The 127,097-nt window shown below is 44.8% G+C and overlaps 5 protein-coding genes and 1 long non-coding RNA gene across 16 annotated transcripts; 3 read left to right on the plus strand and 3 right to left on the minus strand.

The window, feature by feature from the left end:
* The first annotated feature begins 389 nt into the window (after positions 1-389).
* Positions 390-24,059, plus strand: LOC135234671 (nck-associated protein 5-like). Its single transcript, XM_064299502.1, has 12 exons — positions 390-438; positions 9,080-9,211; positions 11,590-11,658; positions 12,529-12,567; positions 12,947-13,066; positions 16,106-16,192; positions 16,454-19,614; positions 20,034-20,175; positions 20,451-20,529; positions 21,039-21,338; positions 22,272-22,402; positions 22,870-24,059. Exons 2-12 carry the CDS (start codon positions 9,086-9,088, stop codon positions 22,903-22,905), a joined length of 4,290 nt encoding a protein of 1,429 aa, XP_064155572.1. The 5' UTR covers positions 390-438; positions 9,080-9,085; the 3' UTR covers positions 22,906-24,059.
* Positions 24,060-27,458: 3,399 nt separating this feature from the next.
* LOC135235169 (uncharacterized) lies at positions 27,459-29,743 on the plus strand. Its single transcript, XR_010324309.1, has 3 exons — positions 27,459-27,914; positions 28,464-28,639; positions 29,168-29,743. It is a non-coding gene; the product is annotated as an uncharacterized LOC135235169 (long non-coding RNA).
* Positions 29,744-31,344: 1,601 nt separating this feature from the next.
* LOC135234672 (interleukin-17C-like) lies at positions 31,345-33,607 on the plus strand. Its single transcript, XM_064299503.1, has 3 exons — positions 31,345-31,786; positions 32,336-32,511; positions 33,038-33,607. Exons 1-3 carry the CDS (start codon positions 31,766-31,768, stop codon positions 33,279-33,281), a joined length of 441 nt encoding a protein of 146 aa, XP_064155573.1. The 5' UTR covers positions 31,345-31,765; the 3' UTR covers positions 33,282-33,607.
* A 575-nt stretch (positions 33,608-34,182) lies between these two features.
* LOC135234674 (probable Bax inhibitor 1) lies at positions 34,183-44,968 on the minus strand. Of its 3 annotated transcripts, none has more exons than XM_064299506.1 (10): positions 44,831-44,968; positions 41,630-41,755; positions 39,389-39,497; positions 38,388-38,508; positions 38,005-38,053; positions 37,716-37,813; positions 37,357-37,436; positions 36,927-37,027; positions 36,699-36,774; positions 34,183-36,214 (listed from the first exon to the last, which is right to left on the minus strand). In XM_064299506.1, exons 2-10 carry the CDS (start codon positions 41,683-41,685, stop codon positions 36,191-36,193), a joined length of 714 nt encoding a protein of 237 aa, XP_064155576.1. In that variant the 5' UTR covers positions 41,686-41,755; positions 44,831-44,968; the 3' UTR covers positions 34,183-36,190. The 3 variants fall into 3 exon arrangements, with proteins under 3 accessions (XP_064155576.1, XP_064155574.1, XP_064155575.1); XM_064299504.1 differs by having other exon boundaries at positions 34,183-36,217; XM_064299505.1 differs by lacking the exon at positions 44,831-44,968 and adding an exon at positions 44,636-44,772 and having other exon boundaries at positions 34,183-36,217.
* A 3,700-nt stretch (positions 44,969-48,668) lies between these two features.
* Positions 48,669-72,557, minus strand: LOC135234675 (carboxy-terminal domain RNA polymerase II polypeptide A small phosphatase 2-like). Of its 2 annotated transcripts, XR_010324165.1 has the most exons (8): positions 71,999-72,557; positions 62,589-62,737; positions 57,295-57,396; positions 56,963-57,019; positions 55,061-55,153; positions 54,055-54,240; positions 50,353-52,788; positions 48,669-50,256 (listed from the first exon to the last, which is right to left on the minus strand). XR_010324165.1 is itself a non-coding variant. In XM_064299507.1 (7 exons), the coding sequence occupies exons 1-7, from the start codon at positions 72,057-72,059 to the stop codon at positions 52,663-52,665; spliced, it is 774 nt and encodes a 257-aa protein (XP_064155577.1). In that variant the 5' UTR covers positions 72,060-72,557; the 3' UTR covers positions 48,669-52,662. The 2 variants fall into 2 exon arrangements, 1 of the variants encoding a protein (XP_064155577.1); XM_064299507.1 differs by having other exon boundaries at positions 48,669-52,788.
* Positions 72,558-79,118: 6,561 nt separating this feature from the next.
* On the minus strand, positions 79,119-101,204 carry LOC135234676 (natural resistance-associated macrophage protein 2-like). Of its 8 annotated transcripts, none has more exons than XR_010324167.1 (18): positions 97,736-97,867; positions 96,911-97,003; positions 95,105-95,247; positions 93,905-94,027; positions 92,062-92,181; positions 91,027-91,133; positions 90,808-90,878; positions 90,494-90,561; positions 89,557-89,712; positions 88,627-88,785; positions 88,096-88,182; positions 87,861-87,980; positions 86,867-87,016; positions 86,075-86,148; positions 85,701-85,854; positions 84,694-84,747; positions 80,665-82,380; positions 79,119-79,857 (listed from the first exon to the last, which is right to left on the minus strand). XR_010324167.1 is itself a non-coding variant. In XM_064299511.1 (17 exons), exons 2-17 carry the CDS (start codon positions 96,942-96,944, stop codon positions 82,303-82,305), a joined length of 1,698 nt encoding a protein of 565 aa, XP_064155581.1. In that variant the 5' UTR covers positions 96,945-97,003; positions 100,935-101,204; the 3' UTR covers positions 79,119-82,302. The 8 variants fall into 8 exon arrangements, 6 of the variants coding, with proteins under 6 accessions (XP_064155581.1, XP_064155582.1, XP_064155579.1 ...); XR_010324166.1 differs by having other exon boundaries at positions 79,119-80,560; positions 80,609-82,380; XM_064299511.1 differs by lacking the exon at positions 97,736-97,867 and adding an exon at positions 100,935-101,204 and having other exon boundaries at positions 79,119-82,380.
* Between the last annotated feature and the right edge of the window lie 25,893 nt (positions 101,205-127,097).

A 127,097-nucleotide genomic window follows, 5' to 3' on the forward strand; every position in this document is an offset into this window, starting at 1 on the left:
GGTATGGCCTGTGTTCCGGGGGTAAGGCCTGTGTTCCAGAGGTAATGCCTGTGTACCAGGGGTATGGCCTGTGTTCCAGAGGTAATGCCTGTGTTCCAGGGGTAATGCCTGTGTTCCAGGGGTAATGCCTGTGTTCCAGGGGTAATGCCTGTGTTCCAGGGGTAATGCCTGTGTTCCAGGGGTAAGGCCTGTTTCGGGGATGCTGGTTCCAGGGGTAAGGCCTGTGTTCTACCTGTTCCAGGGTAACGTGCCTTGTGTGTTCGGGAAGCCTGTTCCAGGAAGGCCGGTCAGGTAAGCCTGGTTCAGGAGTAGGCTGTTTCCGGGCCTGTTCTGAGGTGAAGGTTGACTGTGCTTTACTCCTGCATTCAGGCGGCCTCTGGATCGAGACTGCGCAGAAGAGACGGCCAACATAAAGATTCAGGAGAGATAGTCTCACAGGCACTCATCAAACTAACTGTGTCCCTGCCCGCATCATACACACTCACCACACACCACACAGTTGCACCATGCACACGACATGCACACACACACACACACACACAACACACACACACACGCACACACATACACACACACACGCACACACACACACACACACAAAACATGCACACACACACACACACACACACACACACACACACACACACACACACACACACATACACACATACACACACACACATACACACACACGCACACACTCTCTCTCACCGCTCTCCCTGTAGCTCAGAACATCAGCAGTGCATGTAAATCTGTAGCTGATGAATATTCCGCCCCACCTGCTCAGGCACGTGCTCTGATGTCACACGAGCAGTCGCCATGTCTCCCGTCCTTCAACCTTGACTCTGACCTTGAAGGCACAGCCCATTAGGCTGGAGCAGGAAGTGGGGGAGGGGCCGCCTGAGACAGACACAGGATCCTAGTACGCCATCCCCTTAATGGGTGTGAATTGCACTTAGAATTACAACTGAAATACTTTATCATCCATTCAAAAGGGCATAAAATGGAAACTGTCCTTCAGCTTTAATGCTTCTCACAACAAAAAAAGGATTTGATTGAATACAGTGAGCGCCATAATGTTTGGGACAGAGACATTTTCTTTTTCTTCATTTGGCTCTGTGCTCCATAATTTTAGATTTGTAATCAAACAATCCACCTGTGATTAAATTGCAATCTCTCAGCTTTTATTAAAGGGTATATTTACACATTTAACACTATATAACACTGGTCTTTAAGGGTGTTATACACACACATGCACATACATGTACAAACATACATTGTACACACACACACACAGTCATCAGTATCTCATGTGCATCCCAGGAGTGAGAAAAATGTAAAAATGTGGTGTTCCCATAAAAGGCTCCTCTCGATATATTGATGTTGTTTTCTCTGGGTTGGATCATGTGACATGTGAAACTGAGCCATGTCGTCATTGTTCTTTTTTTGTGCGACCAGATTATTATCATCCATTTCATACATGGTAAGTTAGTACATTTCTGATATAAAAAAGATAATTTGATATTAAATTAATTCCTAACCTCCCTTTACCCAAAAACACCGCATCCCATGCCCTTCCCCAATCTCGCCACCCACCACATCCTGGTTCCAATATAATATAGATGATATTCAACACATTATGCATGCAATATTTGACCTTGCAAAAAATATTAAGTAATTAATTGATTCATTAAAAAAATATATTAAAAATTAAGTAAAAAATAAAAATTAATAAAATAAAAATAATTTTATTTTTATTTATTTTTTTACTTTTTCAACAGCATTTGTGGGAGCTTCTATGGGTTGTGTTTTGGCACCATTTGCCCTTGCAATTGACAGTACTAACACCAAGACAGTCAAAAAGGATGTCTTCCATTTAACAACACAAAGTTCATGTGGAGGTTTCCACCTCATGAAAAAACTCATGGCTTGGTTATTTGAAATAATTTAGGGAATGTTGTGCAGCACAACTTGGAATACAGTTTGTTTAATTTGTGTGAACTGAGATAGCCAATACTGTTTATTGTAACTTGGGCTAATGTTGATATCAGTTGTTTTAATGGCAGGCCTAGATTTTGCAAGTTTGAAGTAGTGACAGTTCTTTTTTTATGTGTGAATAACTTTTTTGCACGTTGATTCTTATTTACCGCGTGCAGAGCTGCGCGTTTATTCAATATGTGTCATAATCTTGTAATCTGGGCGATGTCTACAATGCGTTAAAGAGATAGTAGAAAACCTTGTGCAGGTTATTGTTCTCTTCAGCTGTTCAGATGATTTATGGGCGGGGCTACGTCGAGTCCGCCCCTCCGAAAACCCTCCGGCGGTGCTTCATTTCCCCCTGCCCGAGCTCGAAGCCGATTGGTCCACATCATCGCTTGGCCTCTCTTTTGTTCGCGGCTTACTATTTTCAGGGTCTCCGGGTGAAAGCGTTCCAGCTTTTAGAACGAAACACTGCATTATACTACGTTACATTCTGGCATTGAGCAGACTATCTAGAGCAACATACATCGTTTATAGATTTGCATTTTTTCATGCAATCCGTTTATACGGCTGGATATTTTCACTCAATCAGTTCGGGCTAACTACCTTGCTCAAGGGCACAATGGCTTGGAATTGAACCCAGAACTTTTGGTTTTCCAAGCCCAGTTCTGTAAGCGTTGAAAGTTCCTGACGGGCTGGAGCAGGGTGCCGGTGGGGTCAGGGGTCAGCTGGCCGCGGTCTGATTGGCCAGTCTGCCTCCGATGGCTGAGGTGGCCCCAAGCGGCCCCTCAGTCTCGCTGGGCCCGCAGGAGTAAATCTGCTTTAATGTCGCGGGCCTGTGGAGCAGCTGTCAGGAGCCTACAATGGGCAGCCTGATTTAGGGCCCCGAGTCTGGAATGGAAATAGGAGAGGGGGGGGGAGCGACACAAGGGAGACAGGCCAGACACTGACCAAGGGAGGAGGAGAAGGCCGAAAATATACGGTTTTCAACAGAGATTCAGCCTGAAGTTGGGCGCGGGAGGAGTGTCTGCGTCTCTCTGAGTGTGTGTGTGTATGTATGTGTGTGTGGCTGTGTGTGTGTCTGAGTGTGTGCATGCATGTGCATTCTTTGTTTTGAAGGGTAAAATGAAGGTAATTTGATTTGTTCTCTCTCTTGCCTTGTGGGGATTCTTCTTCATTTGCTTGCTTGGGAGTACTGGTGTATGATTCTTCTTTGTTGCACACACCCCTTTGATGGTTGTTCTTGTATATTTTTGAGTCTTGATTAGGTTAATATGGGTGTTGAATTCCTCCTCCGTAGCCAAGCCGAGCATTTATTAAAATGAATCCCAGACCTTGGCTGAATGGGGGAGTGCTCTCTGTTCTGAAGCCATGGCAATTCCTGCATAGAACCAATGGCTTTTATTTTGCTGTGTTACGATTGCTTAAACTAATTGTGGATTCACTCATTGTCTGTCTGTTCACTTGAATGTAATTCCCAGAACACGTTTCAGAAAAACATTAGAGGGAATATCGCAGTGCTCCGTCTGCGGCTGTTTAAGAAATGGGAGCCGAGCAGCTTTCCTGCCCTCTTGTGGTAAAGCAGTGTCACTGCAGTTCAGCCGTTCCCCTCCGTGCGAGTGCGTGTTTTTGCGGCGTGGAACTGCTCCAAACTGGAGGGCCCTACCTCCAAAGGGGCGTGGCCTACCTCCAAAGAGGAGGGTTAGGGATAGGGCAAGGGGTTACACTAAACTTCGCCCGTTTGCAGCTCGGCCACTCCCCTCTGGAGCGGGACCAATGCCATTTGGAGCTGCTCCAGGCTCCAGTAATGCCCTTCATGTAGGGGTGGGCGACATGCCACAACGATAATTATCGCATGCATTAATAAATCATTGTGCAGAGCCCGGCAGGTGAAATTGAATGAGATTTCCGTTTTTTTTTAATTTGTGCACACAAATGAATGTAATTCATGCCCATGAGATACAAATTGTGCTCACAAATTACTGTAAATTATGCTCACAATGTACAAGTCATGCTCACGATTTCATACATAACATGTGACCACAATTTCCATGTTTGTCCAGTGTTAAATGTGCCTGCGTGTATGGCCATGCAAAGACCTTTTGGTGTTGGGTGAGGTGAGTTCCCCTTCATCACTGTAAAGCACTTTGAGCGTTCGGAAGTTCGGAAAAGCGCTATATAAAATGCACTGAATTAAATCTTGAGGGGCAGGTCCTCAATGTGAGAAAAGGGCACACAAATCTGGGAAAACGGCACTCCGTTATAGTAGAGGATATATTTTAACAAAATGATTGAATGAAATTTAATGACAGCAGTGCAACTATGATAATAGACATAAATATTTTTTTATTAAATTAATGAGACGTTGGGCACTTGGGGGCTAATGTGTCAGGTGCTCCGGCAGCTGTGCTGTGATCCCATCTCTATTTTATCCTGTCTCTGCTGCCCCCTGTTGGAATAAAGTGGAAAGATGCATATGGAGGACGGACATAGTGCTGTTGATAAAATGTCAAAATTTGCCGCATGGAAGCACAGATGGGCTGCCACCAGGCCTCCAGGGGCCTCATTTATAGAACGGACTTACGATCAATTTTGATCTTAAGTATGACTTACGCAGAAAACCGTGTATAAGTAGTTATTTATAAAACCTTACTTTGACTTGGAAATGATCTCTTATATCTCTATGCAAAGTCTAGACTTTTACGTAAGTGATTTTCTGCTGGTTATGTAGGGGTATTGCAGTTTGGGACGCATATGCGTCCAAGCCTGTGGTGCACCTTGCATTAGCTTTATGAACAATTTGATAGGAATTATCAATTAAAGGTGTGAGGAATTAATTGCCAGACACAATGTGTTTTGAATGAACAACAGGATGCGATTTTCTGTAAATAGTGTGTCAAATTAGAAAAAAGGAACCATGGCTGTTCTTGCGTTATAGGAGAACATAGAAAACCGTGCTTTTAGGAGGGAGAGAGTTTTCAGGGACCGGAATGACTTTTTTTGCGCATGATGATTTTCCAAAAAGTTTGCTTTTCTCTTTTGGTCCATGGTTATTCCTGACTAAACCCTCATTTGTGCCTCATTATATAAGGGGAAATCGCTGATTGTGAGGCACGTTCAGGCGCCTTCAATTTTAAGTTAATTTGAGATTTATAAATCACAGGTGTGTAAGTTACAAATGGGCTTCTTAGAACCTGTGTAAACAAGGTTTTTTATGCTCAGTATCTTTTATGAATCGAACGTAAGCGCACAGTCGGAAATGATATTAAGACTAAGCTCAAGTATAAATCTAAGAACATTTTTTATAAATGAGGCCACTGCTCTTCACCATGATTTTCCGGTTTGTCTTTTTCACCAGGGCAGCATGGTGGCGCAGTGGATAGCACTGTCCCCTCGCAGAAAGCAGGGCTTGGGTTCAAATCCCAGCCAGGGGCCTTTCTGTGTGGAAGGCATCTTGAGAGCAGGGGTGTGTCCCACTGACCCCTGGAAATATTTGTGAGAAAAGGCCCCGTTCATGACCGAATATATTAAATTATATTTATAAATGCACCTGATTTACACCCGAAAGCAAAGAAATATAATAAACCGCTGTGATACAGGAGTTTAATCTGAACCCAGTGAGGTTGATTATAAATAAGTGCTAAGATTTCCATCACTTCAGTCTGGGAATTTGAGTATTCATTTCTTCCTTCATTAAAATAGCTGTTATAAAAAAATGGGTTGGCTAAATTCATCTAAGTATTCCATTTATGATGCATTCAGAAAATAGGCAAATATTCAAACCACTGCTTTACTTCGGTTGCTTAGATACCATGCTTACACACACACACAACCAAACTGTATTTATTTTCATTTGTGGTGACATGAGTCATTGTTATCTCCAGTCCTGTTAGGATTTCCCACTGGACAGGGCTCTTGGCTTACCCCTCATCTGAATGGGGACAGAAATATTACACCTCAGCAGGCTGCTGGTGGAAATAAGCGGCATCATCACCCTTCCATTTAAATTTTTTATAAATGCTGCTGTTTGATTGAATTTGAAATTCAAATCTAGTACCGCTCACGGGATTTTTACCTTCGAAGGAATCATGCGCTGCTTTCTCCCTGAAACTGCCCACTCCTGATACTGCTTTAACCTCGCTCCATAAACAACGACTCGCCTCAGGGAGACCCCGATACATGTGCACTCTAGGAATTATTATCATCGTACCATAGCAGGGTTTCTGTTGGGAAAAATGCAAGGATTTTAGGCTTTCCATTAATATTCATCATAAAAATGAGTTTCTTTCATGCATTCATTCTTTTGTCGCTCATAAGAATTCTGTCCCTGATCGAAGTGAACCATTTGCGTTCTCATGACAGAATAATTCAGTGTTTCACCTAAAATACCTAATAATTAAAGTGAAAATGAGTGCAAATTTGTGTGAAAGTTCAGACGCTTGCTTCAGCTTTGGTTGTGGATCAGAGCCTGGCTTTTCACTGACCCCCCCCCCATCCCTCCACCCGCCCGCCCTGCATCTGGCCCACCCCACCCGCCCCCAAATACAGGCTGTGTACCTTTAAAGAAACTGACTATACTGCAGTATAATGTAAATACTTCAAATTTGGCTTCATGAAAACATGATATTTCCATTTCCCAGCATCACAACCTTTTTATAATAATATTGTCAGAAAAGGTAAGATTACTAGATTACTGTAAGTAAAATCAACGTCTATTCAACGTCTATAAGTCATTACTGCAAATCTAGGCCTGCATTAAAAGTATTGATATCAAAATTGTGCCAAGTTACATGAAACAATATTGGCTATCTTAGCTCATAAAAATTAAAGAAGCTGTATTCCAAAGCGGTGCTTCCCAATGTTTCCTAAATTCTTTCAAATTGTATTTACTAGTGAGGGAGACATACGAATGTCAAAGTTTTGTTCTTTTAAATGAGTGCAATTGTATATATACCATTTTGCGTGTGCATCCAATGTTTTTACTGGCTGATGTACCTTAAGTGTCCAATGGGGAGGCGTATTATTTGTGGGCTTGGAGCATTTGTGATGATGTAATCAAGCAGGAAAAAGAAGAAGAAGAAGGGGAAACGCAAAATTCCCTAAGTTTGGGGCTTTATTGTGTGGTCATGTGAAGTTGTTTGTGAATTCCATCAGTTGAAATGGGGTCCGAAGGTACAGAAATGAATGTTTTTAAGAGCTAAGGGTCTGTTATCATTACGGTTATTTCTGTAGGGAACCCCGAAAAGTGGCAAACTTTAAGTTACGCCTTATTATCAAAAAGGTAGTAAAGCGTAATTGGTCAATATGTTTGATTTCTGAATTCAGCAGTTTTTACTGCTAAAGAGTGCCTGCTAAATGCCTGTAATGAAATGTAACATTTACAAAAATTATACGGGAGGCGGCAGTGTAGTATGCAGCAGTAAGCATCTGGTCTTGTAACCGAAGGGTTGCAGGTTTGATTCCCGGGTAGAACGCTGCTGCTGTACCCTTGAGCAAGCGCTTAACCTGCATTGCTTCAGTATATATCCAGCTGTGTAAATGGATACAAATGTAAATGCTATGCAACAATGTTGTGTAAGTCTGCTAAATGACTGTAGTGTAATGTAATGTAACATGCATAATGGTCAAGCAGTACTGATTTCTTTCCCTTTATATTATTATTGGTTCAGGTCAATCTCCAATACAACATATTTTTTAAAGGTTATAGGTAAATTAACCCTCCCTCTAAGCATTATGGTGACATTAATTTTCTGATATTTTAAAATCTAACATAATAATCATCAGTCTAATAAAAAGGCTCCCAGGTCAGTTCCAGGAATCCTCTGTCTGTCTTGGTTTGTGATTTCTGCCTTCCACCTGAGCTGTGACTGAACAAAGGTATAATTCAGTAAGAAACTCCAACAGTTTCCTGCTTTTCATGGCATTGTTCCATATTTAATATTTATCTTGTATATTCTGTCGTCTAAGCCTCTTGTTGACTGGCAGGATAAAAAGTGAGTTTTAAGAATTACTCCATTTAGTTATTTAAAGAACTTTTTTCAATGCTCAACATGGGGCTGAGCATGCCCGTTCCCACCTGCCATTGTGTGCCGCCCTGTGGAGCTGCTGACGACAGTCAGCACTGACAGAGTCCAGATTCGACCCGAGACCACAGGGCTCGTCCATGGACCACAGCATGGTGCCTTACCCAAATGAGCCACCCGGTGGCTCGACGCTAGTATATGACTAAATGGTGACTGATAACATTGTGACAGGCATATTCACGAACTGAATATGTGGGGAATTTTGTGATGTGCTGGCAAGGCAAAACTTTCTCACGACAATAAATGCTTTCAACTTTCAGTAAAAGAGGGATGACACATTTAAGAGATTTACAACCAGTGACTAAACCCTGTGTGAATTTGGTTCTTGTTTTGTTTTTCTATTTGCTGTTCTTCATCAGTATTGGCTCTATGTGGTATTGCCTACATGGTTTCTTATTTTATTTCTGTATTGCTTTAAAATCCCAGTAGAGATGGAGTGAGCTTCCCATTACAGTCAGGGGAGCAGAGTCACTGCAGACTGAAAACACACCTGCTTATGCTACACCTGGGCTCACGAAATGCTGACTGAACTCCCTACTAGCTTAACCTATTCAAAACCTCAAACTCTATCCCCCCAACCCATTTGCTTCCTAGGAATACTACATTATCCATTTACCTCTGACTGTTTCTACTATTGTGAAAGATAATGTATTGACTGCTACTATCACTTATGATTTGGCACTGTTTGTCTCCAAAACCTACGCATATGCAAATCACTTTGGGTAAGAGTGTCTGCTATGTGTAAACAGAAATGTAAATAATTAATAAATGAGAAATGTATAATAATATATGGAGTATGTTTGTTGTTCTTCCTCAGTTTTTTAAAAATATACCATGAAATTGACTTTTGACATGTCTCATAAAATTCTCTGAATCATTTCCATATTTTTGATGACCGCAATAGCAAAATTTACTGTACTAAATATAATAAAACCTAAATATTGTGGAACACAACAGTAGCATGGTCATGTGAGAGAAATGTGTCTCTCCAACCCTGACTGTTTATCTGCCTGTAGGTTGTGATGATGTCCGAAGAGGTCAATATCCAAGACTGTGAGGAGGCCTCCGAGGCAGAAGAGGGCGACATTGAGCCTTACCTGGATGGCGAAAGCGGCACCCAGTTCCTGGAGAGGCTGCAGGAACTGGAGGTGAGTCTGAGGCAACCACAGAGCAAGAGAGATGGAGACGGTATTGTTTTTCGAGATGAGTCATTCCCTGCCACTATCCCCTCCCTTTCAGGGGAGATCTCATTTGGCTCAGCTGCCTTATGGACTGGCCCACACATCTCACCCAAGATTACTGATGTTGTCCAAATATTCGTCTCCTTACTATGAAATAGGCCTCGCCTACTTAAAACAGAAAACGAATTACAGCGGGCAGGCTCAGTGTGTCATCTTTGTCGAGGCTATGCTTGTAATGACCAATAATCTCCGTCTCTCGGAGGAAAGATCCTCATTACCAGACTCTGAAGTAGTGTTCTAGTCTAGACCACCTAATCCGAGACCGAGGGGGTGTGAGACCGAGACCAAGACCAAGACCGAGGGGGGGCGAGGAACCCTGGATATGTGAGAGTATGCTCTTAATAAACAGAAACATTAGTTCATAGTAGTTATATTCAACATATATATTTATTTGAAATTTAAATTTTCAACAAAATTTTGAAAGAAGTTTAAATTTAAATTTGTTTACTGTTGGCAAGCAGTAAATAATAAAAAATAATTTAACAATAGAACAGAATATAACAACAATTTAACAAAAATATTTTAGCACAATGTCTGTAATGGTGCTTGCCTAAGTGAACAGTTGAGATTCAGTTTAACTATTTTTCCATTGTGAAGTAGCTCTTGTTTGGTAAACTAGTTTTGGAGTAGTTTCCTCAACACTGTTGAAAGGTGAGTCTCTAATCAACCAAAATACAGATTTAAAATTTTTTACAGTTGGCTGTGTGACATCATCTGTCCGTTGCCCTGCCTTGTACTCCAAGAACCCGAAATACAGGAAGGAAGAATCTATATGATTGTTGGTAATATGAACATCAATCACATCAAAAGAGCAATCTTAATCATAATGTATAACAGGATACTTTATAGGCAGGAAGGCCACTTTGAAAAATGTATTTTATGTCGTTGGCCAGAGTATAGTGACACAGGGGTCTGTATGCGTGCTTGTTTTTGTGCTGCATATTTGTAGACCCAAACTGTGACTTTATGGTGATTCTGTGGTTCAGTATACCGATTTTTTTCCTCGTCAAAATGTCGCGAATTTGGAGCGCGATTTCATTTATCATGAAATGGCATGGTATGTCCAGATTCCAGGTCTCTAGTTTCACGGCGATCGCGAACACAACATTTATTTAGCCTGTTTGTATAGCTATTTCCGTGGATAAAATTGCATTTATTATTATTATTTATTGGTAAAAACATTTACTTCATATCCAGGGAGGTAGCCAACTACTTGAAAGTTAGATCACATGTGTAGCCGTTTACTAATACGATTGCATTTCAGGCTGGGAAATAACCTGTTAAACGAGAGAAATTGCTGAGAATCTGAGAATTGTCTTAGAATCTTTATTGCGACAGAAACGGATGCTGTACCGATACGTTAACTATGTCACAATGGATATAATAGCTGTTTTAGAATGTCATTGCGTCACCCGGGCCTTTTTTTTTTGCAGCCCATTTAAAAATTGGCGTGACACAGGCACAACAGCAAAAATAAAATTATTATTATTATTATTATTATTTCCTCCAGAGGGCCAGCTCAGCCGAAGAGGGCAAATGGGCTGTTGCTCGGGCAACTTTAGCCCGGCCTTGCGCACGTCCTTGGATGGTAACACTCACAGCTCTCGCTGTCTCCTGCGTGCAGGGAGATGGGGCGGGTGCCTGCGGTACTTAAAATAAGCCGAGTTATTGGTTGCAACTGAAGAGGGAAGTTTTACATCCAGTCACAGAAAAAATAAAATAAAATAATGCCCAGGCAGGTAATGAGGTGTCACTGTAGTTGAGGCCTCGACCTAAAATCCCGAGACCAAGAAAAGACCGAGTAAAAATGCAGTCGAGACTGGTCTGCATGGTCTCGAGACCAAGACCGGTCTCGGGTACTACAACACTACTTTGAAGTCTTAAAAAATCCAAGTTTATTGCGAGTGGTGATTCACGATCGTCTGTGTGAATCAGTCACAATCTGCGCTGAGCTGCATTTGCATGCAAATTTACATAGCCTACATAGCAATTTAAATATTCATGACCCAGACAGCGCACCGTGCCACCGTTTCCCTGGTTGACTGCCCTGTCCAGCAACTGCGGGTGCTGTGTGAGTCCTTAGTCATTTTTTGTTCTGGTGCTCGTACCAGTTTAACTGGTGCGAAAGCATGGTGGTCCTTTTATGTGTTCCCCCTCTGTTTATTGGTTTTTGTGCTGCGTTGAGCTCGCTGTGAACACGCTGTGCCGTATATGGCTGCCTCTCAGCCAGAGCTCTGCTTGAAAGACACTTCCTTCACATTATACTCACTCCCTCTCTCACACAGGCTGAGAATTCAGCTCTGGCTCTGGCCAATGAGAGCCAGAGAGAGGCTTATGAGAGGTGTCTGGATGAGGTGAGTTCATTCCCGGGGTTTTTTTTACAGATCAGTGCTCGGCAGAGGTTCCGTGCGGCACCGTGATTAGGAAGCGCAGCGTCCGTTACGAGGGCGGAGCGAGCGCTCCAAGGGTTCATTCCAATCGCTTGTTTAATCCATCCCCGTCTTCTCAGCCCGGAAATCAGCGAGGAGTCACGCGTGTAACCTTCTGTTTCAGGACGTGTGACTCATAAATGATCCGCCTGTACGTCTGCCCCGTCTGTAATTGACAGTGCTTCGAGCTGACACTTGATTGGGCAACAGCGTTTCAATTGCCTAATATGTGTTGCCTTGATTCCACGGTCTTCGTGTCTCATCCTTGCGTCTCTTCCTCTTTGGATGGAGCTCAGGAGCGAGGAAAGGACACGGGGAAGAGACGCCAGGAGTGGAGCAGAGATTGGAATGAACCCCATGCTGCATGCATACATAGTTCAGCTGAGCTGAGAGGCCAGCACTGTCTCATAAACCTGAAACAGTTAAAAGTTTAATTGGTGGAGTTCCTCTCTGGTTTCTGTGCTCAAAGAGCTGACACCTCTGTCCATTCCTCATTTTGTTATTCCTGAGCCTCTTACCGATTTATCTTTGTCAGTCTGTTTTATTTTAACCCTTTTAGTTACGCGATCACAAATATTTAATTAGAATGTTCTTAACTGAACATTTTAATGGTGATGTAACAATCACTGCTGGTAACTGAACATTCTAGAACACTGACTTAGAATTTTGAAAAACATTCCAAAAAAACCTGCTCTTCATAGAATTAACACCTAAATGCATCCCCGGTGTTTTAACAGTAATAACAGGAAGATGTTGCTTTTTCTGACTGTGGTGGGTTTTCTGGGTTTTTTTTAGGTGGCGAACCATGTGGTGCAGGCTCTCCTGAACCAGAAGGTGAGGATAATGCACACACTCCTAGGTTCTGTCCAATAAATGTACATGAATTCATCTGACAAGAGAGAAAATGGATGTGTTACCTTGCGGTTCTCTCTTTATAAAGTGAACATCCACTGTGACTCAATAAAGGCACTGGGCACAAACACAGGCTGGGCTAACTCATTAGCTGACTGTAGCCCCATTGAGAGTCCACCTTTCTCCTGGCAGGGCAGGGGTGGGTTTAAAGAGCCCGAACAACCAAAGTAATAGTTTTTAATAATTGCGTGTGTGTGTGTGTGTGTGGGTGCATGTGCGTTTTTGTGTGTGTGTGCGTGCGTGTGTGTGTGTGTATGCGCGCATGTGCGTGTGTGTGTGTGTATATGTATGTGTGCATTAGGACTTGCGAGAGGAGTGCATTAAGCTGAAGATGCGAGTGTTTGAGCTGGAGAGGCAGAACCAGACCCTCAGTGAGCTCCTCCACCAGAAACTGCACAGTCACCTGGGCCCCTGCCAACAGGTGAGCCATAAGAGCTCCCTGTTCTGTCTGTCTCACTCCACTCCACTCCCTCCCTGTCTGTCTGTCTGTCTGTCTGTCTGTCTTTCTCCCCGTCTCTCTCACGCCGTCTGTCTACATCAGTCTCCCTGTCTCTCTCTGTCTCGCTGTCTCACCCCGAAGCTCATTCAGAATGCTGCGGCTCGTCTGGTCTTCAACCTCCCCAGACACTCCCACGTAACTCCCCTGCTCACTACCCTCCACTGGCTGCCTGTTATGGCTTGCATCAAATTTAAAACATTGGTCCTAACATACCAGGCTGTCAAGGGATCAGCCCCAGCATACCTCCACAAGATATTCAAACCCTACATGCCAGCCAGATCCCTCCGTTCTGCTACCTCAGGACGCCTAGCACCTCCCCCTCTTCGCACCTGCGCTTCCAGAACACGTCTCCTGTCTGTTCTGGCCCCACGATGGTGGAATGACCTCCCTGTGGAGGTCAGAACAGCTGAGACTGTGACCCATTTCAAACGACGACTGAAGACCCACCTCTTCAGGCTGCACCTCTCCCCATCCCTCCCTTCCCCCCTGTAAATGACTAAACTTAGGGTTGTAACTAGGCAGCTGTTTCATAGGTGACTTAGGTGCATTAACTGTCTTAACGACTACTTGTATTTTTATTTTTTATTTATTTTTTTTCCATAGATTGCGTTGTTGCTGTTCTCGTTGTTAGTGTTAATCAGTTTAACCATCAGGGTCCAAGTTGAACTATGCGGTTGTTCCCTGCACTTGGACCGGTACTTCTCTCTAGGGGTTTCGTCATACTTGTTCCTGGTTATGGTTATACACTTTGTTGTACGTCGCTCTGGATAAGAGCGTCTGCCAAATGCCTGTAATGTAATGTAATGAAGCACTGCACTGGTAGTTTGGTCAGATGAAGTTGAATGATCTTCCCTCAGTACTGGGGTTTCTCTCCGTCCACCGTCACGCTGTGCTCTACCGGGGTCAGCAGCGGCTTCCGCACGCACACAAACACTGGCTCGCCCAGAACAAAGGCTGCTGTCTCAGAGTGAAATTTAATCTGTGCCTGTAGACTCCTGCTTTCTGCAGTGGCAGGAAGTTGACTAAAGCTTTAAGCGTGGCGTGCATGCACAGTGTTCGTTTAACGCTGGCGCCGGGCACCCACCGCACGCATAGCGTAGGCGGCGCTAAGCAGCACGGCGCGGCGCGGCGTGTGTCTACACGGGTTCCGTCTGTGCCGCGCAAAGGCTTGCTTAAAGCTCTATATTCCTAGTAGCACTCGCAGTCTGCAGTGGGATTGCATCGTGTATTTCACGTTTGTTCAGGACTGCTGATTATGGGTTAAGTGAATACTTGGTGAGAGACCTTTTTCAGTTTTCTGTGTATAAACAGGTCATCATGACGCGCATAGTATGCGCGTCCTGCACTCGCGTCCGCTACGCGTGCGGCGGGCGTCCGGCTTGAGCACGTCCACTGTAAACACGAGTCCATGTGAACCTGACAGTCCTGATTGGATAACCACAAGGAGGTCAGAGCAGAAAGGTGTTGAATAGTGAGCCGCACTTTGCAAGTGCACAGTATGGTTTTATAGGTTTAACAGTTATGAGGGGGGAGATCAGGTGACAGGGCCTGCCTTTGTTTAGCCTCATGGAGCTCAATGAAAATCAACCCAAATCTTTTAAATAATTTGGGACAACCGAAATATGACAACAATGTGAGTCATTTGCAGACATGTTTTCCAATTAATGTCCTATTAAGTTTAATCTGATGAAAAACACATTTTTCAACATACAAGAATGCCAAGCTACTGACACATACAAAGCACTGTCTATAGATCATTACTTTAAACTGGCAAAATTGTTAAAAATATTGATATCAAAATTACACCAAGTTACAAGAAACAATATTGCTATCTTAGCTCCTACAAATTAAAAAAGCTGTATTCCAAAGCAATGCTACCCAATGTTTCCTATATTTGTTTCAAACATATACAATATATATATGGTAAATGGTAAATGGACTGCATTTATATAGCGCTTTTATCCAAAACGCTTTACAATTGATGCCTCTCATTCACCCATTCACACACACACTCACACACACGCATATATTACACATATATATATATATATATATATACATACAAACAACTTCACACGTCCACACAATAAAGCCCCAAACTAAGGGGATTTAGCGTTTTTTTCCTTCTTCTTTTTCCAGCCAATTACATCATCACAAATCCTCCAGGCCCATAAAGAATACGTCTCACCATTAGACATTTAGGTACATCAGCCATTAAAAACATAGCATCCACATGCAAAATGGTGTCCTTTTTGCATGTGTATGCTATGTTGTTATTGGCTGATGTACCTAAATGTCTAATGTACACATGCAAAATGACATATGTCCATTTTGCATGTGGATGCTATGTTTGTGCATTTTTTCTTTTTTGGTATATAAATTGATGTTTTAAAGGGCTGAAGATCTGTGGCCATTGTGTGTTATTTCTGTAGGGAACCCTGAGAAATGTTATATCATTGTGTTATATTATGTGTAATAATAGCCTTTTCAATGTTTTTTTGTTTTATTACTTGTTATTTGTCATTATTTGTCATTTTTTTCATTATTTTGGTATGCCCTTTGACCAGTTAGAACTGGCTCTTTAATAGCTGAGCTGACTCCATGGCTACCACGTCATCCTTACCACCGAGCCTTCAGAAATCTTTGTGTCGTATTGTAATATCAAATATTTGTGTCCAGGTGTGGCAGGCTTTCTGTCCTCTGTGGTATTCCATATGCTGGAGTTACGGTTGGATTAACTAATTTGTCAGTGGTAGAATTTGTATAAAGCCACAAATGAGAATAACTTGTCTGGAAAAAACATATACTCAGAATAGCAACATGGGGACTTCCAAAAGCAATATGTCCTGAAGTTGTGTATTTCACACTCAGGATGTTTCTCTTTTCTTTTTTGTTGGTGTCATTTTGGATCGGTATATTTTAATGTTGAATATTCTCTGAATATTGTGTATTTGTCTGCAGGGAGGACCAACTGTGCAACACCGCGCCAAGACTCCGCCCACCGTCTCCGCCAATCCAGCGGGGTCAGCGTGCCAAACATCCACAAAGGTGAGGCTCGGCCAGACGGCTGCCCAGACACCCAGCATGCCTCTGTGCCAGGCTTCTCAGATTTCTCATGTATTTTATATTTATTTTACTATGAGAAGCAGTACAAATACAATCTGCCAGTCTCTCTCAGTCTTTCCCTTTGGTAGACTGAGTCGCAGGTAAGGGGTGTGTAATAGAATACAGTATGTATTTGATAATTTAGTGCAGAATGGGGCTGCTGGGGCGTGGGATGTTGCGTCCTGACTCAGTTTGTGATTACAGAGCGATGGGGAGCACACAAGGAATGGCACATCAGGAGCCCGTGGCCCCGCGCTGTCCCTGGATGCCCTGTCCCCGTTCCTGCAGAAGAAAGCACACATCCTGGAGGTACTGCGCAAGCTGGAGGAGACCGACCCCCTCAAGTTCCATCCTTCGGCCGGCCTCTCCTCCTACAGCGACTTCAGTCAGGCCCTGTTCTCCGCCGATACGACCTTCGCCACCGCCAGCTGCCCCCCGCAGCTGAAGGTGTGCTGCCCGCTTTGCCTCCACTCCTGCTCGGACTCCGCCTCACGTGACGGCAAGGGGGAGGGTCTGGGGGCGGGTCCGGGGGAGGGTCGGCCACAGCAGCAGAGCTGCCGGTCCTGCCAGCTTCTGGCCCACAGGAGCCTGCAAGAGCTCCTGGCGCGCACTACAGCGCACTCTACTGGGGTGGAGGTCCTTGACGGGTTGGTAAAGCCGGAGACCAAGGTGGCACCTGTGCCAAACTCAGTAGCTGTGAACCAGCCCTGCGCGCACAGGCACAGCCTGTCGGCCAGCACATGTGCCCCCCCAACAGAGAACGGACACAAGGAGCACTGCAGCCTCCCAAAGCCAGGGGGCGCCGTCCCTCATCTTGCTGATCAGAATGGTTGTACCCACGGAGAGCCAGAGGCAAAGCTCTCCTTACTAGGAGAGGTCCAGAGTGTGACCCCACCACTCAAGGAGAGGCATGGTGACGGGCCCCCCATATGTAAACCCTCGCATGGGGACCCCGATTCTGTCACCGTCCCCTTGGGGAAGGACGAGAAGCACGCCAGGGCCGTGGCCTTCCAGAGCCTGGCCGTGGGGCCGGAGGAGTGCTTCTTCAGTGTGGCCGCGGAGGTGGCCAAGGTGAAAAACAGCCTGTATGCCGCCACCTCCAGCCTGCCGGTTCCTGGGTGCGCCCGGGTGGCCTACTGCAAGCGGGAGGCAGAGGGCCTGTCCTTCTCCTCCAGCGAGAACTTCATGTCCAAAAAGGCGGGAGTCGAGCCTAACGCCCCGCACGAGAAGGGCGGGACCGCAAAGCAGCCGCCGCCCCCTGCCGGCAAATACAAGCTGGCTCTCCTCCCCACCTCCACCTCCCCCTCCTGCCTGAATGAATCCAAGCCCTCCCCCATCTCCTCCCCATCCCGGCTGCTCAAGTTCCTGAAGATACCGTCCATCGGGGACCGGGCGCAAGCTGCCAACCCACTCCGACTCAGCCCCCAGCTGACCCGCAGCTCCAAGATCCCCTGCAGGAGCAACAACTACGAGGTGTACCTCTCCCCCGCCACCACCAGTAAGGCGGCCTCCACCGCCGAGAGGGCCCGGCAGCCACCCCCGTCCTCCTCCCCCAAAACTGACCTCTATCCAGCCACTCATTCCGCGCCCACCTCCCTGCCCAAGGCTGAGGATGCCAGCGCAGCGCCCACCAATGATGGTGGCTACGGCATTCACTTGGCACCCAAGGCCAGCCAAACCTTGGTGGCGTCACCTGCTTCTCAGACCCAGCCAGCCTGGGGCACCCAGAAGGTTCCGCACTACGAGAACCTTTCTGAGCTGGCTGTCCCCTGCACGACACCTCACTTCCTGTCTGGTCCCGAATACAAGGATCCCCTTCAGGAGAAGAGGCTGAGCCCGCCGGGAGAGGAGGGGCCTCGCGGCTTGGCCACACCCACAGAGGCTCCTCCCTGTGACTCCAAACCAGCGGATCGTGGTGACGGCGAGGAAGGCGCGGCCTGTTACCAGCTCCATAGCCACCACAGCCTGCCTGTCTCCTCTGCTGTCCACCAATCCCAGAGCAGCTGCAGTCGATTCCACACGTCCAGCTCCCAGTCTGTCGCCAAGGGAACCGAGCCGCACCCCGCTCTCGAAAACCCGCCAACGGAGAAGCTCCTGGGCGAGTCCGGCCACCAGCCGTTCCAGGAGCGCCTGGCGGCTCTCGGCAAGCTGAAGAGCGCAGAGGACCTGCGGGTCGACGGGGTGCATTCTGGGAGCCAGGAGGGCGGGGAGCTGGAGAAGGAGAGCAGGGCCACCGGCAACGAGGAGAGGAGCCAAACCGCAGAGAGGAACAGCGAGCACGACGCAGAGGAAGAAGGGTGTGCCGAGTTCACGGATTCCCCTGATGACAGGCCTTGCCCACAGAGTAGCCTCGGGGAGGACCCCGCGAAGCTTCCCGCACCCGGCCTGCCTTACGGACCGGGACCCGGCCTGCCCGCTGTGTCCGCTGGCAGCACGGAGCAGGAGGCCCCCTCTCCCAGGACGTGCGCGACGATGACGGCCGAGAGCCCGAAGGTCAAGGCGGGGCCGCAGCCGCCGAACCCAGACCCCCCGCAGGTCTTGCGCAACTACGCGAGAGGCGCGGCCACCCAGAACCGCGCCCTCAGCGACAGGGCCGCGTCCGGGCCCCACAGCAGCCCTTCCAAGGCCCAGTGCAAACCGGGCCAGTCCTCTTCCCAGCCCAGAGCTGCGAAACCCTTCCAGGACGAGTGCTCCGCTCCCCCCGTCAGTACTCCCGCCCCCCACCAGAAGCTTCTCTGTAGACCGGAAGACAGGGCCAAGCTTACCGCCAACAGGAAGAAGGGCTTAGCCTATCTGGAGGGCCCACCGCCGGTCCCGCCGAGGCCAGTGGACGTGGCGGTGGAGCGGAGAGCCCCGCCCGCGGGCCCCCAGTCGGCCATCGAGCAGAAGGTGATGAAGGGCATTGAGGAGAACATGCTGAGACTGCAGGTGCAGGACCGGGGTCAGCCGGGCGAGACCAAACAGCGGGCCTCCAATGGCATCGCCAGCTGGTTCGGCCTCCGCAAAAGCAAGCTGCCCGCGCTCAGCCGCAAGTCGGACGCCGCCAGGCCCAAGGAGGACCGGAGGGAGTGGAGGCTGGTGTCCTCCTCTTCCTCCTCTTCCAGCTCCTCCTTCGGCTCCTTCTCCAAGACCGCGGGCAAGCAGAAGGTGGAAACCGAGGGCCTGAACATCTCCAAGCTGATGGAGAAGGCGGAGGACCTGCGCAAGGCCCTGGAGGAGGAGCAGGCCTTTGTCAACGGCGTGGCCCTGGACCGGCCCTCCAGGGGCCACAGCTGCGAGGTGGTGATGGACCCGGCCCAGGGCCAGCTGTCCGTCATGTACAGGGGCGTGGCCTCAGAAAACTTCATGCAGCAGCTGCTGAACAGGTGAGAGAGGACAGGTCACGGAGGTGTCCTTTTAAAAGACGGGGGGGCATGGCACCTTGGTGGCATAGCGTGAAAAGTTACTTAGTTTACATTAATTACATTTACAGTGTAATAACAGCTCAATACCATACCGAATTCACAAGCAGTTCAACTTTATACTGAACTTTTGTTAAAGTATAAACACTCTTTTACAGTTGTCATATGGCCAGATTGGATGTGTTAACACTGTTTTTCTACTGTCATGTGACCAGGGTGGATGTGTTAACACAGTTTTTCCACTGTCATGTGACCAGGGTGGATGTTTTAACACAGTTTTTCCACTGTCATGTGACCAGGGTGGATGTTTTAACACAGTTTTTCCACTGTCATGTGACCAGGGTGGATGTTTTAACACAGTTTTTCCACTGTCATGTGACCAGGGTGGATGTGAAGGATGGTGGCGGCGACATGCTGCCAACACATCGACGGCTCTCCTTCGACTCCAAGAAGCTGCGGCCCGTCTTTGGGCAGCAGAGGAACGGCATCGTTGTCCCTGCCAGGAGCAGAGAGGAGGTGGGTGGGGTACGAGGGGTTGGGGTGGGGGGGGGAGCGTGGACTCACCATGTAGAGTACACCAGGTGCCTAGTACTCCTGGAGTACATGTTTTAAAGGAAAAAGATTAATCAAAGTGATGCAGTAGTATGCAAATGTTCTGTTATTCTACTGTTCTCTTGACTGCCTTGTACTCTGTCCCTGAGTGTGTGAGAAAATACTAATTATATTAAGGGTGGGTGCCTTGGTGAGGGGCCATACGCAGACCTCAAAATGGCATCTCATTATTGACTGACTCTTCTCAGGGTGCAGAGCTGGCGAGCAATGATGATGTCACAGCAGACAAGGGCCTGGTGGACTCCATGAACCGTCAGCGCTTGGCAGGTAAAAGTTACCTTGTGCTTTGCCAGCTCTAAAATCTAAATGGAGATCTATTTGGAGAATACAATATTACAACTTTTCTTCTTCTTCAATTTGTGGGGATATACATTTTTGATATTAAAAGATATTTTTGATACATAAGTACACAAAGTCCATAGAATATATTCTAGTACAGTATATTTTACAGTGTCCTCAAAAACCATTGGAACTTTAATTAGAACTGGAGTAGTTATGGTCAGAGGAGCCCTAAATGAGGCTTTTTGGTACAGTGAAATGTGGTGGTAGATATTTCATGTTGTGGTCTTTTTGCATCTATTGAGCATCACCCTCTTGTTAAGGTCAGTGGTATCATGAATTACAGCAGGTATCAAGACATTTCAGCCAAAAATGGGTAACCCCCTCCTTTAGGAAGCTCAAACTTAGCCAGAAATAAAACCCAATCCCTCACCGTCTCTCTCTCTCTCTCTCTCTCTCTCTCTCTCTCCCTCTCTCCCCCCCTCCCTGCCCCCCAGGCTGTGGGGCCTCTACACACACCCTGGACAGCGGCATTGGGACCTTTCCCCTACCTGATTACACAGGCTGCGCAGCAGTGAAAAGCATCCCCATGGCAAGGCCCAGAGGGGAGCACGACTCCCCTGGGAAACAGGGGCCTACGATGAAGGTTCCACACAAGGCTCGGACCCTGGACAGGGAGCTGACCTCCCTGGAGGAGGTCTGCCCAAAGCAGGGGAACCCAAACTCCACCTCCGACTATGGCTCTGCCCCGGAGGGCAAGGGTTCAAACTTACACCTGCCTACCACCATCCACGAAGGTAACAGTGACAACATACCATATGCAGGCACAGTAGATTTTAGGTCACAGGTGCTTCACAACAGGACATGGCAAACTGTTTAATCTGTTGTATTTTAAGACAGAATGTCTGGTTCAAATCTTGCCCCGTTCTAAAGAAAATGGGACTGCAGGAGATCTACTTTGCGCTCTTCCAATCATTGCTCCCTTGCACCCAACCATCCATCAATCTGTTTAGCCAGCTGGCTAACCAGAATAAAGATGGCACAATCTAGAGGGAAAACAATGTTGGAGCTTAAAATGCAAATATCCAGGAAATTGTAAGTGAGACAGCACAGCAGAGTTTGAGAAACCAGTATTATGAATGACACTGTTATAACTGGACTGGCATGCTTTCTTCCAGTTAGCCATACTCGCCGTTAGCTAACTACACATAAAGGGCCAGTCACATAGGGAACGTTCGGTGGTACGGTAGATTGCATGGATGTAGACTGACACAGAAATTCCTGTCGTAAACTAGGTGGATTGTCGTGTTACACTCAAGAGCTCCAGTGCTGTTCTACTGTATATCAGCACAGTGGCTCTTGTCCAATAAATTTGCTCAAGCAGAATTAACTGTTGTGTAAAAAGCCAGCATCAGGGGTGTAAGTACAAAATTTTGGTCCTTATAAATAAGCGGTCTCTGTGGGCCCCCTTCCTCTTTTGATCCGTGTCTCTCACGCATCATTCCAGGCTTTTCGAGGGCCCTCCCCCCATTCGTGCCCACTTTTCCCCCCACTACGACGCCCCTGGCCAGCATCATATTCACTGGGGATTCGGACCACCTGTGCCATAGCTCTGTGTAATTCTGCTGCGTGTGTTCTCTCTGTGTATCACCGCTGAGGGCAGAAGTGTTTCACAGCTCAGGGTGGTAAGTTGTGTGAGGGCTAACCGCATTGATTTGGTTCCCGGACAGATGAAGATCCTTCAAAGCCCTCTAAGAACTGGACTTTCCCCCACCTGAAGGCGTCCGCGGTTCCCACGGAGATGTACCTGGGGGTCAACGAGGAGGTCAGGACAGGAGGCCCCAGCAGTCCCTTCAGAAGGGTGAGCTCAAACAGAGAGAGAGAGGGAGGGGGCGATAAGGAGAGAGCTCAAATGAAGAGAGGGAGGGGGTGAGAGAGAGAGAGAGCTCAAACGGAGAGAGGGAGGGGGTGAGAGTGAGAAAGAGAGACAGACAGGCATACAGAGATACTTTGGCTTTCAATATTTCCTTTATTTAGGCTCAAATGGAGAGAGAGGGAAGGGGAGAAACAGAAAGAGAGAGGAAAAGAGGAGAGAGAGAGATGCGTTTACCTTCAATATTTCCTTTTTTTAGACTTGTGATCAATTCTTTTGTGTTAATATTTGTCAAGACTTATGGAGACTATGAATTAGGGAGAAAAGTTTTTTAAATAGTTTTTTTGAAAACAAGAAAGCTTAAAGCTAACTTTACCGTTATCCCGTCTCTGTTTTTGCAAATGGAGTGCAGGTGTAGTTTCGCTAAACTGCGTTGTCTTGCGGATTTGTTGCAGCTGTTTGTGACAAGCTGTGACAGGAACCTCCTCTGAAGTGTGAAGCCCTACTGCAGCAGTGCGGCGGCTCACTGACATGTGCCTCCCCAGGGCGTGGCCAGCCCCCCCCCCCCCTTACCCCCTCCCTTCCTCCCCCAGCTCTGTCCTGTCCCTCTCTGTCCTAAGAGCCTGAACCCTCCTGGCTCTTGCCTGGGCCCTGACTCTGCAGCCTGCTGTCGGCCAGTCAGGGAAAGGGCCGCCCCCTGACGCCTCCAAGGTGGGCGGGGCTGGAGATGGACCTCTCCCCGGTCTGTTCCCCAGCAGAGAGACCCTCGAGTCCCTCAGGGACTGCTCTACGAGGTGTCTTCCTGCCACACCCAGGGGGGACGCACGGATGGACAGCGTCTCCTGTCCCTCTGAAACTCCGCCAAATCGCAAGCCCCCCCACCCGCCCCACCCCCCCAACCCGCCACCCACCCCCCCATGCCACTCCCATTTGTCCTGGGCCTGTCAGAAACTTCCCAGCACACCTTAACCCTTTCTCAGACATTTCTCTTCACTTTGACTGATGCATGCACACCAAGCTGAGGGAAGGGACCCAGCCACCAATAGGCCTTCAGGTCCCAGGTCGCCAGATCAAGCCAGGTGGGGCTGGGTGGGACATACAGTACGGCCCATTAACCGGCCAAACTGGACTACGTCCGCCTGTGGCCCTGGAGCCAAGCTGCTGTCGACCCCGTACAAGACCAAAAGCACTCTTTACACACCTGCTTCCATCCAGCAGAACTGTCTGGAATGTCCTGCGGCTGCCCCGCCCCATTTTCTGGTCATCTGATCACGAAGGTTTTCACTGTCAAAACTGGACAAAAACTGCAGAAAGCAAGGAATCCCTCCAATGATATCTTCTGCCACCTAGATGTGGATAAAGACTCCGGTAGTTAACTGCTACACAAAGTGTATTCCAGTCCCTTTCTCTGTATTTTTATTTAATTAGTAGATAATATATTAATAAAAATAGATTTATTTAAGGGGTTTGTAATTGCTTTGATTTGAAATTCTGAAGTGATTGTTGCCATTATCCTTGGTTTCCTTTTTGTTTTATAATGATTTTTTTTAATGCAAAGAAAGATAGGATCTGTTTGCTATGCACATTTGCTGTACAGAGTGAGTCTCTGTCTGCTAACTAGCAAATAAAGAAAATTTCATCTGGAGATCTTTGTGGATGGTATTACCCTACTTACTGAGAACTGATGTTTTTTTTTGCACTGACAAGCTGGTTTGACATATGAAGGGTACAGAAATAAAACAGGTTATGGACCTAAATGAAATTGAGTTCATGAAAACATCTGAGGGGTGCAATGTTTTTCACTTTTTATTAAGATCATTATGTTACATGCAGTCAGCACTGATACTCTGGGAACAATTCCCTTTGTTTACGGTAGCACTGAAGCACTGAGAACAATTCCCTTTGTTTGCAGTAGCACTGAAACACTGAGAACAATCCCTTTGTTTACAGTAGCACTGAAACACTAAGAACAATCCCTTTGTTTACAGTAGCACTGATACACTGAGAACAATTCCTTTTGTTTACAGTAGCGCTGAAACACTGAGAACAATTCCCTTTGTTTACAGTAGCACAAACACTGAGGACAATATTCCCTTTGTTTACAGTAGCACTGATGCACTGAGAGCAATTCCATTTGTTTACAGTAGTGCTGAAACACTGAGAACAATTCTCTTTTACAGTAGAAGATTCTGGAAATCATGTCATTTATAAATTTGCACAATATTCAAATTCAGTGCTTTCATACTTGGAAAGTAATTTGCTTTCATTAGCTGTGTTTTATTTTTTCATCAGTTGCATCATATTTTAGACTTCATTACAGTTCAGTTCATTAATGGTTAAAGCCTCATAATGTCATAATCCAGCTGGCTAGAGATTTCCAACTGGTTGCATACTGTTGAGGGCTATCTGTGACATGTTTTACAACCTTTATATCTCCCCAACATCATAGTCTATGAATGGGACGCGTAATGTCCAGAAGTTTTTGAACTATTGCTCAATAAGTGAAAAACAGGATGACGAAGGCATCTTCAATGCCTTAACCAGTGTTGTTTTTATTTAGTCATGGTTTTGGTTTCGAGTAAAATGGCATTTAGGTTTCGGCATTTTTTAGCCAGATAAAAATGACTAAAATTGTATTCATTTTAGTTGATGCAAAAAACCATGTATTTTAGTCACGTTTTAGTCCTGACCTAATGCCACATTCAATGCCCTGCCTCCAGAAAGGCCCTGACTATAAAATACTTTGTAACATGCTTTGTAACATGTGACAACGCATCAGTTGTAATGGTGCATGTCTCTTTTGCAAGTGAAATCTTCTTCACATGCGCATACAGCAATGTCCTGCTGCAGCGTGAACATCACCGTCATCAAGCAACTTTATTTTTTGAAGACAAAAAAGACGTTAAAGATTAATATAAAACATGAATTAGTTTTATTCAAAAACTCATAGCTTTTGTTGAATAAACTTTTTTGATTTAAATAAATATAGGTAATTGAACAATATGTTATAGCATGCATTTGTTTGGGTATAATATTTTATTTGAACAGAAGCCATTGCAGCTATCCAGCCCCAGTAAACTCCATATGTGTGTGGTCTTTGCCGTGAATATTCTTCAGGCGACAGTGCGAAGAACAAAGAGTACATGGGATAGACAATTTTGCATAACGTTGATAAAAACATGCACAGTTTTGAATTGCAAATAATAATTATTTTATTACTTGCCTTTAGGCAGCTGAGGAGCACTGGCTATACCGAATGGTATTGAGCATTTTGCGAACATGGTATACTTATATTAATTTCATAACGCTGAAGCACTGCTTCATTTTTTTTTTTTTTTTTTCATTTTTACTTTTACTTCATTTTTTAAAATTGAAATTTCAAAGTACCAGTATAGGCGGTGTGCAATAATTACACCTGTGTTGGCTTACGCACAGTATGCGACCGATTAAACCGAACACTGCTACAACCCTGACCACTCACGGTCATTCATTTCCGTATGCAGGCCGAGCGGGGCGGAGTTATGGAGTCATCGCCGGGCCAGACCAAACCTGCCACGTGGGAAGGCTTGCTGCTGCTGCTGCTGCTGCTTCATAAAAACATACGGTCTCTTCAATCCACACCCGCACCAACGTGACCTCAGGGCAAAGCTGTTCCGCAGGGCGTCGCAGCTACTCGTTTCACACGCCCACTCGTTTCAAAGTTTGCATGAGGTTCCCCCTGCATGAGGCAATTCCATGGTTTTCCTTCGCTATCCAAACAATGACATCACGACACGGGGGCTCCCTGGGGTTTCACAGCACTCGTTTCACACTCCCACGGAATACAGTCACACTGGTACGCCGACGCTCCAACTCCTCCCACAAACACTTCCTCGGTAGCGGAAGGGTTTGTGGGTTTGTGGGAGCGTCGGCTTACCAGTGTGACTGTATTCCGTGGGAGTGTGAAACGAGTGCTGTGAAACCCCAGGGAGCCCCCGTGTCGTGATGTCATTGTTTGGATAGCGAAGGAAAACCATGGAATTGCCTCATGCAGGGGGAACCTCATGCAAACTTTGAGGGAAACATGAAGGAAAGTGGCTCCTGGTTTAGTACAGTGAAACCATATCAAAGGGGTGCCCTGCCCCACCATAATAATATCAGCATCATCATCATCATTTTATATTTCATTATCAGTCAATGGATATAACAGTTGATCAACAGATTTTTATTTGGTTGCTGTCAAGCTAAACACAAAAACACACAAGAACACACATGAAGGAATAATAAAAACTCAATTAAAAATACAAGATATCGAGAGTATGCAGTTGTGACTGTTGGATAAATACACAGCCAGTGTTGGAGAAGCTACTTTGAAAGCACAGCTTTGCAAGCTACCAATTACTTCACACTGCAAGAAGTTGAACTACAGCAAAGCTTTTTTTTTTTTTTTTTAATTGACTCAAACGCTTGACACAGTTACGGTAGTTCTGCGTAATTTACATCGGGGGTACAGTAAAAGCAAACACGCAAGTCCGAGTTTTCATTCTATTTATTGTTGTCATTTTGCGATTATATGGAAATGACGATGAGAGTCGAATTAATCAATTCAACAGCAAATTGTTTACGACGTGTGCATGTTTTCTGCTATGAATGTTGTTACCAGTAACGAATGTGAATGCATTCTGTCGCATCGGATATATAAAACAGTTACAATCGGACTATTAGCCTGTTATATCCTATTTGTTGCATTAACAACGGTCCAAGTCCAACTACCAACGACAGTTTTGATTGACAACGGTAAAATATGCCCAAACGGCCGCGGAAGAATATTTCAATTTCAGGTGATTAAATCGATAATAAGAAAGTAACCATGTATAGTCATTGTTGGTAACCCGTTGTATATAAATGGAATAAACCCCTCCGGGCTGTCCCGGTTATTAGAAAATAATGGAGGCTACTTCGGTGGTAGTATGGGGTTACAGAAGAAATCATAGGACAGATCGACCGAAGACAACAGGTCTACGGTGGCGTCATTTACTGATCCTTAGCAGTTTTATTTCAGACCGCAGCAGAACACTCCTCTGCGCTTGAGCTTCAGAAATGCTTGGGGAAATGTAGCTTGTGTGGACGACACCGCACTCCTTGATCAATAAAAGAGCTTCCCTACTGAAAAGCTATTTGATTCAGAAAACAGCGACGCTACCACCACGCTACTGAGAAATGTAGTTAAACTAGTAACGCCGCTACTTGTAGCGACGATACTGCCCAACGCTGAAAACAAAAGTTAATTTGCCCGCGGCCTCGGGCTGAACTGAATGGGACCCCCCACGCAATGCAAATGTGTTGTTACGAAAACAGCGTTATTTTAGGCTACGTCAGGCCGACATGCAATATATAAGTAGCCTATTCGAGACGGCCATGGACATTAATTTTTGTGTGAGCAGGTGAGCAAAATAAACTACTGAGCATACTCCATTGAGAAAGAACGAGAAAGCACAAAATGAACATCGCGACTGTTCTGGTGAGTGAAATAACATATCTGAAATATTATTAGCCGCTGGACATGTATGGGGTTGGGAGAGCATTCGAGCCATCTAAGCTTTTTAATTTAATTTACTTTATAAGTTTTTTTTTCAAGATTATAGATTTACATTAAGGGCAGTCAGGTGTCCGCATCCCTTGACTGACTGCTCTGGACAAGAATAGCCATCGTTAAGTGGATATTTGTTTTTTTGCATTTCGTATTCAATACTATGTTTGGTTTTAAACAAACATACTCCGTGCATGGAAGCTTGAGAATACGGCAGCTTTCTTTTTTCCGTTTATTTTCCGCCGGCCAGCACCTCCGCATAGGTGTGCGTCAATCTCGCTGACAAAATGACAACAACTAGCCTATTATGTGCCACCTGCAATGCGATCTTACACCCCCCAGTTTTAAGTGTAGATTATGGTTAGCCTACATTTACTCGGAAGGTAAGCATAGTTTGTAACTAAATAGAGTTGTATATGTGCACGTCTTTTAGTGGTTCTCTCTGTTAATGGCGTTCTTCCGTATGTCCGTATCACACAGTTCGTGTTCCTGACCACGGTGGCTCCTGTCCGCACTCTGATACGCTGTTCTGAGTGTGATGAGAAGTGTACCAAGAGGCACATCGAACACTCAGGCAGGGTTCTCATCAGCAGCAACGTTAGTCATTTCATCACGGAGGATACAAGCGAGCGCATGCTGTCCCCATGGACATACGTGTAAGTCTGAGTACATTGCAAAATGGATCAGTTTAAAGGAAAGTTTTAAGCCCCACCAAATTTCAGCTCACCAACCTGCGCGGAATATAAGCACGCCACACCTAGGCAGTGGTGTCTCAAATCTAATTTACTGAAGTTACGCGAAGTTACACTCAAGTTAGCCCATATTAAGTAAAGTCATTTAGTTGAAATGTATGTCGTGTAAAGCACAATCACAATGCACAATACATGTAAAAAATACTGTAGATGTAAGACATGTATAGACATTTTGACTAATTATATTCTAAAGATATTCAGAAGATGCGAAAAACTAAAAATAAAGTGAGCATTCACTGAAAAAAACCTGAAAGAAATGCAGTCTAATGCATTTATTGACACGCTGACAGATTCATATTAAATAACAGTGCAAGATGATGTTGAACTCTTTAATGTATGATGTAAGTAACAGGTCTTAATGTCCTGGTTTCTCAGGTACTACCTGTTTGCTGGTGTTGACTCTCTCTCTCTCTCTCTCTCTTTCTCTCTCAGAAAAGATTTTAATGCCAGCAGATTACCGCAGTCTATCTGGTCTGCCAGGTGCGAACATCGTTATTGCCGGGACAGCACGCTGTCGGGTTTCAACTACCGGCTGCGAGTGTGGAACGTTGTGTACAGCATGAGAGTCTATTACAAAGAGGCCTGCCAGGACGGCGGTCACTACAGGCTGGTTCCAGGGACGCTGAACGTGAACGTGGGATGCACGTGCATCAAACCCAGGTTAAAAGCACAGTGACGTGCACTCCTGCGCGGCACTGTAGCTGGCCTAAATGTGTCGCATACATATTATATGTGTGCTACGATTAATATTATATATTTCATTTACAAGTATGATATTTTAAAATATCTAAAAACGAGATAAGACATTAACTGACCATCAGTACATACACTGTGTGTATGCCCCAACAATCTTCCTTCTCAGTTTTACTTGAGGTTTAGTGACCTTTAAAATTTAATCTAGAAACACAGAACACAGGATGGCGATGGCTTGCCACCCTGGTCTTAAGACATTTTGTCAGCAAGAGAAACTGACAGAACCTCATGTTGCTCTGACAAATTAGACAAATGGGCAGATTTTGGTTTTGAAAATCTGTTATCAGAATAACGTTTAATTTAGTTAAAACAAAGAAGTACAAGATGTCCCTTCTACAGTTTGCCATGTATTCGCCTACACTTCCAAGTGTGGTTTTTGGTTAATAACTTTCAGTTTCTCCATAGAGACACATAGGCTGTATTTTGATATAAACCAAGCCTTCAGTGTGTTAAATGTTATCATTGTTTTTGCGTTTGTGGTTTTTATTTATTCCATATTAAATTGTCATTCCTTTATATTCGGTGAATAATAATAATAATAATAATAATAATAATAATAATAATAATAAAATAATTATTGGCCCATTAGTGGAGTGTGTAATGTTTTCTTTTTTTGCTGGCAGTTGCCAAATACAGTCATCAGGTTATTATTATGAGGAGTTCTGGAAAACAGATATGAAGTGTTTATAATGAGAAGCTTTCAGCTTGTGTGATTACACCAATTTGTGAATTAATAAACGATTTATAGTTTACAACTTATAGGCATAGTTGTTGTGTAACTTGAGCTTAGTGTAACAAAATGTATTTTTATACTCACACACAAATTAATGACAAGGCTTTAATTTTAAAAATTTTATTTTAACAAATGTCTGATCGCAAAGCAAAATTAAACAAGCCCTGGATAAGGACCGGGGGGGGGGGGGGCACCATAATAATATCAGCATCATCATCATCATTTTATATTTCATTATCAGTCAATGGATATAACAGTTGATCAACAGATTTTTATTTGGTTGCTGTCAAGCTAAACACAAAAACACACAAGAACACACATGAAGGAATAATAAAAACTCAATTAAAAATACAAGATATCGAGAGTATGCAGTTGTGACTGTTGGATAAATACACAGCCAGTGTTGGGGAAGCTACTTTGAAAGCACAGCTTTGCAAGCTACCAATTACTTCACACTGCAAGAAGTTGAACTACAGCAAAGCTTTTTTTTTTTTTTTATTGACTCAAACGCTTGACATAGTTACGGTAGTTCTGCGTAATTTACATCGGGGGTACAGTAAAAGCAAACACGCAAGTCCGAGTTTTCATTCTATTTATTGTTGTCATTTTGCGATTATATGGAAATGACGATGAGAGTCGAATTAATCAATTCAACAGCAAATTGTTTACGACGTGTGCATGTTTTCTGCTATGAATGTTGTTACCAGTAACGAATGTGAATGCATTCTGTCGCATCGGATATATAAAACAGTTACAATCTGACTATTAGCCTGTTATATCCTATTTGTTGCATTAACAACGGTCCAAGTCCAACTACCAACGACAGTTTTGATTGACAACGGTAAAATATGCCCAAACGGCCGCGGAAGAATATTTCAATTTCAGGTGATTAAATCGATAATACGAAAGTAACCATGTATAGTCATTGTTGGTAACCCGTTGTATATAAATGGAATAAACCCCTCCGGGCTGTCCCGGTTATTAGAAAATAATGGAGGCTACTTCGGTGGTAGTATGGGGTTACAGAAGAAATCATAGGACAGATCGACCGAAGACAACAGGTCTACGGTGGCGTCATTTACTGATCCTTAGAAGTTTTATTTCAGACCGCAGCAGAACACTCCTCTGCGCTTGAGCTTCAGAAATGCTTGGGGAAATGTAGCTTGTGTGGACGACACCGCACTCCTTGATCAATAAAAGAGCTTCCCTACTGAAAAGCTATTTGATTCAGAAAACAGCGACGCTACCACCACGCTACTGAGAAATGTAGTTAAACTAGTAACGCCGCTACTTGTAGCGACGATACTGCCCAACGCTGAAAACAAAAGTTAATTTGCCCGCGGCCTCGGGCTGAACTGAATGGGACCCCCCACGCAATGCAAATGTGTTGTTACGAAAACAGCGTTATTTTAGGCTACGTCAGGCCGACATGCAATATATAAGTAGCCTATTCGAGACGGCCATGGACATTAATTTTTGTGTGAGCAGGTGAGCAAAATAAACTACTGAGCATACTCCATTGAGAAAGAACGAGAAAGCACAAAATGAACATCGCGACTGTTCTGGTGAGTGAAATAACATATCTGAAATATTATTAGCCGCTGGACATGTATGGGGTTGGGAGAGCATTCGAGCCATCTAAGCTTTTTAATTTAATTTACTTTATAAGTTTTTTTTTCAAGATTATAGATTTACATTAAGGGCAGTCAGGTGTCCGCATCCCTTGACTGACTGCTCTGGACAAGAATAGCCATCGTTAAGTGGATATTTGTTTTTTTGCATTTCGTATTTAATACTATGTTTGGTTTTAAACAAACATACTCCGTGCATGGAAGCTTGAGAATACGGCAGCTTTCTTTTTTCAGTTTATTTTCCGCCGGCCAGCACCTCCGCATAGGTGTGCGTCAATCTCGCTGACAAAATGACAACAACTAGCCTATTATGTGCCACCTGCAATGCGATCTTACACCCCCCAGTTTTAAGTGTAGATTATGGTTAGCCTACATTTACTCGGAAGGTAAGCATAGTTTGTAACTAAATAGAGTTGTATATGTGCACGTCTTTTAGTGGTTCTCTCTGTTAATGGCGTTCTTCCGTATGTCCGTATCACACAGTTCGTGTTCCTGACCACGGTGGCTCCTGTCCGCACTCTGATACGCTGTTCTGAGTGTGATGAGAAGTGTACCAAGAGGCACATCGAACACTCAGGCAGGGTTCTCATCAGCAGCAACGTTAGTCATTTCATCACGGAGGATACAAGCGAGCGCATGCTGTCCCCATGGACATACGTGTAAGTCTGAGTACATTGCAAAATGGATCAGTTTAAAGGAAAGTTTTAAGCCCCACCAAATTTCAGCTCACCAACCTGCGCGGAATATAAGCACGCCACACCTAGGCAGTGGTGTCTCAAATCTAATTTACTGAAGTTACGCGAAGTTACACTCAAGTTAGCCCATATTAAGTAAAGTCATTTAGTTGAAATGTATGTCGTGTAAAGCACAATCACAATGCACAATACATGTAAAAAATACTGTAGATGTAAGACATGTATAGACATTTTGACTAATTATATTCTAAAGATATTCAGAAGATGCGAAAAACTAAAAATAAAGTGAGCATTCACTGAAAAAAACCTGAAAGAAATGCAGTCTAATGCATTTATTGACACGCTGACAGATTCATATTAAATAACAGTGCAAGATGATGTTGAACTCTTTAATGTATGATGTAAGTAACAGGTCTTAATGTCCTGGTTTCTCAGGTACTACCTGTTTGCTGGTGTTGACTCTCTCTCTCTCTCTCTCTTTCTCTCTCAGAAAAGATTTTAATGCCAGCAGATTACCGCAGTCTATCTGGTCTGCCAGGTGCGAACATCGTTATTGCCGGGACAGCACGCTGTCGGGTTTCAACTACCGGCTGCGAGTGTGGAACGTTGTGTACAGCATGAGAGTCTATTACAAAGAGGCCTGCCAGGACGGCGGTCACTACAGGCTGGTTCCAGGGACGCTGAACGTGAACGTGGGATGCACGTGCATCAAGCCCAGGTTAAAAGCACAGTGACGTGCACTCCTGCGCGGCACTGTAGCTGGCCTAAATGTGTCGCATACATATTATATGTGTGCTACGATTAATATTATATATTTCATTTACAAGTATGATATTTTAAAATATCTAAAAACGGGATAAGACATTAACTGACCATCAGTACATACACTGTGTGTATGCCCCAACAATCTTCCTTCTCAGTTTTACTTGAGGTTTAGTGACCTTTAAAATTTAATCTAGAAACACAGAACACAGGATGGCGATGGCTTGCCACCCTGGTCTTAAGACATTTTGTCAGCAAGAGAAACTGACAGGACCTCATGTTGCTCTGACAAATTAGACAAATGGGCAGATTTAGGTTTTGAAAATCTGTTATCAGAATAACGTTTAATTTAGTTAAAACAAAGAAGTACAAGATGTCCCTTCTACAGTTTGCCATGTATTCGCCTACACTTCCAAGTGTGGTTTTTGGTTAATAACTTTCAGTTTCTCCATAGAGACACATAGGCTGTATTTTGATATAAACCAAGCCTTCAGTGTGTTAAATGTTATCATTGTTTTTGCGTTTGTGGTTTTTATTTATTCCATATTAAATTGTCATTCCTTTATATTCGGTGAATAATAATAATAATAATAATAATAATAAAATAATTATTGGCCCATTAGTGGAGTGTGTAATGTTTTCTTTTTTTTTGCTGGCAGTTGCCAAATACAGTCATCAGGTTATTATTATGAGGAGTTCTGGAAAACAGATATGAAGTGTTTATAATGAGAAGCTTTCAGCTTGTGTGATTACACCAATTTGTGAATTAATAAACGATTTATAGTTTACAACTTATAGGCATAGTTGTTGTGTAACTTGAGCTTAGTGTAACAAAATGTATTTTTATACTCACACACAAATTAATGACAAGGCTTTAATTTTAAAATTTTTATTTTAACAAATGTCTGATCGCAAAGCAAAATTAAACAAGCCCTGGATAAGGACCGGGGGGGGGGGGGTTGGGGGTGATGCTTCTTCACAGTATCAAGTTTTTTTTAAACGGTCAAACAGATTCTCATAGATACTCATAATGATAATGGAGTTGGCACTTTGAAGGAATATAATACTCCCGCCCCCATATAAAGTGAAAGGAGGACAGTTTGGGCAGCAGGAGCCAGGGGTCTCCCGACAGTTTAAAAGCAAGCTGCCAGTGCCTTACGGGTGAGAGACCACGGCACATGCCTGGTGCAGCATTTCACTATTATTACTGAAAGTTATTAACTGACAAAAAAAAGCTGGATTGTATGGAGGGAGAGAAAACCTATTAGCGCAGCATTTAGATTTAAATAAGCTGCAGTCATGGCCACCAGAGTCACTTCAGAAATGAGGGGGGGGGGAGTGGGTCATAATTTGTTTAGAAATATAACATTTTATTTCAAACTATTATCAGCACTGAACAATGAAAACTGCTGATCATTATAAAAGTGAGGTGGAGGAAAGTGGGGGAGGGGGCACGTCGGCACCACGGCCGCTCGCCCCCCTCGCGCCCTGACACCCGACCAGCACAAAACGAAAACCGCTCAGCTCCGATCCGCGGTAATCCGCGCGTGAGGCCAAATCAGCGCGTGACGCTAGCGAACGTTACAGGTATAAAAAAGGCGAGGGGCGGGCCGGGTTAAGGGGGAGAACGCATCACACCTCTCCTGACAGATTCACCAATAAACATCCACCGTTTCCACAGGACACCTTACAACACCACCAATGTTCACACACAGCGAAGACATCTGCACAAATGAAGAGTCAGAAACAACAGGTGCTTAATAACGAACAGGGGAAGATTCTGTACCGCTCACGGGGGTTAAAAGGGCTTTACCTGGGACCTGGTATCGGAGATAAACCGGGGGGGGGAAGGGTCACTCCCCTAAGGGGAGGAGCTTAAGGTCCTATTGGCTGGGGCGCTAGGCCATGGGCTGTGATGCGGCTCGCGAAACGGTGCGGAGCTGGGGAGGGAGAGGTCGGAGGTGGGAACCGCGGGCTGTGGAAAGCACAGTGTGTCAATAAGCAGCTCAACACCGCTGCGTTCAGGCCGGATCAGAGTCACACAGGGAAAAAAACGAGTCAAGTTTGAGCCCAGGTTTTTCCTTTTTCAAAAATAAAAATAAAACAAAAGAGCAGCAAGACTGCTACTCTTTTGTTTTAGTGGACAGAAGTTTTTGGCGAAGGACTAATTTAGTCAGTTGGAAAAACGAGCTGAGACGTGCAAATTTAACGTCTATATTACAACCCAGCGCCTAAGATTAGCTGATTGCTCCTCCCTAAATACTATAGCTAAGAATCTTTGGCTACAATCCAAACACGCGCACCACACATTTTTAAAGACTTTTTTGGCTTTTTTTTGGCTAATGTTCAAACAGTCAATGGATCCTGGCTGAGTTTGAAAGTGGGCACTCATAGTACTGCCTGATAAATGTTGATGCTGACGTCCCAGAAGTTGGGTGGTGGTGGGGTAGGGTTGGGGGAAGGGGGGATGAATTTAAGACTGCTCAGAAAACCTGCCATGGCGTCAAAAAAATGATAATGTAATGAACCATCCAAATAAGAGAAGGATATGATGTACGCTGAGACTGTGATTGCGGATGTAACTGAAACAAAAGTGTTTATCCAAGGAACAGAACTGAATGCTAACAGCTCCCCCACCTGGACAGGTTTTATCATTGCAGTACCTTAAAAAAAAAAAAAAATAATATTTAAAAAATCCTTTCTGCAAGCTCACAGAAAAAACCCTACTTTTTGTCTTAAATAAGGAAGAAGCTACATGTAAGAAAACAATAAAAATCATGATTAATAATTATAATCAAAAAAGGGCAATGGACGAAAACACCAGAAACGCTTCAGAACTCAGAGTCTCAGACCGGTCCTCATCTGACGCTGGTCTGAGCTTCTACTTCTTCTCCTTCTTCTTGTCCTGCTAGAGACAGAGCATGAAAAAAGCTAAAGCATAAAAATTAAGAAATTAGAAATTAAATTCATTTTTATACTCGACAAAAATCCGCGAATGGGCTCAGGACACTTGCGCTGCTTTGAACAAATCCGCATCCCTGTTTCAGATAACATATAAACGCAAATGCACACACACACACACACACACACACACACACACACACACATACACACGCACGCACGCATGCACGCACCACTACAAATATACATGGCCAAATAATAGTGCTTACAAACACACCCAAGTACTTCAGCATGCAAGCACACACGCTACAGCAGAATAAATTTGGCTTGGCCTGTGGATGTTCAGTCTGACAGGGCCTTTACAGTCTTTAAATTCCCTTTCATAACAGTCTACTTCCCACACTGCCCCCTTTCCCTCCCACACCGCCCCCTCCTCCCGCATCCCCCCCCCCCCTTTCCCTCAGACCGCACGCGCTCTGCAGCCTCACCTTCTCGTTCATGGCCAGGATGACCATGATCTTCCTGAAGATGGTCACAAAGTCCAGGAAGAGGTCAACGCAGTGCCTGACAGAGAAAGGGTGTGTTTAGCCGCTGCTGCTTAGCACAGTGGAAAAAGGTCAGGCATTAGCACACACAGACAGACTCAGCGGCAGGTGAGTCAGGGTTCGAGCACTTAGCGCTTCTAAGGCGGGAGTAAGCGGAGGAAGCGCGCTCACCAGATGTAGTCCTTGTCGCCGAGCTCCGCCTTCTCGATGATGAGCTGCGTGTCGAAGAGCACGAAGCCGCACATCACGGCCAGTCCCAGGTACAGGTGAGCCTGCGGGGAGAGGACACGCCCCCGTTAGGTAAACCCCGCCCCCCCGCGCCGCCGCCCGCACGGCGCATTGGGCGATGAGAGCTCCTGAGGGACAACCGCACGCTCAAAAACACAGAATGTGTACATGCAGCTCGATCCGGTCAAAATCAGCAGGGGTTTCACCCAACCAATCAGTACATGGCAGTCGCGCCTCATTTGCATAAAATACAGGTCGGTAAGCATCAATGCTCTCCCTGCTGTGCAGTTCTCTCAGTTAAGACACAGACGTCAGGGGTACTTAACAGGATGTCAGGGGTGCATTAACCGACAACTGCTTCCCTCTCACTTACCTTAAAGAGTATCGCCGACCCCAAGAACAGGTTGACGAGGGACACCAGAAGCAGGATGGAGAGAGCAGACATCAGGGTCCCTAGAAGGGCAGCGATGGGCGTCCATTAAAAAAAAAAACATCCCCCGTGCCCCAGGCCACACATCTACAACACCAGCCTCTCGCTGCCATACGTCTCCACTTCCCCCTTTGAAGAGCACGCTTTTTACAAAGTTTTTTTCAAAATTCCATGCCAGTGTTCTAGAACTCTGATTTTTTTTTTTTTCAATTACTGATTGTGACATCAGCATTAGAATGTTAGGTAAGAACATTCTGATCGCACGTTTGCGGGTTAAAGGGCGGGCGGTGGTGAGGCCTCACCTCCCAGGAAGAGGTAAGCCCTGCGCCGGGCGTACAAGGCGCTGAGAGTGAAGCACACAAAGACGACGGAGGTGGCCAGGAAAGCTGTCACAATGATGCTAGAGAGAGAGACAGAGAGAAGGAGGGAGGGAGGGAGAGAGAGAGAGAGACAATGATACCTTACATTCATATCACAGGAAAAGTTCCTCCACTGAAAAATTACTAAAATATGCTGCATGGAACATAATCACAATCATCAACAGTGGCTGTACAGCCAGTGACCTCACACTGCTGGGCAGAAGGCTCTTACCCTGGGTTAATGGCAATGACGTAGTCCATGGTAGGCCCCAGCCCCACACCTAACGCCATACAAGAGGAGGGAAAAACGCGCGTCAGCACCTCAAGCGCTAACCGGGCCATTCAGAAAGCCAATGTGCTTTTAGCCTCAATTTACCCACAACAACCCTCTCAGCCGCAAATAAAGCATCGGACCTCAGTCAGACAGTCTGTTCTTTGTTGACGCTCTTCAGGAAATACCCCGTGACATAAATATGCAACTCAAGGCTGAGGCCAATGAGCAAAAACATTTAGACTGAACTCCAAATACAGATCATACCGCCAACTCCAGGTTTATTTTTTTTATGGGTCTCTGCTGATGGAGGCGGGCGTGGGGCGAAAGCACCGCACCCTCACCTGTGAAGAAGGCGAACCCGGCCAGCATTCCGAGCCGCTGCTTCTCCGTCTCCTGGTTGTGGGGCGTCATGGCGAGCCAGGCCATCATTCCCAGGGAGCCCAGGAGGCTCAGGATCCCGCCCTGGCGGAGGCAAACGCGAAGCCACAGAGACCAATCAGATTCCACCGCTCGCTTATATATATATATATACATATACCTGCATTTATGTAGCACTTTTCCGAATGCTCAAAGTGCTTTACAGTGATGAAGGGGAACTCACCCACCACCAATGTGTAGCACCCACCCGGGTGATGCACGGCAGCCATTTTTACTCTACACAGCAGCTAGCGACAGCGGTGTTACTCTACACAGCAGCTAGCCACAGCGGTGTTACTCTACACAGCAGCTAGCCACAGCGGTGTTACTCTACACAGCAGCTAGCCACAGCGGTGTTACTCTACACAGCAGCTAGCCACAGCGGTGTTACTCTACACACGCAGCTAGCCACAGTGGTGTTACTCTACACAGCAGCTAGCCACAGTGGTGTTACTCTACACACGCAGCTAGCCACAGTGGTGTTACTCTACACGCGCAGCTAGCCACAGCGGTGTTACTCTATACAGCAGCTAGCCACAGCGGTGTTACTCTACACAGCAGCTAGCCACAGCGGTGTTACTCTACACACGCAGCTAGCCACAGCGGTGTTACTCTACACACGCAGCTAGCCACAGTGGTATTACTCTACACAGCAGCTAGCCACAGCGGTGTTACTCTACACACGCAGCTAGCCACAGCGGTGTTACTCTACACACGCAGCTAGCCACAGTGGTATTACTCTACACAGCAGCTAGCCACAGTGGTGTTACTCTACACGCGCAGCTAGCCACAGTGGTGTTACTCTACACACGAAGCTAGCCACAGCGGTGTTACTCTACACACGCAGCTAGCCACAGTGGTGTCACACTACACAGGCAGCTAGCCCCAGCGGTGTTACTCTACATTACCTAATGGGCCAGTTTACCTGGAAGAGCCTTGTGACCACGTGGACGTAGGAGCCAGCGGCCGCCACCAGCATGCACAGGGAAAGACTGGCATACACATTCTTCAGGTGCTGCTGAGTGGAGCTGGAACTGCAGGGAGAGGGGGAGAGGGAGAGAGGGAGAGAGAGACCAAGACTATGAGATCAAGACTCCAGCTCTGCTATATACAACCATTACCCAAACAGTAGTGACCGATAGCAAGCCATTAAGTGTCAACGTTGCTTCTGATCACTGGAGACGCAAAAACCGTGAAAGCCAACTGACTGAAAGTTCTGCTTTTTTTGTTTTTATTCTTGTTCATTGTCTTTATTTACACTGGGTAACAGGGAAAATGCACAATAGTGAATCAATAGATAGTGACACTTAAGTTACACTACATGGCGAAAAGTCTGTGGACACCTGACATCCAACATCTTATCCAAAATTATGAGTATTAACATGGAGTTGGTCCACCCTGTGCTGCTCTGGGAAGGCTTTATATTAGATGTTGGGGCATTGCTGAAGGAATTTGCTTCCATTCAGACAGAAGAGTATTAGTGAGGTCAGCCACTGATTGGGCGATTCGGCCTGGCTTACAGTTGGCCTTCCAATTCATCCCAAAGGTGTTGGATGGGGTTGAGGTCAGGGCTCTGTGCAGGCCATTCAAGTTCTTTCACACCGTTCTCAACAAAACCTATATGGACCTCGTTGTGTGCCCAGGGGCACTGTCATACTGAAACAGGAAAGGGCCTTCCCCCAAACTGTTGGGGAAGCACAAAATTGTCTAGAATGTGATTGTATGCGGTAGGATTAACATTTTCCCTCACTGGACCTAAGGGGCTGTGGCACTCAGTCCGCTGGAGAAGCGGTTTGGTCTTAGCTGCGCCGGTGGAGAGAGCACACGCACCTGGGATGCGTTAACTAATCGGCCCAGGTGCTTAAAGGTGTGCTGCTCTCCACAGTTCGGGGCCGAGACCGGGAGCTCGTACCGAGTGCACATTCATGATTTTCGTTTCATTTTCGTTTCATTTTCGTTTATCTGAGCACACAAGACAGAGAAGGTGAACCACCACTGAAAAGTAAAAGCTGGTCCGCTGGACAGCAGGCCAGCTACGAGCGGGGAACTGAACGAGCTCCGTTTTACTTTCTTTTGTCTTAAGTTACTTTAATGTGTTGTTTTAGTCTACTGTTTTTGCCCGGAACCCGTGAGGGTGATTGTTTGTTTATTTGATTTCGGGTTTGTATGGGTGCGCTCTCTCTCTCTCTCCATGCGGCAACCAACGGTGTTTCCCCAGAACTGCCGCATCTCCCTCCCAGGGGTGTCACGCTGGCATGTGACAGGAGCCAAGCCCAAACCACAAAAAACAGTCCCAGACCAAGGGGTGTCCACATACATTTCGGTCATACGGTGCATGCGGGGGAAAAAAGTGAAAATTCCATTAACGACCAATGAAATTTCAAAGCATTAACGCTGGTGGCACTGCCTGTCTATTCACTATGCTTTATTAGCTCAACCTCATTCCAGAAACGTGATGAGACGGCACACGATCCACATCACGTGACTCTGTGTTTGCGATTCTTGAATCGGCCCCGATTTTGCTCAATTGGGCAAAACGACCGAACAGTTCTACTAGCCCGAGGAAAGCAGGCAAACGTTGCTCCCAGAACACGCTACTGAGCCTATGACACAAACGTCTTGTGAGAAGAATCAAATCCGGAACTCAGAGAGAGGCGCAAACGGTACAACAATATAATTCTGTGCGGATTGGAATGCTAATTAGTGACACTTCCGAGTTCCACTGGTCCCCTGTGGCTGAAAGCAGAAAGAGCACTTTTGAGGTCTCAGGGCAGGGGCCATATGCTTCAGCAAATGAGGGTGTCTAAACATGTGCCTGCTAAAAACAACCTTCACTGTTGTGGCCATCATATCACATTCATTCAGAAGATGCTATCGTCCAGCATGACTTCCGTTAGAGAAGATAATGACGTCTAATCGAACAGCAGTGTAAGACCGGCCAAACAACCTTCCCACACCAGCGACAGCACATGCAACTTCACTAAAACACTAATGAAAGTTTGTAGCTATGTTAACATTGAACCAGAATACACAGCATTACTATATACAGATACGTGTTCCTAACAAGTTATAAAAACCAAAATGAAGATTGGAGAAAACACAGGGAACAGATAGGGCTTTTGGAGGGGATGGGGGGGGGGGGGGGTCTGCAAAGCGAAATACTTACATTTGTGAGAATTTGAACAGAGCGTCAAAGTTGATGCTGCGGTCGAACACGTTCATCTTGAGACGGGCTGGTCGAGCTGCGTTGATCTTCTGTCGAGATTGGGCTTTTCGTTCCCCACCACACCAGCTGCGACGCAGACAAACAACCAAATGAGCGGTGCGCGCAAAAAAAAAAAAGGGCTCTGAGAACCAGGAAACACGCTGCGCGATCTTATCGACGTTAGGCAACATGCAAAAGAATGTGACAGTACATGTCTCCCGCGTCATAAAACATCCGACAGGCCCAGTGACAACGCTTCCGTTTCACACGCGCAGGGGAGAATTTCACTGCCGATGACTAGGCACAACATAACCTGTCAGCGGTGGAGTTTGAAATTATATGTTTTCTGGCAATGGGGAAAAGGGGGAGGGGCCAAAATAAAATCTTGGCAAGGGCCCCCAAAAGGTCAGGGCCGCGGCCCTGCACAGGGGCAACACGGCTACAGTCATTACTACTACCTACTAACTACTAAATTAACTGCTAAAATGCCAAATGTAGAGGTAAAGAACGATACAGAAGATGGAACTGGAACGGCACAGGGAAAGGATAAAAAACGATTTCTAGCTAAGAATCACATCTAATGAGGCATTCTCATTTTTTTCAACAGATCCAAAATACTGAGGGAGGACTGTGGGACACACAGACTGAAACAGTGCACACACTGAATGAGCACAAAGCACAGACAAAACAAAGTGCATATTAACAGGAAAAAATGGCTTCTTAAAGCACAAAGTCATTTTTCAAAAGTAGGCTATTCCTTTTTATGTTGGTGTGCATGGGTCCTGACTCTCGTGTACGGCCAACTTTTTAGCTACTCAGCAGCTCTTACAAGGTTTTAGCCAGGAACACAAGTCTATCTAGTTTCTGGCTTGAGTGATGCTTGGCGGCGTGACAGAATGTTGCCACTGGAACTAAATGCCCTCAGAGGGTGAACGACAAGCCGACAGGGTTCATTCAAATAACCAGAGTCAACCTTGAACCAACTTTCCATCAACTATCGAAAAACAGTGATATCAACAAAAAAATGTAAAAAAAACCTGTATAGAACAGATATAAAATATGAAACTGAGGTGATGGGTGGGGCTGAGGACAGAGGACACTGATTGTAAACACAGGACCGCAGCAAAACCATCTGTTAACATTAACTCAGTAAGTTAGTTTGGTGGAGAACAATGAGCTACCATGCTTTAACTCACATTTTAACTTCGACCCTTAGAAAAGTGCATCACGCATTACCCTGCGGCGCTGCTGCTACTAGCTGAGAACCGTGGAGAGTCTCAGTTTTGAACTTCCACTGCACTACAAATGGCCCACTGGAGTTGACACAACTCTAGGGATCCGGTTAACAGCAAGTGAAAATCAATGTGTTAACAGCATTTCATGAGAAATATTTTTAATTTACTTGGAATCAGAATCGACTCCATTATCCGGGTTCAGAAACTGAGAACCGGTTCTGGAACTGATTTCCAATTTCAGACCAAATGCCCAGCACTTGCCCAGCGCAGTCATATGAAATCAGATTGAATACATAATACTTAATCAATCAAGAAGAGGGGCGGAGATGGGTCTCTGACTTGCTTATGTAAAACCCTACTTCTACGTCATGGAAGTAAAACGAAACCTTTAACCTTCGCAGTGCATGGCTATTTCTTGCGCAAAATGCGGTGAGACGGCTTAATTTTTGTTTCTCTTTACCATAGGACTACTGTAATATATCATATGGAGACAGAATGCTCGCCTTTAGAACCAAAATAAACATGTTTTGGTGTTTATTACCCCTTCAAAAGAGGGCGTATGGTAGAGCAGCAGCAGGTTTTGCATGAATGCAAGAACCCATGTGTGCTCTCTACAAAGTGCGGGCAGGAGGGGACTGGTTGCTGAGAGAATTTGCCTAAAGAAATGTCGCATCAGAATTGCTCCTGATTCATGAGGGCTGGGCTTGCGACATATTTCAAACTATTATATTTCGCCAAATTAAAACTCATAGTATAATTTCAACACTCATTTTCAGTTATTATCGTTATTGTTCACATTATTATTACCAATTCAAAAATTATACGCGTCTCATGAGTAGGATATGACACTGCTCTTGCTAATAAAGTCTTATTTTGATATGCCCAAGACATACCCTAAAGTGCAATGCCCAACCGTCCATCCATTAACCTACAACTTTCGTCAACGGAAACTCTTTGTATACTATAAACTGCTCAAACTATGACCGACAAACCACTGTTAGGTACAGGTCCACCAACCACAAGGTACGGTTTCGGTTTGTGCCGTCAAATTATGAGTTTCCGATGCATGCAAATTGAACTACCTCGACTTTACTTAGCTCAGATTATGACGTTGATCCAGATGAACTTCTGTTCGTTACTGAACACGCCAGCCTTGTATTCGGACGGACGAGCCAGTGTACACGAAAAGATAGATAAGTGGCCAAGGGGCGTTAACAAACATACAGGCCCAAATCTAGTTGGTAGCTTAGGCACCGCTGCGAGCGGTTACCACGTTTGCTGTAAACTAGTGTAGCTATATATATTTTATCGAATCAGTCGGAGATTGGGTCCTGGCCAAGGACAGTGACACCAAACGAGCAGGTGTTTACTAAATATTGCAGCTAGCGTACTGCGTTATAGCCAGTTCGACTACCAGATGCTTACAACAAACAGTCCATGTTGGCTAACACAGAGTTGCACTTCTTCGTAATTTTATGCAACAATAGTTGGCAAGCCGTGCAAAACCGTACATAATTGACTATAGCTACTCGACAAGCCAACAAAGTAGCTACCTATCCAGGTGGCTTTCTGGCAAACCAGCAGGCATATGATGTGAGGCAGTTGGAACCCGACGCCTTTTAGTTTTAAATTGCAACCTAAAAATAACACCAGCGAAACATTTGGAGGCAGAGACAGACTGCGTATCCGCGATAATAACACAGTTAGCTAACTCACCAACAAGCAAGCTAACCTTAGTGTATTGGACTTTGCTCCTTAGCATTAGCTACTAGCCTACCGGAGCACCGTAATTTGGCTAACTTCAAAATAAGCGAAGGCACGATGTATTTTACTCTGTATTTAGAGAGCCAACTCCTGAAACCAAGTTTCTGAACGTTTAAAAACGCACGGAGCAGTGAGGTATAGAGGAACGTAACGAATAACTTACTGCGTCTGTGTTTCAGCTTGTTTCTCTCTTTCGCTTTACTCCTTTCTTCCAGAGTTACACGAACGTCACATTCCTCCGTGGCAAAGCTGCGTAATGACGTTTAAACGTCAACATTCACGTCCTGTACGTCGTGCTGTGAATAGAATAGCATAAAAAAAGAAAAAAATATAATAGGGCCATATAAGAAATTAAATAATTTGCATAAATTACATTTAGAAATAAAATTACAGAAATGTTAGTAAATTACACAATGTTAGTAAATTACACTATTGTTACAAATTAGAAATTAAGAATTATATTAAGGAAATTCTAGTAAGTAACTTCCATGTATAAACTAGAACATATATAATTTACTTAAAATGGGGAAGCACTAATAGATTTAGGATTACGCCAAATCAGAAAATTAAATTAAAATTTAAAATTAGTTGTTGAGTGCTCTTGTTTTACAGCAGTGGTTCCCAATCTCGGTCCTATGGGCCCTCTGTGTATGTTGGTTTTTATTCCAACAAGCTGCTAATTTTTCAGAATTGGATGCTCTTCATGTTTAGAGGGATTATGTGTTTATGAATATGTGTTTAATTTCCTTCATAATTTTCTGAAATAATGTGGCTTAAGGTGGTAAAATAATCCCTCTAAACATGAAAGCACCTAATTAAGAAAAAATAACTGCGTGTAAAAAATTCTGGGATTGTGACTGCTTGGATGAAAACCAGCATACACAGGGGGGCCACAGGACCAAGTTTAGGACCCCTCGTTTTAGAGGAGAGAGACCTTAGACTTCTTTCCGATGGCAAGATCTCAAACTGGTGATTCTGGGGATATGAGAGAAGGGCCATTATACTTTGTCTGTTCTCGACTGTCCACTCCTTATAAAATTGTTTCATGGTTCTTCATGGTCTCCCTATGATCTTACTACTCTGTAACACCACCCTGTTCAGTCTGGTTTGTCTGATGTTAGTGGGAGAACCAAACCAGGCCGGTAGGCTGATGGTCAGTGTTGATTCAAAGAATGTGTAAAATTATTGTATTACTGACTGACTAATATTCAATTTCCTGAGTTTGCACTGGTAGAACTGTCTTAACAGATATTTGGTATGGATTCAATGAGAAATGGCTCCAAACATTCGTTTTTTAAACTATAATTGTTCCCAAATATTTAAACTCTTTCTATTGCTTTTGCTCCAATAGTAAGGTGTCTCAGGTGTGATGATGTTCTTTTGAAGTCCATGACCATTTCCTTTGTCTGTTCCATGTTCAAGTTAAAACAAAAAAAAAAAAATCATCACACCACTGTTGGAACTGGTTGATAGTAGTTTGGACTGTCTCCTCAGCTTTAGAGGTGTCCACAATCACTTTGTCATATGAATACTTAAACAGGTATCTTAAAAAGGACATTCGCTCCAACAGGCATCTGTGTAGTCTAAATCAGTGGTTCTCAACCTCGGTCCTGGGGGCCCACTGTGTATGCTGGTTTTCCTTCCAACCACAATTGCCATCTCAGAATTTTAACAAGCTGTTCATTTTTCTTAATTAGGTGCTTTTCATGTTAAGAGGAGTTATTTACCCTCTTAAGCCACATTATGTCAGAAATTGCTATGCATGGCATGAAGAATAAAATCCCATTGTGTTATTGTGTTGCGTTTTAAGTGATTGCAAACAATCACTTAAAAAGAGGTAACATTTTTAACAGATCAAGTTAACGAGGGGAATTAATAGGCTCCTAATTAGGTTGCTGAACACGTGTTTAAGTGCTTTAAGTGCATAATATTTCCCTTAAACCAATGAGCACAACATAGTTTGACTCGTTATCATTTTCTTTGTTTTTGAATTCTTTGTTATCTATCAAATGATTATATTTAGTGGCCAGGTGTCCACATTTTCCCCAATTAGGAACCTGTTGATTTGCCTCAGTCTTTATTTTGATTAGTTAAAAAGTTTTTTTAACCTCTTTACGGAATCGTCTACAATATAACACAATGTGAATATGGGACTTTTATTCTTCATGGCATGCATAGCTATTTCTGACACAAGGTGGTTTAAGTGGGCAAATAATCCCTCTGACATGAGAAGCACCAAATTAAGGAAAAATAATAGCTTGTTACAATTCTGGGATTGCAATTGTGGTTGGAACGAAAACCAGCATACACAGTGGGCCCCCAGGACCGAGGTTGAGATCCACTGGTCTAAATAACACAGCAGAAACCACTGAGCCTTGTGGTGAACCAGTACATATGGTCCTGATGTTACTGCATTGCCCTTTGTATTGAAGGCCACTGAGGCATTTCTGTCAAGAAGGAGAATTCCCATAAGATGACATGAGGGTTAATATGCATGTTCACTGGTTTCTGAACCATTAAATGTGGCTGAATTGTATGTATTGTGTGTCATTGACGTCTCTATTCCATTGCTCATGAAATTGATCTAAATTCTATAAACTGAAAAAATCTCCAACTGAACATTTCAGACATTTTTAAAAAATCCAATTCACTTCCAAAGTTGATTGAATTGGTCACTGGTACCCAATGAGACATCCTGGCCAAAATCCTCCCATATGAGGGCGATGCTACAGACGATGAATCATCACCCAATGGGGCTGTTGGCCACAGTCAGCACCAGCAGATTAGATATCAGACCATAGGGCCCATCCATACACTAGATCAGTTTCTGAACAGATGAACAGATACTGAACTGTAGGGCCCATCCATACACTATATCAGTTTCTGAACAGATGAACAGATACTGAACTGTAGGGCCCATCCATACACTATATCAGTTTCTGAACAGATACCGAACTGTAGGGCCCATCCATACACTAAATGAGCTTCTTCAGAGATACCAGTCTGTGAGCCCCATCCATATACTAGATTAGCATCTCAACAGAATGAGCCACCCAGCAGCCCTCTTAATAGTGTGGTGTTGTTCTTCGTGTCCTGCAGGAAGTTGGACTGTCCAGGCCAACTCAGGCTTTACAATGTGTAATCTTTTTCTATTAAGATGTAGCAGAAACCTGATCCCACCCAAAACAAATGAATCCCACCCAGGAAGAGTAAAGCTAACTTGGCTGTAACGGTGACCACTTCCTCCAGTCATTAAAGCTCAACCCACTTTGTTCCTTGTTATTAACATTCCTTGTAAATGGTGCGTTATTGTTTAGTTATTATGTTGCATCACTAAGCCGTGTATTATGGTTCTAGGTCAGTCAGCTTGCATTCCACACTTTAGTGATGTTGCATATAAACTCGGTGGTCCGGGAAGGTTGAAAGCCAGGTCTGGCATCATTGGTCACATAATTCGGGTGAATGCACTTATGTTTTCTGTCAATGTCAGTCGCTCTGCTAATTCAACGGAATACGAAAAGAGACCATTAAAAAAACCGCAACCCTCCATGCAGAAATGTGCAGAGATGAATTGAATCTAAGGTCGATGTAGGGAAGAGCACCCGAAATTAATTTGGTGTCAGAGGCTTATGAAGGCAAATGGCCCGAGGTGCATTAGCTCCAGCTCTCCGACAGAACTGTGCGCTGCTGTACCGTGAATACGGACAGCCCCGTCCCCACAGTAAAGCACAACACCGTAACATCAGCAGCTGCATCTCACCCGCACCATCTCTCCCCATAAATCACAGTAAGACTCTCTCTTTTTCTGTCAAGTCACCATTAGTCAGACTCATTACTCCATACCCACTCCAATTTGAGCAAATACAAGTTACTCCAGTGTGCACAAATGTTTACACACACAGAAACACAAAAGCTGAATTTTATTCAATGACGCCACCCCATACCCCCCCACCCCGCCCCCCCATCTGTTTTACTAAAATGACAGACAACATTAGGTCATGTTTCATGTTTTTGAACATTTTTATTGTAGATCATTTCTTCATGATGGAGGTGTTTTTTTTATCCAATGGAATGTTACATCCTGAGTGATTTCAGATTTACAAACCAGACTGACCTTTACACTTAGGCATTTCTGACAAAGGCCTACATGTAAATATTCAAAGTAAATATATGCTTGCTGCTTTAATCCGGCATGACCTGAACATCAACAGAGCACAGCAAGCAGAAGTCTCTGGGCTCTCATCAACACTTCAGTCATTTCCATCAGCAAAATGTCTAACATAGAAAATGTGCATATCCAAAGGACACATGCAGTTAAGTAACTTTTTTTCAAATTCCCAGTTCCTGCTGAGACACCAGAGTGGCTGAGGTATAGCCATGGTTTGAACTGTACACACTGCATAGAAGCTTGCACAACACAGAAATTGAATCAACTTTGGACTTTGCTCTCATAGGGATTAGAAAAATACCAATGAACCACATAAGTTCTTACACAGTTCAGTGAAAAATACTCTGCCAGCATGCTTCTCAAGCCTTCGTGGATTGGTGGAGAGCTGACCAATAGGAGTGCTCAATTTTGTACTTGACCCTGATTAGGAAATAAGAAAGGTTGATTATCTGGAAACTAACTTCTAACTCCATTAACCCAAAAAAAAAAAAAAAAAAACGATTTTTGAGAGGACCGAGAATAAAAGCTTACTTAAATAGATATCAGTGCATCCCTCTCCACTCAGCAACAAACTCAAGGACTGAAAATGGCTAAATTAAATATGAACATTTATATTCAAAATGACACAACCTGCATATAAGTACAGTAGTCAAGTCAGCCATGGGTTTCAAGAGTTCTTCACCATTTTCCTACTTCCATTTCCCTTAGACTGGCACGGCCGTTATTAAAGCACAAAGCCTCAGGCCCGTTTCCGCTCAGTCTACCCTAAGCGATGTGCTGCATATCTTATCTGGTTTTATTCCTACAATCACAGTCCTCCTCGCCTGCATATGCTTGTGCTTGTCGGGTTTCATACGCCTGAAACGGGGCGGCGTTGAGCTGCGCCGTGCTAGCGTGCAAACTCCCGCCGCGAGCGTTCAGTCAGAGGCCCGGGGGGGGGGGGGGGAACACGCCGGAACAATCCGGAAGGCCGGGAGAGCGGGTTCAGGAAGCACCTCGGAGACGAAGCAGCCCGAATTAACGAGCGAGGGGGAATAAAAACGAAAGCGAGAACGACAAAGAAAACGAAAAAAAAGGACACATAAACCGGGTGAAATGTGGCTTCGCAACACCATTCCAGAGATACGCGTCTTGACAACAGGGGCGCAGATCGGGGGGGTGGGGCCTACTGGGACACTTCGTCCCAAGCCCAGGACCGGGGGGGGTTTTGGGGGATGGGGAGCAGGATATGGGGTGCAACTATTTTTCATTTAATTTGTTATGTATTATACTGGGGGGGGGGGGGGTTCCCTTCCAATATATTTTGTCTTGGGCCTGAGAATTCCCAGCTGCGGGCGAGGCTTGACAGCGGCTGGCTGGAATGGCACCGGAGGACCTTGGGCTCCTTCTGTTAAAGGCTCACACACTCACACGCTCACACACTCACACGCTCACACGCTCACACACTCACACACTCACACGCTCACACACTCACACACTCACACACTCACACGCTCACACACTCACACGCTCGCGACGATCCGCACGCTCCACCTCAGACTTGCCTGGTCTGGGAACGTTACGCTTCCCTTTCACGACATTCGACAGCGAATTGCTTTGGTCCCGAATGAAAACGCGAAGCACGCCGGGTTGGTCACATTTGCATCACGGTTCTACCAGAGATGCTCTTTAACTGCGGGCCTTGGCTCTACTCTGAAGCTGAAAGCCATTTACAGGAAGTCTCAGTGGTTTTGAGGCCCCTCCTCTCCTGCAGACAAACACAAACCAAACCAAAACCCCAAAAACGGTCAGAATTCCTGATAGTACGGTACCCCGCTTCTCAGGGCTAGCACCGGCTTCCAACAGAAAATCCTGATTTGCTAAATTTCAACACTCTTATTTCCAACAACACATGGCACCGCCTTAAAATGAAGCCAAGAGAACTTAAGGTCTAAACCGCAATTTAAAAATGGCAAATAAAATCTCTCACCCACATGCACACGCTCACACACGAACACACACAGTGGAGGCCTCCCCTACAGAACCCTTGTAGGATTTTATTATCAAGTTTAGCCCCAATAGCTGCTTTTTCTGTTTAAAACGGAAAATCAGCCCAATCTGAAATGTGAGAGTGGGTAACATTTTAGCCAGTAGAAAACAAGGGAGGCTTCGAAACTAGTCTGCTGCAAAGACCTTACAAAGCTTTGAAACGAAATTTGGCTGAGAACGACATGCTGGTTAACACCTGCATTAAGTGTCATTTGGACTGAAGGAAGTGGCAAGAGCCTGCAAAGCATGTGTCATTAAACAAGCAACAGGAGGCTTCCGTTCGACCGGGTATGCAAAGCCCATTCTACATTTTACACTGAAAATGCATTTTTGTTGAAAAGCTGAAAGTACCCACTGTGTAAAATAAATAAATACACAAGTAAAAATAACAAAGTAAACAAAACGTTTAAAATCAGCACAGTAAGTCATAGTAAGGCATAGCAACCCTGAGAACAACCCCTTGGTCCCCCTCAGGTCCTGCTCGCTTCCAACTGGGTTAAAAAAAAAATAAAATAAAATAAATAAAAAAGCAAAATAGTTCCCCTTTGATTTTGAGTTGTTCCATTTCCTAGTTGCGTCTTAAGGCCATCTTATCTGTAGAAGTAACGAGGAGTAAAACCCCTCACAACCGAAAAACAAAGAAAAACAGGTTTTTCAAGTCACAGTTTTTGTGTCACAGTTGCGTTTCCTTTCCTGTCCCTCCCAGTGCTCAGGACTCCCAGTGCTCAGGTCACCCGACGCTCCAGTCTCCCAGTGCTCAGGTGACCAAACGCTCTAGTCCTGTAGTTCCGGTTCCAGGTTTCTCAGTGGATACCGGTGCACGTTGGTCTGTCCCGGAGCAGCCTGGTTATGACCCTTGTTGTGGCGGCGCGTTTGAGGGAAGGGGGCTGGGTTTAGCGGGCTGGGCTGCCTGCTCACACACATCCTGAGGCACGCACCACTGACACCTGTGTACAGAGTGATGGGCTAACCCTGACCAGTCTAGGGTAATAGCAGGCTAACCCTGACCAGTCTAGGGTAATAACAGGTCAACCCTGACCAGTCTAGGGTAATAGCAGGCCAACCCTGACCAGTCTAGGGTAATAGCAGGCCAACCCTGACCAGTCTAGGGTAATAACAGGCCAACCCTGACCAGTCTAGGGTAATAGCAGGCCAACCCTGACCAGTCTAGGGTAATAACAGGCCAACCCTGACCAGTCTAGGGTAATAACAGGCCAACCCTGACCAGTCTAGGGTAATAACAGGCCAACCCTGACCAGTCTAGGGTAATAGCAGGCTAACCCTGACCAGTCTAGGGCAATAACAGCCTAACCCTGACCAGTCTAGGGTAATAACAGGCCAACCCTGACCAGTATAGGGTAATAGCAGGCCAACCCTGACCAGTCTAGGGTAATAACAGCCTAACCCCGACCAGTCTAGGATAATAACAGGCTAACCCAGACCAGTCTAGGGTCATAACAGGCCAACCCTGACCAGTCTAGGGTAATAGCAGGCTAACCCTGACCAGTCTAGGGTAATAACAGGCCAACCCTGACCAGTCTAGGGTAATAACAGGCTAACCCTGACCAGTCTAGGGTAATAACAGGCTAACTTTGCCTCACCATGTTCGCCAAACTGACCGTCTTTGCCCTCCTCAAACTCACCCTGACGATGCCGTCTGCCAGTGACCCGCTCTGGCCCGACCCTGCTGAAACAGCCCCACAAACCAAACCCAACATGCTCGTGTCCGGCTCCACACAAAGACTGGCTTTGCTGGGTGAGAAGAAAACTGCCTGCTGAGGGTGGGGCAGAAACTGGGGTCAGGGGGCTCTCATCTGCCCAAGTCTGGAGTAGACATCCTCCGCCCGGCTCAGCTCCTCGAACACGGGGAGGAGGTTGAGCAGCTCGGCATCTTTGAGGTCATCGAACCAGGACACCACGGGCACCTGAAGAGAGCACACAAACCACAATCAACCAATCGGCATTCTCAAACCACCAACCAATCAGAGTCTCAGGGTGTTGGGTTAGGGTTAGGATGGGCAGATTCAGGGTGTTCTCTGGGTGGTGGATTAGGGTTAGGGTTAGGGTAGGAGACTCACGGCGTTCTCTGGGTGGAAGATTTAGGAGGCCAGTGAGCTGGGTTAGGGTTAGGGTAGGGAGTCGCAGAGCGTTCTCTGGGTGCTGGGTTAGGGTTAGGGTAGGAGTCTCAGGGGTTCTCTGGGTTAGGGTTAGGGTTAGGGTAGGAGTCTCAGGGGTTCTCTGGGTTAGGGTTAGGGTTAGGGTAGGAGTCTCAGGGGTTCTCTGGGTTAGGGTTAGGGTAGGAGTCTCAGGGTTCTCTGGGTTAGGGTGTAGGGTAGGGTCTCAGGGGTTCTCTGGGTTAGGGTTAGGGTAGGAGTCTCAGGGGTTCTCTGGGTTAGGGTTAGGGTAGGAGTCTCAGGGGTTCTCTGGGTTAGGGTTAGGGTAGGAGTCTCAGGGGTTCTCTGGGTTAGGGTTAGGGTAGGAGTCTCAGGGGTTCTCTGGGTTAGGGTTAGGGTTAGGGTTAGGGTCGGAGACTCACGGCGTTCTCCGGGTGGAAGATGTAGGAGGCCTGTGAGCTGGGTTAGGGTTAAGGTTAGGGTTAGGGTTAGGGTTAGGGTTAGGGACAGGCAGACTCACAGCGTTCTCTGGGTGTTGGGTTAGGGTTAGGGTTAGGGACAGGCAGACTCACGGCGTTCTCTGGGTGTTGGGTTAGGGTTAGGGTTAGGGTAGGAGACTCACGGCGTTCTCCGGGTGGAAGATGTAGGAGGCCTGTGAGCTGGGTTAGGGTTAGGTTAGGGTTAGGGTTAGGGTTAGGGTTAGGGTTAGGCAGACTCACAGCGTTCTCTGGGTGTTGGGTTAGGGTTAAGGTTAGGGTTAGGGTCGGAGACTCACGGCGTTCTCCGGGTGGAAGATGTAGGAGGCGGGCGAGTTGGGTTAGGGTTAAGGTTAGGGTTAGGGACAGGCAGACTCACAGCGTTCTCTGGGTGTTGGGTTAGGGTTAGGGTTAGGGACAGGCAGACTCACAGCGTTCTCCGGGTGGAAGATGTAGGAGGCGGGCGAGTTGGGTTAGGGTTAAGGTTGGGGTTAGGGTTAGGGTTAGGGTTAGGGACAGGCAGACTCACGGCGTTCTCCGGGTGGAAGATGTAGGAGGCGGGGGAGCTGGGTTAGGGTTAGGGTTAGAGTAGGAGACTCACAGCGTTCTCCGGGTGGAAGATGTAGGAGGCGGGCGAGTTGTCCAGGATGAGCGTCTTGCTCAGCTGGCGGCCCAGCCGGCTCAGGTCCTTGACGTAGCAGCCCTGGTGGAAGACGCAGGACTCGCGGAACAGCCGCGTCCGGAACACCCCGCACTGGTCCAGCTGGTCCGTCACCGGGTCTGCATACTGGGGTGGGGGGGAACAGGAGGAGGAGGAAGAGGGGCTACTCAATTTACAGTCAGGACCAGAAAGGATCTTTAGCCGGGGAGACTGGGTACTGGCTACTGGCTATTAAAGAGAAAGGAGAATGTGTGTGTGTGTGTGTGTGTGTGTGTGTTAATGACATTCAAGGGGGCATAAAGCTGTGATACGATTGGCCAATAAGTGCAGAGGATACCAAGTGTTGGTTTGTGAGCAAGTACGTGACCTGCTCAATTTACAGCTCTCTTCAAAAGAGAGAAAATGGCCTACGTAAAACAGTGTATGCTGAAGTATATCTGAAATACACACTTTTATCCTTCAGAATACTTTGAATATAAATGAAAGTTTATATAATTATGCTTCTAGCATGCAGAGTATACTATCTGTCACATGGGGGAATTCTCCCACCCTCAGGATGAGGTTGCAAAGTGGGGAGCAGGGATCTCTACAAGGGATGGGGTGTAAGACTAATGAGAGGCAGCCCAAACAAAGGAGAAAGAAATATGAATATTTACATTATATATTTCATATACATCAGATTCAACTTAATATCTATATAATACTGAGACAGAGGACCATTTCATAGCTTTAAAAAGCTCAAGTCTTCTGGCATTTCTGCACCCCTCCTCACATTTCTAAAAGGTCCGTTCTCTTAAAACAAACAGCAGCTTACACTCCTCTGACAATTTGGCAAATATGTCCGACGGGAGGCTGGAAGTGAAATCTCATCTTTATCTCACGGGGAAGCCGATTGGTTGAGCGCGTCGCCCTTGGCGAGCGCGCGTCGCCGCCGCCGCCCCGTTACCTTGGCGAGGCTGGCGGTGAAGAGGACGCACTCGAAGAGCTCGCCCATGCGCTGGAGGAAGACGTCCACGTGCGGCCTCTTCAGCACGTACACCTGAAACGCCGGGCGGTGGGGTCAGCGAGCTCTGAGCAACACGTCTCTCATTTAAACACCCTGTCGTTATCAATAGCCATACTATAGATAAACAAACACCGAAAACGAATACAGCGATATTAAGCCCATTTTATTCGGTTAAAATTTAAACAAATTTCTTATTTCGTCCACCAGTAGAGGATTATCTATTGGTCATATGGACACCATGTTTATTGCATAACTAACATGGCATTTTACATTTAACCAATCAGCAGTGAATATCCACACAGCACAGAGACACACAGAGTCAGGCCTCCAGCTCCTGTGTTAAAAATGCCATACTTTACATCAAACGAAAATGATTATCATGTTTACAAATTTGAAAATAAAACTTGTTTTGTTAACATTTGTATCTTGTGGCTTCATGAACATTTCAAATGCACAGGAAAAAAGTGACAACACAGGGGCCAATGCCAAAAAAATAAAAACTAAAAATGAAAAAGAGAGACGTGCAATCCAACATATAGAGAATGAGGGATCTATTCTGGGCAAAGTTGTAAGCCCCCCTCAAAATCCAGAAATACTTTTTTCTTTCATTTTCTTCCCCTTTCAGTCATCCATCCATCATCTCTCCACCCATTCCAGATGCTGGCGGCCACTTCCTGAAACAAGTAATCAAGAATAGGCCGTGCTGGGAAACAGCCTATCCTGGATTACTTGAACCAGGCGAAGACCAAGAGAGGGAGGGTCCTGGGTCAAAGGGGGCAGAGAGTGGGAAACCCAGGTGGACCAATTGGAGTGCACCACACTGCACCACACGTGCTGAATAATCTGCGTGGGGATTGGTGGATCACTTCCCTGAGCTGCTTGCTGTGATTTGCTGCCAGCCACTGCAAAGCAGCCTGAAAGACCAGTAAAAACATTACTACCAAACCAGGCTGCACAGAGATGGTGGGAGAGGCACGCTCTCTCCAGCACTTCAGAGTCAGCCACGCCCTCAGAATAATGTTCTTACATAACATCCAGAAAAAGAAACTCACTCGCTGTTCTTCTCACCTCACTGTGAATGCACTTTTGTGAAGAATTTTACTTAGAAAATGCATATACAAACGCATAGAAAATACAATTAAAATTCAGGAGCTTTTCTTTGTTAATTCTCAAGTCTAGGAGGTGGGTGGGAGCAACCTAATCCGTTCTACTGAGGAAGGTAAAAATGGGAGGGACTGGTACTGTATTCTACAGTGGTGTGTCTCACGCTCATTGGTATTAAAATGCAGAATAACAAAAGTAACATATTAAAAATCAGGAATGTCATTTGGACACTGACTCTGTCACACCGAAGATCTCGCTACAGGTTTAGAGTCACAAATGATAATTCCCTACATTTTGGTAATGTGCATATTTGATGTTTTTACTGGTTAAAATGAAGCTCTGCTATGTCTAAACCCCAAGCACAAGGCTCACGCACACAAAAAAAAAAACTGTCAACTGCCAGTTATGAAACACTTCTGCATTTCATATATCTGGCCAGCAGGTGGAGTAAGTTGACTTTCTCGTTTGTTCACAGTTCGGCACTGTGAAAGATTCAAGCGTTTGGACAAAGGAGCTCAAATAACATTAATCCATCCCAAAACTCATTTCAAACCAACATATTTCCTAACTATTAAATCGGTTCCTAATCAATAGCAGAAAGAAAAAAAAAACATTTAGTCAGGAAAATGATGAGCATTGTTGGGCTGAACGGCCCGTTCTTGTCATTACGTTATGTTATGTAACGGCCTTCACCTCAATAATAACACAGTATATATGCAGGCACACTTCCTTCATTACCTGATGTGTGGTTCCTTCAATCTCCACAGGCACAATGAAATCAGCATTACTGATTGGCTGTAAGACAGAACACAGTACAATGACCTTTAATCACACTTCCATTGACCGAGAAGAGAGAAAGAGAGAGAGAGATAAAGAGGGAGGGAGAGAGAGTGAGAGAGAGAAAGAGAGAGATGGGGGTCAGAGGGAGAGACAGAGAGAGAGAGGGAGAGAGAGGGAGAGAAATCATGGTCAGAGGGAGAGAGAGGGAGAGGGAGAGAGGGAGATAGATGGGGTCAGAGGGGAGGAGGGGAGAGAGAGAGAGAGAGAGAGAAAGGAGCACAAAACAATACCTTGAAAGAGCTGTGCACCAGGGTCTCGTCCAAGTCGATCACCACACAGATCTTCCCCTGGTCTCGCTCGGTCAGTTCGGGCAGCAGGCGGGGTCCCAGGGCCTGAGCAGGCACACAAAGACCTGGGGGTCACCCCACTGCCCCAAAACTCAGCACCCTTCCAACCCACCTCCCTCACAAAAAACGACACAAAGTGCAGCACCACCAGAACAAACCACAATGGGGAACCACCTTTGATCATTTCCTGGTGCCAGTCGTAGGTGTGTAGTGCTGTACAGGGGTGTTTCAGTACTTAGTTTCTTTATTTAAGTCACTGACTGGCTAAAGAGACCATGTGCTTATTAGTTTCTACACCAGCTGCCCTAAAAGAAGGCCACAATATTTTGCAGACAGCCCTCGGGGGACGTGTGTTTAACAGCTCTGGGGAAGTGTGTTTAACGCAAACACAAACGCACGCGCACCCAGGAGGATCGTGGGATACAGCGCGCTCCCGGGGCGTCACGCCCGCCACGCCGACGGCACAGCCGCCCGCTACACACCGCCGCGAACAATCGACCAATCAAAAAAAGAGATGCACCGGCGTGTCGGATTATCTTCCCATCATCAGCGCTGTCACGCTGAAAACAGTCACTGCAAAGACATTTTTAAAAAACAAGTCACATTAAAAGTAAAAGGGTGAAATCATACTGCATACTGAAATAACACCTGCCTGCTATTGGAGGCAAGTCTACAGCACAGACAGCCAATTACATCTCCCCTTTTTTAATCACGTGATCCTATTTTTCACAAAACAGCGGTGTAAGAGTGAGGCTTCAGGATCCCTGAGGCAAACAGGACGATCACGAGTGACTGACTCACGGGGCTGGAGCTGCAGTGTTCTGCCAGGGACAGCTGAGTTTACTCACTACAGAGGGTAAATACGCACCGTCTGATTCGCACGAGTCAGTGACTGACAGCACACGGTAGCCCCTCCCATGATAAGGGCTGATGAAAGGGTGTTTTCTTACATCGCTGCTTTGACTCTGTGTGGATGAGGCTGTTTTACAGCAGGCCTCCACAGACGCAGGCAGAATCTTTCTGCGGACGATCCGGAAAGGTGTTATTCGCCCCACAGTTCCGCCATCTCGCGCAGGTTCAAGGTTTTGGGCTGCGGTCAAGTGCCTTGCTAACAGGCTAACGGGTTAAAGCACTGCGGTGGCTGGTGCTCACATTCAACGAGCCAGAATTGGCTGGTCGCCACCAGTCAATCACCGGAACGATCAGTTAATGACAGAAGCAGAGGGTTTTAGGACTTCCACTGCCGTGGCCCAGCAGCCAAACCCAAACTGGCAAGGGCAAGCGACGGAAGAGCGAAGCCCACAACCAAAGAAATTCCACAACAGATTTTCACCCGTGGAGTTTTCCTGACGTCAGTGCTTTGCACAAGGTCAGTGTTCTGCTTGAGGTAAGCGGTTTGCACGCTGTAGTGGTTCGCTCACATTTAGCAGTTTGCTCGATGTTAGCGGTTTTACTCAATGCTATCGGTTTACTCAATGCTAGGGGGTTTGCTCAATGCTAGGGGGTTTGCTCAGTGCTAGGGGGTTTACTCAATGCTAGGAGGTTTACTCAATGCTAGGGGGTTTACTCAATGCTAGGGGGTTTACTCAATGCTAGGGGGTTTGCTCAATGCTAGGGGGTTTACTCAATGCTAGGGGGTTTGCTCAGTGCTAGGGGATTTACTCAATGCTAGGGGGTTTGCTCAATGCTAGGGGGTTTGCTCAATGCTAGGGGATTTACTCAATGTTAGGGGGTTTGCTCAATGTTAGCGGTTCACTCCATGCTAACACTTTGCTCACTCTCCCGCAGAGCAACAGAGCCTCTCTGCCACAGTCCAATTTAAACACAAAGGCTTTCTCATCACATCAGAAATGCGAATCCTTCTCACGCTCACACAAGACTTCTCAAGTGCCCAGCTGAGTGAAACACTGTGCAGCAGTTTGGGTCTCGTGACTTGGGAAGTGATGTCACCGCTGCTCACTTTCTTTTAAAACGAGTCAGATGTGATTTTCTTTTTTTTTTTTTGCAATTGTGAAATTATTTTTTTTAAGGCATTTTCTCCAAAATTTTGAATGCCAAACTGTATTCATAGTTCACTGCTACCACAGGACCTATCCATGCTGTGGACCAGTGCCATAATAGATTGAACCAAATCACACATTTAATGATGAAATTTGACGAAACTGGGTGCAAGGTATGAGGCAGTAACACAATACTTTATAAATATTTTGGCCGCAGATTTGCTAATTCTCTTTGCAGTGAACAGCATTCACCAGTGAGGTTTGACAGTGGGCTTGGTGTGCTAGCCAATGAGCTTCACACCAGTTCCTCAGAACCACCAGCAAGCGGATATTCCTGGACTGGATAGTGAACGGCATCTAACAAACGGGTTAGCAGGAAAGATGGAGAAAGATGGATGCTGAATCTGAAATCTATATTAACGCCTAAGACCGTTTAAGTGTGTACCCCCGGCAGGACGTACCCCTGGTTAATTGAATGAGTGTGATCAACAGCCCCAAAAAGAGCCTTCTTGATCAGAAGTCACCCCTGCCATGTTTTTTGCATGCATGGAGTTCAGAGGGGGCACAGCACACATCCACTGATTGTTTGGTTATATGGGTGCAGTAACCTGCTCATCTGTATTTACACAGGCAACGGACTGCAGTCACAGCGCTGGGGGTGGGGGTGGGCGAGTCTCTCCTCTTAAACATTGACAGAGGAATTATATGCCAGAGCTGATGGTTTTTTTTTTTTATCATCAGGGCTGCGAGTGTTATTGATTATTACTGTCTTACGGTTTCAGCTCCATTTGATACCATGGCAGCAGATCTGGAATCATTTTTTTCTGTTATCCTCATACTAGCCTATCTATGGATTTACAGGGGGTAGTAAATTACCAGGAAATTAGAAACCTGTGAACGCGGTACGCCCGTGTGCATCTCTATCCCTATCACATAAAGCATAACGACACGCATGTGATTTTCTCCACTGGGAACTGGCAGGATTACCTACATGAGGTGTAGGCGTGGGCAATGCGATGATCTTACATCGTCAGCCACGGTTAGCTGTGCTGATATTTCAACCAATGGAGACACGCTCCGGCTCGCTACGCTGAAGTTGAGCTCCAGTGAAACTGCACAGTGTGTTCCGAGCAATTTCGCTATTTTGTTGCATGAGGTTGCTTGCGGCTAGGCAAATCATTAGCATTGGTTTGTGAGGCATGATCAGAGTCCTGAAAAATGAGGCTGTTTCAGAGTATCTATGAGTAGCATAAATGCACTGCTATAAATGAATAGAATTCATCAATGTTAGCATGCATATACCCTCACCTTTGAAAGTGCACGGTCCAATGTTTCCTGATTATGAAAAAACAAGTTAATGTTAATTACTCAAGCAAAGCACTTCAATATATTTAGAGTAACAATTTTAAAATGAGCTAGCATTACCAAGACTACTCTGCGCATTGACTACTTATGGACAAAATATTATAATCTGTACCGTCGACTGCAGAAACATTTGAGCATATCACCCATCCCTAGCACAGACCCTGCATGTAATCAACTACATGCTTCTCTTTGGGCTTGCATTGATCTTTATGGACTCGCTCGCTCGCTCATCGTAAACAACATCAGAAAAGAGAGCCACTTATATTTTAAACCCCCCAGCCTACAGTCAGGCCTGCCCACACACGTTCAAACCCTCAGTGCCTCAGCGCTGTGTTCACCAGGCTCAGCGCTGTGTTCATCAGGCTCAGCGCTGTGTTCATCAGGCTCAGCGCTGTGTTCATCAGGCTCAGCGCTGCGTTCACCAGGCTCAGCGCTGCGTTCATCAGGCTCAGCGCTGCGTTCACCAGGCTCAGCGCTGTGTCCACCAGGCTCAGCGCTGTGTCATCAGTCACCTGCGTTCTCAGGCTCAGCGCTGCGTTCACCAGGCTCAGCGCTGCGTTCATCAGGCTCAGCGCGTCATCAGGCTGGCGTCATCGGCTCAGCGCTGCGTTCACCGGCTCAGCGCTGTTCACCAGGCTCAGCGCTCACCAGGCTCAACGCGCTTCATCAGCTCAAGCTGCGTCACCCGCTCAGCGGTGTCTCAGCTCAGCGCTGTGTTCACCAGGCTCAGCGCTGTGTTCCAGCTCAGCGCTGTGTCACCAGGCTCAGCGCTGTGTTCACCAGGCTCAGCTCTGTGTTCACCAGGCTCAGCGCTGTGGGCGGCTGCCTCGGAGGGCCTTACCTGTGAACCGCGCACCGCCTACACCGTAAACGAGAAGCTTGCGACTACGAGGGGAGCCAATCGAATTTAGGACTGCTCTCCCACGACTCTGTCTACAGTTCCATTACAAGCCTGCACCTGAACACAATGGTAGAAGGTTCAACCGTCATCCATTCAGGTGAGCTGCTGCTGTTGTGCTCTTGAGCGTGGTACCTAACCTGAATTCCTTCAGCAATTATCCAGCAGTATAAATGGATTGTGCATAAAACAACCTAAGTTGTCTAAGTCGCTCTCCGTAAGAGCTTCTGCTAAACGGCTAAAAGTTTAAGTGCGATGCGATTATGTTTTAATGCATCGGCCGTTAGCACGATCGAGCGCTCTGCTGTAACATGACCGTGGGCGGTTTTACAGCGACCGCCGGAGAAGCGAGACCCGGTCTCCTCTCTCCCACCGACTCCACAGCTGCAAGTGTGCCGCCTCAGACCCAGGATTCATCATATGTGCACCACTTATTTCTGCCTTAAATCATTTCTACCAACTTTGAGTAAAGATAAATAAATAAATAAATAAATAAATAAATAAACAAGCGCTTTTCCATTCATTTCCAGAGGCAGTGGATTGTACTATTCATTACCAGGACTGCAGGTGCTGCAGAACGATGGCGTTTTTATACACAATTATGATTTGAATAAAGATGTGCCCGAGACCGCTCACTTTGCATGAAAGCCGTGATGGAACTGTCCACTTCTTCCAGGCTCTTCCTGCTCTCAATGTGCAGACAATTGAGGAATTGTGGCTTTCACTAGTGAGGGGAATCTCTCAGTATCCAATATTTAATGCCCCCTAAATGCTACTTCTGCTTTCTCCAGTTTTTAAGCAGAACTGCTTTCGCTCACTTTTCAATAAGATGCCATTTTAAGGGACTGCGTCCAGCAGAGCCTAGAGGCCACTGCTGATTGGCCCGCATATGAGAGTCGGTTCGACTGACATCACTAATAGCAACAACAAACAAACAAACAAACACAAAGACGATTCACGGAAATACCTGTTACCTTAGCAACCGGCCCACCGTCCTCGGGGCGCAGCGAGGCATCCTGGGTAGCGGACGGCGGCCGCAGGACATCCTGTGCTCGCAGGCAGCAGAAGAGGGCTTTGAAGAGTTTGGGGCTGCCGGGCTTCTTGGGGGAGGACTTCTTCGGAGCTGCGCGAGGGGAAAGCGAGAACGCAGGAGCGTGAGCCCAGCGGAGCGGAAACATCCAGAAGGACCGCGACGCGCCTGCGCTCGGCGCACGGGCCGCGTACGATCCTGCTCCGAAAGATCTGCCGCTCGCTGTCATTCACGGTTTCATTTTCTTTCATGCATTTATTTATTTTTAGAAATAGGACTGGACATAAGTGATTTGTCTATATCAGCAGTTCCCAACCCCGGAGATTTACTGTCCTGTAGCTTCTCATTTCAACTGAAATTTGGCACACCCGATTCGGCTAATTAGCAGCAACGAGATCTCTAGCTGTTGAGTGAGGTGTGCTTTGTTAGGGCTACGGTGAAAACCTGCAGGACAGTAGATCTCCAGGAACAGGTTTGAAAACCAACATACTATACACTAACGGACCAGACTGTAAAATGTCCATTACAAGGTTTTTTTTTTTTGGGTCATCCTCTGGAATTTTTCAAACCAACTGCATGCCATTCATCTGTGAAGTGGGTGATTGGTGGTGTTTTTTTTCCCGTTGTTAAAATGATGAAATAAACGACTAATAACTTCTGCTGTCATTAACGAGCAGCAAACAACTTAGAAATAATTTATTTTATTTTTTATTAGTTTTTGAAACTGGAAGCCTACACATGAACTGGTGTCAGAAACTTAACCAGGCAGGGGGACGTGTCTACGAAGTAGTAGTAAGTAGCAAGGCACTTCATCTGGCCTAGAGGCCTGCCGTTTTTTTGCATAGTGGTGACGTCACGTTGTGGTGAGAGAGACCAGGGTTTATTTCCGGAGTCTGAGCAAGAATGGCTCTCCACTCACCTGAACAGCCCTGCACACAATATAGCCTACCTCAATACTGAACTGCACTGTAATTCAATCTGTCCCGAAGTTCTTAGAAAACATTCCCCATTGTACCCTTTTAACATTACATACTGCCATTTGGCAGAAGCAATTATCCAGGGTGACTTGTGATGACAAATGAGAAGATGAGAGCATAAATCGGGGTTGGGAGCAACAGTTCCCGTATTTATAAAACGTACACTTAGTTATAGGTTATAAAAGTAATTTATATATAGTGAACATATTTTTGCATGTACACTAATGAAGACCTCACCCGTCTAACACCCCTCTATTGTGCGCAAGCGTTTTTCATATAGGTGGGGCACCGGAAAGGAGCAGGACACGAGATCTAACCGTACTCTCCTCAGCCACAACTGCCGCACACAGATGTTTAAAAGCAGAATCCAAAAGGCTGTTCGCCGGAGCGGTGTCACTGGGGGCGCGTGTAATCGGTTTTTAATGAAGTCGCCACCCAGCCGAGGCTGGTACACGTTACGTAACGCCTTCGAGCAGCAGGAAAAAATGCCTACTCCCGTTAAGCTCCGCGAGAAAAAAACACTCCCGCCAGTTTTCTACTCGCGCTCTCGTTTCCAGCAGCCGAGCTCAGTTACTTTTTGCTAACTCCGCTAACCGCAAACTGTTAACAGCCGCTGCACTCACAGTACGAGTAGCCAACACAAGCCCCAAGAACGCAAGCGCTGGGCATTCTTACTACTGCGCTAACGCGGAGCTCCGGTTTAGCGAGCCATCGCTTCGCATGACCTCGGCTGACGCACACTTTGCCAATTTCTGACAATGGAATTACTTGTATTGCACAGAAGGAATTACAACTACGCGACATTCTCTCTTATAAAAGCTGGTGTCAAATAACAGCGCAGTGTCTGTGCCCTCCGCGCACTTCAACGCTGAGAAAGTCTGTGGGGTGTGACTCTGAGGCAGACTCCAACTCCCCACCGTTTCCGTGACAGCTGCTGTCAGCGCGGGGCTGGCGGGTACAGCAGTAACGCACGATTTCTGAAGGTCTGAGTCCCATCCCTAATCATTCTTATCCTCTCTCTGTCTTTACTTTATCAGTTGCTCGCTCTACATCTTGCTTTCCCTCTCTCCCCCTTCTATTACCTGCAGTCCTTGCTCTCCTTTGCTCTCTCTTTCTCCAGAGACCAGAGTTCAAAGTGCTAACTTTGAAAAAATTGAATAGCTTGGCTACTGGGAGGCAATGAAACAATTAAAGTACTGTTCCACTGTGTGGATTGGCCCAGTGCAAGAATTGAATTCAATTCAATTTTATTCGTATAGCACTTTTTCGAGAGAACTGTCAAAGACACTTTACAGAGTAGCAAGGCAAGAGACAGAGCAAAAAGAGCAAACACCAGACCTGAACCCCCAAATAGCATGTACATGTGGTTAAAAAAACACCCAGTGGGGAGAAAAACCTCAAAAGAGTGACAGTGGCTTTAGTTTTATTAATTTAACCAGGTGAGGACATAGTAATGACAAAAAACAATACACCCAAATAGCACAACGGAATCTTCTAGTTCATTCAAAGGAACGCATGTCTGAAAAAGTAAGAGAAATGTATAAACAAATAGGACATACATGATGAATAAACAGATTCGTTTTCCTGATCCAGCCTGCACCAGAAACGCATGGGCACCCCACCAAACCCATTGTGTCCAAGCACCTGCTGCATCACAAAGGTAGTCCTACTGTGAAGATGCAGAATAAATGCACACTAAATTACAACACAGTCGATCGGCAATATGTGCACTGCATAATTAACATTAACTAGTCACACAAATACTGGATGTTTTAAATATGTGAGGAAGTGCTAAGTTCACGTGCAGTCTGCATGTGCTCTAGATCTATTCAGTATTGTATCTGTTCAGTTATTGCATTTTTAACTAATAAATCATATACTGTTACTTGAATTCAAGCTATTTAATTAAACGATTTTTCTTTACATTTACAGATGAACGATGTAACCACCCTTGTCATCGGGAATGTTTGCTTATATCGGTTACTTCACATTAAGCATAACGCACGTGACACTCAGTCCGAGTCTGGGACTGGGACAGAACACTTCTCACTAGCTCCAAAACATGACCAATAACTCCGCTGTCTATGATAGAATATTTCCGATTCAGAGGACGTTTTTTCATAAACAAAATTCTGATGATGCAATTCTGAAACTGCACAGCAGGGGCATAGGCTGACGCGTGTAGCAAAGCACACATGCACGTGCGTGCGCACACGTGCGCAAAATTACGTACATACCGAATACCTACAACAGTACTGCTATTCCAAGGCCAAAGCTCTACAGTGCTCCTATTTTTGGGAGCATTTGCTCATGAAAATAGATGTGTGCCTACTAGAAAAAATATTTACAGCACGTCAACTAATTGGGATGCATTAATGTGCTGAAAGCAATGTCACGCAGACGCGCGCGAACACAAACATACACACACTCTCTCTCTCTCTTCCTCTGCTTCGTCCGACATTTTGACGCTTTTAGAAAGGAAGGACTTCCCAATCGAGCGTTTACGCTCAATGTATGAGCGTTAGAATTCTGTTTAATAACGGATGTTTAGGTATTAATTATGTTCGTGCCTCAGAAAACTGTGCAGTACCGCTGAGCGTACACGGGGGCGGTTTCCTCCAGTATTTTGAGGAAGGAGTGGGAGAGTCTGCATGGCTGTCAGTAACCCGCCCACTCGAGCGAGCGCTGGATACACATACTTGACGTGACTGCACAACTAGGTCGCATTCCAAAAAAAAAGGAAGAATCCGCATGTTGCACGCAATGGCGCTACACGATCCTAGATGGACTGGTTACAATCTGGCTCCCGTGACTTGCCAGAGCGAGGAGATTATCATTGAAACCCTGAAACTTGCTTTGATCAAATCGTGCGATTGCCCTGCAGAACAATTGGAAAATATTAAAACCGTATACCTATGTATTGTGATGCTTGTTGCCATGGTTATATAAACAGGATTTTAATGCGCACGCTCTACTGTGCTTTCAGTCATTTCAAATATTAGTAAATGATGACGCTGCACACCCTTTGGGGGACTGGACTGGAATAGAGCGAATGTCGTAACGCCGACTGCTTGTCTCGCACACACCACTGGTAATCACGGCGTTTATATCCAAAGGCTACCTGTGCATTTGTATGCTCAATTTCCTCGGTACAATTAGGAGATTGCAAACGCCCACGCTGCCCGTCAAGATAAAGAGCGCGAGAAGGGCTGGGGGATAGCACACATGAATCATTTCAAAGATGCGCTGTTATTGCAACATGTCTTTTTAAATAAGAAGTTTTAATTCTACGTGTGGCAATGTTTCTTTTTTTTGTCGAACTGCACACATACAGAGTAGCGTTTCTCATTCCGGCCACAGACCGTTATCTTTACTATAGGGAGCCGTGTATACACGATTCGTCACAGTAAAAAAAACTGCTATATACATAGATTCGATAGAATATACGTCCTAGACAGGCCAATTGTAACAGCAGGCCCGTATCTTTGCTACGACGCCTCGCCTCCCATCCTGGGCGAATTTACAGCCAAATACGCGCTGGCAACAGTTGTTGTTGTGAATCGTGGGGGCGTGTCCATACGTCAAATGTATTTGCAGGTTAAATTAACCAAATAAAAATAAAAAAAGAAGAAAACTGCCATTGACTAAAACTCATATGATGTGAAATTCATATGAACAAATCTAAAATTGATGCCTCTAACTGAATAAGCATAAGACATACAACATTATTCACCATCAAACACAGTTATTACAAGAAAGTATGTTATTGTGGAAGAGGGCTTGATTAGGTGTATAAGATGTACTTAAGGTGGAACACATCAAATCCCTGGATCTGGCATGAGGAGAGGGGATCCACCACTCTAGGGGGAGTTGTGGAGATCACCATGCACTATGACCACTCTTCATGTCCTGCTATTCAGTCATAAATTCATGCGCAATCTGAAACTGTGTCTAACCATCAAACAGGATTCTCCTTTAAGGAATTAGTCTCACTAATTTAAAAAAAGCAACCAGGGACATCATTGTGAAGAATATGGATTCTCCAGACATTTTTTGAGCAGAGCCATACATGAGTGATCTCGAATGTACAAGCTAGCTATTGATAAAGTGGCACCATGTCGAAGTCAAATTATTAAAGCTAGAGGTAAGAGGGATTTATAAATGAAACACCATGCACCCTAATAACGTGAATGATGTTGACCTGTCTGTTAATGTATCTAGACTGAATTATGAATGGTAGAAAAAAACCTGATGTGTTCAGTCTAGGCGTTTACAATTGTAGATGCTGTCAATGTGATGTATGTGCTGTGGTTTTTTAAAGTGGGATTTATTGGTGGTGTTTCGGTTTCTTGGATTACCTGCACCGGTGTTGTTTTATATTACATGCACCTGCATTAAAAGGTGTAAATGCAATCAGTGGAAATGAAAACGCACGTTTCACTGATGAAAGCCTGACCAGCTGAAACGTCTATTTTTTTGTGAGTTTTTCCCCATATTAAAACATTTTTAAACAACATTTTTTATTACCAAATTATATCACATTTTTCTGACTTCAATTGGAAATTGCCATAATAACCAGTTCCTAACTCTTTAGAGTCCACCCTTCCCAGCAAAAAATGGATGCACCTCCTCCTATCCCCTGTGTCAAATACTGTGCTTCTCACTTGAACACAGAACAGTGTACTGATGCATGGTGAGTTTTTATAGCCGGGCAGGACTGGGGGCAATTGTTACAGTGGGAAATTATAAAACCTAAATTGAACCAGTCAGAAACAAGACCGAGCTCACTCTGCACGTGTGCACTGATGTTTCCTCTCTGCCTGCCCAAAAACCAGCTGATGCTCAATCCTCTCTTCTTTTTTTAAACAAAGATTGGTTTTGTAGGAGTGAAAATATTTTCTTTTTCACTGTCATTGTTTTTCTCTTTCTGTCTGAACCTTTTATGACCCCTTTTATGTAGGATACAACTATAAGCTCAAACAAGGAAATTATCATAACGTGATGGTATCTTTAATACTACACCTGATAGCCTACAGACTGCTAGCGAGTCATTATTTCCCATAATTTTGAATTAACCAAAAGAAAAAAGAAGGACAAATAAATAAGAATAAAAAGAGATTCCTTCACTTGTTCACTACTGGTAGGCCACCGCTGGGCTGACATAGTTTAACCCCAAAACTCAGTAGCCAATAGGAAATCATGACATTCACAATGTTCAAAATGGACATGTGACCAAAAGGGTCAAAAACTCGTTAAACTGACGTCTGGAATCACGCGTTGTCAATGTGTTGTGTGCTGGTTCTCAACGCGTTGATAATGTGTTGTTAATGTGTTGATTTTTTCACACGTTAACAACACGCTGTCAAAGCACTGACAACACGCAAGCAAGCTGACAACCGCGACTCCAGACACCACTTTCGTGTATTTTAGACGCACAAGGCCAGGGGTCCTCAATCTGATCCAGAATGGGCCGGTGTAGGTGCAGGCTTTGGTTTCAACCGAGCAGCTACAAACCTGATTCTATTAATTAACCACTGGAGTCTTTGCTAAGGACCTTGATTAGTAGAATCAGGTGTGTAACTGCTTGGTTGAAACCAAAGCCTGCACCTACACCGGCCCATTCTGGATCAGATTGAGGACCCCTGCATTAGGCCTTCCTTATCTCCCAATGGTACTCACTACAGCAACATGTAATGCGAGAAAAATGTTTTTTCTGCTCCGATTCATTTGGGAAGTTACCGTTCTTTTGTTCAATTACAGCTGGAAATGCTTAGAGAATGTAAAGACGCTAATGACGCAGGCTGCTAGGTAAACGAATCACGTGGGCATGGTCAAAATTCAGTACTTTGCCCGGAATGGGCTTTAGCACTGCATGAATATTTCAGGGCAAACGCAAGGGAACACGCTTTTCTCCTGTCAGTCTGCAAGCGTTACTCCACGTCTGTACTGTGGCCGTTTTTTTCGCATACAGTCAAAGTAGGAACTCCTAACATTTCCAGAGCCGAAATTATCTTCGGGAGTTTTTGGAAACGGCAACAACATGCTTTTTTGTATTAGCTACCCTACAGGACAAATAATAGGTTCGTAAAGATTGTGGTCAGGGAAATTATATTCAAACGTACAATTAGGCTGGGAACACTTGTATATTACGGGATCGCGTGCCTGCGGCCGTTCAGTGCGTTCTTTGTGCAAGTCCTCAAAAATTAACTGCGCCTCCGCAAGGTGCAATTCTCGCGAAAAACCGCGAGGGCAGTGTACGCTTTTGAAACAAACATAATGGTGAGTAGTCTCTTGTGATAACAATAATTCAGTGCAACTCTGATAATTCATTTGAATAAAATGCACCCGATGACTCTACTTCTTGTACCGAGTCAGTCAATGTCACAAAACGTGCAACATTTTGAATCGCAGACTCTTGTGCAATTTGTATTCAGGTCACGGCGCACAGACAGAACAGCATATATTGCTATAGCCCAGACCATGCAGAATTTACATTAATTGTATAAATAGAGAATAGTCAAAAAATAATTTCACTTATATGCGCCGAATTCTTCCTTGATCTTGTTTCTTGATCGTTTCTTCCAGACCTCTGGAATTAACTTACAAAACATTGCACAATGAAATCTATTACAAAACGTAACATGTAAAAAGATTGCGCAAACCCAGTGTACAACTCACAAACGGCCCTTTGGCAGATAAATTAATTTCTAAATTTCTAAATCATAAATTGGAATATTCTTTCTATACTGTGAGCGAATGAAGCCCCTCAAGTCACACTGAGTACTTCCAAACCAATGGAGTCATAGAACCTTCCAGAAAACACTTCGCTCTGCTCCTCATTCGAACAAGAGCGCCAAATGCTACAGAACTACACCGCTGCACACAATTATGCGCTGTTTTGGCTCACGCCACAAACGCGGCAGATGGTGGGTGTGCGCGGGTAAAGGGGTGTGTTTCTGATTTCAACTGTAGACACCTGGCATATCCACGGTTACGCTTCGAGCAGAAAAGTTAAAAACAAGAAACGTATGAAAGATATTTAAAGTAGAATCAACGGCCACATCACAAACTTTCATTTCCATACCATTGTATGTTTGCATTTTTACCTTTTTAAAAAATAATAAAATAAAATAAAACAAACTTTTTTTTTTTTTGATTTCAGGGCATTTACCAAATGGCAGCCCGCTGGACCGCACATCAAATGCTGCTGTTTTTAGGTTGTTACAATTCAAAAACAAAAGGGACAGTCTTACTTCACCTCATGTTAAAACCGTTTAACTCACGAGCCGTGGTTGTAACCTAGCAAATTCATAAATGTCCTTAAGCAATAGCAGGTCGACATAAGACGACAAGTTTAACAGACAGATCATTGAGTTAGACTGAATATCTTGTTTACAAACGTGGACTTAAGCTCTTGCAAGCGAAAGAGAACATAATGTGCGTCTTTAAAGCAGCCCGTGAGATTTAAGGTAAGTGAGGAAATGCAAGCAAATTCTGGAGCCAGTCGATCTGTGGACATGGTTCGCACATTCTTAGCATTGGGCAAATAAAGCACAACATATCCAAATAGTCGACAAAATGTTCGTTTTCGTCATGTTATGCACACCAGGGGCACTTGACCGCTAGCAAAAGCATCGACTACAGTCAATTCTGATAAACAACAACAATGACCCATCTGGGCGTCTAGAGCAGCCAATCACTGTCGAGCAGAAAAACAACAGCCTCACGGCACACGATTTAAATCGTTAGCTAACTAGCTAAACCCATTTCGGCAACTATTCTAGATGAACATTAGCATAAAAAAGAAATACCACACTCGGCAGCCCCTAGTATTGGAACTGTATCTGACACTTGCATGTTGTATATTAATAATTGGCTATTCATATTTTAAAGATTAGCTCCGTAGCTGAACTACACTACACTGACGTTAGCTGGACAGGTAGCTTGCACAGCTACACTGCAATTTGTTCAGTACCCGATTTTAACAGAAAACACATCGAACAGCTTCACGGCGTGCACCAAAGGATGCACATTGACATAACATGCACCATAGGTTCTAAACACCAATATGGCATTAATACTTTGCTAGCTAGTCATCTTAAAATAGCGTTAATTCAACGCCTTTCCTGTTGTGTGAGTCTGTTCCGAAAGCAAGCCATATGTATTGCAATGATGCCATTAAAATAAACAAGTAAACTTTTAATGCACCGAAGGCACAATACTGGAGTTACAACCACCGAATAAAGAGTATCAATGTGACTTAATAGATATCATACAGTTTCAAATGCATATCTTAACCAACGATAACTTACTTCTGTCAAAATTAGATTCACACACCCGCCCGGTCGAAATTAATCAGGACCCTAGCGATGTTTACCTGTTTTTGACGAGAGTTTAACGTCTTCTTTCCGCACTTGGGTGATGACAGAACTTTCCATCTAACAAACGTCAAAAAAATCAAACCCGTTTTCCCCAAAAACGCGCAAGCTTCCCAACGAATTTCACGTGAACTGTCGTTGATATCCGTGTTCAGTTTGTTTCACCAACAGTGTTTTATCATTTCCCTGCGCTTCTCTGTAGCTGCTTGTTCACATGGGAGGGGCGGTGTGTTTGGGTTTTCTCTGGGTAGCTACTCCCTTAGCTACCCGTCTCAGTTTTCCCTTACTATCAGTATTGCTTAGCATGCTAGCTAGCAGTATTGTGCACACTCCCCTTCAGTCCCGTTTAAAACCTCCCTGCTGCTCCAACATGGAGAATCCAGGCGAAAGGAGCAAAACAACCAAGGAAATGGGGCAGGGGCGGTTTCAAGTTCCCCTTACTACAGATAAACAACCCCGTCGAGTGGACATTTCCGAAAGTGGAAACGAAAAACTGACTGATAATTTAGCAGTCGTCCAGTGGACTGAGTGTGATCGGACTACAATTTTGATAAAATAATTTTGTGTTTGGCATGTTCGACGATTTGTTTTGCCCCATCGGTGACTGTAAAGGGTGCCTTGAAACAGCTCGTCGCCTCGGATTGGATCTCCGGGAAGTGGGAGTTGACGGAGGCATTCTTCCCTATGCAACTCGCTCAGCGCGCAACACATTCCAGCGCTGGCTTTGTTGCGAGGCGGAGGTGGTGGAAGTGCGTGGTCGCTGTTTTTTCAAGTAATTTTGTAATTTCAGTTAATTCGTTGTTTTTAAAATGTCGCTATGCAGGAACAATACGTACGTATAAATATTGTGACGTATTTAGTGAACGCGCCCCCATGTTTTTGTTTAGATCACCGTAGCCTACCTTGTTTATGTTGACTTCAATTTTGATAAACGACTGTACGCGCATAGCCTACTGTATGAGGAACACCCCGCTACATTGTGAAACCTAAAACCCATGACGTAATGCCAGCATTGTGTATTGACATAGGCTACATACTGATCACCATTTTGTGTCTGCGGCAAAGAGGACAAAGGAATAAATTAGGTATTTTTATTCGCCTATGCAAGAGGATTTCTGCGTGTCAGTTCCAGAAATGCATGTCGCAAAACCCTACAGGGTCAATTAAAATACATGTTTTTTTTGTTTTGTTTTTTTAAATCAGTGCAGTCTAATTGGATCTAACCTAAATTGTTCCTGAGACATGAGTCAGATTAGATGGAATGAAACTATTTTTAAATAGTAGCCTAAATGTAAACGAAAACTATTTTGAAAATAACCTACCATAATGTAACTATTTTAGTATATATATATATATATATATATATATATATATATCCTTTGTATGCCAGGTCCTGACCTATACTATTGCGTCATATTACTGTTATTTTATGCAAAAAGCAACACTGAAATTAATTAAATCAATGTAATATAGTTGGCTAACTAGCAATTTTCATAGTTTGTTCAACAGTAGGAGGAACACGCAGAGCTATATGTAATACTATTTGGTCAAAAAATGTACAAATATCCAGAAATTGTTTTATTTTTTATTTTGGGTAACGGAATGAGTTTACAGAATAATACATTAATTGGACTTAATGATCTTTTATACGACTCTGTAAATAATCTCTGTGATTATTCCATTTTCTTCTGTGCTCATTGTGATTGCCGCACACTGTGCAAAAAAATAAAAATCAGTTGTTTTCCCTGTAATTTAACCCAAGGAGATGGAAGCCACTATATTTGGGCCAGAACTTTTTTGTGGGTGCATGTGGTGCTCACGCACAGGCAGTGGTGTGGAGGCGCTTTGGGGCAGGGTCAATTGATACTCATATTTGATATGTTTCTGGTAAATATCATTTATTGCCCAACATTGTTGTTTTTGTTAGTAGCCTTCCAGCATATTGGCAAAGTTTTAGTTTATAGGGGGATATTGTATTTGGAATATTTTGGATTTGTAATTTTCTATTTGTAATACATGGAGGAAAGCATGATGGTGATGATGATCAATACAATAATGCAAATTTCACCGTTTAAAGTGAATATGAACACATACAGCACATCAAACACACGACATTAACTAAAATTAAGAAGTCATACCATTCAGGAAAATGTTATGGGAACATTTTCCAGAGAGCATACTCACAGACACTTAAAGGCTTTCTATGCAGGATTTTTTAGCCTTGCTGTGGTCCTGTGTGTACAATCAGAGAAGTCTCCTCCTCCATCTTCAACCCAACCTAATGTAGCTAGCTGGATAGCTAGAATAAACGTTACTTACAGATCCAACAGAAAACAAGCCAACTCCACATCACTTTTCATTCCTTTGGTGAACTTCAGCTGACGCCACTGAGAAAAAGTCATTCCTAGATAACTCTTGTTCTTGAACAAGCCCTGTCGGTTTGCCTTTACCCTTTGCTGAATCTGGGCTTCTTCACCTCAGCCATTGCAACAGCTAGCTAGCTAGCAGCAAGCACTCCACTGAAGTCTGATCCCAAACCACGCTCTGTAGCCACACCCACCCATCCGCACAGAAAAGAGCACCACGCACATAAACGTCCCAAACAAATACTACAATGACAAGTACAGATAAAGCTGCACAAATTTGGTGAAAGTGTGTAAAGAAAGGTTGCCAGTACATCATAGATATGCCTTAGGATGGTTATTGTATAATATTTTCAAGGTACATAGCATGCCTTTAACTCCACACAATACACATTGCACAACATGCATTGCAGTATACATGGTGGTGTATTTTGATATGTAGAGGTGGCACAGGTCTGGCAAGCAGAATGGCAGAGGAATTAGGTATAGAAGTTATTTTCTGGGGAGGCAGGAAGGGTGGATGAGGAGAGGGGAAAAGGGTGTGGGTGTCCGGCGATGGCTATGCATTGTAAAAAAATTTTTTTTAAAAGTAATAAAAAAAGGCTGAAAACAAACAAAACCTGACCTGATGGTGCGTGTGCAGAAAAGACCATGCACACAAACAGGGCATTTAGGAACTGGGCGGGTCTGCAACCCTATTGGTTGAAGTGGTGGAATTTCTGGAAAACCTATATGAGGGTCAGGCTGCTGGGCCTTTTGAAGCTGGGAGTTGGACAGAGTGGACAGACGGACCTGACAATGAGGCACAGCCAGTATACACACTCCGCAAAGTGTACCGCCCTGGGAGTGGAGTGGTTCCAGCCTACTACCTGCATAAGGACCATGAAGATGTCGCCATTCCAGTATGAGTGCAGATGTGAGGCTAGGTCAATCATCTAAGAAATAGTGTAAGGGTTTTGACGGGTTGGACCCAAGCGCAGAATAAAAGAGACTGAAAGGTAAATGAAACAAAGACTTTACTTATTACAAAAAACAAACGGGAACAAACAAAAGGCCACGAGGGGCAATAACAAATGAAAACTCAAAAATACTTAAAAACACAAGCATAGAAACTCAAAAAGTCAAAACACTGGGAACACATAACGAGGGCACGCAAGCAGGCGGAACACATAAGCAGAAACACAAACGAAATGCAAGCAGGACAAAAGCGGGCGGGATACATATGGACAGAAACAAACACAAGGAACCAGCACCTGAGTCAAGGGGACAAAGAACTTAAATAGACAAGACACAGGTGAACTCAATACATAATCAAACGAGAGGGAAGGGAAAACGAGGGGCAGGTGGGGACGATGATTAAATAACGAGGCAGGTGGGAACAATAATTAAATAACGAGACGATAATACAATTAACACAGGGGAAACCAATGAGGGAATGAACTGAAATACAAAAACCGAGAAGTGCCGCCAACTGGCGGCCCAAAAAGGAAAAATAGAAACAAAAAGACAGAACCATGACAAATAGTTTGGCGTTGATAATGGCCTGACAGAGGGCCATCCTGGGGTTTCTGTCCTGTGGCTTGACCAGCCATTCTTCAGGAAATGGGCCTGCTATTGCTGAAATAAAATGCAGTATATCTAGGGAATATGCAGCACATCTAGGGAATATGCAGTATATCTAGGGAATATGCAGTATATCTAGGGAATATGCAGCACATCTAGGGAATATGCAGTATATCTAGGGAATATGCAGCACATCTAGGGAATATGCAGTATATCTAGGGAATATGCAGCACATCTAGGGAATATGCAGGGAAAATGAAGAAGAAGAGGGCAGATCCTGGAGGGACTATAATTTGTGGGATCACATGTTCTCCTAGCAAGACAGACAGAGGGACATAAATTGGACCTCACTGCACATGGCCCAAAACTCCACAAGGGTGTACTGCTGTACTGTCTGTCTGTCCATCCATTGTGTCACTGAAATGGGGCCCAACATGCTTTAAATTTCATTGGTCACTGAGGCTTTGTATAGATAGTTTGAAATGGGCCAAATCAGATTTTTTCACATGTCCAATATATATCTGATGTTTGCCCTGATGTCATAATGGAAACAAATCAAATGGAATTAGATATGTTAAATTCCATTTTCATATGGTGCAGACGTGCGTCAATCATTTCATGACAGAAATAATAAACGTGTAGTTTGCCCATAAACGCATAAATTTGATCCGTCCACTTGTAAAATTACTGTCGCCCAGAAAGATCAGTTTTGAACATTATCACCGGAGCACGAACCAGGGAGGAATTATCACTGTGAAAGCACAGACAAGACAGCCCTCCAAGTTCTGACCGTGATCGGCAGACACGTCATCGAATCACAAGACCGTTTGTACGAGTGAAGGTGCAGAATCGCAATGTATTTGCTGAGTAATTGGATAACTGGGAACCAGAGAGTTCCAAGCTTGTTTTTCTGAGTGGCGGAGTTTCTCTGCTTTCAACTACAATTTCAGAGGCCATTGGCATTCACAACAGGAACACGCATGTCTTAAATACAACTATTCCACCCATCCATCCATTCATTATTTAACCCACGTATTCCTGGTCAGGATTACTGGGGGGAAGCTGGAGCCTATCCCAGCATAACTATTTTTAGTCATTCTTTTTTTAATTTACATTATTACACTGGAAAAAAGGGGTTTAAAAGCATTAAAAAATACACTGGGCTAGAAATGAACTTGGGTCAGACTCAACAAATTGTGCACAGTGGTTAGAGATGCATTTGGAGATTTGCAGAAGTTAATTGCGTCTTGGCATCACCAAGTCTCCTAAACTGCACTTAGATGCCAGCTCCGTGAGCTATCAGAAGGCTTGCCAGAGGGAAACCTCGACTGTCCTCAAACCACATACATAAGGACCAGGACTTTGTTAAACATCATTGGAACTTCACTGTCTGGTATCAGTTAAGGCAGCCCCATCACTGGAGCCAGGTTATCTTGTTAGGATACATGGCACATGTCGTACCGGGAGATTTTAGACCAAATCTGGTTGCTTCTGTCAGGAAGCTAAAGTGGTTATGATTGGATCGCCAGTGCTTCTGGAGTGGACCATGATCGTTTGCTGCATCGTTTGCTGTTCTTCTCCCTAGTTTGGCTTGGCATAAGTTAGGTCAGAACAGTGTTCACTGTGTGAACTGAACTGTGTTCTTGGCTAGAAATAGCTGTACGAAATGAGTATACTCCCTTATTGAACCTGTGTTTTGTAGTTGTCCATGACCATGAAATGCACATTTGTATGTCGCTTTGGATAAAAGCGTCTGCTAAATACATGTAATGTAATGTAGTGCATAAATGTCTAGAGTGTTGTGGAGGTATTCCATATGATGCCTCAGGCGTATTTCTAGCTGTGCACAGGGTTCCCCTTTTCCAGCGCCGTCTGCACACGGATCCCATCTCACCAGAATTACCCGCTGCAGCAGAGAGGACCAGAGGAAGGGAGAGAGAGATTCTGCGTAACCGAAACAAATTTCGGACACGTGTGCGCTCGGAAGCGGTGTTCGTGGTGACCTGAGTCCTGCTGCTCGCCCCCGGCGCCGGGGGGTGGGGTGGGGGAGGGGTCGTGCAGGACAGCCTGGGTGCCGAGGGAGGCTTGGGCCACGTGACTTACAGGAAGAAACCTCCCCCCCCCCCACCCCCCCGGCACCCCCCGGCACCCTCCCATCACCGGCCTGCCCCGGAATGGCCTCTCCTGGGCTCCCCTTCCAGGAAAGAGGCCTAACCGACAGGCTGAGAGGCCTACGCAGGGAGAGCCCAGCCCGCTTTGGAAAAACAACAAACATGGCGCGGAGGCGGGAAGACTCCCTTCTTACATAAAGCCCCCCCCCCCGCCCCCATTCCGGTCCCGTGCCCCCCGTCTGAGTCTCCAGTTTCAATGGGGGAGGAAATGTTCCCCTGCCACCCATCGAAAAATAAAAATAAAAGTTTTTTTTTTTAGAAAAGCGGTGTCCGCTCAGCTGCTGCTAGTGCTGCTGCAGAGGCGGCCAGCCCGTACTGGCGGTCAGGTGGAGTTGCTGCGAAGGAGACTGTTCACACCTGACTTTACTCAGCTCCCAGGCGTGGCCGCGCGGGTGAGAGAGCTCTCGGACAGCGGGGCGAGAGGGTGAAACCACAAACCGAAGTGACCTCTGACCCCTGAGTGCTCGCCAGGGTCAGTCTGGACCGAGGCCATACGCTGATGGAGTCTGTGCTATTCAGAGATGTTTGCAATGGCAGATTACAGTGTTACCCTGCCTGTGTCATCCCCTAGTGCTAACATAAAGGCTATCGGAGAGCAGAGCCATGGATGGAGGCAAGCAGAGTAGAGGAGAAGCTTTTTTTTACCCCCAAACAAGACAGTGCTCGTATTTTCTTAAGTCTTCCAATAGTGTTTTTCAATTACAACACAGGCAATGTACGGCATGTTTGTGGTTAAGACCTCTTCCCGACCACATACTTAAGAAAAAATGTTACCTTAATTTAGTTCGAACAGGAAGCTGCAATTTCGGCAGTCTGACGCGCCACCTTGTGGCAAAAATGCAAAGTGCATCTGAGACCTCAGACTTGAATAACTACTTGCAGTCTTAATCCACTGATTTCACTTGTTCCAAAACTCTTTGCAGATGATGGTATTTGTCATGTATTACAATGGCGGAAGACAAAATAAATTACATTTCAAACAATGCCCCTATTCTTGCTAATAATTAATCCAAAGCCAAGGATTGCTTCTTAATCTTTATTTTATCCTTCAAATGAAACTAAACTAAAGAACAAGAACCTGAGGAGAGGAATAAAGTTTGATTTTCTCATTTAATACAGACTGATTGCATTTCAATTTCTCCATTCATTTTTTAAAACATTTTTTAAATAAATTGTCTATGGTGTAAAAAAAGACCTAACATTGTTGTTGTAAAACAAGAAAGAACTCCTTCCTTTTACAATTATGACAAAAATATGAGTCAGTGTAAAATTACTGCACAGTTCAAAGGTTCATACAGACACTCCACACCAGCGCACTCACCCCAGGGTGAGGTAGAACCCCAGACTAAAGGTCATGTTACCTTTGTCATTGTTTAATGTAATAAAGAATCAAACTAGTATAAAATGCATTGTGTTCACAAATAAACACACACATTTTCTGCAGAGGTACATCGGAACAAATTACACCATTCATAAAAACTATAAGGAATTAATGGATTAGTCATACAATACATTTATAGTACTTCGCTAACTTTCATAGTCATAGGTCCTTAACATCACACACACACACACACACACACATTTCTGCTGCAAAAATACATTTTCATTTCATTGGTTGTTCTTTTGGGGGGAAAGGTTGCTCATAAATACCTTGTATTGTACCACTATGAAACTTAAGGCCTTACCTTTTTAACTAAATGATCACAGCTCATTAACGAAGGCCAAGCAGACTCTGAAAACACACGGCCATGTTAATGTGCCCTGCCAGGCTTTATTTAACAACGGCCTCGTTTTTTAGACACAGTTAATGTCCCCAAGCCTGTTCTCTATAGGATTACTAACCCTTGTGTTCTGTTGACTTATTAGCCCCCGTGAAACGGTTAGCCTGGGTAAAATATTACCCAGAACCTTGTTGGGATTTTAAAGCAATAGAGAAATTAAATTTACGCAAAAATACTCATTATAGATTATCTTTATCTCAGTTCCAAATGATATATAAACTATACATGGCTTATGGTTGTCATTTACTTCTCCTAGATCACATTTATCAATGAACGTGTCATTCATTTTTTGTGATAAAGATGTGATTTATGTAAATCCACAGTAATGAAGGCACGAGGGACACAGACACCCGGTCGACCAGCAGGGGGCGACAGCGCGCGATGAGACGCTGAAACCCCCCCATCCTGGGTGACACTAGGGCCAATTAAACATCACCCGCTGGGGCTTCCAGCTACAGACAGCACTGGTACCATTCAGATTCAATATCAGAACAGAGGGCCCATCTATGCACTAGAATAGAGCCTTAATAAATACCAGACTGTGGGGCCCATCCACGCCCTCGAACAGAACCTTAACTAATACTAGACTGTGGGGCCCATCCATGCACTAGAATAGAGCCTTAATAAATACCAGACTGTGGGGCCCATCCATGCACTAGAACTGTGCCTTAACTAATATTGGACTTGGGGCTCATCCATGCACTAGAATAGAGCCTTAATAGATACCGAACTGTGGGGCCCATCCATGCACTAGAACAGGGCCTTAACAGATAACAGACCATGGAACCCAGCCATGCACTAGAACAGTGTCTTAAAGGGCTGAGCCTCCCATCGGTGGGGTCACAGCCCTGTGCTTTGATATTGAATCCTGACTGCAGAGTGACTGCGCAGCTCAGCTTGGGGGGCTGCAGAGTGACTGCGCAGCTCAGCTTGGGGGGCTGAAGAGTGACTGCGCAGCTCAGCTGGGGGGCTGCAGAGTGAGAAGGAGCAGCAGGTGACCAGAGCTGAAAGTGTTAATTATACCATGTTTACGGAGTGAGTGAAAATGGCCTGAATGAGCCATGGTGCTTATTGGCTGATTTCATGTGATGTCACTTCCGCTATATATGGAACTGGGTGAGGCCGAAGAGCGAGGACTTGCTGTGCACACCATCTATATGGCCATCTGTCGCACTGAGCTACGCTTCGGGGGTCTGGGTTATCGGTGCTCATCGTCAGGGTGACGGATGTGGAGGGGCGTGATCGACAAGGGGTCGGGTGAAGTTCCTGCCTGCAGGACCAGTGAACCAAAACACGCTGATTTGGAAGTAGGAACAAAATGTGTACACTGGCCCACTATGGACAATGATGTTACCCCCCATAGGAGACTGCATCTTTTTCCAAATGAGTTAAAATTGTTCACAGTGAGGAATGTAGTCCGTACAGTTGCAGAGGTTCTTACTGTACTCTTGTGGGGGTTTGAAACCCACAGAAGGCAGCAGCATAAGTCCTATCGCAGAATAGTCTGACGTCTATGCGATAGCCAGTCCAGTGAATTCATGCTTCATGAGTAAATCAGCTTTCACAGAGAAGCACTACTAGCCCTGCCACACGGGGCAGTGTAGAGCAGCAGATAATTATCACCTTCAGTACTCGCACGTATTATCACACTGCATAGGGTCTGTCACATAAGTCTCTGTGCAGTAGTGAAACAGTAAAAATGTTATTAAAAATGTAAGAGCGTTTTTTCATGTCCTTGTGAGGTATCATCACGGTAACAGGTGTAAGGACCTTCAGAAGCTCTACAGTGAGAAAGGGCTATAATGAGCCGGCCTGGTTCAGCTCTACAGTGGGAAAGGGCTATAATGAGCCAGCCTGGTTCAGCTCTACAGTGGGAAAGGGGTATAATGAGCCGGCCTGGTTCAGCTCTACAGTGGGAAAGGGCTATAATGAGCCAGCCTGGTTCAGCTCTACAGTGGGAAAGGGCTATAATGAGCCAGCCTGGTTCAGCTCTACAGTGGGAAAGGGGTATAATGAGCCGGCCTGGTTCAGCTCTACAGTGGGAAAGGGCTATAATGAGCCAGCCTGGTTCAGCTCTACAGTGGGAAAGGGGTATAATGAGCCGGCCTGGTTTAGCTCTACAGTGGGAAAGGGTAAAATGAGCCAGCCTGGTTTAGCTCTACAGTGGGAAAGGGTAAAATGAGCCAGCCTGGTTTAGCTCTACAGTGGGAAAGGGTAAAATGAGCCAGCCTGGTTTAGCTCTACAGTGGGAAAGGGCTATAATGAGCCAGCCTGGTTCAGCTCTACAGTGGGAAAGGGTATAATGACAGAGGCTGCGTACGCTTGGTGATAAAGGTACAATCAAGTAGAGCAGCATGACGGAGAGCTTTCTTCTCGTCTCTTCCTCCCTTCTTTTCTTCTCTCCTTCGCTGCCCCAGACTTCCTTCTACCTTTCCGCAGGCCCGCTGCCATCCATGTCGTTCAGCAGGTGCGTTTCCGTGTGTCTCCCCAGACCCCAACACACCTGTGACACGGACAGACAGAGAGACAAAAAAACAATTCATTTAGAGTCTAGCAGAACTCCCAGGAACACTTTCTATGAACGATCCATCAGAACTACTCTTTCATATGCACAACATTAGAGGTTGAGCACAGATCGTACGCAGTTACGAAAGCGCAATTTCCTTCAGGAACGAACACCTTTAAGATGGCGAAACCGTCATGCAAACAAACAAGAGCGAGAGATCCTGTTCAGCGGCTAATTAGCACTGTTAGCACTATTGCTACTTCCGCTGTTCTCACAGCTCTCAAAATCGAGCTCGCTTAGAAACTGCTGAGCACTGAATGGCAGCAGACAGTCTGACCTGCGTGTTCAGTGCTACACATGGGCATCTCCTTGGCACCATCAACCTCAATCAGGACACACGGTAAAACGCCACAGTTTAGAAAGACGATTCAAACAATAAATCCCACGGTGTATATAAAACATGCTATACATTTACACAGGCCACTTTGGTCCAACGTGATGAAAAAGTATAACAGGCTATTCTTTAAGGGCAGAAAAATGACAGTCAATCTAATCCCTGACGACCAGCTGATTGACAACAAACTTGTCTTCTCATATTTTTTTTTTTAAACAATGGGAATAAAAACGTGAATGTGACCTGCGACAGAGTTGAGAGTGCTACTGTGATTGGCTGCTTTACTCAATTAACCCTTTAATGAATCATAATTGTCTGAAGCACGCAAGGAAGCTGACCAATAAAGTTAAGAAGGTTACAATGCTGTCAACAGAACCACTGACAAGAATCGGTGATGTAACAATAACAATCAATTTGCTTACTGCTAACAGCATTAAAAACCTGTTAGCAGTGAGATAATAATTACATTATGTGTATACTATGGATATTTACAAGCAAAAAATGATTGATTTAGATGTCAGCCACACATAACCTATTTAATAAACATGGAAATGACCAGCATTCTTTTCTGAAACCAACTGTTCTCTCTGTTTTTGCTCTGCGCATTGTAAAAAATTACACTTTGACTGTCAGTAGGGGCACTAGTTTAGAGAGTATTTTTCCCAAGTGCTATTCAGTTATCCCACAGCAAGAGGGCAGTAGAGCCTTATTATCAGTTAATTTACACGTTGCCCTTCCCCAGTAATCTACACCAATTGGCACTAACTAGGCACAGTGATTCACAGTAATGTTATCACACTGTCAAGTGCTGCTTTAGGAACAAAGTAAAACAGTAATATTTGTTTAGGCAAAGGGAAGTAGACAAACTGCAATACTATTACCTGCATATGATCATTAAATCAAAGACTAATAACAATGAAATCATTTAAAAAAAAAGTCTAAAACAGATTAATTCAAATAAATAAGCAAAGTTAAAATTTAGTGATTACATTTAATCATGGTCAGTTCTCTGTCACTCTTTGGCAGTGCTTAGTGTAAATTTGTTCTCGTTCTGCATGAACAGAGTCGGATGGAAAGAACAAGCTGGGTACTGCGGTCTGCTCAAAATGTGTCAGTTGAGCGCCTAGTTTGTGAATCAGTAATTTAGATTTAACTCGCACAGAAGTTAGGCCACAGCGCTCGTCAAATCCAGGAATCCAGCGGCAGTGTCATGTGATTTCGCGGTCAAGCCGAGTGCAACTTTCCGCTGGGACAATGCGCTACACGCACAAATTTCTCAACTTTCAGGACACTACTCTCTTAAACTCCACTGGCCGGCGTCACAAGGTGAACACCGCGTTAAAATGAACGGCGTTTGGTGTTCAGCTGAGTTTTATTGTATGCTTTCAACATTCGCATTATACGAGACAAATGCAATTAGGTCCATATCGTTTAAATTAACCTCAAAGTACAAAAGGCACGGTTTGATGCCATCTACGAATGAGCTAGAACTTTCGGCATCAAGGTTCATATTGTCGCCAATGATAACTCAAACCGAATACCACTGGTTTTCCTCGTAGACCAAATCAATGTTGACTTTCATAACAAGATTCAAGGCAGGGGTTCGATGATACGCGTTTCCGTGTCGTAACACTAAATACAGAAAACAATCCCAGATGAACGCCACACGCTCATTTCGTTCCAGTTCAGTCCTCGGAAGCCTGAATCGGAATCGGCAGCTTGGTCTGTTTGTTCTCAGAGGTGAACATGAGCACACTGAACATCGCTGGAAATGGAGCGAGCGTTCATTCCCCTTTCCCACAATTCCCTCACTCTGGAACCCCCACAGCAGAGGATTGTGGGATACCGACAGTGGGCCGGCTGGGAGGAACACTATTGGCCGCTCCCCTAAAAAAAGCTGCTGATCCGGTGCTTACCCTGCCACTGATGTCCACACAGGAAACACCCAGGGCAATCAGACACAGCCAGGCCTGCACAGAGAGAGAGAAAGAGAGAGAGAGAAAGAGAGAGGGGGATGGAGAGAGAGAAAGAGAGTGTGAATACACATTCCATGAAAATGCGTGTTAAGCACGGCAGGATTCACTAACGCCTTGCGTGGCGCTTGATTGAAAATGTTTTTTTTTTTTTCATTCACTTATTCTCAAAGAAACTTTTAAACTGGTGGGAGGGCTGAACACTTCAGAGTCTGCGTCAGCTCACGCAGGCTTTTCGCCTAAAGTGTTAAAGAGATTATTTAAAAAAACAAAAAAGAGAAGCGTGAATTACAAACGGCTACACGGGGCTGTGACGTGTTGGGCTGTCCCAGCAAGAACGAATGTCATGTTTCCATCTTAAACAAACAGCAAACTGCAATGAACTCGGCGTGCTAAACTGTTAGCAACGTCAAATGTTGCACTCGACACTGCTGCACTTGACAGTGAAGGACCCGGCGAGGTAGCATGTAGCATTGCACCACGCGGCCCATTCGTCTCATTGTGTCAGAGTGACCCCTGCAGTCAGTCTGCTGCCCGCAGTCTGCCTGCGCTGGCTGCGCGCTGAGAGCGCTCTCCGGACGCAGAGTCTGCGCAGCTCGGCCCGGGTGAACTGCAGCGGCTGGCGAAGCATGCTTTGGAGGAGAGTGCGCGCTGGCATCTACTCGGTTTAGGGAGAACCCTTCACCAACGAGATGAACTCAACCACCTGTTCCAAACTGGGAGAACGTGACGCTATAAGCTATGTGTGTGTGTGTGTGTGTGTGTGTGTGTTTTCCAAGGACTTTCAAAGGATCCTTGCTGTAACATGTAGCCATGTGAATTTTTAACTTTGGCTTAAACATCCGAATTCCAGGTTCGTTTTCGTATTAGCCAGGCAAATTTTGAGTTCCGGAATTTTGGGTTCGAATTTTCGGACCCCGACGCCGGACGACGGAATCGGAGACGCTCACCAGGTAGCCCACGAAGCCCAGGTAGGCGACGGAGAGGAAGGCGGCCAGCACGTACAGCCACGCGCTGTCCAGCGCGGAGACGTACACCACCACAAAGTACATGTTGATGGCGCAGACCACCAGGACGACCACGCCGCCCCCGATCTTCCACACTCTGCCGGGAGAGAGAGAGAGAGAGAGAGAGGGGGAGAAGGGGAGAGGGGGACAGAGAGAGGGAGAGAGAGAGAGTGACGTCACTTACACACCCGACGCCGCAGGCCCGAGTCTCGCTTCGCTGCGCTTGTGAGGGAACACGCTGACAAGCCGAGGACCCAACATTACACCCCCAACACCGCTCTCTCGGTGCGGCTGCCGGGTCGCTGGGACACACTTACAGGCCGTTGGCGAATTCACCCATCACGGAGGGCAGGCTGGTGAACGTCAGGATCGGGATCAAAGCAAAAGGCAACTGTGAGAGAGAGAGAGAGCGAAGACAGGGAGAGAGAAGAGGAGAGAAGAGAGAGAGAGAGAAGAGAGAGAGAGAGAGAGAGAGAGAGAGAGAGAGTGAGAGAGAGAGTGAATACACACACCATGGAAATGCACGTTAAACACCACAGGATTCACTAAGACGTCCCCAGCATGGGGCTTTACATGTCCCAGTTCCCACCCTAATTTGGAACATCCACTCGACTGTTTGCAGCCACATTCATGCGCAATCCCCGCTGTTGATTTGGGAGAGTGCGGTCGCACGCGGCCGTTCTCCTGTGAAACGCGTGGCGTCACCGGCCTTTTTCACACCGCAGATCCCAGCCGAGCTCTCCGAACGGAGGCAAAAAGACATTTCATACGCAGTTCACCGGCACCCGGTCGACCAGCAGGGGTCACTGAAGAGCAATGAAACACCTCCTAGCCGATTTAAATCCCCTGCACTCTGGGAGATGCATTTTCCGTTTCCCAGTTCTCATTTGGAAAAGGAATTTGTATTCAGAAAACAGGAAACTGTACCATCCTGTTCATAACTTTAAAAAAGTACACATGCTTATCCTGTTACCCAAAAAAATAAAAAGATTGCACAGTGTCTTTGGCATTTTTCGATTTCAACAATAAGATTGTTTATACTGTTTCTAAATGACCGTGACCAGGGCCCAGGTTTGAGGTCCCAAGCAGCCGACCCCCCCCTCCCTTACCTGCATGCTCTGCAGCACGTTGAGGAAGTCATTCATCCCGGTCAGGTGCTGTACATCCTGAAAGATGGCCACCAGCAGGGTGGGGGTGATGGCGATGGAGCGGGTGAGCAGCACTCTGGCGAAACGGGACCAGCGCAGATTCAGAAAACCCTGAATCACGTCCCGGGGCGGGGCGGGGCGGGGTGGGCGGGGCGGGGCAGAGCAAACAAATAACTCAGTAAACCTGAATCAATTCAACCAAAACAAGCTGGAGCTAATGCGGTCTCTGCAGGGACATGGTGAGGGAACTGGTCATGCCACCAGAAGGTTGCAGGCTCAAATCCCAGGTGGAACACAGCAGTGTTAAACTAGAACTACCTGATAACTCCGTCACCAGACACTCAACACTTAAACATAGCTGTTGATCAGTGCGGCTCCTGTGCAGATGTGTATGCAAATGACCCACTCTTAACATAATCTAAAACACATTTACTCTTTCAGAACTACGAAATGTATAAATGTATGCAGTGCTAAGCTTCCCCTTATACATGCATTTTATTTTATTTTAGTAATTTATTTGACAGAACACGGGTACAGAACTTGGCTGTCTCAGAACTAGCTATGAAACCGCCACATCAAGACACTGGGTGGCATGTAAATTCATAACTACTGGTAAGTAGGCTAAATCTACTGTAGAAATAGCAGTCCACGCAAAAAAAGATCCTGCGTTCAACAAGGAACGCACCTGAACTGAAATTTATAAAACCGCAGATGCAAATCCCCAAATGTTTACGCCAAAATAAACAGTGAATAGCACAAGTGTCTGTCATCCCAGAACAGGAAACGATAAAAAAAGACCACAAGCAGACAGACAGCGGTACAATAAATACAACAAGCATCAGAAACGTACAGCCAACACTGCACGCGTGTGTGCTGCGCGTGTGCTGCGCATGTGCTGCGCGTGTGCTGTGCGTGGGCGTGAACGCGCTTCCGAGCGCGGCGCTACGCTACGCACCTCCATCACAAACTGCCCCGAGTACGTCCCCGTCATGGTGGAGCTCTGCCCCGCCGCCAGGATCCCCACCGCCCAAATGTACAGCGCCGCCGGCCCGAAGAAACAGCCCAGCACCAAGCCCTGTGTGATTGGCCGAGAGAGAGGACAGGGGGGCGGGAGTGAGCGAGCGGGCGGGGCCAGGGGCCAGGACCCCGTGCCCCTCCCCTCTGCTCTTTAATGACAGGAGCCGGCTTACCCCTTTGTAGATGTCCACCTGCAGCGTCTCGTTATTCTGGGGGAACAGGTCCATGTGCAGACCGCCCGTCTGGTTGCAGATTTCGTTCTGAGGCACGAAAGAACGAGAAGGGACGGAGAGAAAGAGAGAGAAGGGCGGCGAGAGAGGGAAGGGAATAGGGGATCATCGGAAACAATGTCAAACAGTCAATAAGACGACTGAAGAGTCTTGACTTAGCCAGATTTAAGCTTGTACAAATGGCTTCTAATTGCACAGGCAAACCACCACGTTGACCAAAGAAATCGGTAGAAACATCAGCCTGTCTTCAATCAATATCTGTTCTTAACATCTGACAAAGAAGTAAACGCAAAACGACTCTTTTCATGATTAATCAAAGTTAAGGACGAATGTCGATAGAATCCCAGCCATTTTGATTTTTTGGGGCTAACGCCAGAATGTGGCCTTTAAGGTGAAAAGGCAAATATTGCGCTCCGAGTATTTCAGTGACCCCCCCCCCGAGCCCCCCGCCCCCCGGGCGTCCACCACACGCACCACTTCAGAATTCCTGCGTCCGAAGATGGCCTCGGCAAACACGGCCACCACGAAGACGTTGATGAGGAAGGAGAGGAACAGGGCGATGGCCGACTCGATGAAGAAGTACTTGTTGGCCTCCTTCACCTTCTCCTTGCAGGAGCGGTCGATCTCCCGGGACTACGGCATCAAGGGCGACAGAAAAGAAGCACGCTTAACCATGTTGCCTCAGCAACACAAAGACCCTCTTCTTGTCCACCAGGAAACGGGGTGACTGGGCTCAGGCAGTGGACCACCACATCCACCAGGGTCAAATCACAGAAGGAGTCAGACATCTCCATGCTCCTTTTCATTATTTATGTAGCTACTTAATAATGCACGCTCATTTATGTACCACCCAGTAGGTGTGGCCTCCAGTCAGCACTGGCGGTATTTGATACCAGACAAAGATAGTGTAGAGTACCAAGCTACTCCTTACCACTGTTACCCCAGGTTTGCTAATGTGGGGTGCAAGGCCAGGGTATTCTGAGAGGCGTAGATTACATCACATTTGTCGGACGCTTTTATCCAAAGCTACGTGCAGTAAGTGGCAAACGCGCTGTGATAAACGTGCTGTAAACTGTGTCACAGGTATATTCTGATTTGATTTTATTAACAGCAGAGCTGTCAAACCCCACAGCGTCTGCAGGCACGTGCGGTTTCCCTTCAATCAGCAGCCAATCAAAACCTCGATAACAAAGCGTGTGGAAACTCTTCAGCCAATTACTGACTGAAACGAATCACGCATGCTGAAAGTTAACACAGTGGAAAGCAGCAGACACGGCGCCCCCTCCAGGACGGGAGTCTGACAGCCCTGATTTAGACCGTCCCTGAAAGCAGCGCCTCAGCGGGGGGCGTGCTCTTCGTGGGGGGGGGGGGGGGGGGGGGGGGGGGTGGGGGCGGGCGCCCCACCTTGACGAGCGCAGAGTGCAGGTAGATGTTGTGCGGCATGATGACGGCGCCCACGACGCCCACGGCCTGCTGCAGCTGCACGGGGCCGCAGCCCTGGCAGTACGGCACGAACATGCCCGTCAGCAGCTTCCCCTGGTCCGGCCTCACCGTCACGTACTGAGGAAACACCGCCCCGGGAGTCACACACGGCCAATCAGAGCACACACACACACGGCACAGCCAATCAGAGCACACACACACACGGCACAGCCAATCCACACACGCCAATCAGAGCACACACACACACGGCACAGCCAATCAGAGCACACACACACACGGCACAGCCAATCAGAGCACACACACACACGGCACAGCCAATCAGAGCACACACACACACACACACACGGCACAGCCAATCAGAGCACACACACACACACACACATGGCACAGCCAATCAGAGACACACACACACACGGCACAGCCAATCAGAGCACACACACACACACACACACACACCACACAGGCACAGCCAATCAGAGCACACACACACACACGGCACAGCCAATCAGAGCACACACACACACACACACACACACACACACGGCACAGCCAATCAGGGCACACACACACACACACACGGCACAGCCAATCAGAGCACACACACACACGGCACAGCCAATCAGAGCACACACACACACACACACGGCACAGCCAATCAGAGCACACACACACACATGGTGCAGCCAATCACAGCACACGCACACATAGCACGGCCAATCAGAGCACAAGCCTGCACAGCCAATTAGAGCACACGCCTGCACAGCACAGCCAATCAGAGCACCTGCATGCAGAACACAGCTCAAGTACATGTACGCACAGCATAACCGATCAGGCACCCGCCCGCTCGCTCGCTCGCACGTTCACACGCCGACCGTGGGGGCCAGTCCTCAGGACTCACCTCATATCCAAAGGTGATGGCCATGATTGTGATGAGAAAACCGAAAAAGGCCTCCAGCTTCCTGAGACCTGGAGAAACAGACACACTTTCACTGCCTGATCATTCTGCTATCCAGGTACCTAACGACAGAGAACCCAGCATAAACTTACAACTATTAACTGCTCTGCCCGTCTGAAAGTATTGGGAGAATGCAGGTATCTTTACACAAAGGCATTATTTAGACAGAAGGGTTTTATTGTTCCTACTCTGCAGTGGCGTTATTTACTGTAATAATGTGCGTGCGCCACCGTGAGGCGCTGCAGGGGCAGACCCACCGTACTTGTCCAGGAACAGGAAGACGAAGGTATCGATGATGGTGATGAGGACGCCTCCCCACAGCGGGATCCTGCAGGGGCGAGAGAAAGACGCAGGGCTCTTACAGACCCCTTTATTACATCCACCCTCGCCTCCTCGGTCCTCGCCCGGCCTTGGCTGAGGAGGGGCGGGGCGGGGCGGGGCGGGGCGGGAGGCGGGGCAGGACGGGCGGAGCTCACCTGCCAGCGGAGAGGAGGCTGAAGGCGATGGCGCAGCCGATGACCTCCTGCATGTCGGAGCCAATGATGGCCAGCTCCACCATCAGCCACAGGATTATGCGCGGCACCTGGTGAGGGAGAGAGAGGGGGGTAGAGAGTGAGAGAGAGAGGGGGTGTAGAGAGAAGGGGGCATGAGAGATAGAGAGAGGGGGGTGTAGAGAGAGAAAGAGCGGGGCATAGAGGGAGAGAGAGAGAGGGTGGCATAGAGAGATAGAGAGAGGGGGGTGTAGAGAGAGAGAGCGGGGCATAGAGGGAGAGAGAGAGAGGGGGGCATAGAGAGATAGAGAGAGGGGGGCATAGAGAGACGATAGGGAACTGAGAGGGCGTTGGCAGTATTTGGAGAGGCATATGGAGAGTGGGTGTAGTACAGACAGTGGGCTCGACATGCACAGAGTAGGTGGGCATATATAAAGCGGGCAGGAACACAGGCAGAGTGAGGCAGGCACAGACAGGGAGAGAGAGAGCCACAGGGAGTAGGCGGGGCAGCTATAGAGAAGGAGGAGCTACAGTGACTAGGCGGGGCAGCTATAGAGAGGGTGGAGCCACAGGGAGTAGGCGGGGCAGCTATAGAGAGGGTGGAGCCACAGTGAGTAGGCGGGGTAGCTATAGAGAGGGTGGAGCCACAGGGAGTAGGCGGGGCAGCTATAGAGAGGGAGGAGCCTCAGTGAGTAGGCGGGGCAGCTATAGAGAGGGAGGAGCCTCAGTGAGTAGGCGGGGCAGCTATAGAGAGGGAGGAGCCTCAGTGAGTAGGCGGGGCAGCTATAGAGAGGAAGGAGCCACAGTGAGTAGGCGGGGCAGCTATAGAGAGGGAGGAGCCACAGGGAGTAGGCGGGGCACATACCCAGAGTGCAGGGTACATATCCAGGGACACAAGGAGGAGTGGAATGCAGACAGTGGGTGGGGGTTTGAGGGAGTGGGGTGGAGAGGGAGTGTCGATGATGGAGTAAGACGGGGGAGGTACGGGGACGGACGGGCGGCGGACAGGGCGGTACTCACGGCGCGGTACTGCCGATTGCACATCTCGGCCAGGTGCATGGCCGTGACCACGCCCAGCCGGGCCGCCAGCCGCTGCAGCAGGAGCCCGATGACGGTGGACACCAGGAGCACCCACAGGAGCTGAGGGCCGGGGGGGGGCGGGGCAGAGCGATACGTTGGCTCATTATTTATACACACGCTCATAACATTCACTTACTTATGTGTGTGTGTTCAGCAGAAGGTCTAACCAGGGCTGGACTTTAGGGGATTTTATCAATGTGCTGCTTTCATGTAGGCTTGTATAGCCCACAGCACACAAGAGGAGGATAAATATGTGTGCTTACTTTGTTCAAGTACACATACAGGAAAAGAACACAATGTCCCTTTTCATGCCTAAGCATGCTAGAGGTATGACAAGGCATACCTATGCTTCACGTATATGCACTTCAGGTTCACTTCTGATTGGCTGCCCACTAAACAGTCACATCACTGATTGGTTGCAATGTAAGTGGCATGTTAACTCGCATGATAAACATATTACCAAATCTTCCTGTAAGCAGCAGTATGAAACCTTTATGGGAGAAAAACTTTAATAAAAATAATGAACTGAACAAAATGGTCTTAATATCATAGTAGTTACATTACATTACATTATGTTAGTTGCATTCCTTGGCCCTTTCTGTACAACATAATTATTAAAAAATGACGACATTGTTTAGCTGGCTGTCATACTGCTGCAAAACAAAAAGCAGAGAACAGACCGCAGAGAACAAAACCTCCTGTTCACAAGTGCACCTCCCATGTTGCCACACACCCGCTCACACTGTCCCAGTAACAGCTGGAGCTGCCCCTTTTGGCAGGGGTGGGAAACCCTGTGCCTGGAGAATCTACCTGCCTCAAGCAGCAAATTAGCTCTAATGGTTTAGTCATATGCTAGACTGTGGTTTCATATACATACACTAAAACAGCTGTCATTTATTAAATGTGCAGTAGGTAAGTTTGGTTGTAGAGCACTTTTGTGCAAACTTGGTTAAATTTCCTTTACATCCTGACAGATTAACAAACGACACGGTCTAAGAAAAAAAAAAAAAAAATCCGGTCCCTCTGACTGGCCCAGGCTCTGAAATCAGGCACACCAAATTTGCCTGAATCTTAACAACCAATCAGGATAGTTCTTTGCCCTGTCTGCCTGTCAATCACGGTATGCATTCACAGACACAGCAGAGCCAGATCAGAGAGGGTGGGCCAGGCAACATAAGAGCAGAGCAGAGGTAACGTTAGTGCAGGGATAGTACTAAAGCCAGACCTCTAATTGACATGAAACTCCAGTGCTGTCTTCTCATCTTACGTTTAAAAGGTTCAAAACTATATTTCACGCTGAATTTGACACGAAGACACACACAACTCTTTTGAGTACAAGTCTAAATCTAGGGGGCGACATAGCTCAGGAGGTAAGACCGATTGTCTGGCAGTCGGAGGGTTGCCGGTTCAAACCCCGCCCTCGGCATGTCGAAGTGTCCTTGAGCAAGACACCTAACCCCTAACTGCTCTGGCGAATGAGAGGCATCAATTGTAAAGCGCTTTGGATGAAAGCGCTATATAAATGCAGTCCATTTACCATTACCATTTAAATCTAGCTCTCTCTTGCTCGTGTCTCCAAACATACATACTGCACTTCTAGCTGATGAATCAATATGACTAAAAGGTTAAGTTACATGAATGATTTGATTAATGAAATAATTAGAAGCAGAGGTTGAGAGGCGATGCAGAACCAGGTGAGAGCCACCAGGAGCGGGGTCCCCCCGCCCCTCCTCTCACTGCCGTCACCAGGAGCGCAGACCGAACCCACGAACCGATCCGGTACCTTGAACTCGGCCTTGGCCCCGGACTGCAGGTCCGACTCGATGTTCCCCGGGTCCAGATAGGCGATGCTCATCAGGAACCCGGGTCCGGTGAACGCCCACAGCTTCCGAAAACTGAACCCCGTCTGAGAGCATCCGGGGGAAAGGGGGAGAGGGGCAGGCTGAGCCAACCAGACCACCCAGGAACACCACTGACCAATCAATCCCTCGGTCCATCGACCAATCAAATTCCTCCTGCACTGCACCCTTCACAAAGGTCTTGTCAAAAAGCCTGATGTGAAGTCACAGGGTCACTGCCGATGGTAGCCATTAATACATAAACTTACTGAGAAGCAGAAAACATATAAACATGCAGCTAAGCACATTAACATGAAGTTAAGCACCATATTAGGTGCAAAAGGGAGACTGAAAAGTAGTGATTCAGGTAGCAAATACACCCACGGCCACTTCATTAGGTACACCTGTTCAACTGCAAACTGCACCCATTAACGCAAATATCTAATCAGCCAATCACGTGGCAGCAACTAAATGCATTCAGGCACATAGACATGGTCAAGACGATCTGCTGAAGTTCAAACTAAGCATCAGAACGGGGAAGAAAGGTGATTTAAGTGACTTTGGACATTTAAATGTCCAAAGGTTGTTGGTGCCAGACCGGCTGGTTTGAGTATTTCAGAAACTGCTGATCTACTGGGATTTCCATGCACAACCATCTCTAGGGTTTACAGAGAATGGTCCGAAAAAGAGAAAATAACCAGTGAGCGGCAGTGCTCTGGGCAAAAATGCCTTGTTGATGGCAGAGGTCAGAGGAGAATGGCCAGACTGGTTTGAGCTGATAGAAAGGCAACAGTAACTCAAATAACCACTCGTTACAACCGAGGTATGCAGAAGAGCAACTCTGAACGCACACCATGTCAAACCTTGAAGCAGATGGGCTACAGCAGCAGAAGACCATACCGGGTGCCACTCCTGTCACCTAATGAAGTGGCCGGTGAGTGTAGGTTTGAGGATAATTGTAGATGTGGTACAGGGGCCAGTGAAGCCATGATAACTGATGCTGTTTAGCATCAGAGTTCAGCGCTAGGTAAGCCAGGATTCATTCAAACAGGTGCTTTTTTTTTTGTTTTACATGGGGCGATTGCTGGACTCGTGACCACCAGGAAAACGCCCTTCCCACCCAAAGCCCCGCCCATCTACCATACCCCACTGCTCTCCTCTGGAATGGGGACCTTCTCCTCAAAGTAGGTGGAGAAGAGCTGATTTGGAGATTCTGAGTGGCCTGGGGGCGGAGTTTCATCATTCTGTAAGTGTGTGGACCAGATGCCATTCTCCTGAGAAAGACTATCTGTATGAGAGAGAGAGAGAGAGAGAGAGAGGGAGAGAGGGGGAGAGAGAGAGAGAGACATGCTTTATAGCCTATATGCAATATTTCCTTTGTTTAGGAAAGACTTATATCAAAATTTATATCAATTATTGATATACCCCATTTATCAATTATTTATATAATACTAACACAAACAATTGAGAAGAAAAACATTAAATTCAAACACAAAAAAATGGAAAGAGACAAGAAAAGTGCAGAGCGGGAGAGAGATAAAAGGAAAGAGGGAGGGGAAGGCTGGAGATTGAGAAAGAGAGAAAGGAAGAGACAAAATAGGTTGGGTGCACCATTATTTTGGTCTCAACATAATTATGCTGGATCAAGGGGATTTCCCCCTGCAAAGACACACGCACACAAACACACACACAAGCACGCAAGAACACTCACCCGCACACAAGAATGCACACAAGCGCATACACACACACAAGCACACAAGGATGCACACAGACAAGCACACACACACACACACACACAAACAAGCACGCAAGAACACACACCCGCACACAAGAATGCACACAAAAGCACACACACACACACACACACACAAGAACGCACACCCGCACGCACACACAAACACACATACAAGCACGCACACCCGCACACAAGCACACACCACACACACACACACACACACACACAGACATACACACACCCGCACACAAGCACACACCACACACACACATACAGACATACACACACCCGCACACAAGCACGCACACACACACACACACTGGTGTACAAGGGCAACCAGCACAGAGAAAGGCAGTATGGTGCCGTCAAGATAGCAAACAGGCTGGGAGACAAGATTACACAGCAGGTTTGTTCAGTCAGGTGTTCATTTGGGAATTTACAGTGTTACTTGCACAACAGTGCCCTTTTTTTGCCAAAGTCAATAAGGAAGGTGTACAGACACCTTTAAATCCCCCCTGGCTGAGCTCTATGCAATTAAACTCTATCCACAGGAAGGAAGTCCAGTGCACATGCAGTGGCTCCAGTCCACAGGCACGACATCTCATAAAACACAAATTGGCTGAAACCCTTCAGCATCTACGACCGGAAGGTTATGGGCCATTATCAAAGAGATAATATATTATGGCATTATAAGCTCCCAGTAAAATGCTTACTCAAGGTGAGCTGCCAACAATGAGCTTTATGGAAAATGATGAACCCTATGAACCAATCAGACCAGGCTCCCCACAGCAGGAGCAATCTGGCTGGCTAAAATCAGTGAGTGACTGATGACATATTATAGCTCCACAGACGCAGTGGATGTAACACCACAGATTCTAGGCTATATATTGCCCAGATTCTCAACTCCTGTGTCCTCTCTACTGCTGATCTACACGACTTTCCAGTGCTATATTCCAGATTATGAATATTCATGAAAAGGCAGGCCCAAGGATGGGACATCCATAACCCAGTACTGTCCTTCTCCACACCCTGGATATGAATATACATAAGCGGGATCAAGTCGGGAATGTTTCCAATTCAAAAGCAAAATAACTTCCAGAGTGACACACAGCTGAACTCCTGGTGAGTGAGTGGAATTGGTGGTTGTACCAGGGTCAGGAAAGGAACTAAACTCTCAGTGGGGAGGCGGGCTCTGACAAGATTCTGCTCAGGTTACCTTCCGACAGCTCCACTTCCTGCTCTGTTGCCATGGCACTGGGGGGGGGGGGCAGGGGGCAGACGGTAATGTTCCTGGGGGCGGACGCCCTGCCTGGAAGGGTAACAGAGGGCGTTACTGGCCACACTGGCCCCTTAGAGACGCTTATGGGGTCACATGGGCCCCTCGTGAACACCCTACTACACAGACCTAGAGAACAACCGTCCAGCAGGTTTCTCTTCCAGCAGAGCCCAGCCAACCTGCTGCTGGAAGAGAAACTTGATATATGAGAGAGAGAGAGAGAGAGAGAGAGAGAGAGAACAAACAGTGCTGGGTGAAAGAGAAAGAGGAAGGAATGAGAAAGAGTCACCAAGGGAGAGACAGAAGAGAGGGAGAGCAGGAAAGAAATGTAAAACTCGTGTGATGATTCATCCCCTAGTGTTGCAAGCCGACAATGAGACCCGCACAGACGTTAACCCTTTAACCTTCAAATAATGTTTAAAAAGCCCTTTATTTAACATTCATTTACACACATAACAAACCTTCAAGAAAACAACCGGACGAAAAAAAAAAACAAACAGAGCTGAATAGTCAACTCACATCCGTTGCGTCGTTTAACATGTGCGTGCACCTTACAGATCAGGTCAGCACCACAGAGCACTGCGCTCACAGCACACTTTCAGAAAAACCATTTCTTTTAAAACTATGAAAACTGAGGATAAACCGTCATCAGAAACATGATGTCTAAGTTCTAACTGCGCACCTCTACGTGGGTTATAGGAATGAAGAGATACAAGATTAGCTTGCCAACAGAATACAGGCAAATTAAAAATTTGAATATGTTACCTGAAAAACAACGCAGACTACATTTTGGGGAAACCTCCAGCCAACCTTGACTCACAATCCCTAATAACATTTATTAGTGATGTAGGCTAAGCTTTGGGTGTTCTCCAGAAACACGAGAACCAGAGAAGAGAACTTTTTTTACCAAGGGGTGGGTTTAGACGATTGCAACATTGCCACGATTTTCCGGCTTACTGTGGTTAGACAATGGACTGTATGAAAATAGGGCTAGACATTGTTTTTAAAGTAGGCTAGTTTCCAAACTGGTGGAAGCTGGCAATAAGGTGCTGGGACAGGCCTCTGCCTTGTATAAGACACCTGGAATTGTGTGTGGAAATTTTTTTTTATTACAAATTACATACATGCCTGTCGCAAATTTCTGTAATGCTTTTTCTCCCTTTGGAATATCCATATACAGGCACTGGGGTCTCTTCCAAAGAACGATATGCCAATCACTGCTTCACATCATGCTGCAGCTTGCAAGTTGGTTCACCCAGACAAGAGCCAGAGGAAGACACTTCCTCAGTGGCTCAACAGGTGGACTTGCAGGAGCCCGATGGACCAGCAGGGGTCACTGGTGGCCACAGTCAGCACTACTACTGGCCAGACACTGGACCACAGGGCCTATCCATGCACTGGAACAGTGCCTAAACAGATACCAGACCATAGGGCCCATCCATGCACTGGAACAGTGCCTAAACAGATACCAGACCATAGGGGCTATCCACGCACTGGAACAGTGCCTGAACAGAAACCAGACCATAGGGCTCATCCATGCACTGGAACACTGCCTTAACAGATACCAGACCATAGGGCCCATCCATGCACTGGAACAGAGCCTAAACAAATACCAGACCATAGGGCCCATCCATGCACTGGAACAGTCTCTTATCAGAGACCAGACTGCGCAGTAGAACAGAATTTTAACAGGACAAGCCGCCTTGCTGCCCCAACTCCATTTTAACAATACCTTGGGAACTACTGCAGGCAAAAAGGTTAAGGCACTCCAGCAGGTTAAGGAAGCTCTGAATTCCCACATTCCCCTGCCATTTTACCCCTTTTGGTCTCAGTCCAACACGGCCCATGAATCCCGCAAAGGTACACCACTAAACGAGCACAGACACACCCACAATTGCACCCTGGTTTAAGAGCTTGGGACAGAACCAGCAGGAGAGCTCAGTTAAATATCTATCACTGCAACAGACAGTTTCATATTTTCCCCATAAGTGAAATGTGGCTGTGCTATGAGTTCCAAAGATCCTTGACCAGGGCAGTCTTCTCCATCAACTGAATGGCGCCAAGTAGTGAAAATGTTGACTTATCTTCATAAGAAAGCTCACACTAAATTTATAATTTAAATTTAATTTTTGTGCTCAACAAAAATCTGAAATGCCTAAAGCCATTGCAATGAACACAGTAGTTCCCAAAATAACAAGAAGCTCCCTTTAACAAAAATCTCTCTCTTTTTTATGTTGTTTTTGATTTGATATGGTGTATTGCTGTTTATCTTAGTCTTACATTTTTTATCTTTATTCTAGTGCAGTGAATTGACTATGATAATAAAGGGGTGTCAAAGTTTCTGTCTCTCTCTCTCTCTGTCTCTCTTTCACACACACACACACACAATTCTACAGAAGTTCCCACAAAAGTTTTGCAAACTCCCATGCTCCCCCGCGCATACACGCACACACAAACAATACTAAAAACACCAGGCATGTAGATTCCTGCCGTTAAATTGTCAATTGTGGCAGTAACATGCAGGCCTGATGTTGGTGGTATTTTCAAATGCCACCCACAGATAAAGCAAAAGCAGTAATGTAACCTAATTAGACGGCCAAATTACATCACAGTTAAGATTGGCCTCAATTTCCCTTAAAAACTACACCCAGTCTACTATACTACCAGTAGACAAGATGAGCCACTGACGCTGGCTATTTCAGCTTCTAATACTACCAGCAGCAGCAGGTAATCCAGATCCACAGTAATCATTCCAACGAAGGAATACACATTCACAGAAATAAGTCAGCAATCTGTACAAAGATCATCTTATACTAACAGTGGGGGCTTTATCCGACACCTCTCGTACATTACCACGGAGGAAACAGATTAACTGGAATATTAGGCAACTAGAAGCGATGTACAAATACAACATTTGGTCGCGACTCGTAACTGGAAACTTTACATTACAGCGCGCCAAAACCGACGACCAAGATATAACCTCAAAGAAAAATATTGCGGCAAACTTAAAAGATTTATTTATTTGTTTATTTAACAGGGGCCATGCACAACACAACCGTTGGGCCAGAGTTAGCTATATAGCTAATTTACATCTGCGGTCCCTGGGCAGGAAGATATTAAAACCAATACAGTACAATACAAACAATACAATACAAACAATTAAAAACAATACAATTACTAAAATTAAAATGCTGTTTACCACAATGTGAAAAGTGCCGTTCAAACTCAAGTTAAGTGGCATACTTTACAAGAAGTGCCACGTTCTTGTTAAATAACCCCAAATATTTTCTATAATAGGCCTAATGCTTTTTCTTGAGATATGAAATATGATTTAGGAATATGAAAAAATATGGACAAAAAATGTCCCCTTCGAATGTGTCGAATTGCACCTATTTCAAGATGAAATGGGTGCGTTCTAGTAACTTCGGCTAAATATCACAGATGATCAGAACAACTGCCCTTATCTTCATCACGAATGTCTGCTAAATATGGCATAGCCTACACGCTTTTGTTGAAGGTCACAGTCTATAATGTTCCCCCAAAACTAGCAAACTAACGCCGTTAATCCTAATCCAGAGGTAGACTACACTAGAAGAGTAAAATGCTATTATCATCAGACACAGGATATCATACCAAAAACCTATTCACAGACTCAATACAATGTTACTGTGCAATAAAGTTTTTTGAAAAGGAAAAAAAATCACTGACTTTGGGTAAGTACATACAATACAGATTCCCTCCAATGTTTGTCGTAAATGTCATTTATCGAGCAAGTGGCTTATCACAACAATGTTGATAACTTAATATATAGGCTACTTTCAAATACACAGGTAGTAGGTGATCTAATTTTTGGACAGTTGGTAGCTAAATACAACGGTTGTCTTTCTAGCCTAGCTGACTTGAACCGAATCATGTTCATGTGATGAACCTGAACTTTCTATTTCATTTAACTTATGTGACTTACCTAGCAGCGCTTCCTGGGCATGAATAGATAACAATTCAATTGTCAATGGTGAAATGATAAACGATTCCAAAATCGCATGAATAATTTACCAAATGTCCAGTAACTAGCTACTACTACGTGACACATCGCCTTCCACCATGCCTGCATGCACATATAACCGGACAGTAAAAATGTAACGCGGCTCTTCAAACACACCCCCCTCTCCCATTATTGGTTGCTCAGATATGTCAATAAAAAAGTAGTGAGAACGCACACAAGACTGCTGATTAATGGTAAAAAAAAATAATATCGCACACTTCTCTCCATGCAATTATTATTATTATTATTTTAATCACCGACGTCTTCAGAGTGTATACCTTCAGAGTGTAGTAATGGTAGGCATCAGTATAACAGATGCATACCACCGGACTGTAAAAAATTGTAACGCACCACTTCGAACACACCTCACTCTCTCATTATTGGTTGCTATTACATGTCATTCACAAGTTTGTTGCTTAGTCTCACCCAATTAAAAACGGAGCAGGAAATATTGTAAAACATATTTTAAATGTTTGTAATTAATACATAAGTGAGACTTCCGTCTTTAATAACATCATTAGTCAACTTAAACGGCTGGCTTGAATAGGCTATAGGCCTACTACTGAAGTTTATGATAATACTAAGCTACTCGCTATCTGAAACGTAGCATAACCGGTGGAAAGTAATAATGCGATCACTCACATTTTGTTCGATATTAGGAGCAGTAACTCCTCCTTCCCGTTTTTTTGTTCCAAATGTGATTTGGAAACCTGATAGAACCTCTAAGAAACTGAATGATAGCTTGCACTCTTTCTTAGCACCGGTATGTTGCCTCTGGAATATTTTGGATATAGGCTAAGCGATTAACATTAATTCTCCTTTGGTTGGGTTTTCTTTTTTTAACACTTTAGGCGACATTGTTTCACCACAAGCCTTGCAACTGGGTACATACATAGAAAGGGAAGAAAAATAATTGTTAAGCACATGGGCCTATAGTGCATTTGGTTGAAGCATATATAGTGATTATATTTGCTGGATAAATCGAAGTAAAGCGCTGACAAAAACAGTATCCTTTCCAGTCTTCGAGCACCCTTCACTCGCGATGCTTCACACCTGTTCCGATTATATTGAATATTCTCCTTGTCCTTAAACGCTCCATTCATAAAAACACGTCACTTCCATTCTCCCATTTCTTTTATGTAACGATAATAAATGCTGAATTGCCGTTACAACCACTTCCTGGTTTAATGTAACATGGTTATTATCTCGAGTGCGATCTGACTAATTTATGTTTAGGGGCAAAGTCGCTTTGTAAAGGGATTATAACACACGCCGATAGGAAGATCCAACAGATTTACAGTGACCTGACAACACTACTCAGCAGTAAAGTAAGAAAAAAAACTGCTGCATCCAGTCATTCTTATTTATATCCAAGAACGTGTCAGCACGTTGGAGAGAGATATTCTGGCATGGTAATATAAACTAGTTATGAGCCTTTCTCAGCCTTTGAAAAAATCAGTTAATTACATATTTAACCAAATGCCCTTGCTCAGGGTGACAAAGCCTAAATATTTCATATTTGTAATTAAGGGACAAAACATATAATTTGTTTTTACAGTTCAAGAGGCAAAACACTTTTCTTTATTGACATAAAATGAAAATTGACATTTGCAGTATGTGAGCCTTTGTGTGCCAGGTAGATCCCACAGCAGGTCATTTCTGAGGCTGCTGCATTCCCACCAGAGTCCTGTGAGGGGCTCTGTAGGGTGGTGGTGACACATAAGAGGGGGGTTGGCCAAATATCAATCTGTGGGAGTTTCTCTCCTCCCTGCATGGTCTCTTCTGGGTTTGAGACACACCATAGGAAATTGCAGGCTGTTTCTCCTCCAGTTGCCTAACCCCTCTCAGGTGATGATATTCTCTTGGACACGGCGCCCCCTGCTGGCTCGTATTTCCCCTTCTCTCCACCCACTGAGGAATCCCCCTGCTCTCCTGTGACCCCTGCTGCTTTGCCTCCAGACGCCATTTCTGAGGTAGGGAGTGGTAGTGGCGATCACCCCAGAGCTCCACCCCCACCCCAGGATTGGCCCATTCACTTTGGCTCCTCCCACCATCTCTCCAGATTGGAGCGCGAGTGACGTGCGACTCCCTCCTCCTCTGCACCCTGCCATTCTCTAGCTCTCTCTCCACCTCTTGCCCCCAATATTCCGGCCTCCCCTGGGATCGAGGTTGATGGTTCACTGGAAAATGGTGATTGGGCAGCCCGTGCGGATTCCGGCCTAGGACCTCCCCCCAGGCGAGCCTGTGGCTCCTCCCGCCTCTGCTCCGGTGCTGCCGGAAACCTGGAGAGGACGGGGTCTCTCGGTACCTGCCGGAAACATTGCGGGACATTACACCAGCACGTTCACAGCTCCCTGCAATGGAATGTCAGAAGGTTTCAGGGTTTTAATCAGTCTGGGCTGACAGGGTACACTGATTCATTAACTTCAAAGTCAGATTAAAGGGGTAAAGCACACTCTTCTCCCAGTTCAGAGGCTCACAGCTGTGCACTGCGCACATATACACTCATCAATATTAATTTAGCCACTTACACGAAGAAGGAAAACAACTGCCATTGCTGGCAAAATTTAATACCGAGGTTGACAACAGCAGCACTAAGACCTGACGAGGCCGTTGGGGTTATTTTCAAAGCAGTAGCATTTCATAAGTTCGTTTTAGGGTCTCTGTGAATTTGCTGTCCTGAATGGATTCAGACGGTACTCACATGTGCGAGTTGTCTTGTTCTGCCGAAGCCCCAGACGTAGAGTACAAGAGCTGGGGGCCCTGGTTCCCTGTTCCTGACGAGGACTCCATTAGGGTTGATTGGGAAGCCTTGGGCATCAGAAAAACAGACATATTCTAACTGTGCTGTAATGCACACGCCATATGGCAGAGAGTGTCCCCAAAACTGTGCTGACATTGCTTGTCACAAAATGAGCAGCCAGCAGAATAATAATAATAATAATAATAATTAATTGCATTTATATAGCATTTTTCTCACACTCTAAGCTCCTTACAGACAGATGACACCATTGCCATTATTCAATTGATTTTTTTATTTGATTGAATTTATTTTTTTCAAAACTGATACAAGTTACTGACTTTATCTAAAAAATTGCAACTGGGAACATATAAAATCTTCAAGAACTGTGCTCAGGCTGTATTGTTAGTGTTCCTTGTTTTCCTTTCTTTCTTTGCTTCCCTGCTCTTTTTCTCCATAAGTGAAAGCATACTTTTGTAGAGAGTCCCCATAAAACATGGAATTACTGACCAATACAGAAATCCTCTTTGATTTAACAGACATTGGATAGACCTATTTGATATTTGATCCCCTACATGCCCGTTTCAGTATCTCAAAAATTGGTTTTTGGACAATAGCATTTTATAACAATTAACATTTTGAAAATAAACAACTAACCTGACACATGTGTTTATACCCACAGTTAGATACAATACAATGGGTCAACTTTCATAGGCAGAACTATGAAGCCAAAAAAAGGATTCATTAAAAAAGGCAACTGAGTTGTTAAAGCAATACCAGCAGAGATCATTTCCGATCTAACTTTATAATCCTCACATTCATGAAGTCATAATTTCATGCCAAATCTGTCGTAATTAAATAATGTAGTAAATAGTAATTACTAGATTCCCATCAGTAGAAACTACCCAGACAATTCAAACAAGCTGTATCAATGGTACTTTACATCAAGAAAATCAGACGTACCGTTTTGTGATCAAATGCTGGGCTTGCCAAGGATTGTAGGCTGAGAAACAGAATACATTATGAATATGACATCCTTGAAGATCACTGATCACTTCTTACTATTGTGTCCTGTATTTATCTAGCCTTTTTGAGTCATAGTGGGACACAGTCATACCTTTCACCAAAGTTCAGTCAGTCAATTAACCAACCAAAACAAATGCATTTACTCACTTTCCTGGCCCTGAGTGCTCAGTAAAGACCTGATTCATTTTGCAGTCAACCCTTCAAATCCATTTTAAGTCTTTGAGAAAGAATCAATCAAATTACTGTCACACTCTTTAGTCACAGCAACTGACTTAGCAAACCAGGCATCTCTTAAATTCTGCAACTAAACACATCTAGAAGTTATGCACTGACAGGTGTCTAAACTACGAGTAATGGACATGGTCTGAAGTTTATTTCAGTGCAGTCAGGCCATCACTCATTAAATTAATTAAAGTTGAAGCTTTGCATAAATGGCTAGTCTGCAGAATAAGTGCTTTCATGGGAAAGTTTCACAAAGCTCCCAAAACAATTTAACAACTGACAGCGAGAACTCTCAGCATCTTATATGACACGCCGCAGCTCTTCATGAACCACAGTGGGGAGAAAAAGAAAACACTGGTTATATTCAGCTCTCTGAGATCAAAATTATTTAGCACCTTATCTAAATTATTTGTCATTATTTCAATAAATAAATAGGTTATTGTGATCTGACCTCCATCAACTCAGTTGCATCTGAGAGGATTTCAGCAGAATGTTTTCTCTTTTCTTGTTTCATGAAAGGGACCCTTCTGGTCAGTCAAGTACCTGTAATATGCCTGTACCAGACATTTTGGTTCGCTATCATCTGCTGGCCCAACTGCGGAGGCTTAGCTGGTGAATAGTGTATAGTGTATAGTGAAAAAAATTCAGAGGCCAAATGCTCACATCTAGAAGGAACTGTGTGCTACTGTGCATCCTGCATGGAACAGAAGGACACTTGAGATTAGACTTTGCAAACTGAGGAAGGCAATTTTTTAACAAAATTTTTATTCTTTGGATCTGACTTGGATACCGTTTTAATTGCATCACGTCACATTAGTCTAAACCCTGTCAGCCCTGCATCCCCTCTGACTGTGGCTAAAGACTTTGAAGACATTTTATAACAAAAATGCCCTTGAGGCCTGTCTGAAATTTTAAGCCTACTTTACCTTTCACTCTTTTTATGCGTAAGAGACTTTCTATGGTCTCCAACCTTCCCCCACATGTCCTTGTCCAGCCCTTCAGACAAAATTTGATGCTAGACCATTGCTAGCAGTATGGAAAGCTGTACAGTAGATTTAATATTTTAATTACATGTGTTTGACATCAATCACTATGGCTGTAGTGGTCTCACATAAGCTCTGTAAGACCTGAATTAACACTGAACGTTTTACTGTGTATGTATGTAAACTGTACGGATATTATACTTCCATTTTTATAGTTGTACTCTGCATGGGAACTATATATTGAAATTGTGGCATCCATTTGACTTTGTTGCCAGCAATTATACTACAGCAGTGGTCTCCAACCCTGGTCCTAGAGAGCTACAGGGTCTGCTGTGTTTTGTTTTTACCTTAAAATCAGCACCCAATTGAGACCCAAGACACCAGGTGAGTTGAGTTAACTGTGTAATCAACTGCTCTAATTGATTCATGAAGTGCAGAGTCACTATGAAAACCAGCAGACCCTGTAACTCTCCAGGACCAGGGTTGGAGACCACTGTACTAGAGACTTTCACTCAGCTTGGAGTGAAAAATCGCTCGAAACTCAGCCATCCCTACTTTACTCCTCATTTTTCTGACAATGCTTGTGGGTTAAATGGACAGTGATTACAGCAGCAGTATTCACTGACAGCATTTAATTTAGCAGAACCCAATCTTGCATGAAGATCCATTTATCAATGGATATGCCTTAGTTTTGTGTATGTTTATGCCCTCTAGTGGTTACTAAACAAATAGCAAATTCTGCATTAACCTGGGATGTAATGAGATAAGAGAACCAGAGCTCTCATACAAAATGAAACCATTTAATTTGACAGGTGGGCACAATCCAACAGATTACATAAATCAAAATAGCCCATGCATCCCTATGCACAAATAACAAGTGCTAAAAAAGGACCACAATGGAAATAAGCCTTTGTAAGCTTTATTGTGTTTTTATCCTTTTGATGATTTTTGTATCTGGGGCATCTCTGGCTAGAGGGGCCACTTGTATTTTAATGATCAATAAAGAATTTCAATCAATCAATCAATCATTCAATCAATCAATCACTCAATCAATCAACAGGTATCCACCCACTGACTGCCACTCGTGCTTCTTGATTGGCTGAATCAAATTCAAATTCCTACAGCCAATTACAGCCCAGCAGCCTGTGTAAAAACCCAACTGTCGGCCCACCTGTTGGCCATCTTTGTGATTGACTTGTGTTGGGTGAGTTTGTGCCTGGTCTATCGTGTATTTTGTGCACAGGGGTGCATGGGCTATTTTGATTTATGTCACATTTTCACCTGTTGTATTTTTTTATTTTGTAGTAGATTAGTTGAGTTTGATTTAATTTTAAGATGGTCCTGGTTTTATTTGTTGTTTTGGCCTTAAAAGGGAAGTAACATAAGTTAAAAGTGACATGATAGGCCAGTTTTACAAAGTACAGGAGAGTAGTTTTATTTACAAAATGGTGCAACGAGAAAAAAAGACCAGGATGAAAAACGGCAAACAAAGCCAAGATTCCCCATTTATATTAATATGCTTTTAGTTACACTAACATTTCTGTATTCGGCCTTCCTCAGTGTGAAAACAAATGCAAAGATAAAACTTTGGCTTAAATAATTGTGCCTTTACCAACTTTTTAAAAACATTATTACAAATTCTACATTTACCACAGTAGGTTACCAGGGGTTTTACATTTACTTTGTGCTTATAGGAAAGGCTATGCTGTTATTTGCATGTAGATGTTCATGAGTTTTAAAACATTCTTTCTATCCCCAGCTCTGCAATCAACCTAGACAACTAGATGCATCAATCAATCGACACCAAGTAAGACCATGGTTATGTACTTTTCACTGGTTGGATGCTGCTGTGCTCAAGACTTCTGCTTTTTTTTTTTTTGGCTGTGTGGAGATTGTTGCTTATACTTGGTAAGAGTTGTTGACAAGAAGTGAAGATTATATTTAAGTTTGGATCTCCGGTTTTTGATTCCTGTGAGGAATTTGCGGTGATTTTGCTATCATTTTCTTCTGGTTTGTGGCTGTGTTGCTGCTGTGCTGTTCAGAAGCGATTGCTGCTGACTGGACATTGCTGCTGTCTTTGTATTTTCTGGACTGATTATGTAGCGATCTGATGATATTGTGATGTTGTGAATTAATTGTAGGTGTATAGATCTTAGCTGTGTTGTTGCCGAAGCCCTGGTACTGACTTGAGAGTTAGTAGCATTTGAGAGAGAGAGAGAGTAGTTTAAGTGAGGAGCTAGAAGCAATGCTGCTGTTGCTGCTGCACGGTTGGTGGTGTTGGTGGTGGGTTGTAGGTGCGTCTGCCAGAAGACGTCAAAGGTAAGGAGCTGGTTATGTACTTTCACTGGTGGAATGCCACAGTGCTGAAGTGCTGTGTTTCTTTTTGCTTTTTGGAGATTGCTTATGCTACATTAGGTGAGAATTGTTGTTGAGGAGTGAAGATCATATTTTTAATTAGGGCAAAATGCGTAGATTATTTTGATTCCCATTTTGGTGCTGTCATTGTTTTTCTGGGCTGATTATGCCGTGATATAATAATATTATGATGTTGTAAATTAATTATAGGTGTAGAGATCTTAGCTGTGTGTTGCTGAAAGTTCTGTTGCTGATTTGAGTTAGGCCTAGTAGCATTTGAGAGCAGCTTAGGTGAGATTCTAGAAGCAATGCTGCTGTTGCTGCTGCACGGTTGGTGTTGGTGGTGGGTTGTAGGTGCGTCTGCCAGAAGACATCAAAGGTAAGGAGCTGGTTATGTACCTTCACTGGTGGAATGCCGCTGTGCTGAAATGCTGTGTTTCTTCTGGCTTTTTGGAGATTGTTGCTTATGCTACACTAGGTAAGAATTGTAGTTGGAGTGAAGATTATATTTTTAATTAGGGCAAAATGTGCAGATTATTTTGATTTCCATTTTGGTGCTGTCATTGTTTTTCTGGACTGATTATCCTGAGATAATATGATGTTGTGAATTAATTATAGGTGTAGAGATCTTAGCTATGTTGCTAAAAGTTCGGGTGCTGATTTGAGTTGGTGGCATTTGAGAGAGTACTTTAGGTGAGAAGCTAGAAGCGCTGCTGCTGCTGCTGCACAGTTGGTGGTGGGTTGTAGGTTGCCAGAAGACGTCAAAGGTACGGGCATGCTTATAATTATTTCAAAGCTGGTTTTTTCACGTATTGATACTGTTTGTTTTTTTTTTTTTTTTTTTTCAATGATGCTGCTGCAGTGATGGAAAACGGTGATGCTACCGTGTCTGATTTGTTTCATGGTCTTAAAGGAATATAGGAACTTGGAATTTATTAGAATGGTTTAAGGTATTTTTGAGTGAAGGGCTTTGGTTGCTTTTGTTGTGCTGGTATGTGGTTTTTAGAGGTGGTGTGGGAAAAATGTTACCGGCAGTGTGGTTTGTAGATGCTTGCAGATTTTAGCTTTGAGCTTAGAAGGGCTCGGTGGTTATCTGTGTTGCAGATGATTGTCTGTGGTAAATGTGTAAAATAGGTTTTTTGAGTGGTCTGATTGGCTTACTGACTGAGGTTCAGAGTTTGCTTATGTCCATGGCTGTGCTGTTCATATGCACCCTGAGATGGACAGGTGCACCTCTAGCCCAATTCATGCTGGGATAGGCTCCAGTCAACTCTCTCCCCTTGCCCTCCCCCACCACCTCCCTCTCTGGTGAGAGAAGGTAAGTATGAATAGAATGAGACAGAAGTGGACAAGTTGAGTCCACTTCTGGAGTTGATCATATCATGGAAATAGATCTGATGAAGATGATGAAAATAAGTTGCTGATGTGTTATTCACTTGTGGAAGAGATGCTTGAGTGGATGCAGGTGGAGGAGAAGAGCTTTGTTATCCTGCTGTAGAAGTGTCATGTTTCTCAGGTGAACATGACAAGATGGATCATCGCGTTATAGAACTAGGCATGACCTGGCTCGATACAGAGGTTGGCTTGCACTACATTGAAGGTTTGGACCAGGATCTCTTCAAGGTAGACACTGCAGGCTGTTGCTGGAATGCCCTGAAGTATCTTTTCCATCAGCCATTTGAACATTGCTGGGCTGTCTTGGGATGAGCCGGTGCCAGAATAGGGACCTGCCAATAACCGCTGTGGGGGTTGAGCGAGCTGAACCAGTTGGCACCTGCTGTGCTGTCCAGGATGTAGTCAATGCTGGGAAGAGGCTACGAAGCTTTGCAAGTCACTGTTTTCAACTGCCTGTTGTCCACACACAATTGGAGGGAGATATTTTTCTTTCACACCAGCACTTTTAGGCACTCGCAGTGACTCTATTGGACAGATCATGGCTGCTGCTAACCTCTCCCAGACCATAGCTTCCGCCTCCTCCCGGCCCTGGGACTCGCATGGAGACTGGAAGGACTTTGTACATCGGAAGGGGCTAAACGAGCTTGGAGAAGACTGTGCTGACAGCACCAGGCCTTGGGTCTGAGGAACACCACCTTTCTCCACTTTCTGCATCTAGTCATCTGAGTGATGTCTTGTCCTTTTCACAGTCATTGTGTCACAGGGTGAGCAGTTGAACCACATCCCAAGGTTTCTGACTGGCTTCTCTGTCTGTGCTGGAATCCGCTCTCCATCTACTTTGAACCAAGTGATTGTCATTCGCCTTGTCCTTGCCTCTCTTCAGTACCAGCGTCCTTGAATCGCTGGGTCTGAAGCTCATTCTTGTTTAGGCAGTGGATCTGTCCAGGTCTCCAAACACCAATCTCTCCTCTTTCACTGACTGTGTAGTGATGATCATGCTCTCTGTGAAAGTTCATGTCAGTGGTTGCCGCACCTTGGATTTTGTCTTGGGCCCTCTGCTTGATCTTTCAGCAGAGTCCACAAGGATGTGAACCGCAGCTATGATGAACACTGTGCACCTTGTTACTGGCCAGCCTCTAGTGTTTGGTAGTATAGTCACATACCGTTACCCTCACCCTGAAATCATTTAAAAAAAAATAAACTAATAAAAGTAAAAAATAAAAATCTAATAAAAATGATTAATAGAAATAATATAACCTTGATAAAACTCAAACTAGAATACAAATGTATTTTAGAAAATTTAAAAAACATTATGATAATAATAAATAAATAGATAGCAATAAAAATAAACAAACAAATAAATAAATAGTAATTTAGAATAGTTCAGGATGAGGGTTATAGTGTAGGACTGTACAACCAGAGGCTGGGAGTGGCATGGTTATGGGGTGCACAGTGTCCATCATTGCTGTCGTTTACATCCTTGTGGACTCTGCTGAAAGACCAAGCAGAGGGCCCAAGACAAGATCCAAAGTGTGGCAACCACTGACATGTACTTTCACAGACAGCATGACCATCATTACATAGTCCGTGAAAGAGGAGAGATCGATGTTTGAAGACCTGGACAGATCCACTGCCTAAGCCAGAATGACCTTCAGTCTCAGCGACTCAAGGAGGCTGGTACTGAAGAGACACAAGGACAAGGAGAATGACAATCACTTGTTTCAAAGTGGATGGAGAGCTGATTCCAGCATGAACAGAGAAGCCAGTCAGAAGCCTGGGGAAGTGGTCTGGCTGTTCACTCTGTGACATGGTGAGTGTGAAGAGGACAACGCATCGCACACATGGCTGGGTGCAAAGGTTGGAGAAGGGTGGTGTCCCTGTGTAACCCAAGGTCTAGTGCTGCCAGCATGCACTCCTCACCAAACTCCTAAACCCATTCTGGTGTAAAAACTCACAGTATCAGCAGTGGAATCAGTGGACAGAAACATTAGCGGCTAACCTCCAAAGATTCCGAAAGCTTCAACAGGATTGGCCAAAACAGCTGGGGAACAAAATGGAAGATGCCTTTCAGAGAAAACATTGAGGACTGCGACTGCAAGAACTAAGTGAGGTGAGCATCGATCAAGGTGCACATTGTGGCTCAGTGATTTTCAGCTGATGAAAAGAAGACTTAACACTAGGCCTTATTCCCCTGGAAGATCCTTTGCAAAGCCCTTAGATGAGGACTGTGGAGTTGGTAAAGGAGCACAAGCAATACAAATGTGATGGAGGTAATGGTGCCATAGGAAGAGCGGTTGAGAGGTTGGAGGAAGCCAATGAAGAAAATCTACTGAAGTGTCTATCACTTAAAGATGAGTGCATGGGGAACAGCTGGGCATCTAGGTGCTTACCAGTGGACATGGGATAAGAGGCTTCTACGGGTCAATGGGTGCAGAGGAAACCGAGGATTCCTGGAGCAAAGACCACAACATACATGACAATGTGAAAAACAGCTAAACCGGAAGAACAAGAGCATCAAACCATATTTGACTGAAGAGTGCAGAGGAGTGGATCGCCTACCTGGATCAGGCCAGGCCATTGATAACAAAGTTGTCCTCTAAAGAGGGGGGTGGTGGTGGGCAAGAAAAACCTTAAGTAGGCCGTATACTTTGTACGAAGTAGAACTTTTTGAGCAAAACGAAGCAATCGGAACAAGTGACGAACAAAAAGACGCGGCGTTGTGTGTTCATACGGTGCAGTGTGCGACGGCCTCCAGGAAGAACTTTTCGAAAAGTTCTTTCTTGTTCTCCGACCTCCCCCTCTCAGCTATTTGCCCAAATATCACAGTTGGTTACGTCACGGTTGAGTTCAGAGGGCTGAATTCACATGCTAATGTACGGAGAGTCAACGCCAATCTCTCTTCTGTAGAGATGGGAATTCTGTGAGTTCCCGCATGTTTGATGAATGGTGCTACTCGTTTCAGCAAGTCATCAAAACGCCTAGCACACATTCGGAACTAAGAGAAAGTGGACGCCCTCTTCTAAACTTGCATTTGCCGAATGTACAGACAAAACTCTCCGTCCTACTCTGATTTAGAGGGCGAACGTACCATCTTTGCCTTTTCTTCTTCTTTTGCATAGCTACATAAACTAAAGCCACTTTAAACACTAAACTTTTTGTTTTGATCTCTCGTAGCCGTTCTCTTTATACAACCATGGCGTAGCCTTGAGACGGAGGTCTGGTTGAGATTCCAGACCCAGTTAATAGCTGCCTCGTTATTATTCGTAATTATTCACGCCCCAGCGGTGTGGAGTGACTTTAAACGGTGCGGTGTTCTCACTGAGTATACCGACAACAGTGTTCGCAGGTGGTTCTCAATCCTGAAGTTCTTTCTTCTTACTGAGTATACTGCCAGCTTTAGAGTCTTAGCCAGTGGAAGTAGACCCAGGTTGTTTCCCGGGTTATTTACTCTGACGGTACCTTAGTGTTTTTTTTTTTTTTTCTTCTTTTTCTTTTTCATCGTGGGTCATTAGTGAATTCCAATTCAAACGGAAGCTAGTCAAAAGCCTGGGCTAGACCAGCAAAAACAAAGTTGTCCTCCAAAGAGTGGGAATGGTGGTGTGAATTGTAGCATGGCTGCACACAACATATTAGCCCCCTGGTGGCTAACTAGCCACTTTAGCTAGCCTCTGCTACACTAATCTCCATCCCCCCCCCGCAGACTGGAGGAGGACAAGCTGAGTACTGATGTGGTATCAGAGGGTGGCTGGCTACAGCAGATGATGAAGACCAGGTGCTGGCAGAAGACCCGTTGAAGGGAATGAGGTGGTCACAGTGCGGAATGAAGAACCGTTGCCAGAATCATGTCCAAGAGGCGCTGCATGGTTGTACAGGAGCCCTCTCAGTCACTGTTGAGCATGTCATGGAAAACTGGTTTGATGACCAAGAATGGAAGCTTTTGGTGTACCAGTGACCATGGATGAGAAGCTTAATTGGATACAGAAGACTGGATACAGAAGACTGAGACGAGCTTGCAGTAAAGTTAGTTCCTCAGAGGTCAGTGCTGATCTTTCTGTCCATTAGCTCAAGGATGTAAACAGCAGCTATGATGGACACTGTGCACCCTGTAACTGTGCCACCCCCAGCCTCTTATTTTGTAGTACAGTCACACGCTTGTAACCCTCATCCTGAACCTATGAAAGTAGTTCTGTAGGTTAACTATTATTATTATTATTATTATTATTATTATTATAAACAAATAATAAATAAATACATTAATTAAAAATATCAAACTCTAAACCTAGCCCTAATAAAATTAAAATTTAAAAATGATAGAAAATAAATAAAAATAAATAGAATCAATAGAAACATAAAAATAATAATAAATTAAAAAGAATATATAAAATAATAAAAACAATTAAAATAATTTTTTTTAAAAAGGTTCAGGATGAGGGTTTCAGTGTGTGACTGTTTTACCAGAGGCTGGGGGTGGACACGATTACAAGGTGCATGGTGTTCATCACAGCTGCTTTCTGCATCCTTGTGGGCTCTGCAGAAAGACCAAGCAGAGGAACTAGAACGAAATCCAAAGTGCCGCAACCACCAACATGAACCTTCACGAATGGCATAACCATCACTATACAGTCAATGACAGAGGGGAGATGGGTGCTTGAATACCTGGACGTATCCATTAGCTGAGCAAAAGTGACCTTCAAGCCCAGAATTTTGAGGATGCTGGTACTGATGAAAGGCAATGGCAAGGAGCATGACAACATTTGGCTCAAAGTAGGTGGAGAGTAGATTCCAGTTCTCACAGAGAAGCCAGTCAGACACCTGGGGAAGTGGTATGGCTGCTCACTCTGACACTGAGTGTGAAGAGGACAACAGATTGTGCACCTGACCATGTGCAGAGGGTGGAGAAAGGTGGTGTGCCTGTGTAACCTAAGGCATGGTGCTGCCAACACACGTTCCTCCTCAAGCTCCTCTAACCCCTTCCATTGTACAAGTTGAGGTGAGGTGCTGACATTCCTACTTCAACGATGGATTGGAGCTTCCCAAAGCTTCAGGACAATCTACCCTTCAAATATGACATTTAGGACTGGGACTGCATGGACAAACACTCCAGGTCAGCATGATCAAGGTTCACACTGTGGCTTACTGTGATTGGTAGTGGATTAAGAGGAGTCTCGCCTTTTTCCACTGGAACATCACGGCTCTCAGGGTAGGCTTGGTAGGAGTGAAGGAGCACAAAGGAACACTTGCGTTGAAGCTGAAGTACTGCTGAAGAACTGCCAATCCCTTAAGGATGGGTGAATGGAGAACAGCTGGACAGCTCAGTGCTTAACAATGAAAGTGGGATAAGAACTTTCTAAAGACAGTCGATACAGGGGGGAAAAAAACTGGAGTAAAGAGGGCAACATATAAGATGTGCAAAACTGTCAAACAGGAGGAAGTAAGAAGATCATACTGAAGAGTGTGGAACACTGGATTAGCTACTTGGCTCAGACCACAGCAATATTAAGAAGGATGTCCCCCGATGAGGGGGGGGTGGTGGTGGGCAAGAAAAACAAAAGTACAAGATCATGTGTAACACGGCTGAACAGGAGGAAGCGAGCATCACACTGGCTTTAGCTGAAGAGTGCGTAACAGTGGATTAACTACTTGGCTCAGGCCAGACTTGCAATAAGAGATGTCCTCCGATGGGGGGACACCCATGGTAAACGCAAGAAGCCCCTGATTTAAGCTCCTATATACAGTAAAGACATTTATGGAGGGTAAAACGGCAGTATTCTGTGGGTGATTTGAACTTTAGGCCTTTTGCAAGCCATGAATAAGGACAAATTTGAATGCATTGGCCATATGTCCAAAACATGTTATTATTTATATATATATATATATATATATATAAACATACACTAACTCCGCCATGGCCGGTCCCAAGCCCGGATGAGAAAGGAGGAGGGTTGGGCATAGGGTTAGCACCCCTGCCTCGTAAAAACTCCACTTGCCACAGAAAAGCAGACAAGGGCACAAAAAAAGAACTCAGTCCTGGGAGATGACAGAGTACTCTGGAGGTCCCTTGTTGACGGCATGCACCCCAGTAGGGGTGTCAGGCATAAGTAAATTGGTTAACATACACTGAACAATTCGACCTCACGCTCTCCAGTCCGTAACTTTGTCAGTGCGCCACCGTGATATAACTGTTCAATACGAGAGTTGTCTTGCTCAAATGTGTCCGTGGTTTTAAAGAAGACAGGCCAGTATGCACAGTGGAGCTCCCGTTGAAGCCATATGGCCTGGCAATATTGTAGCCGGTGAACTGAACGTGTAGATGGTACATCATAACGCAGTGTATACATTCGATGAATGGCGGGTAGATGTGGTGCAAAAGTAATAATTTAGAAGTTAGAACCTAGGACCCTATGACCCATAGACTGTAACATTGACCACTGAGCCATGACTTTGATTGGTTCGTGAAGGTGAAGGATTGGCTGGTGTTGGTAAAATGTCCAATGGGGAGACATTTTGTTTTGTGCACTAGGCAGAAGGAGAAAGTTGTTTATGAATTGTCTCTGTTGAAATGGTGTCAGAATGTACAGAAATTAATGTTTTTAAGGGCTGAGTGTCTGTGGCTGTTGTGGTTATTTCAGTAGGGAACCCTGAAGAGTGCCAAACTCTCGTTGTTGTATAGGTATGGGGCATGCCTGCCATCCCAATTTCCAGCCTGGTCCGTGGGTGCTAGGCTGACTGGCTTGCGTGACACTGGACATTGCATGCAAGTCAAATTGCATGGTTTACATACTCCAAATCAGCATTTTTAAAGGCTAAAAAAAGGAATACATCAAATTATGTCCTTTTTGATATGCTGTGTACATGTGAGACATTATTTAATGTCATTCATAATGTGACTTGCTACATAAGGTGTTATAATGGATAACATCGCTTAATATATTTATTATAGCACTCTTTATAATAGCATTCCTGCTATGAGCATCCCTACAATGATATTCATTATTGGTGAGGGCGTGACAGTGAGGGGGCAGAGTGTTATTACTACGCTGACATTTCTCAGCTAATCACACCATCCATGTCTTCAGCTCAAGTGGGGGTTTTGGTTTCGATTGTGTCTTGTGTCTTATGATTGTGTCTTCCTTGATCCATTTTTCCAAACAAAATCTTTCCGAAGCTGTTCCCTTTTGTCTGTTTGGTAACGAGACCAAAAACCGAACCCCTGGGTAGGCTTTCAGCTGAAATTGCAATCAGCTGTGTTTGGAATGATTATTTCATTTTATTGTAAATATTCTGCTAGGATTTTCTATATTTTAATATGGTTACTGCAGAAATGCACAAAATTTGCCATCATTCTGTTTTGAATGTGTTTCTAACAGTTCTGAAAACAGTGTGTTAGCATTTGAAAAAATGTGCTGCAAATATACAGTGTTTTGTAGGTGGTGGAGTATGAATGAGAAAAGAGTTCAAGGATTTTGGAAAATGTGGTCACTGAATGCATTTTGTGTGAAAGCAATGAAACATGATTCACAATTTGGTCCACATAGACTTCTGTTTCGCTGACTGTGTGAAGAGTTTTGACAATGTGACTTCAGTTTTGACCAATGCATGTTAGCAATTGAAAAAAAACTGTAAAAGGGTTAATACAGTCACCTCAAAAGCCACTGAATGAGAAACCCCATTAAACCATTTAGCAAATATATACACCCATGCATTCACACAAATGTAGAAACAATATTATTATTCAAATTAGATATGCATGGCTGTGGCAGGATTGTCCCTGTCTTGTCATGCTCCAGTGACCTTCTGCTTATTTGAGCACCTGTGGACTATCTGTGCCAACTGTATCAGTGAGCTTACCGTAGCCAGTATTTTATTTTATTTTTTTAATTTATTTTTATTTTTTTTTTAAGAAAAGCATATGATTTTTTTCAAATATTGTCAATTACCAATGTTGTTGCTCCTTTTCCAGTTTGACTCCGATGACTGGAATGACCAGGGACTTTCAAATCTAAGTCACCAATTTCCAGTGCCAAATCTCCAATCTCTAATTTGCATCAAATTGCACAAAAAGTGCACATGCAACCCAAGTACCAAGGCTGTAAAATGAAAAGTTTCCTCTTTATTTAGCCTGGTGTTTCCCAACCGGTGTGCTGTGGCACTCTGGTGTGCCATCAGATGATCTCAGGTATGCCGTGTGAAAAATCCTTTAAAAAAATTGTTCAAATGAATAAAAAAATTTAAAACTTAAATGAACAAAAGTCATTAAAATGCATATCGCTTAATTAAAACCCCAAAAGTGTGTGTGCGTGCGTGTGTGGAGGGGGGCTGCAGGGTGTTTATTTTTTATGCTTTTGCGAGTGGTGTGCCATGAGATTCTGTAAATTTGGAAAGTGTGCCGCGGAAGGAAAAAGGTTGAGAAACGCTGATTTAGCCTGTGTGTCAATTTCCTGGACCTTGAGTATTTTTTGTGTGTCCAAACATGTGGTAAGTGGTAAGCTGTTTGTCTGTCAGTCCTTTGGTTAAGGGTTCAAATCCCAGTGGTGGTATCGTCCACTGCTTCAAATCTTCATTTGATCTAGATCTGAGCTTGTGTTCATAATGGGCATTGTCTGCAAAATCATCTACACTGCTTTGACCCTGCTATGAATTTGTAGCATAAATCCAACATGTAAGAAGTTAGAAGTATGTACATGCAGTCAACACTGACTTTGCCAGTAACTCGGTGAAAAGGAGTTTGTTTCCCAATCCAAAGGATGAGGGTTCAAACCCTGCCTTTGCCTTACTTCACCTGGTCTTAATGCTAAATCTTCAAGTTCTTGGGCTGACTGTCTCGTCATTTCAGCTTGCATTCATGAAAACCACATTTCATTAACAAACAAGCATCCAAATGCTCCCAGTCTGCTCGGACCCTGATCACCGCCGCTTGCGGCTATATTTTAAATAAGTATTGTAAAAATGTTTGCCATGCCTAAAAATATATGTATGGCAAAAAAATACTGTAAATCATATACTTGAATTTCAAAGTCAATTAATTTTTTAGTCCTAAATTAGCCCAATAATGCGAAAAATCTTCAATTCAATTTTTTATGTAATTACATTTCAGAAAATATGATTAAAACCATTCAAAATACTTTTTTAGCAGACATTATGGAAACCAGTTTTTTAGTGCGACTAATTTATTCAATAGAAGTTTGAGGTTTTTTTTTTTTTTTTTAAAAAGAGGAAATGCACAGTGTAAAATGTAAGATGATGCAGCACACCTACCTCCAAAGTGCAGGTCTTGGTCGTCAAAGAATGTCTGTAGCATTTGGCTTCTAGGCGGACTGGTTTGTTGCCCAGATCTGTCTGGAACAAGCAGGAAAAAAATAGGTCGTACTTTCCGCCACTCGTGGTTCGAAGCCACCCTCCTGAATTCCTGAGCTGAATGAAAACATTGCAGGAATTCCTTAATTAAGTTTGGTGGTTCTCTAGTTCAGTATGCCACACTCCCTGTCTTTATTGACACAACAATGACACCCACATCTCTATAGCAGGCATTACACTATAACCACATACATGCATGCTCATTCTCACATACTGTGCGTGGGTTTTTTTTTAGGGGAGTCTAACTGTACTAAACTTTTAGCATTTCACGCTGTAACCCCAAACCCAGGTTGAGACGCCATTCTTGGTCTGTCATGGATTGTGTCACATATGTGAGCTCAGGGAGTTTATGAAAGCGCTGAGTTACCAATAAATAGGCAAGAGCGTGCGACTTTATTAAAGACTTTGCACTGTAGAAGTAGAGCTAAACAACGCACTGACGTAAACAACATTTGTTGAAAGGGACGTCGTGTAGGAATAAACCTGCGACAAATGATGCGATGTCCGTGCAATGAGAAGTGTTTAACTAATCTGTAAAAGTGTGCCATCTAGTGCTTGTAATGTTTTTTCGAACGGATGTTTCTTCGTCAGATTTTATTAGGCAATGAATCACCAAGTGCATTTGACGTCTGAAGAGGAAACGGCCTCGTCACAAAGCTCTGGCAGTAATGCATGGTGCGTATAAGAGGCTTCAAATAAACCAAAAAAACGCTGCACACAGCTGGAGAGAATGAGGGCATTTTTTTCTAAAATTGGAGGAAAGTAAATATTAGCATAGAATTACCAGTGACATGATGGCATTTAACTTCTTTCCCCCTTTCTCCCACCCCCGGCCACCTCCTCATTTTGGAATAATTTCCAGTAATCTATCGTGTCGCTGAATAACGCCAACCAGCCGCACAGAAGATCGTTAATCAATTCTTCTTTTTTTAAAGGACGACAGAAATTTAGGTGCCTTACAATGAATACCCAGCGAGCAGGCCAAACACCTAGGAAACGCTATCTGTCATGAGCAGCTCTCTCGCTGCTTCTCTGAACTGCCGTTTCCAGCAATGCAATTCTCAGAAAATTTGAATTTAATCTTGCTGCGAGCAACTATTTGATCTGCAAAAGCAAACAACGGAATGCAACCGGTTCACTCCACATTTAATAATAAAAAGATATTAATATTTAATGCCACAAATGTTGCAAATGCCATATTGACATTTCATTTCTTTGTAAAAAGAAAAGCCAAATTAATATGAAGAGGTTTTACTTTGAGGACAAAACTAAAAGGGTTACACAATAATTATTTAAATGTATTTTTAGTCAGACTAAAACTTTGAAGATGCGTCACCATCGCGCATATTTACATTGTGATTGCCTGGCAATATGTTCATAAATGTCAGTTTCTGCATTTTTTTTGTTCGTTTTGCAAAGGACCTTAACCTCCTGATTCAGTCAATCACTTAAAAGCAATCACTCCATCTAAGCTCGTCAGTTTCGCCTGCCACCCCAGTAGTGTGTAAGGTTCAGGCAGAGACTGAAAAGCAGATGCAGTGTAGTGGTTAGGGAGTGAATCTTGAGCTTCCGCTTCTTCTGTTTTTTTGTTGTTGAGGAAAGAGCTTGTATCCATGACCCACTGATGACTCACCTATAAACAAATTACTCCCCTCCTGACAGCTAATTTTCCTGCTGTTTTGCTGTTAGGTGATATGTGACTTATTCACCCATGCAGCGACTAAATTCTTCACCTATCAATTTCAGAGACTTTCCTTCAGAATGGGATTTCGTCCAATGACATAAGTGTTTTATTCAGATTACAATATATATATATATATTTTTTTTTTACAATTTAGTGTGACTTATATGAATATTTATTATTTCTATATCTGGCTGAGAGCCTCTGGTACATGACTATAGTATAATCGTCATCATCATCATCACTAACGTCATTCTCAGTTTCTTTATACACCCTGTGGTGTTTGTCACCATTCAAATGTTTTTATTTATTGAGCCACCTTCTACGTCAGGAACCAAACATGCCATTAGTATGCGTATTTTACATTTTGGGGATTTAATAAAGAAATATAAGGGCTCGTGACCTACAGAACATATTTTATGTCACAGTCGTCTCCTTATAATTCCCGACAAGATTTGTTTTTTCTGTAACCTAACCTTCCTTTGGCTGGGAGACCTGGCGTAACTGTTCCACAGAGAAACGAGTAGGCTACTTCTGAACTGACTCCAGTAATACCGCACTCCCACGACGACAAGATTTGGGCCGTGATCGAGTGAGCCTGAAAGTGTTATGGGCATCGATTTCGCTGAGCGTCATCAGAATGAATGTTTATAAATTCAAATACAGAGCGCTGAGAATACACTCTGGGCACTCAGACAGAAGCCACATTTCCAGATAATTATGATTTAAACTTGGCGGGGAACAAGACTGCAGTCGCCGTCAAGGCCGTTTGTAGGTTTCAGGGGGGCAGTTTTGTTCCGTGCGCACCTAATTGCAATAGATCAATGTATTTTCTTTGATCTAATAAAATAAAATTGTGCAAATGCCCCACGGTGAAATGAAATCTCAGTACAACATAATAAGCTCGCCGGTTATCTAGCCTACTTCACATCTGAAACCGAACCCTTCGAACTTAAAGGCTGAACGAGGAAAAATTCTGATGTGCGTCCTCTGATTCCGAATAAGCGCGTGAGGTGGAGTTTACGTAATGTTCTGCTTAGAAGCGGACTACATGCGAGCGATTGCTGAATTCCATGCTGTTTTTCCTGCTGGACTGACCAAGCGGAAGAAGAAACTCTGGCAGCGACTTTCTAATATACAAGCAGATGGGATCGCTGGGGGGAGTATAGGCTAGTTATTATATTCAAAATCCTTTCCGATACAATACATTCCAGTGAGTGCCGAAAATGCCATTCGTCAAGATGCGGGAAAAAGCCACGTGGTGTGAAATGAATGATAAATGTCAAGATATTCTAGTTAAAATACTTTTATTCCTTCAATATAATGTCCACTAACCGCCAGAGTAGGCCTAATGGATTATGTGCATCGACAGGGCTGCCATAATAGCACGAAACTGAGAGGAATCGTGTCTGTTGCAACAACGAATTCATTTATGTACTGGCGTTCATCATCAGATCTTAAATCATTTTACATTCTTTGCAGATTCAGTGATTCCCACTGCAAAAAGCATGAACTTAAAGTACTGCGAATGGTAAATTAAAATATCTGTTTTGGTTTGTGATTCAAAATGGCTTTATTTTCTAACTTGCTTTTGGAATGTTGGCTGTCTGGCTCCAAGACCTCCCTTTTCGAAGGAGCATTGTTCCCGGCATCCTGACTGAGTTTCATCCTTGTTTATTTGCATTATTGTTATATTAACATTCATCTAAATGCACTGCTTATGTTCGTGCCACTTGCGTTGACGCTAGACTGCAGGCCTGAATTTGTGCAAACCAACAGACAGGATAGTGGTGCAGTCTATGCCGGCTGCGCGCTTAGGCTACTTCCTAAAATCTGTGTCCTGCCTATGGCTTTTAGGCTTATGTTTCTGTGATTAATTCTTCATGGGATAGTGTCCTGCCAAGCAACATGTATTCAACGAGTATGTGCTCAGAGTGTGTAACTCCCGTGGAGGGGAAAAATCGAAATGTAGTGATGTGTAGTGCCTTGCTATTGCACCAGGCTGAATTCCTTATTTATAGATATAAACCAATAATCTCAGTTTGAGAAAGCATAGCCGCAGTTACGGAAACTGCCCTCGTTGTTTTTGCTGGCATTCCAATTAACTTTGTAATTGAGATCTCCCTCATTGTCCTCACAGAACATAATGAAAGAGTATGTGGGGGAGGGTCAAAAACCTACTTTGAGCTCACGGCTTGCCAGGGCAGGTCTGAATGGGATGTTCTGTATGAGGAACTGAGGTTGGAAATGGATATCTAATAATAATGAAAATATAATAATAATGAAATGCTGAAATAAAGTGTGTTGTGGGGGAGGGGGGGGAGCTGTGGCAGTGCTGGAAGCAGGGAGGAAAAGAGCAGGTATTTAATTACACCTGGTTTGTTTGAGTCACCGCGTCTGACGTTCCTGCCACTTCAGTAGGGGGGTGATTTGTATTGCCTGGCACCATGGTTACCGGAAGAAACTGGTTCTTTTGTTAACCTGCCAACTCCCTGATATAGTAATTACTTACAACACCTTATCTCAAACTAGCACGCGTGTACACACACACATGCACGTGCACACACACACACACGCACATACACTCACTCACACACACACACACACACACACTCATACATGCAAACACACACGCGCACACACACACACAGCAAGTGAGAGACAATGACTGGTTTGTGTCCATCAGGACATTTTAAAAAGCCATGTGTTAAGATAAAATAATCAAGTGGTACTTAAGTTGGTGCACAGAGTACCTCGCTGCCAACTTCCTGCCTGTTGGTTGGTTTCTAGTTTTGTCACATGTACAGTCGAGTCCTGATTAAGTCACTCTGTACAGCCTGACTCACACCACTCACTGTTCTGCATCACTAATTGCTTTGGGCTCTTGTGGTGAATGTCATAGCAGGTGCGTTTTGATCCAAAATGGTTCCCAATTTCCTGTTCTGAGGTTCAGCCTAGCTTTTGCCAATTGTGTGTACATATACGTTTCCTGATTTGCATGTTCCTGTTGTACACTATATGCAGATTCATATGAAAAAATTTAAAAAATAGAATGCTTGATGCATTATTTTGTCAGGGACGCTCCTAGTGGGTTGTGATTGGTGAAGAGGGTTGGTAGAAATGTACGTGTTTCTCATTAGTGACATGCATGTGCGTTTTCACATGCATGGTTTTCATTGCTTCTCAGTGCTCAATTGGTCGAATGTGGTTGATTGCACAGTTGACTCATTAAAATTCTTGGTGGTGATTGGTGGAGGGGGCGGGGCTACTGTGCTGTATTTGGCTGGGTGCACCTGTGCCCCGCCCCCGCCCTCATCCCCCTAGAGCCCACTGCATTCAGCTCCACATTACCACTGAGCCTGCAGTCACTGCACACCAGTAACCTCCATTCATAATCACAGACCCATTCAGTGGTCCCATTTCACATCTACCTATGCCGTCACCTGCAAGGGGTCTCCAGGTAGGTAGATAGGTGTGTGTGTGTGTGTGTGTGTGTGTGAGAGCATTTGTGTGCATGTGTGTGTGTTCGTGCAGGGGTGCCTACAGTCGGAACCAACGGTGGACTGAGGTGGGGGATGGCAACCGATCACGGATGTGGTGTAAATCCAGACATTCCAGTCCAGGCCTGTACAATTCATTTCTAAACCGGACACCCCCCCCCCCCCCCCACTGCACACACATACACGACACCGCTCTTTTAATGAAATAGAAAAAGTTGCCTACATATTGACGTTAACTCCTCGTCTCCCTGCTGCATCAAACTCACGCAGAGCTGCCTTACTGTTCAGTAATGCATGCCCATGAAATCTGGAGGTGTTTTGGGCACGGCCACCGGGGAGGAGACGCAGGGGCAGACCCAGAGCACGCTGGAGGGATTATATCCACCGGCTCGCCTGGGATCGCCTGGGGATCCACCGGGATGAGTTAGCGGAAGTTTCTGGGGAGCGGGACGTCTGGGCTGCTCTGCTTGCCCTGTTGCCACGCGACCCTGATCTGGATCAAGCGGTTATAAAATGGATTGATGGATGGATGTCCATTAAATCTTTTGTTAGCCATTGTGCTCAGTACGTAGGCCCTATGTCTGTAAATGATGCAAACTGCTGAACAAGTGTTCTGTGGAGGCGGTGGCCACCGGAATTGTTAGCAGTATCTTCAGCTCAGTGTATATGCGGGTGGAAGTTCCCGTGCATGGATGGGCCCCACGGTCTGGTATCTGTTAAGGCACTGTTCTAGTGCATGGATGGGCCCCACGGTCTGGTATCTGCTAAGGCTCTGTTCTAGTGCGTGGATGGGCCCCACGGTCTGGTGTCTGTTAATGTGCTGTTCTAGTGAATGGATGGCTGTACCATAGCCCCGCAGGACAGCCCATCATTGGCGGTAGCACCATCCAGGGTTAACGGAGAGTTGAAATCAGTTCGGTTCTGCGTCTCGTCGCTCTCTAGCGGCCCCTACTGAGCGATGTGGATCCCACTGTCTGCTTATTTTTATACGGTCTATGGGTGCTCCTCTGTACTTTCATTCAGAACCTCCATCTTGTAACGGGGCACTTCAAATTGGGGAAAAGTGTTGCAAGCTGGAGGGTGTTTCTACCTGTAAATTGAGTCGCTAAAGTATTCAGAATGAATTAATCTGCGGGATTCCAAGCAGTTACAGCCTCTTTTTCAGTAGAAGTGGAAAATCCAGTTTCAAAAAGTAAAACTCCTCCCAATTTTGTTCCAATCACCTGGATTTGCTAATTAGCACAGCTCTTCAGCCAGAAGGTAGAAGTAATTGGTGAAATCAGCTGACTGAGTTCATTGGTTGAATAAATAAAAAACATGCCTATTATTATAACACATAGAATATTAATAATGGTGCACAAATGGTACATTTTGTTGTATAATTGTTTTCTTAATTATATTGTATGTTTGGTGTCATTAACGAGAAACTCTAGTGATGGCTAATTGTATTTCAACCTTTACTGAGCCTTGTTATTAGTTTAACAAGCTGTTTGGAATTCAGGTTGTTGTTCTGAGAATTGGAACCACCATACCAAACAGATGATTTCAATAATTCAGTGTAATATCATGTGTTGGGTGCCTGTTTCACATTATATTACATTGTTTCTAACTGTTCATCTATCAAGCTTTATCAGACTTGAATAATTTATATTTACATTTAGGCATTTAGAAGATGGTCTTATCTTCACTTTACATTTTCTGAAAACAATTTTTTATTTTCACTGAAAATAATTTAGGTGAATTATTGGGAATAGAACCTGCAATCACAGCCTAAACCAGTGTGCTAACTGCTCCCCACTCATAGACTGTCAAGCACAATTCCGTTTACAAAGCAACCCTTCACCGAATTTGTATCCCAGTCATGAGCATGAGCACATTATGACATGGTATTTTTAGCGGTCAACAATAAAAATGTTAAAAATGACTACTGTTATTGGGAGAATGCCTTACTCCCCTCTAGTGGCCAGAAAGGTCTGTGCAACACTACGTGTTTCTGATAAATTCTAAAATATTGCTGAGAACCAGCTTAAGTATGAATATAGTATTTTGGTGGGTTTACTGCTTGATGCTGTTCCGAGGTTTGCTTGTCTGAGCAATGTGTGTCATAAGATAACAAAATTATGCTTTATTGTGCATTTTTAATGTTATTAATGTTGGTAATATCTGACGATCTAATGCGATGTTGTGTTTTCTCTAACGTGGGCAAATGGCATGTATTTCGTGTATTCGCTGTGCCATGTGTCCTTAAGCACAAGACGAATTCCCTTTTTAACGGAATGACATTTTTTATTACACATTTTAAAATTGGAATTGGATATATATATACTGTTTTGGTTTTAGCTGTTTGAATTTAGTCTGCCATGTTTTACATGAATTACTTGGTTGAACTCCGGCTCACGTCTGTGCAAGCTGGGCTTGTGAGCGGAAGTGTGAAAAGAAGCACCTGTCGACATTGCGCGTTTTGGAAAAGAGCCCGCGCTTCGCCGACACTCTCCCCGCGTCGGCCGCAGAGATTGCAGCTTGAGCGCGACTGTTAATGTACATTCCGAATCGCGAATTAAATCGGGGAGAAAACAATGTAAGAATGTTTGGAATTTTTTCAGCAAAATTCAAAATCCTGTATTGAGTCAGCTGTATTGTGTATAAGATACACACACACACGCATAAGTATAGCTTGTTTATACACATAGTTCTGCAGGGTGGTGTGTAATTGCTTATAATGTCAAAGAGAGGGAGGGCTTCAGTTGACAGGACAGTCACTGCCACATTGTGCAACAGCTCTGGTCTGCTCCAGCCGCATTGGTTGTGGTCTCCCCTGACGTATTACCT

Source organism: Anguilla rostrata, chromosome 11 (genome assembly GCF_018555375.3).
Source record: "Anguilla rostrata isolate EN2019 chromosome 11, ASM1855537v3, whole genome shotgun sequence".
In the NCBI taxonomy this organism is placed as follows: Eukaryota; Metazoa; Chordata; class Actinopteri; order Anguilliformes; family Anguillidae; genus Anguilla; species Anguilla rostrata.

Coding starts and splice junctions, on each gene's coding strand:
- LOC135234675 (XM_064299507.1), bottom strand. CDS start 72,059: ATGGAAAGTTCTGTCATCACCCAAGTGCGGAAAGAAGACGTTAAACTC. Junction 57,397..62,588: donor ACGGTGGGCCGGTTGCTAAG/GTAACAGGTATT, acceptor GTGCCTGCTCAG/GCCCTGGGACCCCGCCTGCT. Junction 55,154..56,962: donor TTGAAGGAACCACACATCAG/GTAATGAAGGAA, acceptor CCGGCGTTTCAG/GTGTACGTGCTGAAGAGGCC.
- LOC135234671 (XM_064299502.1), top strand. CDS start 9,086: ATGATGTCCGAAGAGGTCAATATCCAAGACTGTGAGGAGGCCTCCGAG. Junction 16,193..16,453: donor CGTGCCAAACATCCACAAAG/GTGAGGCTCGGC, acceptor TTGTGATTACAG/AGCGATGGGGAGCACACAAG. Junction 19,615..20,033: donor ATGCAGCAGCTGCTGAACAG/GTGAGAGAGGAC, acceptor TCATGTGACCAG/GGTGGATGTGAAGGATGGTG.
- LOC135234676 (XM_064299509.1), bottom strand. CDS start 97,805: ATGTTATTAGGGATTGTGAGTCAAGGTTGGCTGGAGGTTTCCCCAAAA. Junction 95,248..96,910: donor GGAAGTGGAGCTGTCGGAAG/GTAACCTGAGCA, acceptor TCTCTCATACAG/ATAGTCTTTCTCAGGAGAAT. Junction 92,182..93,904: donor GGGCCAAGGCCGAGTTCAAG/GTACCGGATCGG, acceptor CCCGGCCCTCAG/CTCCTGTGGGTGCTCCTGGT.
- LOC135234674 (XM_064299504.1), bottom strand. CDS start 41,685: ATGAACGTGTTCGACCGCAGCATCAACTTTGACGCTCTGTTCAAATTC. Junction 39,498..41,629: donor CTGTTCAAATTCTCACAAAT/GTAAGTATTTCG, acceptor CTCTCCCTGCAG/TTCCAGCTCCACTCAGCAGC. Junction 37,437..37,715: donor GGCTTACCTCTTCCTGGGAG/GTGAGGCCTCAC, acceptor CTGCCCTTCTAG/GGACCCTGATGTCTGCTCTC.
- LOC135234672 (XM_064299503.1), top strand. CDS start 31,766: ATGAACATCGCGACTGTTCTG. Junction 31,787..32,335: donor TGAACATCGCGACTGTTCTG/GTGAGTGAAATA, acceptor CGTATCACACAG/TTCGTGTTCCTGACCACGGT. Junction 32,512..33,037: donor CTGTCCCCATGGACATACGT/GTAAGTCTGAGT, acceptor TTTCTCTCTCAG/AAAAGATTTTAATGCCAGCA.